The 130,032-nt window shown below is 43.5% G+C and overlaps 1 protein-coding gene and 1 long non-coding RNA gene across 2 annotated transcripts; one reads left to right on the plus strand and one right to left on the minus strand.

Annotated features, from left to right (window-relative positions):
* Positions 1 to 33,066: 33,066 nt before the first annotated feature.
* On the minus strand, positions 33,067 to 35,976 carry LOC133371813 (uncharacterized). Its single transcript, XM_061599646.1, has 2 exons — positions 34,834 to 35,976; positions 33,067 to 34,673 (listed from the first exon to the last, which is right to left on the minus strand). Exons 1-2 carry the CDS (start codon positions 35,644 to 35,646, stop codon positions 34,653 to 34,655), a joined length of 834 nt encoding a protein of 277 aa, XP_061455630.1. The 5' UTR covers positions 35,647 to 35,976; the 3' UTR covers positions 33,067 to 34,652.
* Positions 35,977 to 41,054: 5,078 nt separating this feature from the next.
* Positions 41,055 to 107,713, plus strand: LOC133371839 (uncharacterized). The gene is made up of 4 exons (XR_009759397.1): positions 41,055 to 41,114; positions 51,245 to 51,283; positions 53,669 to 53,763; positions 107,368 to 107,713. It is a non-coding gene; the product is annotated as an uncharacterized LOC133371839 (long non-coding RNA).
* The last annotated feature ends 22,319 nt before the right edge of the window (positions 107,714 to 130,032 follow it).

Consider the following 130,032-nt stretch of genomic DNA (forward strand, 5'->3'; position numbering starts at 1 on the left):
CTTCACTCCCTGGACACTGTCTGCTTTCCGCTGCCGCTGCAGATGACACCTCCCCCTTGCTCCAAACGAGAGGGGAGGACTTTTGCTGAAGTGCCAGAGCTTCTTTCAGGCTCACCAAGGGCAGGCATCTGCCTATAAAATACATGGCAGATGCCAAAGGAGGCTGAGGGTGGAGGTACCAGGAAGAAGAAGGGATTACTTATCACTGACTCCCATCTTCTTGCACTGCCACTGCTGATGACACCCTTACTCAGAATGAGAGGAGAGGGCTTTTTGTGAAGCAAAAAGAAGCAAGGCTGCAAGGAAAGGCTGCTTTCCCCCTTTCTTCCTAGCAGCCAGCCTGCCTCCCTGGGGGAATGGGGTCATGAACTTTTTTGAGCTTATAAAGGGAGTCCCGTACTCATAAAGGTTGGGAACCACTGAACTAGTATTTACACACACTCACACATCCCTTTCTGTCCTCCATTCAGGAAAGCAAGAGGCATTATTAGAGTTCAAGGACACATTCCGGCTAAGGAAAAACTCTTAAGGAAGGTACAAAATGGGGCCTTTCCTTGGGAAGATGTACAGCTCGAGGAGAGTCCTGAGAGCCATACAGAATGGCCTCAGTAGATACATGTAGCCCACTAGCCTGATGTGGAAGGGAAAGAGCCATAGCTCCGTGGTAAAGCATCTGGGTGTGGGCAGATTCACACCATACATTTAAAGCATATCCAGCACACATTTAAATCATATGACTTCCCCCAAAGAATCTAGGGCAGAGCAGCAAATTCCCAGCAACTTACACATTACAATTCTTATTTATTTATTTATTTATTACATTTATACCCTGCCTTTCTTTTTTCATGATTCTTTGGGGGGTGTCATGTACCACCTTATACAGTTTTTTAAATACATACATACAGTGCCTTGCAAAAGTACTCAGACCCCTGACCAATGCTCTCATATTACTGAATTACAAATGGTACATTGTAATTTCATTCTGTATGATATTTTATTTTGAAACACTGACACTCAAAATCAATTATTGTAGGTGATATTGGTTTTATGTTGTGAAGTGTTTGTAAGAAACATAAAAAACTGAAACATGTTGCTTGCATATTCAATCTCTGTGCTGTGGAAGCCCAGTTTACACACAGATGAAAGAAATTGTCCTGTTGAGGATTATTTTACCATTGGTCTCCACCTGTGAACCATTAAAGTTGCTGTCACATTGTCAGGATAAAAACCCTACTGTTGAAGGATCATTGTTCAGGCTGTGGATATGGATTATGCTGTTGGCTTCTAGTAATCATTGCATTGTTTTCAAGGTGTTTACAGATTGACCACTTTATAATCTGCTCCAGAATTTTCCAGGGTCTGATGTCAGTCTGACTGGTCTGTAGTTCCCAGGTTCCTCCTTTTTGAAGATAGGGACAACATTGGCCCTTCTCCAGCCTGGCACTTCACCAATCCTCCATAATATTGCAAAGATAATAGACACTGGTTCTGAGAGTTCTTCAATACTCTAGGATGCAGTTCATCAGACCCTGCAGATTTGAACTTGTTCAAACTGATTAGGTATTCCTTGACCATTTATCTATAAATGTCAAGCTGCAATCCTGCCCCTTCAACTTCACATTTCCCAGGAGGGTCATAGACCCTCTTTTTGGAGAAGACTGAGCCAATGTAGGAATTGAGTACTTGTGCCTTTTCTTTGCCATCTGTTATCATTTTGCCATCCACATTGAGTAGCTGTACCACCATTTCTTTTCTCTGTCTTTTACTATGCATATACCTGAAAAAAGCTTTTTCTGTTGCTTTTAGCCTCTCTAGCCTCATCTAATCTTCAGCTTTAGCTTTTCTTTTGCCATCCCTGCAATTCTGTGCTGCCATCTAGTATTGCCAGGCCTCCAGATTTTACCTAGAGACACCAGGTTTGGTGGGTTCTCCCTGAGTCTCTGGGGATTCACCCCAATCTCCAGGCAGGCAAGAGGTCGCAGGACCATATGAGAGGTCATGGGGTTGCAGTAGCAGCAGCAAGCAAGGCCAGGCCTCCTGAAAGGTTGAGTAGATCAGAGGGCTGTAAACCCTCAACCCAGGACACCGACAAAAGAAGCTGGTGAATGGGGGTGGGTTAGGAAGTTCCCTGGTGGGTGACATCACTACAGCCCACCCCTGGTTTGGGATGCTTCTGACCTGGCAAGCCTATACCTGTCTGTACTCTGTGGTCTGGGTTTCCCTCCACTTCCTATATGTGTTCTTTTTTGTTTTCAGATAATCTCTAAGCTTTCCATGGAGCCATATTGGCTTCTTCTGTTGTCTTTTTTCCTTGTTGCAATTGTGCCTTTAGAATTTCATTTTTTTAGAAACTCCCAGCCATCTTGGATTCCTCTTCTCATTAGGATCACTTGCCATGAGATCTGACTTATCATTGTTCTGAGTTTATTAGAATTGACTTTCCTGATGTCCAGGATGCAAGTATGGCTACTCTCAGCTTTTGCTTCCTTTAAAATCAAGAACTTTCCTCTAGAGTTTCCACTAAGTCATTTGTATTGGTTAGAATCAAGTCATGGATAGCTGACCCACTAGTTCCTATCTCTTTCTGTGGGAGAAAGTTATCAAAAACACAAGTCAAGAAGTTCTTGGCAGAGCTGTCTTCCAACAGATATCGGCGTAATTGAAGACCCCCCATTTCTACTATATCATGCCTCCGTGAAACATTGGCAATTTTCTTTTCAAAAGTTTCATCCTTGCCTTCTCCTTGATTGCTTGGTCAGCAGTAGACTCCAACCACCATGTTCCTTTTATTCCTTGCCCCATATAATTTAATCCAGATGCTCTCAATGGAGCAACCAAGGTCATCCTCCTCTATTTCTCTGCAGGGATTATACATCCACAAGAGTGGCTGTATACTATAGTCAGCATGGATTTTTTGCATTCTGCAAAATTAAATCAAAATACCCCCCATGCCATGCCATTCTGATGCTTCCCATGATAATGTTATTTGTTATTTAATTTTATTTGTTATTATGTTATTTGTTATTTCATTTAATTTTTGTAAATTGTATTGCTTTTATTGTATTTTTATTGTATTTTTATTTTGTATTTTTATACCTGTGTTTATTTTTCTTTGTAAGCTGCCTTGAGGGCCTTTGGTTGAAAGGCGGGGTATAAACATGTCCTTTCCATCCATAGTCACTATTACCTTCCCCCCATCTTTCTTCTTGTATTGGAATAGCCCATCTGATCTTCTTATTTGCTGATCTGCCTCAAACAGATCTCTTAGGCCATCCCTGGATGGGAAGCCATAATACCAGCACCCACAGCATGAAGACCACTCTCAGTCTGGCAAGCAAAGTGGATCCCGGAGGTAAGGGGGAACTACTGTTCACTCAACTCCCAACATCCCACTTCAACCAGAATTTAGGAAGAGGGGTAAAATGCATGCAGAATATAGCAGAGGGAAAAGAAAGAAGTAGAACTGAGCAGATTTGTTCATCTTTCACACATTGGATAGTATCCAGTTCTCCCAGCAAAGGAATTTCCACTTGCCCAGTGGAAACACCCCACACCCTCCCCACATCTGCTCCAGATGGTTGAGGGAAATCCAGAACAGATTTAGAAGGACACAGGGGGAGGAAGAGGGATGCTCTGGTGCTCAAAAGGAAATTCTTATATTATAGGAAAGAGTTAGTTGGATGCCATCCCTTACATTTTGAGGTGCACACTTAAAACAAGGATGGGGAATCTGTGGCCTTCCAAATGTTGTTGGACTCCATCTCCCATCAGCCCCAGCCAGCATGGTCAATGGTCAGGGATTATGGGAGTTATCACTCCAGCAATAATATCTGAAGGACTCCAGGTTCTACATAAGGTTCATCCCTGCCTTATGTGTAAACCTAAGCAACAGTGGATTGTATCCAATGTTAGTCCTATTCAGCGTAGACCCATTGAAATTAAGGGACCTGACCAACCTAGCTCTCTTCATTTCAGTGAGTCTATTCTGAGTAAAAATTAGGTGGATACAACCCACTCTGCAAAAAATGGCCTTTTTGGGGGGTTTGCTGATTTTTATTTTCGGTTGGGATTCAATAACATACTGGTACAATCAGATTGTGCAATTAAAATTGGTTTGGTGATCTTGCACAACAAACCTGCTCCCCGCCTCCCCCCCCCCCAAAATCAGACTTTTTATGATAAGGAAAATGGCAGGGAAATGGACTGGGAAATGTGGGATAACAGTTGCTCAATGCAATGTCATACAACCTCCCCACAAACAAGTCAGAACAAAAGCTCAATAAACAGTCAACATTGCCTAAACTCCCCACAAACTTTGTGCAAACAATCAAGATGAATGCTCAATAAGCAGGTCATCTGGAAGCAACCTGGAACTGTGGAATAAGGGAAAATAATATATTTCAAAAATCTAATTAATTCTTCTTGGAAACCAACCCAGCAATCCTCCATGGCCTTCTGTAGCTGCATCCAGGCAAAGGAGCCACAACTCCCTAGATAATTCAGGTGTCTTCTTCCCAGAACAGCTGTTGCTGTTTAACAGAATTTTTCTTTCATTTCCAGCTTCAAAACCCTGATGTCAAGTTATAAAAATGCACTTCAACTGAAATTTGCATTCCTGTTTCAGTTTGTTTGTGGTTGCCAGCATGCCTGGTATACCGGCATGGCAAACAGAATAACAATGTAATGTTGCAAAATTCAGTTTGGAGGAAAAGGAATTATACCTTGGTCAAAATGCTAACATGTGTTTTGAGCTACTGTGTGCTTCAGTATAATCCACACACTGAAGGCCAGTTTGCACATAATTCACAGAATCAGGGGTGCCTCCAGAGTTGAGGTGGCTGGTGGCAAAGTTCTTTAATAAATCCACGGCAGAGCTCTGTGTCATATAGATAGTTCTGAAAATGTAGTGAATTTTTTAATGTGCCATCTTGGGGCAATGACCCTTTTTTATATGCCACTTCTGAAGTCCTGTGGCAGCTCAAAAGCGATTAGACGAGCCCCTTTGATGGGATGCCAGTAGGGTGGTGCCGCAAGCACTTGTCAGGTGCTGTAATCAACTATTCCTATTCAACCCCGGTCACATTTGGCTCTCATCATTTTAGCTTTGTAGCACGAGAATCAAGCTTGATGCCTCTGTAGCATTGGATGACTGCTTAAATCAGTGTGAAGGACAACTACATTAACAGCCTGCTTAATGCTAGCACAAGAACAAGGATCTTGTTTCAAACTCAATAGCCTGATCCTGAGAGCTGCAGCAGTCTCTAAATATCAAGAATTTTCCACATGTACATTAGGATAATTTCACTCTGGGCAGGCGCCCCTCCCCAAGACTTTCAACATCCTCAGGTCTCATTCGGCTGTTTTTATTTTTGTAGATTTTTTTATACTTCTGCAAACTTCCAGATTTAACTCAGGTCTGAGGAGCCTTTGGATCTCCAGATGTTGCTGAACTCCAACTCCTGTCATCCCTCCGAATTCACTGAACTGCTATGCTTGCTGGGGCTGATGAGAGTCGTTGTCACAAGATGTGCTGCTGAAGGATTTTAAAAAGGGGATTAGGTTCATCAGTAGAAATTAGCTCTGCTAGCTTAGTTTATCCTCCATTCACAGATGGTGTATGCCAGGGGTGAGAGCCTCAGGCCAGGGGCTTGAATGTGGCCATGTCTATCTGTTTGGCCCTTTGAACTCTCCCCAGGCTACACCCATCACTGGCCCAGTTTTGCACCTCAAGTAGTTTTGCTTGGCTGGAGTAAGTTGTTGAATTTTGATAATGCCTCTTGCTTGTTTGGATGGAGGTTAGAGAGGAGTGTATGAGCATGTGTAGAAACTAGCCTACTGTACAAAGTTAACATTTACATTCACTGCTCTGCCCATTTGTGCCTTTGCCCCCACCTATCACTGGCATGTGGCCCTTGGAAAGTTAACCAGAAAGCAATGTGGCCCATGGGCTTAAAAACATCCACTTCTGTTAGATCACTATGAATGCCACTTATGGGGGAACATAGGAAGCTGCCTTTTACTGAGTCAGACCATTGGTGTATCGAGCCCAATATTGTCTACACAGGCTGGCAGAGTCTCTCCAGGGTTTCATGTAGGGAATCTTTCCCAGCTCTACTTGGAGATTCCAGGGACTTAACCTGGGACCTTCTTCATTAAAGGTGGATATTCTACCACTGATCTACACTCCTTGTAGATATTCTACCACTGATCTACACTCCTCTGTTTGGCCACCATGGGATGCCTGGTGCTGGGCTGGCTAGGCCTGTGGTCTGAACCAACAAAATAGCAGATTTATTTCCAGCTTTTCTGCACAAGGGACCAGAAGCAGGGCCAGTTCTAAAGGGCGGCAAGGTGGGGCACTGGCCCGATGGCCCCTGGAGCTACAGGGGGGGGCCTCAGCTGCCCCTCTGCTCCCCTTCCGCGTTCCATGCCCCCCATGCCCCCTACCTGTCTGCTGTCTTTTACCATTGCCCTTAACAAAGATGGCTGCCACGGTTTCCCTAAGGTACTGAAGCCCCTGCCGCCATCTTAGTTGATGGCAGAGATGCGCATGTGTAGCATGCACGTGTGCCATCAACAAAGATGGCGGTGGAGGCGTCATCCCCTTAGGGTAACTGCGGCCACCATCTTTGTTCAGGGAAATGGTAAAAGACAGCAGACAGGTAGGTGGGGGAGCGTGGGGGGGCAGTTGCACACACGTGCATGTGGGCCCAGGGCAATCTGATGCCCAAGGGCCCTGGCATGCCTGGAGCTGGCCCTGACCAGAAGCAACACAGAATGTCATGAAAAGTGTGTTGTGATAAGCACATATGAGCTGATTGAATGGTTAAAGCAATTACAAGATTGTTTTGATGGATGCCAAATTCTGCAGAGATGCATTCAATATGTATCTCCAAAGTGCCCAATTTGGTAATGTGAATCGGCTCTTACTATTCCTTGTTGCTTTTATGGGTATGCACTAGTGATAAGCACTCAGGGGTTCTTGGTTCAACTTGGTTATCCAGGCCCCGAGCAGCTGATTTTCATGGAAAATCTATGACTTGAATTTTGGCCAGTTCTGCTTGCATTGCCATTCTATCATTATCAGCAATGTGCTTGCTTCCTTTAATGGTCACTTTCCACATGGGATCTTTTAGACATGGGTACAGCAAGTTATGGGCTTTGTAGCATTGATGCTGCATAAGCACACAGGCCATGTTCCAAAGGGCTACTTTATGCATGTCCTAAAGGTAGTGCTGGCTGGTGCCCACTGAGATTGGTAGGGTGGAAGGCAGGGAGCCCAACAGTGGGTGGAGCCAGAGACAATGACAGGCACAACCATGACCAATGACAGGCAGGGCCAACTTAGTTTTGCCCTTGTCTTCCTCCCTGCTCAATTATTCAAGGGCAACATTGAGACTAAGGAGAAGGAAGCTGACAGGCAGAGCCATCCCCTGGACTAGATACAAGTAAGAAGGCGGGGATGGCTGAGAGTAGCCTCCACTGTCTAAAGGCTTTATACACAGAAGTTCCCATGTTGGATCCTGGTGTCTCATTCAAAAGGACCAGGAAGGGCCATAGTGCAGTGTTAGAGCATCTCCTCCAGGGTTCCATCCCTAGCATTTCCAGGAAGGGCTGGGAAAGACTCCTGGCCTGAAATCCTGGAGAGCCACTGCCAGTCAGCATAGACAATATTGAACTAGATGGACCAGTTGTCTGACTCAGTTTAAGGCAGCTCTATGTTCTCTAGGTAGTAAATGTTAGGAAAGATCTTGGCCTGAGACCCTGAGGAGTCACTGCTACTTGGAGGCTACTATACTGCACTAGATGAACAAATATTTTACCCCATGACCCTGGTTTCTGTCTTCTATCTATTTTCCCTGATCAGGTTGATAGCCTCCACCTGAAAGACTTAAGCTCTTCTATGTTGGTTGCTGCGAAACTTCTTATTTCTCAGATTGGAAGGAAGCACAAAATTTGAGTTTGGATGCTTTTATTTATAGCCATTTCAGAAAAATTAATGCCGCACTTAAAAGTATAGAGAAGCAAAGCTAACCCAAAAGATTTTGCTGCCGTCTTGTGGTTCTTCATTTCTCACCAGTGAACCTTACAAAACCCAGGTCCTAAAACAATATGTTTTTATTTGGAATTATTTGGAATGCCTCCTTTGCTTATATGAAATGGGATTTTTTTTCTTGGGCTTTGGTTATGTATACCCTTCTCATGTTTTAAACAGATAGGTAATAATTGACCTTGCTCTTCATTTGTATATGCACTTCCCTGTACTTCTTTATTTTGTTGTATTGTTTGGATTTGATCTGTTTACTGTTTTCTTTACTGTACTTTCATTGTGTTGAAATAATTCAAAGAAAACCAACACAAATATTTGACATGATATAACGTAGCTGTCTGTGCTCTAAATCTTTGTACATGGTTCTGCCTAGAGATGTGCAGGGCTGAAAAAAAAACTGGAAAAATTGGGGGAAAACCTTTTTCCTGTTTTTTAAAATGTGATCCCGCCCCCAATTTTTCTGTTTTTTTCCCAGGTCTTCAAGATCCTTGAAGGTCCTTAATTTACAAAACTTGCGACAACTTAGTTCCAAGGTACTTTAGGGACTTCCTAAACCCTTATATCCCAGCTCGATCACTGAGATTACCTGCAGGAACATTGTTGGCCATCCCCTGAGTTGGTGAGGCTCATTTGACAAAAAGGAATCAAGCCTTTAATGTCATCAGTCCAGTCCTATGGAATGCTCTACCAGTAGAGATTCTAGCAGGCACTTTCTGTTCTGACTTTTAAATGCCTGTTGAAAACTTTTCTATGTCACTAAGGTGATGCAGGCAATTGGAAAGACGTGTCTGCAATAGTTAGTTAATGATTTCTGATTTTAAATTTTTATATGATTTTATTGTGTATTTATATATGTTGTAAACCACTTTAGTTCTAGTTCTACTTTAGCAAAAAAAAGCACTACATTTCACCCCAAATACTGTTTTAGGGAGATAGTAGCGGTGACCCTAATCATGAGCAATAAGACATTAGCAATAACAAAAAAACTGGGTAAATAAACATGGCATGCGATTATATATTCTACTATTTAAATATATTGCACATGGAGTAGATGTCTAGACCTCTTGATGCTGGGAGCCTGAGAAAACTTAATCGAGCTCTGATGATCCAAGAGGCAATGGAGTGAATCTCTCCCAGTATAATTCATTAGCCTGGGAGCTAAGGAGATGAGACCAAGCACATAACATTCATTTAAAGAGAGGCATTTATCCTCATTCAGCTTCCCACTGGGAGTGTCGACTCTGCACCCTGCTCTAGGCGGCCTTGGGGGCAAAGCCTCCAGCAGAGATACCTAATGGAATTGCTACAGAGGCTGTCATTCAAAATGCATTCGCATCAGCAGGCTAACTTCTAAGTAATGGGACCAGTCCAAGTCAATTGTTACATGGTGCCATTGGAAGCCTACAGAGGATTTGCAATTTAAAGTGAGCAAATGCAATCAGTTTTGGCACATACAAACAAAGAGTTCCAGATAAGACTCCTTAGGGAGTTGTCTGACGGTGGGGGAGACAACAGTGTGGATGCTGCATACAACTGTGGATTCATTAGTCATTTGCCGTCTCAGGTTTCACATACTCAGAAGAGCAGACCTACAGTGAGCTCCCTGTCTTAAGTGGCCAATGCTGAGGGCAGGGAGTGGCAACAAGGTGTTGGAGGAGACTGCTGGGAATGCCGCGTGGCCTGCCCACCACACCTCAGGTAGATTACTGTCCTCAGGTGTGGTAGGTAATGTTGCCCAATCACCAGTGTTGAGGTAAGTGTCAGGTCAGCTTCTGAATGTGGAATGCGGGGGGGGGACCACACACCAGTGGAGGCTAGTCCACTGGTGCAAATGGGGCACTGCCCCACCAACCTCATCTTGCCCTCAGCTAGCCTGCATCTGCCTGCCTTCTTACATCCAGTCCAGGGAGTGGTCCTGGCTGCCAGCTTCCTCCTCCTCAGTCTCAGTACTCCCTTGTGGAACTCAGCAGGGAGGAGGAGAGTAGGGACAAAATTAGAATTAGCTGGCTCCACATGTCATTAGCTGTGGCTTCGCCTACTGTTGGGCTCCCTGCTTTCCACCCTACCAGTCCCAATGGGCACAAGGCACCACGGCCACACACCATACTGTTTTTCACATAGGCAATAAAATGTCTAGTTAAAGAGATACCCTTGACATACTTGTCTGCAATATAAAATAATCCTAAGGCTGATGATCTAAATCACTTTCAGGCAGGAAAATGGCACCTGAGCAGGAGTGTTTGGTCGGAGCACCACAAATTTCCATATTATACAGCCACGAGAGTGGTTGTATACTATAGCCAGCATGGATTTTTCACATTCCGCAATGTTAAATTGAAAATACCCCCATGCCATTCAGACGCTTCCCATAAGCTCATTTCAAAACAAAACCTTACAAAACATATAGTCCTGAACTCAGAAATGCTTGCTTAACAACCCTGTAAACTTTCATGGTGATACACAAAACAGTCAAAGAGAATAGAGTCTAAAAAGAGAGGGGAAAAACCAAAGCCCTTTTGGACATTTTTCTGTCAGAGTTCTCATAATCTGTTGAAATTAATTAAAAATCAGCCATGTTCACAGAGTACCTGTAATCCTATTACTGACCTTGCCCCATACTCTGACCTTCATCTTCTGCAGTTTAAAAGTTTAAAAAATGCCTGGAAAGTTTGGCTTGAACCCAATGATCTGTAAAAACCAACTGTCAGTGTTCTAAAAGCCAGACTCACAGCTGCTGAGCTTGGCTAATCAGGGGACCACACACACACCAGACTATGATTTCACTTGAGACAGTCATGGCTCCCTGCAAACAATCCTGGGCAGTATAGTTTGTGAAGGGTGCTGAGAGAAGACTCCTATTCCACTGACAGAGCTCCAGTGGCCAGACTGGTTTAACCATCAACCACTCTGGTTGAAGGTCTGTGAGGGGAAGAGGGTGTCTCCTAGCAACTCTCAGCACCCTTCACTAACTACCACTTCCAGGATTCTTTGAGAAGCCATGACTGTTCAAAGTGAAATAAAGATCTGGTGTGGATGTGGCCAGGGACAGCTTTGGTTTAAATTTGGGTGGGAGGCTACATATGCCTGCTGTAGAATAAAAAGGTGGGGGAAATGTGAAAAGCAATGATACTGTTCACAATGCTTTCCCTTTGGAAAGGTGCTTCCCTTCTGCCCAGTGCCCACCCACACAATCTCCTACCCTCCCACTCCTCCTACCCTCCCTGTCCCCCCAGGTCAGTGTTGGACTACGACCTGGGAGACCAGGGTTCAAATCCCCACACAGCCACGAAGCTCACTGGGTGAACTTGGGCCAGTCACTGCCCCTTAGCCTCAGAGGAAGGCAATGGTAAAACCTCTGGATATTGTTTACTACGAAAACCCTATTCATAGCATTGCCATAAGTCGGGATCGACTTGAAGGCAGTCCATTTCCATTTTCAAACATGATTGCACAGAAATAAATCCCATTGAACTCAAAAAGTATGCAAATGATCAAACCCACCCTCCCTTCTCCTCCCTCCTATCCCGTCCCTCTTGCTCTCCCCTCCCCCTTCCTTTGCCCCTTCCTCCCCATCCCCATCCCCTCCCCTTCCCCCTCCGCCCCCCTTCCTCCTCCCCATGTCAGTTTTACCTATCTTAAGCATGATTGCATTGGGAGTAAATACCATTGAACTCTATAAGCATGCAAATGATCAAACCTGCCTTTCCCCTCCTTCCCCTCTCCTCTCCCTTCCTCTTCCTCTCCCATCTTCCTTCTTCCTCCTCCCCTGCCCACTCCAGCCCTCCCTCCCTCCCCCTGGTCAGTTTTACCTATCTTAACCTAAGCATGATTACACAGGAGTAAATCCCACTGAACTCAATAAACATGCAAATGATGAAACCTGTCTTTCTCCTTCCCTCCCCCTCCTGCCTGCTCCCATCCCCCTCCTCCCCTCTGCCCTTCCTCCCCTCCTTCCTCCCCCTCCTCCTCCCCCATCACCTGTGGTCAGTTTCACCTATCCTAAGCATGATTGCAGAGGAGTAAATCCCACTGAACTCAATAAGCATCAATTCATTCTCAGCAAACTTGCACAGGATCCCATTTCTTACCTCACAGATAAAAAAGCAGAGTAATTCACTAATAGGCAAAAAACCTTGTGGTTTAAGAACGTACCTATAGCCCACAGATATTTCTATCAAACTTTAAAAAGCAGGTAAATTGGGCAGCTATAGTGAATGCACCAGGGGAGCAAAAGACCTGACTTCTTCTCTGGGATATTGCACTGCCCCACAAATTTGTCAAAATGCAAACACCATTTGGGGTGGACTTTCACAGTCCAATGTGACCAATGTGACATGTTACCAAATTCTTTCAAGGTACATAGGGAGTGGATTGAACTGTGAAAGACCAACTCAAATTGTGTTTGCATTTTGACAAATGTATAGGGCAGTACAATATCTCAGAGAGAAGGTCAGGTCTCCTGCTCCCTTGGTGTATTCACTATTGGTGCCCAATTTCCCTGCTTTTTAAAGGTTGATAGAAATATATGTGGGCTACAGGTATGCTCTTAAACCACAAGGTTTTTTGCCTATTAGTGAATATATTTCTTCAAGAATCTTGGGCACAGGAGGGCCTAGTTTTAAATGGCTTTGCTGCATATTGTCTTGATGCAGTCCCCAGCTCTAGGGGAAGTCACCCTATGGGAGCTTTTGGGGTGCTGGCATCCACTGCCATTCAAGTGGTCACTAGTATACTAGCCCCCTTAGTTCACCTTGCAACCACCTTGGTTATCAAGTATAGGTCGATCAGCCTATTGATAATAAATGTTTTCCTGCCTCCATAGTGACATAAACAGCAAATCAAGGAAAATTGGTCCAAATTAGAAGAGTATATTACCAAATTGGCCACTTTGTATCCAGAATCCTTTGTGATAGTGGCAGGTGATCTAAATGCAGGACAGAACTATCATGTGCTGTATTCCCACCTCCACAAATGCCTGCCCAACCATGAGGAGGCCCAGACAGTCCAAAGACAAGGGCTGTAACTATGCTGGCTTTTGTCTAATCTGGCCTTTGCTGTGCTTTGGATTACTGCATTGAGCAGGGAGTTGGACTTGATGGCCTTATAGGCCCCTTCCAACTCTACTATTCTATGATACTATGATTCTATAATCAAATCGTTAACAGACCGGACCTAGTAATTCTGAATAGGAGTGTAGAAGGTGACAGTAATGGTGCATTTACATTTCTTTCAGGGATGGGAGCCTCTACAATTGATTACTTCATTGTTTTGTATGATTTAAAAAATTTAGTGTCTTGTCGCAAGGTGGGCAAGCGTATTGAGAGTGAGCACTTACCCATGGTTTTATCCTTGCAACTAGGATCTCAAAACATTTACGCAGATTATGAATTGTTGCTAAACTCTGAGGCAGAGATAAAAGCTACACATGTCAAGTGGTCAAATAAGATAGGGCACATTTTAACAGAGTTGTTGCACTCAGAAGATAGTCTATGGCTTCGTGAAGCTATGTTAACAGTAGATTCCCCGGGAGCAGTGTTAATCTTGTATCAAGAACTGATCTCCTCTCTACAGAATTGTTTGAAAACTAAAATCCCAGCAAGACTAAATTCTAGTAAATCCAAACAGTGGTTCAATCATGAGTGTATTGATATGAAAAAATCCCTAACTGAAAAATACAAGTTATATAGGGATCAAAGTCTGCCAGCATTACGTCCTGAATGGTTTCAGTTAGAGGAGATATAAGGCTTTAATTAAAGTAAAAAAGAAGCGGGCCACAAGGGAGACATGACAAAGCTTAATCAAAGTGACAAGAGCAAATGCTTCTGCAACCTTTTGGACAGCGTTCTTGAGGGGTTTCCTGAAAACAACAGTTAACATGGACAGCCATATTCCTGTGAATGCCTGGGAATTATATTTTAGCATTATCTATGCAACAGGGCAAAGCTGTTACCAGACATCAATGGCAAATATAGTTTCCCTGAGTGGCCGCCAGTCACCTCCTATGAAGTCAGAAACCTTATTTCTAAATTGAAAGATGGCAAAGCACCAGGGAGTGATAATATTCCACCAGAACTCCTTAAGACAAATATAGAGTGGTGGGCTCCTATCCTAGCACCATTATTTACATGCATTGATCACACAGCCTGCATCCCAGAGGATTGGGGGCTGGCCATGTTTATTCCAATATACAAAAAAGGAAAAAGTTCAGATCCTGCAAATTCAGACTGATTAGCTTGCTAAGTATAATCAGCAAGCTATGTGCTTCTGATTTGCATGAGAAACTATTAAAATGGCTAGAGCAGGAAAATATACTTGAAGACGAGCAGACCGGTTTTAGGATGGGATGCTCCACAGCTGATCAAGGACTTGTTCTTCAACATCTTCCTGAAAAGTGTGCTTTATCAACAAAGAGGGGCTTCATGCAGCTTTCATTGATTTTAAATCAATGTTTGATTTGATGTCAAGAGAAAGACTATGGGGAAAATTTGAGGCCACAAACATCAACAGGATACTCCTTATATTAATGCATAGCCTTCATGAAAACACATGCTTGAGGGTTAAATGTGATCGTGTTGGTCATTTAACAGGACCCATTCCCACTTTTAATGGAGTTAAACAGGGTCACATTTTAGCTCCCACTCTCTTTAACTTCTCTTTAACTTCTCTATTAATTCTTTGATCAAATCCTTAGCAAAGGTAAATTCACATCCTCCCAAGTTGGCAAACAGACAATTGTCAATCCTTCTCTATGCAGATGATGCGGTACTTCTATCTCTGTTGAGCATCAATCTGGAGGACTAAGCATCGATGGCAGATTAATGATAATCAAATTGAGTAGGTTATTATCTATAGATATCTAGGTGTAACCTTTCATTCAACAGGCTCATGGAAAGTTCAAACAAACAATCCCATTGTGAATGCCCAGAGAAGCACAAAGGCACTCCTCTCTCTTTCTTACACCAAAGGTGGTCAATATATTCCTGCAGCCATCCAAGTTTTTTTTGTCGCTAAGGTTATAGCCCAGATGTTGTACGGCTCCCAGCTATGTGTTTTTTGATGATTTTGCCCCCTTTCAGGCTGTACAAACTAAATTTATAAGAGCAATATTAGGAACCCCATTGTGTGTTGCTAATATAATTTTGCGGTTGGAGGTGGGCCAAATCTCTGTACAGACACGTGCACTGATATATAAGACAAACTTCCTGCTAAAGCTGATGTTTTTTCCAGTGGGTTTAGCTCCTTTGACTCTGACAGATGTTTCTCAATCTAGATGGAAAAGAGAATTGTCTGTGAAATTGCTGTATTTGGGTTTTTCTACCTTCACTATTATTGACCCTCCGTGGAGCAGAGTGGTAAGCGGCGGTAACACAGCCAAAGCTCTGCGCACGGCCGGAGTTCGATTCCAACGGAAGGAGGAAGTCGAATCTCCGGTAAAAGGGGTCGAGGTCCACTCAGCCTTCCATCCATTCATGGTCGGTAAAATGAGTACCCAGCCTATGCTGGGGGGTAAAGAAAGGCCGGGGAAGGAACTGGCAATCCCACCCCATATATACGGTCTGCCTAGTAAACGTCGCAAGAAGTCACCCTAAGAGTCGGAAACGACTCGCACTATAAGTGCGGGGACACCTTTACCTTTACTTTACCTCCACTATTATGGCATTAGGCTATACTCAAGCTAAAACTGCTGTCTCCCAGCAAATCATGGACACTGATCTCCAAAATCATTTGAGCCTGGTCGCACCTTAACTGTGGAGATTATGCAAGAATGTTTACAACAACAAATTATAAGACAAATTTGTAAATTCCGAAGTATAGAAAACCTTTCACGCTCGCTAGGCTCAATATTTTACTTCTAGCTTCTAGAAGGCAGATTTAACAAGGTGCCAGTACCAAAGCACTTATGCCCCTGTGATATGGGAGATGTGGCAACTGTTGCTCATATGCTGCTGTATTGTCCTTTTCATCAGGACTCCTGATTTGATCTCATCACCCCAATTCTTCAAAAAATCCCAGGGAGGTCTGATGCATTTTATTTAGAATATTTACTCTCAGATAGGAACTTGCAGGTCAGAGTTAATGTGGCAAGATTTTGTGCATCAGCTGTTACCTGTAAGAGATCATAGCTAATCTTTTGGGGGCTTTTTGCCCATTGGTATATTTATCCAACACCATTAGTGCCATATTATACAGCCACGAGAGTGGCTGTATACTATAGTCAGCGAGGATTTTTCACATTCTGCAATGTTAAATGGAAAATATCCCCCATGCCATTCTGAGGCTTCCCATAAGCTCATTTCAAAACAAAACCTTACAAAACTTATAGTTCTGAACTCAGAAACACTTGCTTAACAACCCTGTCAATTTTCATGGTGATACACAAAACAGTCAGAGAGAATTGAGAGTTCAAAGTCTAAAAAGAGAAAAAAACTCAGAGCCCTTTTGGACTTTTTTCTGCGAGTTCTCATAATCTGTTGAAATTCATTAAAAATCAGCCATGTTCACAGAGTACCTGTAATCCTAATACTTACCTTGCCCCATACTCTGACCTTCATCTACTGCAGTTTAAAAGTTAAAAAAAATGTCTGGTTGATTTTTAATTAATTTAAGAAATTTTGGCTGGGAGCCTACTATAACGCGGGGCATTCTCAGTAAGGACCAACTGTCAGTGTTCTAAAAGCCTCACAGCTGCTGGGCTTGGCTAATAAGAGGGCCACACCCACACCAGACTTGATTTCACTTGAGACAGTCATGGCTTCCCTCAAAGAATCCTGGGAAGTGTAGTTTGCGAAGGGTGCTGAGAGGAGACTCCTATTCCCTTGAGAGAATGGTTAACAGTCAGCCACTCTGATTGAAGGTCTGTGAGAGAAACAGGGTGTCTCCTAGCAACTCTCAGCACCCTTCACTAACTACACTTCCCAGGATTCTTTGAGAGAAGCCATGATTGGCTTTGAGCCATGGCTTTGAGAGAAGCCATGATAAATTCTTTTAAATTGTTTTTAAAAGATGTGTTTTTAAATTTGTATATTTGTTTTTAATGTTTTTAGTTATTGTAAACCACCCAGAGAGCTTCGGCTATGGGGCGGTATATAGATACACTAAATAAATAGATAAATAAATAATGATTGTCCAAAGTGTAATACAGGCCTGGTGTGGATGTGGCCAGTGACAGCTTTGTTTTAAATTTGGGTAGGAGGTAGGGTTGCCAGGTTCAGGGCCTGAGACTGATCCTGTATCTTTAGGAGAAGAGAAAGTCAGTCAAGTGCCGGTGTTCTTGCAACATTGCAATGGGAAAAACCACAAGGTAGAATTGTCCCTTCCCCCTGTCCAACTGTGAAAGATATAGAAGACATCTTGGTTGGCAGGCCCAGCCTGGTCAGTTTTACCTATCCTAATCATGATTGCATAGGAGTATATCTGATTCAACTCAATAATCATACAAATGATCAGACCTGCCTTTTCCCTCCTTCCCCTTTCCTCTCCCTTTCTCCTCCCCTCTTCCTTCTTCCACCTTCCCTGCCCACTCCAGCCCTCCGTCCCTCCCCCCCAGTCAGTTTTACTCATCCTAAGCATGATTGCACGGGAGTAAATCCCACTGAACTCAATAAACATGGAAACGACCACATCTGTCCTTCTTCTCCCCTCCCCCTCCTGCCTGCTCCCATCCCAGTCCTCCCCTCTGCCTTTCCACCCCGCCGTCCTCCCCCTCCTCCCTTCTCCATCCCCTGTGGTCAGTTTCACCTATCCTAAGCATGATTGCCTGGTGTGTGTGTGTAAATTCCACTTAACTCAATAAGCATGCAATGATCAATCCATTCTCAGCAAACTTGCACAGGATCCCATTTCTTACCTCCTGGATTAAAAAGCAGGAAAATTCACTAATAGGCAAACAACCTTGCAGTTTAACAATGTACCTATAGCCCAGATATTTCTACCAAACTTTAAAAAGCAGGGAAATTGGGCAGCTATAGTGAATGCACCAGGGGAGCAGGAGACCTGAACTCCTCTCTGAGATATTGGACTGCCCTACAAAGTTGTCAAAATGCAAACACAATTTGGGTTGGTCTTTCACAGTCCAATCCACTTGCTGTGTAGCTTGGAAGAATTTGGTAACGTGCCTCTGAGCATATGGTGAGTGGTGGCAACACCTGCCATCTCCAAAGATGGAGAATTATATTTTTGTATGTTTGTTGGTGTTCTTCTTTGCTTCTTTTCTGTGTTATTAATGTTTCTACAGAGAATCTAAACTAGAAAATTTTATTTCCCTCATTATACATCCTAGAAATCTGTGTCAAATTTATTTTTATTAATTTCAAAGCCTTTTTATTGGTCAATATCATATGATGGTGAAGATAGCCTTTTTTGTTTCAAACTGGAGGTTATGGTTATTTCTATTTTGGGTGCATTAACAGTTGGACCTGAAACTGCAGTTTAATGTAAAATCAGACTGATTACAATATGCTGCTACTTTAGCAATGACTCTAGTTGTTGGAAAAAAAGAGGATGCATGTTTTCATCCTGCTATGTTTAAACCACTTTATTTAAGGCAAGGTGTTCACGATCAATTAAAAACATAGAGCACACCTAGAATTTTGCTAGAATATATTTCACCTCCCACTGTTTTATTTTGTGCAAATTGAGACACTTCTGATGTCCACTGGAGACTATTTTGCAGAAGTCAGTGCCATTATTCCACAATTATGTTTGGAGTTTTTTTAGTATAAATTTTGCAAAGTGTTGCTGTACTTCACATATTCATAGAAACAAAAGCAAAAGAAAATGATTTCCATGCCCCTGGAAGGGCGTGCGTCGGAGGTCCGTACCTCCCCCCGCACTCCCGCTAGTGACGTCGCTGTTGGGACTATCATGGTCTGAATGATCCTGACTTTAGTGTCTTATTTTTTAGAGGGGTGTGGCTGAGTTGGGTCTGTTCATTCATACGTGTATATCTATATGTATAACAGATGCTATTGGAGGTTGCTGATTCATAGGGTCGCCATAAGTCGTAATCGACTTGAAGTCATATAACAATAACAAAGCCCTTAGCCAAATAAAAACAATTAATATTGAACTTAAGATGCTTTCTGCTGGGTTATCCTTCTTCAGCTTCTTGTTGGTCTGTTTTCTTGCAAATAGGAAGAGTAATCTGCTCCTGTGGCATTCTGTGCGACATCACTGCTCTCCCTCAATGCCAACCCTAAATGATGCAAAGAACTCAAGTTAAGATTTGGGCAATTTGACATTTTTATTTTAATTTGTGCAATTTAACATTTTAAAATACAAAATATGTTTTTTTTATATTTTGAAATGGAAGTGGACTACAAATGTATATATACAAGGGTATAAAAACACGTGCAATTTTGCATTTTTAAAACTTACTTTGCTGATTTATTTATATATTTTTGCTCACTTGCTGCCTTGGGTCAGCCACTAACTTTCAGCCCAACCTACCTCATTGGTGTTGCCCCTTGATGGACCCAGGACACTCTCATCCCTGCAGCAGTCTAGAGATAAATTAATGGAAATAAAGCTATCAATGGCTGCTAGCCATGATAGTAAAGTTCTGCTGTCACAGTTGGAGGCACCATGCTTCTGAATTCCAGTTGCTGAGATTCACAAGTGGGGAGAGTGCAACTATTCTCATGTCCTGCTTGCAGGCTTCCTAAAGGCATCGGGTTGGCTGCTGTGAGTACAAGGTGCTGGACTAGATGGGCCTTTGTTCTGAATCCAGGCTTTGAGTATGAACCAGCAAGGCTCTTCTTATGTTCTTAAGGGAGCTCCGCTCCTTAGATAGTAATGCAAATTCATTAAAAATGCAAATGATTAAACTGTTTAATCTGCTGAGTAAGGAGCTGGACTTCTACCCTCAAGTCCTACTCTGAGGGCTAGGGTTGCCAGGTCAGAAGCATCTGAAATCCTGAGATTTCAGGGGTAGACCCTAGTGATGTCATATGGGTGGGGCCTAGTGATGTCATAGTGCTATGGCCTAGTGATGTCACAGGGCACACCCTAGTGATGTCATTAAGCATGATACATCAACCACAGTTGCTTGGAGCATACTGTTTAATTATACAGCCACAAGAGTGGCCTATAGTCAGCATGGATTTTTTTGCATTCCACAATGTTAAATTGAAAATACCCCCATGCCATTCTGATGCTTCCCATAAGCTCATTTCAAAACAAAACCTTACAAAACCTATAGTCCTGAACTCAGAAACGCTTGCTTAACAACCCTGTAAACTTTCATGGTGATACACAAAACAGTCAAAGAGAATAGAGAGTCTAAAAAGAGAGGGAAAAAAACAAAACCCTTTTGGACTTTTTTTGTTCATGGTCTCATAATTTGTTGAAAATCATTAAACATCAGCCATGTTCACAGAGTACCTGTAATCCTATTACTGATCTTGCCCCATACTCTGACCTTGATCTTCTACAGTTTAAAAGTTTAAAAAATGCCTGGGTGATTTTTAATTAATTTAAGAAATTTAACATTGGACTTTATGAAAGCCCAGGCATGCTCAGTAAGAGCCAACTGTCCACGTTCTAAAAGCCAGACTCACAGCTGTTTGGCTTGGTTAATCAGGGGGCCACATCCACACCAGACCATTTATTCCACTTCAAACAGTCATGGCTTTTCCCAAATAATTCAGGGAAATGTAGTTTGTGAAACATGCTGAGAGTTATTAGGAGACTCCTATTCCCCTGACAAAGCCCCAGTGGCCAGAGTGGTTTAACTGTCAGCCCCTCTTGTGTGGATTGTTGCTGTGTGGAGGGAATAGGGTGTCTCCTAGCAACTCTCAGCACCCTTCACAAATTACAATTCCCAGGATTGTTTGCGGAATGCCATGACTGTTTAAAGTGGAATAAATGTCTGGTGTGGATGTGGCCAGGGACAGCTTTGGTTTAAATTTGGGTGGGAGATTACATGTATTTGCTGTAGAATAAAAAGGTGGGGAGACCTTAAAATAATGATGCAGTTGACACTGTTTTCCTTTTGGAAAGTAAAGGGCTTTCCCTCTGCCCAGTGCCCACCCACTCAATCTCCTCCCTTCCCTCCCCTCCTTTCTCCTCTCCCCTCCACCTTCCTTCCTACCCCTACCCTCCCTCCTCTTCTCTCCCCTCCCCCCTTCCCCAGTTTCACCTATCCTAAGCATGAATGCACAGGAGTAAATCCCACTGAACCCAAAAATCATGCAAATGATCAAACCTGCCCTCTCCTCTTCTTCCCTCCAATCCCCTCCCTCTTGCCCCTTCCCACCCTCAATTTATTTATTTATTTATCAAAAGAGTTCCAGATGACGTACATGATTTCCCTCCCTTTCCATTTATCCTCACAACAACCCAGTGAGGTAGGTTATGCTGAGAGGCTGTGACTGGCCCAAGGTCATCCAGCAAGCTTCATGGCTGAATGAAGATTTGAACTCTGGGATCTCCCAGGTCTTCCTCCAACACTCTAACCACTACACTACACTTTCCAAAACTGAAGCTGACAGAGAGGTCAGTGGTGCATAGGGTTGCCAGGTAGGGATGGGGTTCGCTGCATGGTGCCGTTCCTCATGCATTTCGATTGTCTGTCATTTCCTTACCAGTCCATCCTTTTTTTGTTTCTGTTCTCTCTGGCACTTACCGATTTGATCAGCTGCATGCATTTTTGGGTGATTCCATCCACAGGTTTTTTTCTCCCCAGGTTGCAAAAACTACGTAATTGTTTTTGTAGATACTTATGTAAATGACAGCATGAGCATTCCATGTAGTTTTTTGGTGGCAAAGAAAAACAATGCATAACTTTTAGGTCGCTTACATGAATGATCACAGTGTTCCACGTGTTTTTTTGGCAGAGGGGAAAAACATTGTGTAATTTTTAGGTAGCTGCAGTGAATGAAAAATTATGAAAAAATTACATGAAATACGGGGAGGATTTTGAAAAAAATTCTTGCCAATTGTAGTTGCGGACACAAAATCTGTGCTGATTACAGCTGCGGCCCACTGCAAGAGATCAGTGCTATAGTGAATGCACAGGCGCAAATGTTACCAAATTCTTCCAAGCTACATAGGAAGTGGATTGGACTGTGAAAGAGCAATGCAAATTGTGTTTGCATTTTGACAAATTTGTAGGGCAGTACAATATCTCAGAGGGGAGGTCAGGTCTCCTGATTCCCTGGTGCTTTCACTATAGCTGCCCAATCTCCCTGCTTTTATAAATTTGATAGAAATATCTGTTGGCTATAGGTACATTCTAAAACCGCAAGGTTTTTTGCCTATTAGTGAATTTCTCTGCTTTTTAGTCTGGGAGGTAAGAAATGGGACCCTGTGCAAGTTTGCTGAGAATGGATTGATTATTTGTATGCTTATTCAGTTCAGTAGGATTTACTCCCTGCAATCATGCTTAGGATAGGTAAAACTGACCATGAGGAGAGAGGCCTGGAGTGGGCAGGGGAGGAGGAAGAAGAAAGAGGGGAGGAGAGAAAGAAGGGAGGAGAAAGAGAGAGGGGAATGAGGGAAAAGGCAGGTCTCATCATTTGCATGCTTATTGAGTTCAGTGGGATTTACTCCCACATAATCATAGCTAGGATAGATAAAACTCACCATGGGGCAGGAGGAGGGGAAGGGGAGAGGGAAGGAGGAAGGCGGGGAGAGGGGAGCAGAAGGAGGGGGAGAGGAAATGAGGGGATTGAAGTGGGAGGGGTGAAGGAAAGGGGAGGGGAGGGAAGGGAAGGGGCAAAAGGGAGGTGAAGGAAGGGAGGAGGAGGGCAGGGCAGGTTTGATCATTTGCATGCTGATTGAGTTCAATGGGATTTACTCTCATGCAATCATGCTTAAGATAGGTAGACTGACCAGGGGGAGGGGGAGGGGGAGGGGGAGGGGGAGGACAGAGGGGAGAGGGGAGGAGGGGGAAGGAGGGAATTGGAAAGGGATGGGGGAGGGGAAGGGAGGGGTGAAGGAAGGGGGAGGGAAGGGGGAGGGAAGGGGCAAGAGAGAGGGGATAGGAGGGAGGGGGAAGGGAGGGCAGGTTTGTTCATTTGCATGCTTTTTGAGTTCAGTGGAATTTACTCCTGTGCAATCATGTTTGATGGACTGCCTTCAAGTCAATTCTGACTAATGATGACCCTATGTGTAGGGTTTTCATGGTAAGCAGTATTCAGAGGTGGTTTACCATTGCCTTCGTCTGAGGCTGAGAGGCAGTGACTGGCTCAAGGTCACCCAGTGAGCTTCATGCCTGTGTGGGGATTTGAACCGTGGTCTCCCAGGACCCGGAGGAGGGAAAGGGAGGGCAGGAAGTTGAAGGGGAGGGATGAAAGGGGAGGGGAGGGGCTTGAATGGGTGGGCACTGGGGAGAGGGGAAGCCCCTTTCCTTTCCTAAAGCAAAACATTGTAAACCGTATCATTGCTTTCCAGGGTTTCCCCAACTTTTTATTCTACAGCAGACACATGTAGCCTTCCACTCAAATTTAAACCAAAGCTGTCCCTGGCCACATTCACATGTACTGGTGGTATTTATTTCACTTAAGACAGTCATTGCTTCTCCCAAAGAATCCTGGGAAGTGTAGTTAGTGAAGGGTGCTGAGAGTTGCTAGGAAATGCTCTGTTCCCCTCACAGAGCTTCAGTCAGAGCAGCTGACTGTTAAACCACTCTAGCCACTGGAGCTCTGTCAGGAAAATAGGATTTCCCACTCAAACTACACTTCCCAGGATTCCTTGGGGGAAGCCATGACTGTCTAAAGTGAAATAAAGGTCTGGTATGGGTATGCCCGTCTGGTTAGGCAAGCCCAGCAGCTGTGACTCTGCCTTCTAGAACACTGACAGTTGGTTCTTACTGAGCATGACCATCCTTATCATTGAGTTCAATGCTAAGGTTCTTAAATTAATTAAAAATCACCCAGACATTTTTTTTAATTTTTAAACTGCAGAAGATGAAGGTCAGAGTATGGGGCAAAGTCAGTAATAGGATTACAGGTACCCTGTCAGCATGGTTGATTTTTAATGATTTTCAACAAATTATGAGAACTCTGACAGACAAAAGTCCAAAAGGGGTCTGTTCTCTCTCTCTCTCTCTCTCTCTCTCTCTTTTACCCTTTGAACTCTTTATTCTCTCTGAATGATTTGTGTATCGCCATGAAAGTTTAGAGGGTTGTTAAGCAGGCATTTCTGAGTTCAGGACTATAGGTTTTGTAAGGTTTTGTTTTGAAATGAGCTTATGGGAAGCATCAGAATGGCATGGAGGGTATTTTCAATTTAACATTGTGGAATGCAAAAAAATCCATGCTGACTATAGGCCACTCTTGTGGCTGTATAATTAAACAGTATGCTCCAAGCAACTGTGGTTGATGTATCATGCTTAATGACATCACTAGGGTGTGCCCTGTGACATCACTAGGCCATAGCACTATGACATCACTAGGCCCCACCCATATGACATCACTAGGGTCTACCCCTGAAATCTCAGGGTTTCAGATGCTTCTGACCTGGCAACCCTAGCCCTCAGAGCAGGACTTGAGGGTAGAAGTCCAGCTCCTTACTCAGCAGATTAAACAGTTTAATCATTTGCATTTTTAATGAATTTGCATTTTACCCAGATTCTTTGCATGCCACCCGGCGCCCGTTTAGCCTTTTAGGTGGCCTGGATTCTCAGCTTTAATTTTTTTTAAAAAATTAAGTTTTTAGGTGGTCCCGTTCCCAAGATATACATAAAAACGTCAGCGACCCCCCCACTGTTAAATCTTTTTTTAAAAAAAATCTGTACTTTATAGCACTTCGTTGCTCAGACTAACCCCACCCATTCAGGATTGCAGCCAATCAGTGTAAAGTCAGTTTGGTTGACCTGGGCAGTGTCTAGAATACCTCATTGCAATGCCAGAAAATGGTGGTTCCCCCCCCATTTATCTGAAAATCTCATAAATTGGGTAAGTATATACATTTCAGTTTTTTTCCCTCTTGTGTGCAGGAGTCAGATCCTGGGCAGTGTTTTCAAAACCTTCCCAATACTTGCTTTTGTGGGAATAGAGCATGCTAATCCCATATGCCCAGAGTAAATCCCATTGAATTCAATAGGACTTACTTTTGAGTAGACATGGTTATGATTGTGCTGTAAATTAATGGGACTTTTGAGTGAATGTAAAAAAGAATTGTGTTTGTGTTCTATTTCTGTCCCCCCTCCAGTCCTATTCTAAAGCAAGTAGGCAGGTATTACAGCTTTTATTCTGTAGGAAACTAATACTGATTTTTTTTAAAACCAATACTGATTTTTCTGCAATGACCTACTGGTTTGACAATAAACTATTATATGGGCTGTATGTATTTATACATCTGCAGTGTGTGTCTATGGAGTCTTTCCAACACCCCTGTGAGGTAGGGTTGGGAAACCAAGGCAACTCACAATAAGAAATAAATCCCTTTAAAATCCAATAACCATAAAGCAAAAATAAACAGTTGGAAAACAGCCTAAAGAGGCATGATTCTGAATTTTGGGTTGGGTGAATGAAATTTATTTATTTATTATTTGATTTATATCCTGCCCTTCCTCCCAGTAGGAGCCCAGGGTGGCAAACAAAAGCACTTAAAGCACTTTAAAACATCATAAAAAACAGACTTTAAAATATATTAAAACATCTTTGAAAATATTTTTTAAAAGCTTTAAAAAAACATTTAAAAAAAAGGCTTAAAAACATATTAAAAAAACAATTCCAGCACAGACTCAGACTGGGATAAGTTCTCAACTTAAAAGAACAAGTTGAAAGAACAAGTTCCTTATCACTTGAGGCTGTAGTTCTCCGCACACCTCCCAGTTTGAGTAAGCCCCATTGAATACATTGGGACTTGCTTCTGAGTAAACAAACATCGTATTGCACTATAAATATATTTACAGATTGCGTAATTCATACACATATTTGATAGTCATGTTTACATAAATATTTCTTCATACTGTGTCCCAATAAGTATTTGATTTCACACTATGGTTGTAGATGATTTTTTCCTCTACATTTTAAGTGTGCCCTTCTTTCTGAGGGTGGTCATGGTTCTCCATTGTTTTCATCCTGAGGGGGGATAGGCTGAGAGATGGTGAGTAGCACATTTAAGGTCTCTTCACTTCCCCCACTTTTTTTATTTGTATTTATTTTATATTTCTCCAATACCTTCCCCTGGCTGTTTTTATGTATTTTAAATATTTTTAGATTAAATAAATAGGAAATCATAATTGTGAACCTCCCTAAAAGCAATTTACCTATCCTTATGTTTTGGCAAAGTGATGGTGTGAAGGCATGCTGGTAGAATGAGAGACCATGTCTGAGGCATGTTATAAGGTGTTTGAGAACTTTGTCACACATTACTTTTTAAGACCTGTAGATTCATGTTGGAAAGAACATGTGCACGTATTGAATGGTGGCTTGGGTGCTGTTTTTTCAGTCTACGCTGCATGCATAGGGAAGGTGATACAACATCTGGCAGCTAGCTTCATAACGTGAGAATGAAAAACATTTGGATCACCATTCACTTGTTTACTTTTCTCACTATTGAGACCACTTCATATATTACTTTTTCATACACAGAAATTTAATCTTTGTATAGGAAAAAGTATTTTGTAAAATATGAAGGACAGTGGCTGCCCAGTCAGTATAACCACTGTACAAGATCTACTCAGACACTGTAATTACCTTTTTGTTTTGAGTGCCCTGTTGTCTGGGTCTTGGTTCAGGTGTGTATCCAACTTTGACGTGCTTATGGAAGGGGTGTGCAAGTAGTGCCCCCCCCAAGTGTGGAGGCTTGGACGAACATTGTGTTATGGAAAACCAAAGTCTGTGTGAAAGTACATATTTGGGAATGCCATCAGTGTGATTCTAAGCACACTTAATAAATAATGTCGTATCGAACTTGCACATCACAAAATATTTTATGGTCATGTCTATAAGCACCAGGAGTGTAGTCACCCAGGGGGTCTTAGTCTCTCTGCTTTTTTGGGAGCAGGGTCCCTATGTCTCCAAGCATCCTACAATCAGCATGAAAAGGGAGTGTGTTAGTCACTGAGAAGAGTCTTCTAATATGCTTTCTTGCCTTTCCTGCTGATTGGAGCCAATCAGGGTGAAAGGAGGTGAGTCAGCCACTGAGAAGACTCTTCTCAGTTGCTAACGCTATCCACTTACATGCTGATTGGCTCCTAGAGATGTTTGTTGTTGTGAGAGAATGCATTAACAAAGATCTCATTCTTAATCCAGGAGCAAGAAAGGGTGTATGTGGCTGCAACTATCATGAAGGGACTCTGCACTTCTGAATTTTCTACTAAACAACTGATAAATACCTATGTAACTTTGTGTCTGGAGACTTATTATTAAGAATCACTTTACATAATTGTAAGGAGGTATGTCCACACTCATGCATCCCAGGCACCTAAATGAGAGGAGAGAGCAGCATAGGGACATAAGCAGATGTCTTATACCAGGGGTTCCTAAACTTTTCTTCTACATAGACCACTTGAAAATTGCTGAGGGTCTGAAAGTATCTGAAAATGTACTATGGGCATATGCAAGATAATTAACTCCCATTAGTGATAAGAGCAAGAATTTATAATTATTATTTTAATTAAAACAAGAGGCTTATCAGTACTTTGAAGAGGTTGTTGTTGTTATGTGCCTTCAAGTCGACTATGACTTATGGCGACCCTATGAATCAGCGACCTCCAAGATCATCTGTCATGTACCACTCTGTTCAGATCTTGTAAGTTCAGGTCTGTGGCTTCCTTTATGGAATCAATCCATCTCTTGTTTGGTCTTCCTCTTTTTCTACTCCCTTCTGTTTTTCCCAGCATTATTGTGTTTGCTAGTGAATCATGTCTTCTCATGATGTGTCCAAAGTATGATAGCCTCAGTTTCATCATTTTAGCTTCTAGTGATAGTTCTGTTTTAATTTGTTCTAACACCCAATTATTTGTCTTTTTCACAGTCCATGATATGCGCAAAGCTCTCCTCCAGCACCACATTTCAAATGAGTGGATATTTCTCTTATCTGCTTTTTTCACTGTCCAACTTTCACATCCAGGACTGGGTCTTTCATGATGCCTGGTGGGGGGGGCAGGAGAGTAGTCAATAAGACAGACATCCTGGCATTGGTAATCTAATTAGCAAGGTATGTGTGGGGTTGTTGCACACTTCAAGGCTCAGTTTCATTTTGAGTAGGGAGGCGGAACCTGTGTAGATGTGGTTGATCAAAGGGAGAAGAAATTTTGAGTTAAGCAAAGCTCTGCTTTTATAAAACCTAAGAAACATACAGATACTTTGAATGTCTGAGTGTGTGCACCAGTGGAATACTGGAGGAACTTGTAAAACTTGCTGCAACAGTATTTAGAACTGAGCATGTGGTGTGAAAGACTCCTTTTCCTAACATTTTGGCTTCTTGTTTTTCTCCACCCACCACATCTCTGAAATATATCGTATATGTAATGGTTAACTGTACTTCTGCCCTGACTTACTTTATGTTTGTTGCTATTTTGTGTTTTTATTATGTTTTTATATTGACTGTGTATTTTTATTGTTTTTATTATATTTGTAAGCTGTCCTGAGCTCTGTTTTTAACAGCAGAAGGGCAGGATATAAATCCTCTTAATCAATCAATAAATATTCCATAGTGTTGGAAACTAGACTCTAGGCATTTAAGGCTGAAAATGTTGCTTTTTTAAAAAAAGATTTCTCACATCTTTCCCCAGTTTTTGGTGGTAATTCCTAGGCACAAAAACAAAACAACTGGACAATCCAAATATTAATATGCAAATAATTAGCATAATATACAAATAATATGCAACTATTTGCATAATATGCAAATTGGCCTGCCCGGATTTGTGGAACTGGAATATGGCAACCCTACCTTCAGGCCTGGTATCTGGCCCTTGGTCCTTTTCCTAGGCTGTACCCTTCACCAACTATGCTTCATACACTTCCTAAGTTCATTTTCCTGCCTGGGATCTGTCATTAAGCTGCCTTTTGCTTGCTTGAATGGAAGATGCAGAGGAGCATATGTGTGTGTTTAGAAATGTTTGGTTTTTGTACAGCTGGAAGGTAGCTTACTATATAATGGCAAGAATCACATCCATTGCCCCCCCCCATTAGCCTCTGGCCTTGCCTGCTGCTGGCATGCGGCCCCCAGAAGGTTCTCCATGATCGAATGTGACCCTCGGGTTGAAAAAGGGTCAAACCCCCTGACTGGCAGACAGTCTTCAAGGATTTGGGCAGCAGACTTTCATGGTCCACGTGCTTACCTCATCTTCTTTTAACTGGAGGTACAAGGGATTGAATTGGAGACCTTTTAAATGCAAAGTGTGTGCTCAACCCCTGAGCTATTGTCTTTTCCCTATTTGGGTTGTCTTGCAAATGCTTTCTATCATGACTGATGCCAGGAACAGCTTGGTCCTGTGGGTGGCCATAGTTCATTTGAAACCTGAAGGGCCTGTTCTCCAGTTGAGGCTCCCTTATGTCAGCTTAACCTTGAAGAGCAGCAACAGTAGAGGAAATGCATTTATTTAGAATATTTGTAGAACACCCTCTCAGGATTACTCCAGCAAAAAGCTGTAAAATACAATACAAATGCAAATACAAGACTGTAACCTGAGGAAATAAACATTTAATTTTATAGATTGCAAGTCTATATCTTTGCTTCCCCCACCCTGTCTCCATGTCCACTATTTCTACTTTATCCTCTCCTAGGGCAGAAGAAATAAATTAGTAGAAATAAAATAAAATAGTGGTTATGTCCCTCCTGTGATCCATTTTAGGATGTTCTGCAACCCAGTTTAAGGTTCTGACCCTTCAGTTGAAGACCAATGGTCTAGAGATGGAGCAATTCAGAGAGAGAGAGAGAATTCTACAATACTGCAAACTCTTCCCACTTTTTGCCCTGGCTCTACTCACCATTGTCTGTGGCCTGAGATTTATTGGTCTAGAGATGAGGAGGTACAGAGTATTCTGCAACACTACCAACTCCACCCATTTTGATCTGGCTCTGTCCATCATTGGCTGTGTCTCCAGACTGATTTTTCCCCCCTATGCATAAATGGTCCTTCATAGAAAAAAAGTCTCCCAACCCCTGGTCTAGATAAGTCTCAGTAGTTTCATATCCAAGTCATAATGTTTAAAGAGAAATTAGGCAGTACAATAATCACTTTATAATGTTGGTGGGAATTTCCCACTGTTTAAAGATTTACATCGTGCAAATGTGGAGATGGGAACTTAGCTGTGGTGCTGAGTTAATGCATTTGAGAGTAAATAAACATTACTGATGGTATAAATGTCTTCCTTGAGAATCTTAATGATTGCAAAATTTTCTTCATTAAAGTCAGACACCTAATTACTAATTGCTCTGTTAAACCATGTTTTGGAAACAGCTGAAATGCAGTTCCTAATTTATTTACCTATTAAAATCTTTATGTGTCTATTACTGGCACCAGTTTGTGGCTCCTCAGAAATATAAAGGCAATTATTGAGAGGATCCCAGATGCTAACTAGAATTTAATTTAGTTAAATTGTGTATATTACAGATTGACTTCCTCTGTGGATGTCCATAAAGGAAAAAAGAGGAAACCATTAGCTGCTACTTTAATGTAGTTCACATTTTTTGAGTGACACCTGGGCAGGACTAGATGATACACTCAGCTATACGATAGTACCTGACATGGTACTAGTAGATGCAATGAATCTATCCTACACTATGTGTTGGCTTGGCCATTGACTCCAATAGAACTTATTTCTAAGAAAGCATCAGTTGGGATTTTACCTGTTCTGTCCCTCCTGAGATAGCTACTTAGGTTTATGCCAATCTATGCAGAGGGCAGGATTTGGTGCACAATGGGATCATGCCCCATGGAGAACTCTTGGCTGGAGGTAAGGAGGAGGAGATCTGAGATCCAGGGGAGGGCCCCAGTTGTCTGGGAGATGAGGATACCAAATGATCTGCTGGTTGAGAGCCCCTCCCCGAAGGTGTCACACAATGAAGATGATGCAGTTGAGTTGTCACCCTGCTTATTTAGCCTGCCTACAGTGGTCGTGGCACCTCCTGGCCACCCTCCTGTTTCAGACCTGCCTCCAGTGCAGGAGAGGAGGTGGAGACAGGTGATGATCTGGCTGAGTCATCTCCACCTATGTCACCATGGACACTCTGGAGTCTGTACAGAGGTGAACAAACTAAGCCTGTTAACCAGCCTACTCATAGGAATGCCTGTTTGTTTGCCCAGTCCTGAACAGGGAGACAAGTCCTGTAGAAGTAGTTATGCCTGCCCGTCTTTCATTAGGGGACATGTCAAGTGTTGAGACAATGTCTTCACCTATGCAACCATGGCAATTAGTGCCCTGAAGTGATCTTAACTCTGTGTGAACTGTAATCTGATCTAGGTTCCAGTTGTGTGCTAACCTGGGGATTAAAACCATTGGCAAGTTCTGATTCTGAATCTGTTGCTGGGAGCCAAGACATTGTGGATGAATGGGGGAAACCAGGTAGAACTAGCAGCCTGGAGAAACAACCAGGAGCCCAACTGAAAGGGAAGAATGGGTTAGGGTGAGGAAGTGAGGAAGAAACAATTGGTGTACAATGGGTCAGAGAGAAAAGTGTTAATGAATAGGCTGGTTAAGGTAGAGTTTAGTCTGCAGCTTTGTGATATGGCACATAGAATCATAGCATAGTAGAGTTGGAAGGGGGCTATAAGGCCATAGAGTCCAACCCCTGCTCAATGCAGGAATAAAGTTAAAGCAAAACTTTTTAATGCCTCCAGTGTTGCAGAGCCCACCACCACCCTAGGTCATTGATTCCATTGATGTAGTGCTCTAGGAAGTTTTTCCTGATGTTCAGTCAAAATCTGGCTTTCTGTAACTTGAGTCCATAATTCTGTGTCCTGCACTCTAGGATGACTGAGAAGAGATCCTGGCCCTCCTCTGTGTGACAACCTCTCAAGTACTTGAAGAATGCTATCATATCTTCCTTCAGTCTTTTCTCCTCAAGGCTAACCATGCCCAGTTCTTTCAGTCTCTCCTCACAATAGTTTTGTTTCCAGTCCCCTGATTGTCCTTGTTGCCCTCCTCTGAATCTGTTCCAGTTTGTCTGCATCCTTCTTAAAGTGTTGTGTCTGGAACTGGACACAGTACTCAAGATGAGGCCTAACCAGTGCTGAATAGAGGGAAACTAGTACTTCATGCAATTTGGAAAAAATACAATGCAGTCTAAATAGCATTTGCCCTTTTTGCAGCCACATCGCATTATTGGCTCATATTCAGCTTGTGAACAACAATTCCACATGTAGTGTCGCTGAGCCCAGAGCCCACGAGAGGGGGGGAAACCAGTATAAATTACTGGGGCCTGGTGGTCTGGAAGGGCCCCCGAGGCCCCCAACTAAGTTGCATATGTTTTCATCTTTCTTGGTAGTATCAATATTTGTCTACTGTTTTTGACATCCATTGTAAAATCGGTAAACCAAATTTGCAAGAAAAAATTATTTCACCAATAAACTTTTTGAATAAACTAAGACAATTAAAACTTGAAATTCTTTTTCCAAACATAGTTGTTGGTTTAAGGTTGTTCTGCACCATATCAGTAACAGTGGCTCAAGCAGAACCCTCTTTCAGTTGTCTTTCTAGAATAAAAGAAAGTCTACAATGCCCCAAAACTAATTGGCAGATTTAGGTTTACTGTCAGTTGAGGCTGAATCAGCGAGAAAATGTGATTTCTCTGAAATTTATTTATTTGCAAATCTCAAAGCTTGTAAAGCTCCACTTATATAAATATGATACAGTAAATTTCGCAAAATGCAACTTTCCTGAAACAATTGTTTTAAAAATGTAGCTTTTTATGAATAAAGTTGCAATTTGGGAATTTTTGGTACAATTTTATTTTATTATGATAAAGTATATATTTTAAATTTTTTAGTTATTCTTTAATTACAAAAGCCTTGTATTGCCTCGGCCGTGGGCTTCCAAATATTTTAGGGTCGGTATCAAGGAGAACAATGAGGCAGACTCACGGTTTACTCACAAAGGAGAAAGCTTTATTGGGTACATATCAGGCATGCCTACCCAGCGGAACAGACCCAAGGTCTCTCACATACAGGCGTTAAGGTCTGCACCCTGAGCTCATGGCACAGGCACCTTTTATAGAGAAAATCTTGGCAAGGCATACACAATGACGGAATGCATCATTAGCTATATCTAACATCAAATTGGCACATCTGGACAGGGTCCGTCATTAATCAGACTAGGCATCAAAGCTGCCCTATGCCTAATAGACAATGGCTACTATCTCACTATCTTTGAAGTATCCCCGTCCCTTGATCTGGGGTGTCAAGGCACCTGATGGATCACCCTATTTACATGAGAGGACACAGGTCTGGTGCCAAAGCACATCTTGACCTCTCTATGCTACTCTTTCCATGGCACGTGCCCTACTGTTAATCAGCACGTGCAGCCCATCCTTGGCACATGTAGCTCATTAGAGCTAACTGGATCAGTGCCAAGGCTACTGTACATCAAACGGTCCTTTCCCTCCCTCCCAGCCTCCTATCACATGTGCTACCGGTTCTCAGCACATGCAGCTTGTTAGTGGCTATTAGATGAGCTTCAAAGAGGTGTTCTTGAGGCTACATCTAGCCTACTCATAGATAAGGCCCAGCTGAGGGACATTGACTGTTCCGCAACCTCATCTTCTAACAAACTAGTTCTCTGGCAGGTGTCCAAGCTACAGAAGACAACATTATGAGCTTAACTATTAAATCTTACCCTCCTAAAGGCACTTATACATATAAAAGCAATAAGGCAGCCTTGCATAATGGTTATAGCAATCACATACATGCCCCAGGGTATACATTCCACCCCTTTAGAGATGTGGTCAGGAACAGTCGCATCTACGCGTCACAAAACTCTTCTTACCCCCAGAGGGGGCCGGGTTTTCTTTGCCCTACTGACCATCAAAGGGAGCAGGGACTATTGCTTTAAACAGTACATTATCAACAACAGGAGTTTGCCTTAACTACAGAAGGAAAGCAAAAGGTTAACATCATGGACAGATATATTGTAACAGGAGGCCTTCTGTAATTCTCTTCCTCCCCCCAACCAACTATACACACTCCCACATACTAACAGACACACCATAATAAATCGTAAGCATTCAGCAGCCTTTTTTAAAAGACAATGCTAAAATCATCGAGGAAACACTCTTATCTCACACGGTTACATATACATTTTACATAGCAACACTGCCAGCATTAAGAAAATTCTTACTCACAAACCAGCATACAGTTTCATATGCATAGCCCACCTCCACCCCCAGACTGCATGGCTTTTGTGTCTTGGGGCTGCAGGCAGCTTACAGCATTTCAGCACTTTCCAAAGGCAATATTGAACACAAGTTACAGCATTTTCCAAAGGCAGTTTGGAGCACATCAGAATAATTCTTACAGCAAAACAGCACACAGTCCCATGTGCATAACTTCCCACCCCCCAGAACATGTGCTTGCCCACATGGCTCTTCCCCATGGTGGGTTTCAGGAGGTTCCAGTTCAAGCTGATTTCTGTGGCCACAGGCAGGGTGCCAGGATTCCTCTCCAGGAACAGCTGTGTTTCCTTGGCAGCACGCAACAGGTCTTCTCTTAAAGAGGCCATCCAGGAATCTAGGTTTAAATACCCCCACACAAAGGACACAAGAAACATTACTAACATGCCTGAAATGGCTATTATAATATCTCTGTCCCACTCCATTGTCTGCGATACAGACAGTGTACAGGGAGCATTTGAAGGGGAATAGGTATTTCCCGAGCCTTGATACAGTACCTCTTCTGCTGTTAAGCCAACAACTTCCAGCAGCTGCACCCACACGTGCCCCCCTGCTTCCTGAAGCGAAGGAGGATTCACAAGCCGCTCCATGGGTGACCCTCCCTCCAGGAGCCCTCTCTGACTGAGTAGATGGCTGGCTTCTTCCAGGTTTCTTCCTTTCCAGTGCTTCCAATCCGACCTGACTGTCAGCAGTTTGATTTGCTGTTTCGGACCGCTGGTTCTTTCGATTAGGGCGGCTGCTCTTGGAGGGTAGAACCAAGCCACCCCTTTCTCTTCTGCCCATTTCTTTACTTTTCCCTTGAAATGGGTGTCATTGTCGCTCTGGCTCTCTTGCAGAGTGCCGTGCATGCTGTTCAGCACTTCCAAGTCTCTGAGGATAGTCTGCTGGGTTGCTTGAGCATAAGGGAAAGCCTGACCTGCTCCACTGTAGGTGTTTACACATATTAGAGCATAGCGGGCTCTTTGGTTCTTGGGCATGGGCCCAATGCCACTTTGCCATACTGATCCTGGCTTACCTCCGTGGGCTATATGGCCCCAACTTTGTCCTGATATTTTATGCATGGGGCAATCTTCTGCGTCCTGCATAATGGGCAAATTCTTCTGTGTGGCCTGTCCCCAGGTGGGGCCCACCCCCTGGTGCCAGCACTTTGTGCTAGCCCAGTTTGCCAGGGCTGCCTCCACCCCATCTATATGGTCCACATGCACCCTACTCGGACTGGCTGTGGTGCATATGTTTTGCCACGTGTCTGCTCCCCAGACTGATTGCCCGTGGGGAGCCCATCCTTGGACTTGTCCCTTAGCTATCCACATGGTGACTTCTTTAATCTCTACCCAGGGGCTTATGTAGATATGCAGGGGCAATCTTGTCTCACCTGTGATCACCGCCCAAACAGCACACCATTCAGCCCCCTGACTCGGCTGACCTTGCTCTTCTTCCCAAGAGAGGGTTTGGTCTTCTGGCTGGTAGGCAACGGCCGCTCCCTGCTGCAAGCGTCCTCCCACGAGTCCTTATGGGGGGGGGGGAATCTTCTTTGCAATTAGCTGGCCCAACCCTCCCAGGTTGGCAGCGAGAAATTGCTTTTGCCCTTTTCCACAATAAATCAGGGGCTCAAACAAATGTAGACAACCCTCCCTGTGCCTTTCAACCTTCACAGGGCGCTGGGTGCTTGTTACTGTTGGAATGTGCCCAGGGACTGCCCCCACCATAGGAATTGCTTCTCCCTTTATGGGATCATCATGGCGCATCCCAGGGGCGATGTCACTGGGGGATTTTAACTCACTCATCTTTGCAGGCACTGGGAGCTCCGCCTGGACTTGAACTCCCACCTGCTTCTTCCCTTTCACCGCTTGCACACACGGGGTGAAGACATCTGTTGACAGCAGCTCTTCTTGCACACACACTTCCAGCTTTACCTCTTCCACGGCCGGCACAAGGGAATGAAGGGCTTCTCTTTCAGCACTGTCTCTGTAACAGGAGCACACAGAACGCAAAGATCTGGTGGGCATGCCCCCCCTCTCCCTGCTCTGTCTCTCTAGCACACAGAGTGAAGAGATCCGGCAGCAGCTGCCCATCTCCCACACATTCCTTCTCCTGTATTTTCTCGCACGGAGCAGAGGAATTCATCGGCAGCATCCCCTCTTCAGCCCCTACTTTAGCTTGCTCTAAAGTTTCTTCCTTTATCAGCCTGTGTTTCCTTAAATTTAGGGGGTTTGCTTCCAGCTCTCCGCAGTCCTCCCCCCTAGCAGGCTCTGGCATACTCACAGCTTCTTCTTCTTCCTCCGTTACTGACGGCAACTCTTCGCAGTCCACCCTCTCCAGCTGCTCATTCACCATCTGGGCCTCTTCAACCACCCCAGTCTGGGTGCTCTGCAACTGGACGTCTGGGTCACTTTTGATCTCTTGCCGTAGCTGCACAGATAAGGCTGCCACCTCACAGCGGGTCTCTTCCTCTTCAGAGAGGCTCTCAAATATCTCTCCCCTTTGCTGCCAGGGTTCCGGCAGGGCTCCCATCTCCTCATATGGGGCTTCCTCCCCTTCTTCAGACACAACCACCCCGTCTTCTCCCTGGCTCTCACCCTCTTCCCGTTCTTCAACTTGGGGGTTCCAGCTGGGAGAGTTAATAATGCTACGCACTTTGGTGCACGTTGGGCATTTCTTCTGGGCTCGGTGAATTAGCCTTCCTGCCCATTTTTCAGCTCTACACCATAGGTTCCGTACCCTGCTCCTTCTACTAGCTGGTGTGCGGTCTTCCTGTACTTCTGGCCATGGCATTGGCCCTCCCTGGTCTGCTAATTGCTTTGCCCCCAGGCTCCACATTTCAGGCTGTGGTCCACCCGGGAGTCAGTTCTTCACACCAACACCCACTCTACACCACAGGCTCTGTGCCCTGCTCTTCTTCCTAGCTGGTGTGCAGTCTTCCTGTGCTTCTGGCCCTGGTATTGGCCCCAGGGGTTGTACCCTGCTATTTCCCTTTGCCCCACAGCTTGCAGTACTGTCGGCAAAAGCCATGTCAGAGGGGCTGCACACCCGAGTGCAGTTTGTTTCTACCTCTGGCCATGTCACTGGCCCCCCTAAAGAGGCCAACTGTTTGGCCACTGGATTCCACATCCCATGCGGTGGCCACCCTGGGAGCCAATTCCCCAAATCGGCTTCCACAGGAACCTCCATCCCCCTGAACCTCCACATTGGCCTTGACCCTGCTCGCTGCGCCAAATGTATTGCCCCGGCCGTGGGCTTCCAAATATTTTAGGGTCGGTATCAAGGAGAACAATGAGGCAGACTCACAGTTTACTCACAAAGGAGAAAGCTTTATTGGGTACATATCAGGCATGCCTACCCAGCGGAACAGACCCAAGGTCTCTCACATACAGGCGTTAAGGTCTGCACCCTGAGCTCATGGCACAGGCACCTTTTATAGAGAAAATCTTGGCAAGGCATACACAATGACGGAATGCATCATTAGCTATATCTAACATCAAATTGGCACATCTGGACAGGGTCCGTCATTAATCAGACTAGGCATCAAAGCTGCCCTATGCCTAATAGACAATGGCTACTATCTCACTATCTTTGAAGTATCCCCGTCCCTTGATCTGGGGTGTCAAGGCACCTGATGGATCACCCTATTTACATGAGAGGACACAGGTCTGGTGCCAAAGCACATCTTGACCTCTCTATGCTACTCTTTCCATGGCGCGTGCCCTACTGTTAATCAGCATGTGCAGCCCATCCTTGGCACATGTAGCTCATTAGAGCTAACTGGATCAGTGCCAAGGCTACTGTACATCAAGCGGTCCTTTCCCTCCCTACCAGCCTCCTATCACATGTGCTACCGGTTCTCAGCACATGCAGCTTGTTAGTGGCTATCTAGATGAGCTTCAAAGAGGTGTTCTTGAGGCTACATCTAGCCTACTCATAAATAAGGCCCAGCTGAGAGACATTGACTGTTCCGCAACCTCATCTTCTAACAAACTAGTTCTCTGGCAGGTGTCCAAGCTACAGAAGACAACATTATGAGCTTAACTATTAAATCTTACCCTCCTAAAGGCACTTATACATATAAAAGCAATAAGGCAGCCTTGCATAATGGTTATAGCAATCATATACATGCCCCAGGGTATACAAGCCTACGTATATATTTTGCAAAAAAAATACAATTTATTTTAAAAAATATTTCTAACTGTATTTTCTCTTAATTTTCAAATAAACAAGATCTCATAAAATTATAAACATGTAAAATTTAACATTCTAGTGAAAAACAAAAAGCAGTTTCATTTTGTGAGTAGTTAATTTTAAATTGCATTATGTGAGTATTGCAATTTGCAAAAAGTTGCAACTTGCGAGGTTGCATTTTGCGAGTATTTTCTGCAATGTGAATTATAATAATGTGATATATGTGATTTTGATTTAAGTTTTTTAATATGTTCTTTAAATTTTTATTTTTATATGTTCTTTTATTTATTTATTTATTTATTTATTTATTTATTTAATTTATTAAATTTATACCCTGCCTTCTGGCCAAAAGGCCCTCAAGGCGGCTTACAAAAGACAATGAACATAACAATACATCAAGAATAAATGTTTTCTTTTTGTATTCCAGGTTTCATTTGTGTATCAGCAGGACATATTTGTTTTTTTGTTTAATATAATATATGTGATTTTAATTTAAGGTTTTTTTAAAGGCTTAATTTTTTTTATATGTTCTTAAAGAATACATGTTTTCTTTTCCTAGTCCACGTTTCATTTGTATGCCAGGCAGGACATATTTGGGGTTTTTTGCACATCAGTACAAATCCCATGTAAAGATTTTTAGCTGGTCTGCCCTTGCTGGGGGGCCCGAACAAAATTTTTCACTGGGCCCAAACCTGCTGTCGGCGGCACTGGCTAAGCCAAGTATTCACCAATTGTGCACTTGGTTTCTTTCTCCCAGGTACAGAACTTTGTACTGTGAATTCACCTGATAGTTGTTCCATCCAGCCCACATTTAGCTAGCTTGCCAATCATCATATCATGGGGCACTTTGTCAAAAGCTTTGTTGAAGTTGAGATATTTTACGTCCACAGTAATTCCACAGTCTATCAGGGAGGTTACCAGATCAAAAAATGAGTTTAGTCTGACAGGATTTGTTCTTAACAAATCCATGTTGGCGTCTAGTAATCACTGCATTGTTTTCAAGGTGGTTAAGGACTGCCTGCTTTATAATCTGTTCCAGAATTTTCCCAGGGATCAATGTCAGGCTGACTGGTCTGTAGTTTCCAGGCTCCTTCTTTTTGCCCTTTTTGAAGATAGGGACAACATTAGCCCTCCTCCAATCAGCTAGCACTTTACCTATCCACCAAGATTTCACAAAGATAATAGACAGTGGTGCTGAAAATTCTTCTGCCATTTCTTTCAGTAATCATGGATGCAATTCATTGGCCCATGCAGATTTGAACTCTTTCAGGTATTCCTTGACCATTTGTCTACTAGTCTCAAGCTGCAATTCTACCCCTCCAAGTTCACATTTGCCAGAAGTGTCATAGACCATCTTTTGGGAAAAGACTGAACCAAAGTAAGAATTGAGCACTTGTGCCTTTTCTTTGTCATCTGTTATCATTTTGCCATCCTCATTGAGTAGCTGTACCACCATTTCTTTTCTCTGTCTTTTACTATGCATGTACTGAAGAAAGCTTTTTTGTTGCTTTTAGCATCCCTCGTTAACCTCAGCTTATTGTTAGGTTTACCTTTCCTGAAGGCATCCCTGCAATTCTATGCTATTTGTCCGTACTCTTCCTTTATGGTGTGGCCTTCCTTCCACTTCCTGTATGTGTCATTTTTATTTTCAGGTTATCTCTAGGTTTTTTGTGAAGCCACATTGGCTTCTTCTGCTGTCTTTACCCTTTTTTCCTTGTTGAAATTGTTTGCAATTGTGCCTTTAGAATTTTCTTTTTTAGAAACTTTCACCCATCTTGGACTCCTTTTCTCATTAGGGTCACTTCCCATGGAACCTTACTTATCATTGTTCTGAGTTTATTAAAATCGGCTTTCCTGAAGTCCAGGATATGCACAGAGCTACTATCAGCTTTTGCTTTCTTTAAAATCAAGAACTCAAATAAAGCACTTTCCCCCAGAGTTTCTATAACTGTCACTTCATCCACTAAGTCATATCTAAGTCAGGGATGGCTGAGCCTCTAGTTGCTTCCTCCACTTTCTGTAGGAGAAAGTTATCTCCAACACAAGTCAGGAATTTCTTGGAGGGACCGTGTTTGGCAGAATTTGTCTCCCAACAGATATTGGGGTAACTGAAGTCCCCCACTGCCTCCTCGAAACATTGGCAATTTGCTTTTCAAAAGTTTCATAGATGTCAAAAGTAGATATCAAGAGCAAGATGAGAGGGCTGTGGATTTACCCACAGTCTGAAGTTATTTCTACATTCTTACTTTCTAATGGTGCTCCCATCCACAGGAGGAGGAGTCCGTTTCCCCAGAGCAGCTGAGACAGCCTTGAGATACATCACAAGTAGTGCAAAATGTCGCATTTCAGTATTTATCTTGAAAATTGAACACCATCATGTGATGAATCTCTGTTAGTAGTGTTGGGAATAAGGCACCAACACATGTAACCTGAACCAGTAGGGGGCAACAGACAGAAAGGCAATCTATTCTTCCTCTTAAAAGGGGGTGTCTGTTCGTTTATGCAGGTTTTGCTCCTCCCCTTCCTCCCTTCTCTTCCTGTCTAGTGAATCAGAGACTGTCTCTGTGAGAGCAAGCCTCATGGCTCCACAAGGGCTGCAACACAGGTATGATTTTGTTTGTAGCAATAAACCTTAACTTTCTTTGTTCTTTCAACTACTAGTCTTAATAAACTAGTTATTTCTGCACTCTACTGTAATATATATATAGGTTGGCCCTGATTTATCAACATAGGAGCAACACAAGAAGTGGCATGGGGACTGAAAGGTATCATTTGCCCACAGTCACATCCATGATCACACATGTGAGATTTGTGAACTCCACTGTTACATTTCCCCAGAGTCTGAAGAGGCAGGTGTAGCAACAATTCCTCCATCTGAGAAATCCTGACTCTATGCTGGAGCTCTTTCAAAGCTACACTAGCTGTGCAGAAGTCTTTTTGTGCATGTGTGTGTGTAAACAGGTCCTGAACTTCTGACGGCATTATATGGCTGGGTAACACTGAAGTGTGGAGTCTGCTAGGGAGAGTACTGGCTGTTTCCTCCTGTGGATCCTCACAGAGGTTGTGTGTCTTCCCCACTCCTCCTGTCCATGCCTGAACTGAGTCAGGAGCCTTTGTAAGAAGCTAAAGGACAAGAGCACAAGGGCTCTTGCCATTTGGCTCTTAGCCTGAAACATCAGTCCAACACCTGCTGATTAACTTGCCAGCTGGTGATTGTTTGCTGTTGCCACTCCACTCCCTCCCACTTTTCAAGAAACTCCAGACTTGAGAGTGCACAGTGCAATGCTCTTGGGTAACACTGAGGACTGGGCCAAAATGTCTCCAAAGAGAACTTTTGGATGAATTTGAGGAAGGGGGGAGGCAGAGGTGAAAAGGGATGTGAAATTATTCACCTCATTTGCTTTCCTTCCCCACCACTGCTTGTGTCTGGCTGTGAGCAATGGCAACTGGAAATGACAGCAGTGTTTCTCATTAGGTGTGATGATGCATCACTCACAGAGGATAATGGGTGCTGTCAGGGAGAACCGCTCTTTCATCAGAACCCTCTCCATATTCCACCAACATCACATCCATGCAGAGGGAGGTTCTGAAGGACGGAAACGACATCTGACAATACGGGCTAGCATTTTTTTCTTCAGAACCCCCTCTAAGCCACACAATTTAATGATGAATTAAATTTAATCAGAATGGTGGCATGACCACAAACACACTTTCATAGACAAAACCTCTCCTATTATTAAACTAGGGATGGGGAACCTGTGGCCCTCCAAATGTTGCTGGACCACAGCTCCTGTCACCTATTTTTGTCATGTTGGCTGGAGCTGATGGAAGTCATCGCTAGGGATGGGGTTCTCTGCATGGTGCCCATCTGCATGCAGTTCGATAGTCCATCATTTCTTTACCAGTCCATCCTTTTTTTGTTTCATCTTTCTCTGGTGCTTGCCGATTCAATCTGCTGTGCATGCTTTTGGGTGATTTGATCCATAGGTTTTTTTTTTGAGTTGTGAAAATTATGTAATTATTTTCGTAGATACTTATGTAAATGACAGCATTCCACATAGTTTTTTGGTGGCAGAGAAAAACAATGTGTAATTTTTAAGTCGCTTACGTGAATGATCAGTGTTCCATGTGGTTTTTTTGGCAGTGGGAAAAACATTGCATAATTTTTAGGTCGCTTACATGAAAGAAATGATCACAGTGTTCCATGTAGTGTTTTTCCCAATCCTGTGGTTAACATAACATCTTGATTATGGAAAAAAATGTAAAATAGGGGGAGGATTTTGAAAAAAAAATCTTGCTGATTACAGTCGCAGGCATAAAATCCGTGCTGGTTACAGTTGTGGCCCTCCACAAGAGTGCCGATCCAAAGGAATAGCGAACTAGCAAATTCAGTTGGGATCTGGTACCAGGTTTGATTTTGTCAAATATTCTTCCCCATCCCTTGTCACTGCATTTACTAATCTGGCCTTCAACAAGGTGAATAGGTGAGGAATGTGCAGTGACAGGCACACATCCTCCTTCCTTTTATCTGGTTAAAGATAAGCAAGTGGCAAGTCATGCCAAATTTATCATTAAGTTAAGAAAAGAAAAAGATTGCACGACATGGGAGTATTTTGTAATTTTTTGCAGAATCCAATATGAGCTCTGAGTAAAATTGATTTGAGGTTCTTCAGGCGCTGGGGGCTTTAAGCAATCTATATTCTACCTACAGAGAAGACTTTCCCCTTCCATTTCTCTTGCCATTTATAGAAGATTTATTTACATATAAATTATCTGTGAAGTTTTTGGGAAGAGGATATTAGGATGTTTCACAAAGTCATCAACAGCTCACTCTCATCCCCTCACAATGACTCACTGACTGTAGGTGGGGAAATACCCTAACATTTCAAAAGCATTTTTGCCCAGGATAGTACATCTTTCCAGTTTTCCAGGTTGCATTGCAAGCCCATTACAATGCATTACTCTGGTGATGCGGTGTAATGCAACATTGCTGATGCAATCCAATTCGATGTGTCTAATGTGATATATCAGGTGGAATATTGAAAAGATTTTTCCACCCACCCAACAAAAATATGATTTCCAAATGGGGTTTTTAATTTTAATTTTTAACAGAGCCCCTTTTTCATGGGAAGTTAACAAGAGGAGTTAGTCACACAGACAAAAAAAGGGGTGAAGTATAGATGCTCTGTTAGTCAAGTGTAGAAATGAAAATAAATAAATAATTCTCTGGTCAGCAATTAAAACAGACAAATCCAGAAACTACTTGAGCTAGAATTATTTCTAAATCAGGGATCACCTCCTCCCTCTCTCACAACTCTAGAACTCATAGACATCCAAGGAAGCTGAATGTTGGAAAATTCAGGACAGACAAAAGGGCAGACAAAAAAAATACTTCTTCACACAGCACATAGTTAAACTATGGAATTTGTGCTCACAAGAGGCAGTGACACCACCAACTTGAATAGTTTTAAAAGAGGATTAGACAAATCCATGGTACTCAGGGCAGGAGAGGAGAGTGTTCTTGTGTTCAGGTCCTGTTTGTGTGCATCCCATTGGCATCTGGTTGGCCACTGTGAAAATAGGATGCTGGACTAGATGGGTCACTGGCCTGATCCAGCAGCCTCTTCTTATGTGGAGTCTGTTGTCTCCAGATGATGTTGGACTCCATCTCCCATCAGCCCAACCCGCTTGACCAGTGATCAGGGATGATGGGAGATGGACTCTAACAACCTCCTGAGGACCATAGGTTCCCCATCCTTCCTCTATGTTATTCTTGAAGGCTGCAAGAATGGAGGAACTACCATTCACTGATAAAAGCACATACTGATCTCTCAGCGGCTTTCGGTACCATCAACCATGGTATCCTTCTGGGAAGACTGGTTGAGTTGGGAGTGGGAGGGACTGCATGGCTGTGGTTCTGCTCCTACTTGGTGGGTCAGTTCCGGAAGGTGGTGCTTGGGGAACATAGCTCAGCACCCTGGACTCTCTAGTATGGGGTTCCACAGGGGTCAGTTCTGTCCCCCATGCTCTTCAACATCTACATGAAACCATTGGGTGCAGTCATCCGGAGCTTTGGAGTACATTGCCATCAGTATGCTGATGACACGCAGTTCTATTTCTCCTTTTCATCTTCTTCAGGTGAGGCTGTCAATGTGCTGAACCAGTGCCTGGCTGCAACAATGGACTGGATGAGGGCTAATAAACTGAGGCTGAATCCAGACAAGACTGAGATGCTGCTAGTGGGTGCTTCTTCTGACCGGATGGTGGATGTCCAACCTGTCCTGGATGGGGTTACACTCCCCCTGAAGGAGCAGATTCGTAGCTTGGGGGTTCTCCTAGAACCATCTCTGTTACTTGAGGCTCAGGTAGCCTCGGTGGCATGGAGTGCCTTCTACCAATTTTGGTTGGTGGCCCAGCTACGCCCCTATCTGGACAGGGATAACCTGGCTTCAGTTGTCCACACTCTGGTAACCTCCAAGTTAGATTACTGCAATGGATTCTACATGGGGCTGCCTTTGAAGATGGTTCGGAAGCTGCAGCTTGTGCAAAATGCAATGGCCAGATTGGTAACAGGGACCAGACAGTTCGAACATATAAAAACGATTCTGGCCTGCTTGCATTGGCTGCCTGTATGTTTCCGAGCTTGATTCAAGGTGCTGGTTTTAACCTATAAAGCCTTACATGGCTTAGGACCACAACACCTGATGGAACGCCTCTCATGAACCCACCTTTACACTACACTCAACATCTAAGGCCCTCCTACAGGTGCCCACTCCGAGGGAAGCTCGTAGGATGGCAACAAGTGAGAGGGCCTTCTCAATGGTGCCCCCCAAATTATGGAATGATGTTTGTGACGAGGTGCACCTGGTACCAACCCTGTTATCTTTTCGGCGCCAGGTCAAGACTTTCCTCTTCTCCCAAGCATTTTAGCATGTGTTTTTAAATTGTTTTTTTTAAAAAATGTTTTTAAATTTTTTTGTGTGTTTTTAAATTTGTATATTTGTTTTTATTGTTTTTAATTGCTGTAAACCGCCCAGAGAGCTTCGGCTATGGGGCGTTATATAAATGTAACAAACAAACAAACAAATAAATAAATAAAATAAATAAATTCTCATAAACTAATTACTGGTAGCAGCAGTAATCCATGGTTTTGCAAATCACATGGTGTGCTGCATAACAGCATGCCAGGGCACAAGGTCACAAGTAAACCTTAGGAAATATAGTTTTCCTGCGGGCCGCTGATAGTAGTAGGCTCTAAGCCAGTCCCTTTAAAGCTGCCTGCACTGAGAAGGGTGGAGCCACCAGCCTAACCTGACAAACTGGGAACAGCTACAGTGGGGTGTCTTATGAAGATTCAACACTCAGGCAGGTTCATATGACATTTCTGCTGGTGATTCCATGTTTCTTTAAGAAGCTGGTGGGGAACATGGTCAATGGTCAGAGATTATGGAAGCTGTACTCCAGGAATCAGCAGTGTGGGCCCCGTGAGTGCTAGTCTGCTCACCAATACCTTTCAGGTGTCAGTAACTATCCCTTTAAAATCCACAATGTACAAGAGAATATTTGCTCTTCCTGCTTAGTTCCTGTCTAGTCTCTCCTACATGGAACACACCCCTTTAAGCACATCCACATTTCATTGGATGAGAAGATTGAACACCCATCCTCCTTTCTGTTCTGAACAGAGGAGAGGTTCAAAGAGAGGTGGCTTATGTAGGTGCCCTTTGCCCACTGAATGGTGTGATGCAAGGGGGGGAATGCCTGCACCATTCTGTGGCCCTGTCTCATTTTGTGCTATGACACACCTCTAAGAGAGTCTTTTTCTGTAATGCCACACCGCCAAAGTAGCTGTTTTGCCTTATTTTACATCCCATGGCAGCCACTTTGTGACTGGCACCCATGGCAATTTCACAAATTCCCCAGTGTTCCAATTGATCCAAAAAGGCTGGCACTGACTACCCATCTACTACTAAGCTAGGCTCAAGGTCCTTGTATTAATTTACAAATCCCCGAACAACTTAGGTCCAGGTACCTTAGGGACCACCTGAACCCTTAATTCCTAGCTGGATCACTGAGATCATTTGCAGGAACATTGTTGGCCATCTTGAGTTGGCAAGGCTCATTTGACAGCAACAACAAATCAAGACCTTTAGTGTCATTAGCTCAGCCCTGTGGAATGCTCTGCCAACAGAGAGTCTGCAGACATCTTCCATTTTGACTTTTAAACACCTGCTGAAAACTTTTCTATGCTACCAGGCTTATGAAGGCAATTGAGAAAATATCTTTCTGCAATAATTAGTCAGTGATTTCTGACCTTAAATTTTACATGGTTTTACAACCAAAATTGTATACAATTTTTTAAAAATAAACCCTGTTGTAGTCCAACAACACTGTGGAAGGCCAGACATTCCCCATCCCTGATATATACTAATAGGAAAGTCAGCTGCTGAATTATGATGGCGAAGTTGGTTCCCCACTTCCGTTTTAGGTGGTCTTTGAATTTTATCTTCAGCTAGTTTTGCAGGGAACAACACAGGAACATAGACCACTGGTCCATCCTGCTCAGTACTGCCTACACTGACTGGTAGCAGCTCTCCAGGATTTCAGGCAGGGAGACTCCTAGCCCTACCTGGTGATTTCAGGGATTGAATTTGGGATTCTCCGTGCAAAGCAGAATCTCTACCACTGATCTATGGCCCTTCCATAGGGAATGTGGAAGTGCTTCTGAATATCATTTGCTGGAAACTGCAGGATGGGAGAGTGCTTTTGTGCTCAGGTCCTGCTTGCGAGCTTACTGTAGGCATCTGGTTGGCCGCTGTGAGAACAGGATGCTGGGCTGGATGGGCCACTGGCCTGATCAAGCACAGCTCTTCTTATGGTATTATGTCTATTTGAGTGAAACGTATGAGGCATTTCAATGAAACTGGGGGGGGGCGATCAATAAAATTAGCAAAATGACTTGCCAGCTTTCACAACATCCTTCATTTCTTTGCCTCCACTGCAATCAAAGAAGCATTTGAAACCAAGCAAAGAATAATAATATTATTCATTCTAATTGATTGTGTTCTCCTTGAGTTCCTTCTGGAGCATCTTGTATCATAGGAAAGCATCTTAGCTTCATAAGGCTATCGAAGATCAAAAACAGTCTGTGGAAAGACTGGAAATATAACTCAGGAGCCTAGACTTCCAAACCTTCCTTATTATAGAGTAGGGTTGCCAGGTCGGAACCATCCAAAAACCTGAGAAAATGGGGGCGGGCCCTAGTGACGTCACGGGGCGGGCCCTAGTGATGTCATGGGATGGACCTTAGTGATGTCACGGGGCGGGCCCTAGTGACATCACGGGGTGGGCCCTAGTGATGTCACGGGGTGGGCCCTAGTGACATCATTAAACATGATACATTGTATCAACCACAGTTGCTTGGAGCATACCATTCAAAAAAAATTCTCTGGAGATTAAAATAGAAATCTTACCTAAAATAGGGTGTTCCTAGGTCCATCTGAAGTGACAAGGTCATTCTTTCTCACAAGCTTAGGGTGATGCAAAATGGAAATGGACTGCCTTCAAGTTGATCCCAGATAGGGTCTTCATGGTAAGCAGTATTCAGACAGAGGTGGTTTACTATTGCCTTCCTCTGAGTCTGAGAGGCAGTGACTGGCCCAAGGTCACCCAGTGAGCTTCATGGCTGTGTGGGGATTCAAACCCTGGTCTGCCAGGTCACAGTTCAACGCCTTTAGGGAACATTTAATCTAGCTTACTTGCTTCTGGCAAGAAGGGTTTACGTGCCCTCAGGCCAGGCCATTATTGGAAGAAAGGAGCTTAGTGTTGCAGAGATGTTAGATGGGAGCACAGATGGATGCCCCTGAAGGCAGCAACTGTAAACATGCTTATTAAGGAACTAAGCCCCATAGAACTCAATAGGACTTACTTCTGAGTAGATGTGGTTGCAGCCATGTTAAACAAATTAAACCAGAACTATCACTAGAAGCTAAAATGATGAAACTGAGGTTATCATACTTTGGACACATAATGAGAAGACACGACTCACTAGAAAAGATAATAATGCTTGGAAAAACAGAAGGGAGTAGAAAAAGAGGAAGGCCAAACAAGAGATGGATTGATTCCATCAAGGAAGCCACAGACCTGAACTTACAAGATCTGAACAGGGTGGTTCATGACAGATGCTCTTGGAGGTCACTGATTCATAGGGTTGCCATAAGTCATAGTCGACTTGGAGGCACATAACAACAACAGGCTTCAATCCTAAATACATATAGTAGGTTGTATATGCCCCGCCCTATGGAAACAGTGGGACTTATGAGCAAACATTCATAGGATTGTGCTGTTAAGTATTGAAGTTACAGCTATTTTTGTTAACCTTTTAAACCTCAATCAGCCTTTTTACTTTGAGCTTTTCATTGCATAAATTATTCTAGACATTAACATTTCATAATGAAGTTTTGCTTTGCATATAGCTTACAGATTTCTGGTTAGTCATGCAATCATTCCAGAGTCTTTTAGATATTGAATAAATCTGTTGCTGTGTCTTAATAAGGCAGTACATACAGAATTAATTCTGCTGCAATCAGCGAGGAGCTGGGTTGCACTCATGGTGCGACCACATTCAGTGAAATCAGTGATAATTTAGGTTGCTGTCCTGTGCATATTTAGGACTGGGAATAAATATTGTTAGTGGGTTAGACTTCCGGGTAAACATACATGGAATCAAACTGTTAATTTCATAAAAAAGAAAGCAAAGCTAGTTTAAGGGCAGATGTACTGGCTGTTACAGATGCCATATTAAATACCACAGGGACTTTCAAAATTGCCCAGAAGGGCAAATTCCAGCAGACATAGTTTTTCACAACATTACAACCTTCCAGAAATTGTAAACTACTGTTAATTAAAAGGCATATAGGAAGTTGCTTTGCATTAAGCCAGGCCATTGGTCCAACTAGCTGAGTATTGTTTTGCAGGATTTCAGACTGGGGTCTTTCCCAGCCTGACTTGGAGATGCCAGGGCTTGCACCCAGAACGTTTCCTGTTCAAAGCATGTGGTATACCACTGAGCCCTTCCTTCAGGAATTTGCTTTTTTAAATCTGGCAGTGTTATAATGCAGGGTGGGGAAACCTATGGCACCCAGATGTTGGACTACAACTCCATTCATTCCTGACCATTGGCTATGCTTGCTGGGACTGACAGGAGTTAGAGCAGCCTTTCCCAACCAGTGTGCCTCCAGATGTTGTTGGACCACAACTCCCATCAGCCTCAGACAGCATTGCCAATGGTCAGGAAAGGTGGGGATTGTGGTCCAACAACATCTGGAGGCACACTGGTTGGGAAAGGCTGAGTTAAGAGTCTAACAACATCTGGAGGGCCATGGTTTCCCCAGACCTGCTGTAGTGGCTGGTGGATCTTGAACTGTAGTGTATGTGGCAACTGGATATTTGCAGGATCAGAGCCCTCTGATAATCAATTTATTGACCCAATGGGAGTTTCCACCCACAGCTCCCATCATGTATCAGCTGACAATTTTAATCAGGTGTGTGGAACCTTTGGCCCACCAGATGTTGCTGAACTACAACTCCCATCATCCCCAGCAAGCATTGTTAATAGCTAGGTAGGGATTATGAGAGTTGTAGTTCAACAACAACTAAAGGGCCACAGGTTCCCCACAGCTGCTTTTAACTAACTAGAGTCATTTATTGATTAGCCAGAAGACAACATCATTCAGATTATGTTGCATTGTGACTGAGCTGGGACACAATGGATCATCTGTAACCATTAGAAACAACAAGCTGACATGACAGCCCTTAACATGACTATATCTTCACTAAACTAACATTACAAAGTTCCCAACAGTTTGTAAGCTGCAGTCATAAACTGTAAAATAGCTGAAACTATGTCAACATCTATGTTCAGCAGGCACTTTGAGATAAAATAATTACAGTTGAACCTTCTATATTGTGCAGTAATTTTCAAGCAGTTTCTTTATTTACAAGCTAAAGGAAACATCAGTTCAATACTATGTCGCTGTACAGGTTTGAGTAATACTATACATACACTTCATCCCTGCAACACTTTACTCACTTCCTGTCTCTCTAGTAGTCCCTCCCTTAACGACAAAGGGCGGGAAGGCGGCCAGTCAATCACGCATGCATGTCAATCACGCATGCGTGCCTGAGGGAGACACTGAAAAGCCGGAGATCAACGGCTTCAAACAAACTATGGCCGGAGGCTGGAGACGGCCCCGTTTTGCTGAAAACTCCGGCAGAAAACCGGAGACCTGGCAACCCTATTATAGAGTCTTAGCACTTCTAAAAAGGAGGCTAAAAAAAAAATCAAAAGTTTTTGACTCAAGTATGTCTGACTGGAAAAAGAAGCCTTGGGTAGTTTGAAAGTATAGCCTTTTCAGTAAATTACAGACATGGATGAAAGCTTTCAGGTGAACTCAGGAGATAAGAATAATAGGGTTGCTTCATTTCTAAATTAAGGCATTTCCAAAGGGTCAGTGCAAGCTTGGTTAAAAAGAGGGAAATGAAGAGTGTTTTAGAGGGCACATAAAAGGGAAAGACCCGTATATTGCCATTTTTAATGGGAATTCACATCTTGAAAAAAATCCCATGGGTCTGAAGCCTTTGTGCATTTGAACATTCCCGATTGCAACATGTTTGAATAAAACATGCATCAGATTCAGTGGATAGAGACTTACAATGTAATGCTATTCTTTCTTCTAGGTGTGGAAACCTCTAGGGCTACAATCCTATACACCAGAGGTAAGTGAGCTCAGAGGCAGAATCTAGAATAGAATAGAATATAATTTATTATTATACAGTCAAAGACCAGCAATAAACAGTATCCAAAAATACATATCCACAATTGATTAAAATATACATGGGTAAAAAAATATTTTAAAATTATCCAGATATAAAATTATAAAATCTCTTGTGAGACCACTAATATGCGCTGTTTTATGGCTGCTGCACAATACCTTGCGACTGGAAATGTAACAAAAGGATCTACATCTGCTAAGAGATATTTTGTGTATAGTGCTGGGTCTCGGCCAGGGAGTTGTTGAAGAAGGGGAGTAATAAATTGCTGTCTCAACTCATTATAAAATTCGCAATCTAGCAGGACATGGTCAATGTTTTCTAAAGAGCCACTGCCACAGGGGCAGACTTGTTCTAACAAAGGAATTTTCTGGTATCTGCCAGTTAATATGGCAGAGGGTAAAACATTGTATTTGGCCTTTGTAAAAGCTTTTCTTATTCTGTAATTATCCAAAATCCTCAAGTGGTTCGCAAGCGAATAAGGAGAGCTATATGATTCCCCAGTTATATTTGTATATTTGAGGGTACGCTGTGTTTGGATTTCCATATCTAAAATTCTTTGAGTAATTATTAGGTTGACTTGTTGGAAGCCCATAGATAGGAGGAAAGGTAAGGATAGGCCTAAAGATGTAAGTTTATGTGATAAGGAGTTCCTCCAATCTGATTGGAAGGAGTCAGTAAGTATTAAAGGGGCCAGTCCTGTTGGAAAAAAAACTAATTTTAACCAAATTTTTAATTTAAGAATCCAAATACGTGATTCAAGCGTTGGGAGACCAACTTCTAAGCATAAAACGTTGTTAGAGACGCAAGAAGGGACTCCCAAGATGGTCCTAAGAAATTTAGTTTGTACGGATTCTAATAAGGAAAAAATAGTATATACACTTGCCTGTGCACCATACAGTAATTGTGAGACAATTTTAGAGGTGAGTACTTTTAAAATTGAAGGAATATGTTGGCCACCCTTGTTATAGTAAAAAGAAAGGAGGGCATTAACACTTCTTTGGGCATTTATCCTTGCACATTTTGCCCGAAGAATGAAGGGCTATGCCAAGATATTTATAGGTAGTTACTTGGTCTATAGCATTACCCCCCAGACTCCATCGATGTTTTAAGTGCTTCTTGGTATAAACCATCACCTTGGTCTTGTCATAATTAATTACCAATGCTTCATTCTTACAATAATTGGTGAGAGCTAAGAGGAGTCGCCGAAGGCCAACAGAGGAAAGAGAGACCAACACAGCATCATCTGCATATAGTAATGTTGAAATTGGCCTATTTGAGAGCGTAGGGTGGTGAGAGGAGATTTTTGCAAGGCTTTTAATTAAAGAGTTCACATAAAAATTAAATAGCGTTGGAGCTAATATACAGCCTTGTTTTACTCCATTTACCGTTGGAATACGCCTTGATAAATTGCCAGCATTATTATATCTAATGCGAACACAAGTATTTGAATAGAGAATGCGTATAAGCAGTAATAGTCTCCTATCAATATTTGCAGATTCTAATTTTGCCCACAATTTATCTCTGGGGATGAGGTCAAATGCAGATTTAAAATCTATAAAAGCTGCATATAAGCCCCCCCCCGAGCGCTTTGAATATTTATCTATAAGATGGTTTAGAACTACCAGATGGTCAATAGGGGAACGGTTTGTCCTAAATCCAGCTTGTTCATCCTCAAGTATATTTTCCTGCTCGAGCCAGGTTTGGAGTTTTGCTAAGAGATATTTAGCATATAGCTTGCTGATCACACTCAACAGACTTATGGGTCTGTAATTTGCTGGTTCGGCTCTATTTCCTCTCTTAAATATTGGAACAATGATAGCTAGGCCCCAATCATCAGGGATAATGGTCGTCTGATCTACGCTCATGAAGAGTGTTGCTAGTATAGGTGCCCACCATTTAGGATCAGTTTTAATCATTTCGGCCATAATGTTGTCGGGACCGGGGGCTTTCCCTGATTTTAACGTGATAATTAGTGAAATCACTTAAGTCTCCGTCACTGGGGGCCAATTGGGAAGATCATTTAATGGTACTACAGCATGGCTTAGCTTATTCTGATCACTTGCATAAACCTTGTGGAAATAACTTTCCCACAGATTTACTGAAATATGAGAGTCCAACTTTGGTGATGACTTAGGCCATCCTCTGGCCACTAACTTCCAGAATAATGCAGGATTTTTAGTCTTAGAGGCCATAATCAATTGTTGCCAATACAGTTTTTGGGTCTCTGACTTTTTACGTTTGATTAAATTTTTGTAGCTCTGTTTCAGTTCTTTATATTCTGATGGAATTTCTGTATAATTCTGAGACCTATACTCTCTGTATTTACAGATCAAAAGCTTCTTATGGGCCAGGCATTCCTGGTCAAACCATTGTTTGTGAAAATTGAAACCCTTGTTCCCATTTGAAGAGGAATTTACAATCAGGTTTGTTTGAATCTCTGATAATATTTTCTGATAAGCTAGAATTGTAGGCTCTCCCTGTATAGCTGATAGTAGTGTTTCTCGGAGTCGGGCCATAGTTGGAGAGTGTATAATTTCTCTGAAGTGTTTTTCTAGCTTAATTGACCAACGTACCTGTGAGATAGACTCCATAGGCTGCCACTTTAAGGTTGGCGTCTTTAAAGGTTGAATTTCTTGCGATCCTCAGATCAATGACAACAGGAGAGGTAAATGGTCGCTTTCTGTTCGGATATCCACAGAACAAGAAGGGACCATGGAAAACATATCTCTAGAGATTATGAAATAATTGATAGTCGATGACCCCACCCCTGAGAGATATGTATATTCTCCAAACCAATCACCCTCAACAGTCCCATTTACCAGGGTAAGATTTAGTCTATAATTCATCTGAATAAGGGAAAAACCTGCATAATTTATCTCTTTATCTTTCGAGGAACGCAGGGGAACTTTGTGATCCTCGTATAAATCAGGGGGAGTTTGGCGGAACTGCTCATATAGTTTCTGATCACTAGGTCCAGATCTAGCATTAAAATCACGAGCTATTATTATCAGGGCCTCTGGATGAAGTGCTGATAATTTAACAATATATTCCTCTAATAGATGATACATAGATTTAATTTGACTGTTCTGCCTAATAGGAGGGAGATAAACATTAATTAGTAGCAAACATGACTCCTTCGTTTTAAGAACCAATGACATAGCCAATCCTGGCAAACATGGTAAATCATTCAACGTTAATCTTAATTTGATAGAAACCATTATACAAAGTTCTCCTTTTGGGCGCCCTCCTTTGTTGCTATAAGTTGCTGGCATAGTATAGGTCATAAATCCATCAATGTCAATTGAGTCAGTAACCCATGTCTCCTGTAGCAGAATCACATCAAACTTTTTAAGGTAAGTCAAAAGGAATGGATCAGCAATTTTAGATTTCGCTCCTGCAATATTCCAGGAGAGGAGAGAAAGGTTAGGAGAAGAATGGATAGTTCTCCGTCATATATTAAACGATTGCGGCATCGATTTTGGTGCCGTCCTTGGGGTTTCATTATACCTCTCCGGTTGCATCATAACCACATCGTCACCTTCAGTAGGTTCCAAAGTTCTATCCAATCTCGGTGAGGAGTTTTTTGATGGACATCTTCCTTCTAATGGGCTGTTTGCAGAATTATTCGAGTGTATGTCATCTGGAGCTTTACTAATTAATAACATAGTCAGATTTTGCAATCTTTGCACTATATCAAATTTTGCCGCGCTCGAAAGGTCTATATAAGCTTCCAACAGTCTTACTTCCTCATCAATGTATGGGCCTGATTCTTCCTCAGTCATAGACGCTTGGGCCAGTTCAGGTCATGAGAATTCTTTTATAGGATCACTGATCCTATAAAAATCCTATAAAAGATCCTATAAAATTGGTCCGGGAGTGAAAGGACATCTTGTCTCAAATTTGACTCTGCTTGTTTTGTTAGATGCTTCGTATCAGCATTTTCTTTCAAATTTTTGACTGGAAAATATAAGGAAAGAGGTTGTGGTAATGCTGTATTCATAAAGAATCTCTTTATTTTGATACCATAGTACCATAGACTCATTTTGTGTTGCAGTGGAAGATCCGCTTTGTGCCTGGAATCAAATATCACTATTGCTCGCGCCATGAGTTGATTATAGTAAAGATATTCCACTGAGATTATATTTGATATTAAAAATCGACCGGGGAGAACAGTGTTAAGTAATTTCAGCAAATTGATTTTACGCTCCCATTGAGTAAGGTGTCCTGGAGGTTTCAGATAATTAGTTAATACTAGTTTTCTACGAACAAGTTTTAATTGCCATTTTGAGGTGGGAGTCCGCTTCTTAACCACCCCAGTATCAGAATGAGAACATGTTTGACTTAAGGTTGTCTGTTTATATACAGATATTTTTAAATCCTTTGGCTGAGGAGACCTCAGAGGAATCTTAAGGTCTGTGATCTCTTTAACATGGTCTCTATTTGTAGATTGAGTTGAACAATGTAGTTGATGTTTTCCTTTAGATTCAACAAGTGACTTAAGATTTTAAAAAGTTTGGAAAAATTCATTTTGACATATTGTCGAAATGTAGGATGCTTGATGTTTTTACTCAATTTGGACGGTCTGACCATCTTACCATGCCGTCTTCTTAAATTTGTCAGCCGAGTTCTCTTGTCCTTTTGTTTAAAGTTTGTTTGAGACGTTTGTTGTGGTTGGATCTGAGTAGGTCGAGAGATAGGATCAGAAAGGGGAGGGTAATTTCTATACACCTCTACGAGTGTGGTTAAAAGCTTATTCGCTTTGCATATGAAGTTCTTAATATGCTCAATATCCTTAGTCAGTGTAAAAAGCCAGCAATCTAAGGGTACATGGCTAGTTGTATTCAGTACTCTTTCCCCCCCAAAAGATCTATCGGGACTTGATATAGTAACAGGAGAATCTAACGTGGGGTGTAAGCTGTCAGGATCAGTCCCAAGAAACCCCATTTCCATGCCTCTTGAATCTGTATTGAGAACTTGCGGGTTTTTTGTTATCAATGAATGAACCAGATTGTTTGCTTCTGCAATCTCCTGAGCCAAAGAAGGGGTTAAGAAGGCAGGACATTCCATTTGCAATGCCCCATTTAAATCCAAAGACCAATCTAGAGGTGAATCCATAATAGGGTCTTTATCAGTCACTTTCCTTGTGTTACTATTTTCAGCATTAGCCCAAGTTTTGGCAGACTGAAGGCCTCTTTCCTTCAGTGCAAACTCTTGCCCTTTTCCCACCATTATCCCAGCTAAGCTTGAGTGATCTTTCGGAGGAAAGTACTGGGTAATTTTCAGTTGTTTAGGCTTTTTCTCCATTGGTAACAATTCCAAGATGTCAAGCCCCTGGGTCCGATAGTCCTTTCTCGTGTGTACCATATCAAGTTACCACCCCAATCAGCGACTGGGCTAGGGTACTTTAACTTAAAAGTGAGTTAGATTCTACTCACTTTCTAATTGCTCCAAACCCTCCTGTTGTCAAAGTTCCCTTCAGATTTCTTCTTCATTCAACTTTATTTTCTCAGTCTCTTTATTTTCTAAACAGCAGGTGTCTTTGTCCTCTTACAAACTGCCCGCTGTAGAGAGCCACAGCAGCAGACAAACGCCAAGGGAGATAACAGCAAGCAAGCAACCGAAAACCAGGCATCCAGACAACAAAAACACTCCGTACATGAGCAGCAAAGTAAATAGAATGAAAATTTTCCCTTAGATTAAATTAGTACTGTATAGTTTATCAGGGATTTGGAGAGGCCGCACTTAACGTTGTCTGCCAGACGCCATCTTTTCCCCCTTCCCTCCTGAAGGTGTAAGTCGAAACACGATGCAACCAGCCCTCCTGATCTGGACCTCAGAGCTCTCCCTGGACCATATGCTGACCCCAAAGTCATACCCCTCACTGATCTTGCTCTGTGCCATCCTCACATACTGTTGTCTGGCTAAGGAAAGGGTCATAGCTCAGTGGCAGAGCATCTGCTTTGCATGCAGAAGGTTCCAGGTTCAGTTCCCGTCATCTTCAGGTACAGCTCTGAATGTCCACCATCTGAAATCCTGGACAGCCTCTGCCAGTCAGCATAGACAAGACTGAGCTGGATGGGCAAATGATCGGACTCTTCCTCTGTTACTGTTGTCTCTTTGAACTGTGGTAATGCCTCTTGCTGGCCTGGATGGAAGACTTAGGTGTGCATGTGTGCATAGAAACATCTGTTTTTTGTGGGGCTGGAATGCAACCTACTGTACAATGGAAAAGTCACATCTGTTGATCTCTGCCCACTTTTGCCTCTGATCCTACCCAACATTGGCATGCACTCCCTCGAAGATGTCCGTAATGGAATGTGCCTCCCAAGGGTGAAATAATTACCCCAGCCCTGATATCCACACTGACTTTGGAGTAAGTCCCATTGAACTCAGTGGGGCGTATTTCTAAGTAGACATACAAAGGATTGCCCTTTAAAATGTATATGTTGCGTCTTTGGCTGCATTCCTACCAATGGTAGCAAAAGATGTGCTGGTATGGGTTCTAGTTTCTGTTTTATTTTGCATGCATGAATCTGCTTCCTCTGTTGTAATAAAGGCATCAGTTCAGTAGGGCTGTGTGCAAATGATCCCCTGAAATGACTCCTCAACCAATTTGTGGGCAGAAAAACTGGGACATCATTTCACTGGATTTCTCCCAAGGATAGAGAAATTCTCTAACAGTTTCTTGGGTGTGGGGCTTGCCATTTGCAGTAGCAGGGTTCTCATTTTTTTTAGGGAGCAGTCCAAACCCAAGATCTGCTGCTATTAGCAGAGTTTGGAATAGGTGGACCTCTGGCTGATCCAGCTGAAGTTCCTCATCACAGCTCAACTGGAGACATGCTGGCATAAGTCCTCCATCCTGGCTCAGCAAAAGCTGGGGTAAGTCCTGAAAAGGGGGTTTCTGGGAAAATGGTGGAGCCACAATGGGATAGGGACAGACTTACCCCTATTCCATACTCTGTTCAGCTCGGTCATGTCACCTAGCAACCCAGTGGAAGTTACACTGGCAAGAAGAGTCATGTAGGTCAAACTATTTTAAAGATTTGTTCTCCCTCTGCCAGGCTTGGGCTGGCTAAGCTTGCAGTGTCCCCCCTCTTGAGCAGAATTTGAAATAGGGATAAGTTACACCAGCATAATTTACACCAGCGTAAATTACTCTGGTTTCCTATGGTTTGAGTTGCTCTGTTAGTTACATTTTCAAAGTTCCAGACAGATCTCACAACAACCATAACATATCATCACTCACTTCCCATAGCTATCTAAAAGACAGTGAGGCTAGTTTAAGGAAACAGCTTGTTCTAGTCAGTAAAACCATTCTCAGATTTATCTCTAGGCTAAATATTAACCTTGTCTAATATTTGCAAGCCAGAATTAACTAACACATTTCCAATGTTCAAAATGTCCATTTTAATCCTTTCTGCTAAACCCTGCTATTAATTCCCTTTTATGTCTCAACTAAGTGCAGTAATGCAATTAATTGTGGTACTTAACATGCAAAGTTAGAAGTGATCTATCTCTGACACCACTGACAACGTGGAAGAAAATGGGCTTAATGTGTCTCTCATTACATGTTTTCCTTTTAAACAGGATTTAGCTGGTGATTCATAGGGTCACCGTAAGTCGTAATTGACTTGAAGGCATATAACAACAACAAAGATGTCATTTTCTAGTACAACTCCTGCATGAGCTTTTCAGAAGCCAATGAGATATATTTTAACTCACCTATTACTTCTATTTATGTTTTAAAGGGTGTAGATATGTCTATGATGGCTTGTCTCAGCTGGCATAAGCAGGGCAAATTAGGCACAAAAGCTGACAAATGCCTATTCCATAGATTTGCAGCACTTAAAATGTTATCTTATTCATTTATATAGCCTTTACTGGCAATTGGTCCCACACAGTGATGCTCATTATATAGCCCAGTCTGATTGGTTCTGAACAGCATCATGTTGTCAATGGATTCTGTAAGTCATGGGTGAGGAACCTCAGGACTGGGAACCAAATGTGGCCCTCCAGACCTCACTGTCTGGTCCTTAAGACACTCCCTAGCCATATTCCCTTCTCCCAGGTTGTACTCCTCACTGATCTTGCTGTTTTTGACTGCCTTGACTGTTTTTGCCTTGCTGATATGTCACTTGGCTGCCTGGATGGAGGACAGAGAAGTATGTATGTAGAAACTAACCTGTTGTGCAAAGGTAAAAATTACTTCATAGAATAGTAGAGTTGGAAGGGGCCTATAAGGCCATCCAGTCCAGCCCCTAGCTCATTGCAGGAATCCAAGTTAAAGTATACCTGACAGGTGGCTATCTAGCTACCACTTAAATGTCTCCAGTGTTGGATAGCCCATCACCTCCCTAGGTAATTAATTCCATTGTAATACTGCTCTAATAGTTAGGACGTTTTTCCTGATGGTCCGCTGAAATCTGGCTTCCTGTAACTTGAGCCCGTTATTCCATATCCTGCACTCTGGAATGATCGAGAAGAGATCCTGGCCCTCCTGTGTGTGACAGCCTCTCAAGTACTTGAAGAGTGCTGTCATATCTTCCCTTAGTCTTCTCTTCTCAAGACCTAACATGCCCAGTTCTTTCAGTCTCTCGTCATAGGGCTTTGTTTCCAGTCCTCTGATCACCCTTGTTGCCCTCCTCTGAAAATGTTCTAATTTGTCAGCTTCCTTCTTAAAGTGCGGAGTCCAGACCTGGATGCAGAACTTAAGATGAGGCCTAACCAATGCTGAATAGAGGGGAACTAGTGCTTTATGCAATTTGGAAACTATTCTTCTGTTAATGCAGCCTAAAATAGCATTTTCCTTTTTTGCAGCCACATCGCACTGTTTACTTGTGATTAGCAAGTATCCTTCTTGCATGTAGTATTGCTGGCCCAAGTATTCCCCATCTTATAACTGTGTATTTGGTTATTTTCTCCTAGATGTAGAACTTTGCACTTATCTCCATTAAAATTCATTCTGTTGTTTTCAGCCCAATGCTCCAGACTATTAAGATCACTTTGAATTTTGTTTATATCTTTCAGGGTATTAGCTATCCCTCCCAAGTTTGTATCATCTGCAGATTTGATAAGTATTCCCTGTACCACCTCATCCAAGTCATCCTAGTCATTAACAAAAATGTTGAAGAGCACTGGACCCAGGACCGAGCCTTGTAGTACCCCACTCGTTACCTTCCCCCAATTTGAGAAGAAACCATTGATAAGCACACCTATGGATCCACCTGATAGTTGTTCCATCCAGCCCACATTTAGCTAACTTGCCAATCAGAATATCATGCTGAAGTTGAGATATATTATGTCTACAGCATTCCCAACAGTCTGCCAGGGAGGTTACCCAATCAAAAAAAGAGATAAGATTACTGTGGCAGGATTTGTCTTTGACAAATCCATGTTGTCTTCTAGTAATCACTGCATTACTTTAAAGGTGTTTACAGATTGACCACATCATAATCTGCTCCAGAATTTTCCCAGGGATTGATGTCAGACTAACTGGTCTGTAGTTCCCAGGTTCCTCCTTTTTGCGCTTTTTGAAGATAGGGACAACATTATCCCTCCTCCAGTCATTCAGCACTACAATCCATCCCCTACAATTTCACAAAGAGACAGTTGTTCTGAGAATTCTTTAGCTGGTTCCTTCAATTTTCATGGATGCAATTCATCAGGCCCTGGAGATTTGAGCTTGTTCAAAGTGATTAGGTATTCCTTGACCAATTGTCTATCAATTTCAAGCTGCAATCCTGTCCCTTCAACTTCACGTTTACTAGGAAGACCCTCTTTTGGGAGAAGACTGAGCCAGAGTAGGAATTGAACACTTCTGCCTTACAGTACTTGCATTACTCTACCCACTTTTGCTTGACATGCTGCTCCTGAAATGCTGCCCTGTAGGCAATGTTGACCTCAGTCTGAAAAATGTTCCCCACTCCTGCTCTAAGTGATTCCTGGTTAGGTAGGGTCATCCATGTGACCAGGGCTGGCACCAAAGGACAGCCAGGTGGCGAGGGCCCCTCCTTAGGGTATGGGGGTAGCACTCCTCTTCCATGATCCTCATCAGGGTAGACTCCCAACCCTGCTGTAGATTGCAGACACAGAGCTCCCAGCCCCCTTCCCACAGACTGTTTGGCCCCACGGCACCTGCTTGCTCTACCTACCTCTCCTCCCTTTCTGTGAATGCCCTGCACGCTGCACACACACACTCAACCAAGATGGCAGCAGAGGCACACAACATAGCGCACATGCGTGCCATCAACCAAGATGGTGGCGGGGGTATCAGCCCCTTAGAGAAGCCTCCAGCACCATCTTGGTTGATGGCAGCAACCTGCGTGCCCAGCATGCAGGGCATTCACAGAAAGAGAGAAGAGGTAGGTGCAGCAGTCCCGCACAGTCTATACAGTCCTGCACAGCTGGTAGCAGGGGCTCCGGGGCAGGCTGGCACCCAAGGGCCCAGTCACTCCTGGCACTGGCCCTGTGTGTGACAAATCCAGGAAAGATGAATAAGTAGCATTGGAGGCAGCACTGAGGGAATGATGAAGAAACAACAGCCATTGGGGTGGAGGGGTGGGAGCTTAATATTGCACAATCTCCATCCCCCCATTTTGATATGGGAAAAATGTCTATTCTACTAAAATTGTTAGAGTGTTTTCATTTTAGTTTCCAAAAATAAAAAAGATTATGCTTTTTTGCAACATTTATGCATGTTGCAAGATTCAGGATTGGCGTGCACAAACTATGGTTCAACATGGCACTAATTCTTCCTTCCCCCACTGCGGAGCAGAGTGCACACAGTCTTTCATAGGAGTGTTGCGTATTAGAAATTGGTGAAAAACAGACAGGTTGCATGGGGAAAAGGAAACTGCTAAGTTCCTGATACCTTCCTGAAATTCTAATGTTTTGGAATTAGTGTGTGGCAGTGGCTACAAAGTGTTGACTTACGAGCTTGGAGGCTGAAGTTCAGCTCTCTGCTCAGCCATTGAGATCACTTGGCTCTGGGCAAGTCACCATCTCTCAGCCTAATCTAACCTGACTTGCCCAAATTGTATAATTGTTAGACTGGAGATGGAAACCAGCTGGTGCATATCTGAGTGCGAATTCAGGGGGAATTCCAAATGACAGTGGTGTGTGTGTGGTAGAGTTAGGGCAATGCTTCCATGCCTTCATAGAGGTGTATAAGGGAGAATTTCATGAGATACAACTTCTCTCATCACTGCTGTGGGAGGAAACACGCTGCATGACTAGGGATGGAAGCATTGGTCACTTTGGGTTCTTTTCATTTCTTATTTTTCAAATCTTCAATTTATGGTTCTCCAGATTTCTGCAGCAATCTGCAGTTAGCAGTTTTTTAAAAAATCTGCAGTGTGTGGTTTTTTTTAAAAAAAATCCTCGTGGAAATTCTTTAGTATTTAATGCGAATTTCTCCTAATAAACACATGCTTGTACGCAGTTTTGACTTAATGTACACTGTTTTGCAAGCAATTTGTCCTAATATAATACATTTTTGTGGTTTGTTCAATAATATATTCATTTTAAGCACGTTTCCTCTTAATATATGGATTTTTGTAAATGTTATTTGCTTTGAGAACTGCATTGCAAAATGCAAATAAGAGCAGATTTTGAAGGTTTCCTGTGTTTCGGTTCTCATATTGTTTCAGAAAATGCAGATTTGATAAATTTGGCTGTAAATTAGAACTGGAATGTCTCCCCTGTCCCTATTTCTAACTCTCTTGCAGAACTATTAAATTCCTCTTGCTTACCAGGATAGAGAAAGATGTGTAGAATATTGCTCCCAACCTTTAGCTGGAAGTAGGTTTGCTTCACCCCATGGAGGAAGGGAGCCTCACATTGCTTCCTTCTGATGGTAGGGTGAACTGCTCTCCATCTCATTGGTTCTCTTGTCAAATGAGCTTTGGGCAGAGAGCTGATTTGTTCCTGGAATGAGAACATGTAACTTTTAATTAAGCTGTGTGTCAATTCTGCAAGGAGTCAGCTATTGTTTGGGGACAATATTGTTGCAATTAAAGCATTCCAGAAAGACATCTAATATCTTATTAAATTTGTGCAAAGTATGTATATGACATTTGCTCTTGAGATGGCAATTTTTACACTTTCTCCCTGCCTTTGACATCTGCCCTAGTCCTGTGATTGCTCCTACACTATCAGCAGTGTGGGCTTTGTTAGTTGCCAGTTCAGAGCTGAGTAGGAATTTGGGGGTTTGCACCCAGATTGGCCTTTGGGTGGAACTTTTTTGCTTACTTCAAGCTGCTCTTAACTTGATTGAATTGCAGTGGGTTAGGGCTTGATCTGGCTGCTTGTTTCATATGGAATTTAGTGCAGGCAGGAAAGAGGCTCAGATAATGGTCACCCTGAGGAAGTTTCAGTGGAAGGCTTTGCAGTTTTTTTAAGCCCTAATGAAAACTCTTCAGCTTTCTGGTGCGAATGTATCCTAATATACACATTTCTGCAAGCATTTTTTCCTTAATACAATGCTTTTTTTGTGTCTCACTCTCAGTAATATATGCATCTTTATGCACACTTTCCCCTAACATATGCATTTTTGTACATGTTGGCTGGAGAACTGCACTGCAAAATTCAGAGAAGTGCAAATTTCAATATATGACTATGTTTCAGTTTGTGTATTGTTTCAGGAAGTGTGAATTAAGTAGATTTACCTTTAAATGCGAACTGAATCAAATTTCTCCCCCTTCCCTAATCCACACAATTCCCTACACACATAATACCAGAGCTTTGAAGCAACTCGTTACAAATAATGAGTTACTTGCAATTTATTACTTTTTTAAGTAACAAGTGGGTAACTTTGTTATATTTTGCTAGTAACAGAACGACTAGTCATTTCCTTACTTTTCAGCAGCAACTGTAACATTTCCAGCGTTACTTTTGGGCGTTACTTGCGGAGGAGCAGGGGAACTCTTTTGCTCCTCTGACTGGTGCATGGAAGACATGTGCCTCACACTGGGCTTCTGCACAGCGTTGCTCTTCCCTCGTGCTCTGTGTTAGGAGGCACGAGGGAGGAGGTGAAGAACCAGATGGTCATGGAGCGGAGAGAGTGTGAGAGAAAAAAGGACGGTGGAGGGAGAAAGCCAGAGGACAAGGATGAAGAAGGCAGCAGCAGAACGGAGGTGAAGAGCTGTGGAGGTGAGTGATGATGATTGTGTGTGTGTGTGTGTGTGTGTGTGTTAGGGTTACCCTTTTGCTTGCAGGTGATCTCCGGACTCACTCTGAATGGTGGGTCTCCTCTTGCCCTCCCTCACCCCCACCTGCCTGCCTGCCTGCCCACTCCCTCACTTGACCTACCGCCCCCTCACCCTCTTGCACCCCTGCCTGCCCCTGCTTGCTGTACCACCCCAGCTCCCATTCTCTCACCCACCCCCATTTGCCCTACTGCCCCTGATCTCTCACTCGCCCTGCCATCCCCACCCTTGCTCTCTGCCCACCTCTCCCCACTTGCTCACTCGTCCTGCTGCTCCCCCAACCTCTGCCTGCCCTCCCACCCCCACTCACCCTACCGCCCCTGCTCCCTCCCTCATCCTAATGCCCCCCACCTCCTGCTCGCTTGCCCCCCACTTACTCGCCTCCTGCTCACTCACTCCATCACTCTTCCTAATGCCCCCCCACTCCCTCACTCTTCCTACTGTAAGTAATTGAGTTTATCTTTCCTCAAGGGAAGGATAAAGTCTGTTTGCTCCTCCCCTCCAATATCCTTTCTAAAATGGAACAGGAATAAAACTATCCTTTTTATTGTAGTTTTCTAGCTAATACAAATGTTCTTCTATGAATACAGATTGATCTTGCCTTTGTGAATTAACAATTAACACATTATTATTTCACATAACACCAATATTCCAAAGAGAGAGAAGAATTTTGTCATCTTACATCAGATTTGGATCTTGGTTTCTTTTGTTTGACAACTCAAAATATTTCCATGAAAGTTAACAAAACTTTTAAACACTTGCTGATGATCAGAAATACATAGGCATATGGGTAATTTGGGATATGTTAGGGGGATAGGGCTGGGGTAGCCAAAATGTTGCCCTCCAGATGTTTTGGACTACAACTCACATCATTGCTCACCATTGACTGTACTAGCTGAGGTTGATAGGAGTTGTAGTCCAAAATATCTGGAGAGCCAATATTGGTTACCCCTGCCCTGGGCCATATAATGATTTTTTATATAAACTGGAAAGAAAATCTTGTTTACTCTGGGGATCACTATTATAACTAGTCAGGGTGTATTCACCTCAGTTCAGAATTAAACTTTGCATTCTCCCCCCCCTGCCACCTAATCTAGCAATTTAGCTGCATCCCAAGCATAAGAAGTCCTGTTAGGCACCCTGGAAATTGTGTACCCGGCTCCCAAAGTACCTGGAATTCTTGCATGGCAACATTCAGAAGTGCAAGAGGTGGAGTGAGATGCAGACCAGCTTGGATTAAGATCTGAACCAGAAAATAACTTTTGAAGAAATAGTCACTCACTTTATGTGCCACTGAGTATTACAAGCATGACAAGATTGTATTAGGAATTAGAATTCATTAGTTTGTATTTGGAATTAGAATTCATTAGTTAAAAACTTCAGCCTCATCAGTATGATGGCACTATTTTCCTTGCAAATTTTGTTGTTGTTATGTGCCTTCAAGATGATCACGATTTATGGCGACCCTATGAATCAGCGACCTCCAAGAGCATCTGTCATGAACCACCGTGTTCAGATCTTGTAAGTTCAGGTCTGTGGCTTCCTTTATGGAATCAATCCATCTCTTGTTTGGCCTTCCTCTTTTTCTACTCCCTTCTGTTTTTCCAAGCATTATTGTCTTTTCTAGTGAATCAGGTCTTCTCATTATGTGTCCAAAGTATGACAACCTCTGTTTCATCATTTTAGCTTCTAGTGACAGTTCTGGTTTAATTTGTTCTAACACCCAATTATTTGTCTTTTTTGAAGTCCATGGTATGCACAAAGCTCTCCTCCAACACCACATTTCAATTGATTTTTCTCTTATCTGCTTTTTTCACTGTCCAACTCTCACATCCATATATAGAGATTGGGAATACCATGGTCTGAATGATCCTGACTTAGTGTTCAGTGATAGATCTTTGCATTTGAGGACCTTTTCTAGTTCTCTCATAGCTGCCCTCCACAGTCCCAGCCTTCTTCTGTTTTCTTGACTATTGTCTCCATTTTGGTTAATTACTGTGCCAAGCTATTGATAATCCTTGACAAGTTCAATGTTGTCATTGTCAACTTTAAAGTTACATAAATCTTCTGTTGTCATTATTTTAGTCTTCTTGATGTTCAGCTGTAGTCCTGCTTTTGTGCTTTCCTCTTTAACTTTCATTATCATCATGGTCTGTGGGTGGGTAGCAGGCGACAAGGGAAGAGGTGGAGAGTGAGACAGGGTGGAGTGCAGAAAACAATTGTTTTAAAAAATGGAGTGGAGGGGAAAAGGAGCTGGAGGACAAGAACATGGATAAAGGAGAAGAAAGGCAGCAGCAGAATGGAGATAAGAACTGTGGAGGTGAAAGATGACAATATGTGTGTGCTTGCACTTGGCACACAAAGTGGCCTCCACCTCTCTGGCTACTGTGCTGCATTTGCAGTATTTTAAGTTTTTTGCATCTCAGGGGAAAATGTTTGCTTGGGTGAGTGTCCCTTAGTTGGTGGCAGGGCAGGGTCCGGGAGGCGGCTAAATGAGAGAGATTATGCTTGCTGGCTGAGTATGGGGAGGGGGGTTGCACTTGGTTTGATGTGCAAAGATCTGAGTAGTGGCCTCTCCCTCCCTCCCTCCCTCCCTCCCTTACCAGCGGAGAGACCACCATTGCTATTATGGATAAAAACAATTCTACTACCTCTGTATGTGTGTGTTTATTTTTAATGTTGTTTTAGGCTACTTAGATGTTCATCAGCCAAGGCCAGCACCTTGTAGGCGTTTTTTTAAAAAAAGTAACTGAAATGTAATTGTAGTGATTACTTTTGAGAAAAAGTAAAGTAATCGTTACTTTATTACTTTTATTTATTATTTTTTAAAAGTAATCATAGAATAGTAGAGTTGGAAGGAACCTATAAGGTCATCAAGTCCAACACCCTTCTCAATGCAGGAATCCAAATCAAAGCATTCCCGACATATGGCTGTCCAGCTGCCTCTTGAATGCCTCCAGTGTCAGAGAGCCCTCTACCTCTCTGGGTAATTGGTTCCATTGTCTTAGAGAGGTAATGGGCTCTACTAATCTTCCAAGCTCTGCATAATACACAGTCACACAACAGTCTTCTTATGACCACCACATCACTCCATTCACTCAATTCTCATTTAAAGAAAACTTCAGTTGAACTTTATCCCCAACATTGAACAACATTTACCTCCCAAAAGTCTAGGATGAAAAGTGCCTGGTGACTTGGCCTCTGCATCTAACAATGTTCCTTTAAGCCAGGATATGAGAGTTGGTGGAACAGGACAGGTGCAGAATTTCTTAATACAATCATAAAATCTGGAACAGACTAGGAATTGGCATGGCTACGTGGTGAAAGCTGTTCTGTTACAATTCAACTTTTTGCCAGGTTTTTTTGTCTTTAATGGACAGAGCACAGGCTTCCATCTTTGGGACTGCCAGCCTGGCACCTTTCAGAATAATTATATCCATTTATTAAAACTTCATTGTTTAATTACTTCAGCTCTAATTCTCCTACCAGCACATAAATAGTAACATCATGTCATCCTTGGAGGGGGGGGGAGAAATTATTCTTTTTCTGTTCTGCCTTTGTCTGAACTTTTCACAGTGAAAGTTTGAGAGTCTTTCTTTTCCTGTTTGAGCACATTCTATGTGATTCTCTCTTTCTCCCTAGAAGCAATCCCTTTTTCTGTGCTCAGAATTCTAATTTATTTTCACCTCTGAGGAGGGAAACAGAAATGAAAGCTGAACCAAATTTTCACAAACTTCCATTTTTATTTTTTGCATCTACAATCTGCAGGCTCCAAGAAGGGGGAACTTTCTGTCCAACAGTTATTCAAATTACACAAAAACTGAAAGTGTCTCTGTTTTTCATCCAAGTTCTGGATGGTGATCACAGCTCAGAGGGAGTTGTGGAAGAGCTCCCAATGAGTGAGCTTTAATAAACCATCTGTTAATAGCAGGGGGAAAATGGCAACTGGCCACAATTGGAGGGGGGGGGACAAGGTTATCCTCACCCTCTTGCACAGTTGTTGTTTTTAAAGAGCCTGGGATATAGCTACCACATTGAAATTTAAAAAAATATGATCCACCTAAGCTCAGGAAGACAAATATTGAACAGATTTATTGTAAATGAGTTTATCTCATTTGTGATGTTGAATGTTGTTTGTCATGGGTTATAGCCAACTAAGTTCTACTCAGAGTAGACCCATTGAAATCAGTGAGCCACAGTTATAGTCATGTCCATTGACATGACTGAGCAGGGGTAGCACTGGAAACAACCCACTGAAATTTATGGACCTAAGTTAGTCATGCCCATTGATTTTGATGGGTGTCATATGAGTAGGAGAGAGCCAGTGTGGCATAGTGGTTAGAATGTTGGACTACAAACTGGGAGACCAGGGTTCAAATCCCCACACAGCCATGAAGCTCACTGGGTGGGCTTGGGCCAGTCACTGCCTCTCAGCCTCAGAGGGAGGCAATGGTAAACCACCTCTGAATACCGCTTACCATCAAAAACCCTATTCATAGGGTTGCCCTAAGTTGGGATCTACTTGGAGGCAGTCCATTTTTCCAATATGAGTAGGACTAGTATGGGATGCAATCCAATGTCTTTGTCAAGGCTGACTTCAGATTCAAGGGGCAATGTACCATCTGGTGGGTTCCCTCTGACATCATTCCTCTGACATCCCTCTGACATCATCACCTCTCCCTGATATTATTATCCCCCCCATAGGTTTACCATTGCAAGCCATGATCTGTGTTGGGAAACTACATGACATCTGTCACTAATTCCTTCAGTGCCCCTCTGGAGCATTGTGAATGAATGAATGAATGAATGAATTTTATTTACGGTCCATGACCAGTACAAAACATCAAACATTAATTAAAACTAGTCAACTGGAATTAGGTCTGTACGAACATTTGAGCTAGTAAGTGTTCTGCATATGATAATTTCAGTGGCACAGAACCTTGCAACAGACTGAGTAATTTCTGGATACTGGTCCGATAAAAGGTAACTGGTATAGTATGAAAGGTCCCGGCCTGGGATCAATTGAGTAATTGAAGTTATATTTGATGAACGAATGTCATGATAAAATGGGCAAGATGCTGTTTCAATTTCTCCCATCCCGCACGGGCATAGCTGCTCTTGTCGAGGAATTCTACGATATCTACCCTCGAGGAGAGCTGACGGAAGCACATCAAATCTCGCCAATGTGAATGCTTTTCTATGTCTAACACTGGAAAGATTAGTGAAATATTGCGCAGGTACAAAACCCTTGGAGAAGGAGGTAACATCAAGCCTGGATGCTGCCGATGCTAAGTGGGTTTGAAGCTCCATATCCAGTATACGTTGGGAAATAACTGATAACGCTCTAGAAAATCCCATTGTAGCAATGGTCGGGAGCGAGAAACCAAGAGTTGCAAATTTCCTGATCATAGACTTGTGCCAGTTAGATTGATACGAGTCGATCAGTACCAAGGGGGCCAATCCGACAGGAAGAAACTGTAGCTTTAGCCAGAGCTTCACTTTAAGTCTCCAAATGCGGGCCTCAATTGTAGGAAGACCACCTTCCAATCTCAGGATGTTATTAAAGACACATGGTGGTGTTCCAAAAATAGACCTCAAAACTTGGGTTTGTACAGGTTCCAGGGAGACAGATTTAGAAAAGACAATTGCCTGAGAGCCATAAAGCAGTTGAGAAAGGACCTTCGCAACGAAGACCTGTATGGCGGCGGGAACATATTGTCCTCCCTTGGAGTAAAAGAATGACAAAAGAGCCTTTGACGTCCTCCGGGTGGTGGTTATGGCGTTCTTTACATGAAGATGCCATGCTCCAGAGGCATGGAAGGTCATTCCCAGGTAGCGATATGATGAGACCTGTTGTATTGGGAGATCGTTCAGTTGCCAGCTGTGTCTCACCTTTTTCTTGGTAAACACAAGAACTTATGTCTTGGCATGATTGATAACAAGCTGTTCCTCGGTACAGTAGTCTGCTAATGCCTGTAATAGTCGGCGCAATCCGATGCTTGTAAGCGATAGCAGCACTGCATCGTCTGCATATAGTAGTATGGGCAGCGGTTTGTTAGCAAGAGTCAGCGAGTGTGATGGGATCTGTGCCAAAGAGGAGACCAGGGAATTTACATAAAAATTAAATAAAATTGGTGCTAAAATACAGCCCTGCTTTACGCCCTTGTAGATGGAGATTGGTTTAGTCAGATGGCCTACATTATTGCATCTGATACGAAATTTGGTATTCTTGTAAAGGCAACGTATGAGAGTTAAAAGGCTCCTATTGATGCTGGATGACTCAATTTTCTCCTAGAGCCTAGCTCTGGGTATTAGATCGAAGGCCGTTTTAAAATCTATAAAAGCCGCATAAAGTAATCCCCCCTTTTTGGTCGAGTATTTCTCTACTAAATGCTGTAGAACAAGTATGTGGTCCAGCGTGGAACGTTCCCCTCTGAAGCCAGCTTGTTCCTCGGCTAGAATGTTCTCCTGTACCAGCCAGCTTTGTAGTTTATCAAGCAAGTGAGAGGCATATAGCTTGCTGACTGTATTCAGTAGGCTAATTGGCCTGTAATTGGCTGGATTAGAACGGGAGCCTCTTTTGAAGATTGGAATTACCATGGCTAGACCCCAGTCTTCGGGAATATTGGCTGAGCGGTCAATAGTCGTAAAAAGTGCTGCTAGGACTGGCGTCCACCAATCAATGTTGTGCTTGAATATTTCGGAGGGGATATTATCTGGTCCAGGAGACTTGCCCAGTTTCATCCTTGCAATAAGAGAAGCAATTTCCTTGGGAGATACCGGTGGCCAATCAGGGAGATCATTCGGAAAGATTAAAATATGAGAGACAGACTCCTGCCCCTTTGCATGGATGTTGTAGAAATGATTCCCATGTTTGCACGGGGATATGATATTCGGAACTGGGAGATGGTTTGGGCCAGCCTCTGTTTACTAGGCGCCAAAAGGTGGCCACATCTTTGGTTTCTGAGGCCTGTATAAGAGTTTCCATTGTTGTAGCTGGGCCAAGCTTTTTTTCCTCTTAATCATCGATTTGTAGTTCTTTTTCAGGAGAAAATATTCCGTGGGTAGTACTGAAAGGTCTAAAGTTCTATATGTTCTGTATTTCGCCACTAAAAGTTTTTTCATTTCTCTACACTCCTGGTCGAACCAAGGTTTAGAACGGAACAACAAGACACCAGGGTTTGCTTCATGATTTATGCTTAAACCTTTTTGAAGTTCCTCCGACAATTCATGGTAGAGCGCTAATATGTTTATTCCAGGGGTTGCTGACATGATGTTCTTGCATAAGTTGATACTTCTGTCTGAATATAGGATTCCCTTTATTTCCAGCTCTATTTTGGGTGACCATTTGACGTGAGCAGATTTCGTTGGTAAGTCTATACCCACCACCGGGGACCAGTCAGCCTGGAGGCACCTATTATCACAATGAAATGATATAATTAATGGGAGATGATCACTCTCCATATGACTCCCAACCACGCAGCTAGCAACTGATTTTAGGAAGTCGGATGATACTATGATGAAATCAATTACAGAGGCGCCAGATCCAGAAAAGAAGGTGTACTTGCCGCTCCTATCACCATTCACTGAGCCATTCAATATGGCTAGATTAAAGTTATGAAGCATTTGCAGAAGGCAATAGCCTGCATAATTACATCCTGGATCTTTAGACTGCCTTTCAGGCAAATTAAGTGCCTCATCTGTAGGCAGTGGAATTTTGTGATAGTGAGCTTATAGCGCCCTGTCATTCATACCAATCCTGGCATTGAAATCTCCGGCTATCACTAGCACCGCTTCTGGGAATGATGCTGTCAGCTTGGTGAGAAAGTGCTCCAGTTTCTGGCTATTGGCTTTTACCATACTTTTTTGTCGGCATGGAGATAAGTAGACATTTATAAGGATGAATCGCATTTGATTTGATTCTAAGAGCAACGCCATAGCAAGCCCGGGTAAAGTGGTTAGCCTGTTAACTGAGATGCGTAGCGCTGTAGAGACCAAGACAGAGAGCCCTCCTTTGGGCCTACCACCTTTGTCGCTTGGTAACGCCTCAAGCAAATAAGCAGAAAAGCTGTTTAATTCCACTTGTTCTCTTGCCCAAGTCTCCTGTAAGAAGATGATATCATACTTTCAGATATACTCCACAAATGCGGGGTCCATAATCTTACTTCTCCAGCCCGCAATATTCCAAGATATAGCTGTGAGGTTGGATATAGGGGAATTCTTGGTATATCAGGATGCAGTTGGAAGCTTCCTGGGAGCTGGATAAGCAGAGAATGCACCTTTTACATTGCTAGGGCTAGAGGATGGACTGAGCTCTGCTGGGAGATGAATTATCGCTCAATGGTATGGTCCAGCCGGCTGACATTTGATATTATTGTCTTGGAGAGGAGAGGCCCTGCCTGGACAAATGTTTTAGATGGGGAACCCTCTTCTTCCCGCTCCAAGTACCTCATGTCAGTCCAGGAGGGGATGGAACATATGTTCTGTACGTCCTTTTGAGGAAAGTCATATGTTGGAGTGCGATTTGGTCAATTACTTCCGACTGGAGGGTAGGAAGGGGTGAGGTCTTCATTTGTAAGGGGGGGAGTGTCTGGGACCTCTTGTCAATTTGTAAACCCCCAGCCATCTTCAATTCATTGCATTTATCTGTCTTGGTGTAATTATGTAATTCAGATTGAGTCATCCGCTCCTTGAGGTGTACAATTAATCTCTGCAATCGCGAGATAATATGCAGGTGCTCTGAATTCGGAAGGGCACTAAAAGCGATAAACAGATTCTCCTCCTCTTCATTAAACGGAGCAAGGACCTTTTCATTATCATAGATGTTAATTCTGTCCTCCTGGTTGACTACAGTTACATTATTATTTGATGAGAAAATATTATAATTGGGAATCACAGGGTTAATTCCAGGTCGCGGTGTTGTTAAGGCACTATTGGCCCCCTTACCACGTTATCAGGAATAGATGTTGGGCCCGTGACCGAAGCTTTTGGTTTATTTATTTTATTTTTTATTTATTTAATTACATTTCTAAACCGCCCTATAGCAGAAAGCTCTCAGGGCGGTGTACAACAAATAAAATCACAATTAAAATATGAGCAAGTGTGGAAAATATATATATATATAGTACAATTATAAAACATTAATAAAATTGCCATTGAGATTTATAAATTAAGATCATATTAAGTTTAGAATGTTAAATTAATATATTTAAATATATTTAAATATATTTAAAAATTTACAAAATTTAAAAAGTTTAAAAAGCCTGGGCGGAAAGGTAAGTTTTTACCTGGCGCCGAAAAGATAACAGAGAAGGCGCCAGGCGTATCTCGTCTGGGAGGGCATTCCATAGTTCGGGGGCCACCACCAAGAAGGCCCTAGATCTAGTTGTTGATCTCCGGGCCTCTTTATGGGTTGGGACCCGGAGAAGGGCCTTCGACGTCGAGCGTAGTGAACGGGTAGGTACATAGCGAGAGAGGCGCTCCATCAGGTATTGCGGTCCGATGCCGTTTAGGGCTTTATAGGTAAGAACCAACACTTTGAATCTGGCCCGGAAACATATCGGTAGCCAGTGCAGCTGCGCCAGGACAGGTGTTATATGGTCAAATTTCTTTGTCCCAGTGAGAACTCTGGCCGCAGCATTTTGCACTAGCTGAAGTTTCCTAACCGTCTTCATAGGTAGCCCCACGTAGAGTGCATTACAGTAGTCCAATCTAGAGGTTACCATAGCATGGATAACTGAGGCAAGATGCTCCTTGCTCAGATAGGGTCGTAGTTGGGCTACCAGCCGGAGCTGGTAGAATGCATTCCGTGCCACCGAGGCTACCTGAGCCTCAAGTGACAGGAGCGGATCTAATAAGACCCCCAAACTACGTACCTGTTCCTTTAGGGGGAGTGTAACCCCATCTAGGACAGGTCGAACGTCAACCATCTGGGCAGAGGGTCCTCCCACCAACAGCATCTCAGTCTTGTTAGGATTGAGTTTCAGTTTATTAGCTCTCATCCAGCCCATTATCGCGGCCAGGCAGCGGTCCAGTACATCAACAGCCTCACCTGACGAAGATGAAAAGGAGTAGTAGAGCTGCGTATCATCAGCATATTGCTGGAACCGCACTCCAAAACTCCTGATGACCTCACCCAGCGGCTTCATATAGATATTAAAAAGCATGGGGGACAGAACTGAACCCTGCGGGACCCAATATTGGAGTACCCAGGGACTCGAGTAATGTTCCCCCAGCATCACCTTCTGGAGACGATTCCCGAGATAGGAGCAGAGCCACCGCCAAGCAGTGCCTCCCACTCCTAAATCCGTAAGTCGCTCCAGAAGGATACCATGGTCGATGGTATCAAACGCCGTTTAAAAGTTACATCCGTATGGGGCTCTAGTAGATGCTCCGAATATACAAATGACGGAATCGTAACCAAAGGTTGGGGCCCCTCAGTATTCTCAAAGTATCTTTGTATCATAATTCCGGATGAGCACAACACGTGTCTATTAGCAAGAAGGAGATTAACTTTATCAGGATTTCTAAATGTCATCAATATCCAAGCCTCTAAGGGATTACCATACAAATATTCTATGTGGTTGAAATCAGCTATAATAAAAAGGCCTGGCATCACCGTTTGTAAAAAGTTAACAAGATGAGCTTTCCGAGCAAACTGAGTATCATAGATATGTGCTCTAGGACAATTTATTAAGACTAGTTTCTGAGGAATGAGTTTTAAAGTCCATCTATGCCCTTTCATCAAATTATGGGGCAGAATGTGTTCCCGAGGTGGCCCAGAGCACAGCTCCTGCTGCTTGGTTGGAAAAAAATTGTGACGGGCTCTCAGCTGGAGGAGGCAGTGATGAGGAGGTTACCGTTATTGCAGGGCACTCAAGTTTAACTTTAACATTCTTTTGGTTATCTTCCTGATTTGTATCTTTGGTCACATGATTGTTCCTCGTTTTCAGTATAGAATCCAATAACTTAAAGATTTTTGTAAAATTCATTTTTCTTCCTTGCTGGGGCTTAAAGTTTTTAATATTCTTACTCTTCTTGGCGATTATAGTTCTTTTGTTCCTGGAGGTACGTCTAATTTCCAAGGCTGCACTACGTTTGTGTTTCCTAGATTTTGAGCACTGCACAGTGCCATAGGTTTGACAACAGGCACTTACTTCATCTCCTTGATGATTGCCAATTTTCTTATATTCTTCCACCAAGGTAGTTAATAGTTTATTAGATTCTGTTAGAAAGTTTTTAATGCACGATATATCCCTGGAGAGCGTATGGAGCCGGCATTCCACTGATATGCGATCAATGTATTGTTGGCCATCCGATTGGGGTGGCATATCCATCCTTACTTTTGAGGTTGTGGCAGATAATAAGTGGGATTCAAATGGTTGCACAGCTTCACATCCTTTTTATTTTTCCCAGGGGGTAGATAATTAATTGTCATACTAGGTGTCTGCTGCTCAGCCAAGCTTTCAGCTTGCTCCAGCTCAAAAGCAAGATTATAGGTGGGGGGTTCTTCTATGTTCGTTTGGAGAGCTCCCTTCAAGTCCAGGGACCAATCCAGAGGCATATTGTTACAGCTGGAAATGGATAACTCATTCTCCTTAATCTCCATAGTCTCTTTCTCGTCACCTCTTTCACCATCTTCAGAAGGATCAGATTTCACTTTTTGTGCACAAGCATAGAAAAAATGGGTAATTTTTGACTGTTTGTCCATTTTTATAGGTGGTGGCAGCTCTCCCTCAAGGGGCATTCCCATCTTTCTATAAGCATTTCTGGTGTGGACCATATTACAGTGCCTTTTCCTTTAAGAAAATGTGATGAAAGGGGATCAAGCTTAGAGCTGGAGCAGCTGTAACAATCCAAAAAGGAGTAGTCTCAAAATAACAATGGGATAAATCAAACGGAATATCTCCCCCACTTAATCACCGTCTACTTAATCACCATCCTCGTTGTTGTTGTCGCAGATAGTAAGTTGTAAAATTTGCTTACTTGGTTATAAGAAGTTGTATGTTAGCAGGCTCTTCATATTACATAATACAGCAGAGAGGGTATGCATAGCATCACCTATTCGCTTTCAAGGCCAGCAGTCAAATACCAAGATAAAGAGTTTATATTAATGTGCTAAGGAGGAAGCGAGCCAAAGATTCCAGCTGCAATTTGTACTACCCCTCACAGAAATAGATAGTAGAGCAATCTGTGGAGCAGACGGAGATAGCGTCTTTCCTATTGGGCAGCCATCTTCTCCCGACTATCTCTGGAGCATTGTGAGCCCAGGGGATTGTGGGGCATTTGGCACTGGTTATGTCTTATCTTGAGTACTGCATCCAGTTCTGGACACTGCACTTTAAGAAGGATGCAGACAAAGCCCTATGAGGAGAGACTGAAAGAACTGAGCATGTTTAGCCTTGAGAAGAGACAACAGAGGAGGGCCAGGATCTCTTCTCAATTGTCCTAGAGTGCAGGTCATGGAATAATGGGCTTAAGTTATAGGAGCCAAATTTTGTTTGAACATCAGGAAAATTTCCTAACTGTTAGAATGGTACAACAATGGAACCAATTACCTAGGGAGGTGGTGGTCTCCCCAACACTGGAGGTATTCAGGAAGCAGCTAGACAGCTGGTGGGTATGCTTTAATTTAGATTCCTGCATTGAGCAGGGGGTTGGACGGGATGGCCTTAAAGGTCCCATCCAACTCTACTGTGCTATGATTCTATGACATTTCGAATGGTAGGCAGCTCACCAGCCCTTGCCTGCGAAATAATAGGTGGTAGCACAGCAGATCAGGCAAGTGGGAGGGCCAAGCATCAGCATTGGTGGGCTCTGTTGGGAAGTTTGGGTACCTGGTGTGAATGCCAACCCTTGTCTTTTAATGGGAAACTTCCAAGTTGGTAAACCTTTCAGGCCTAATGAAGGCCTGATCAGTAGTCTACCCCAGTGATTCCCAACCTGGGGGCTGCAGCCCCCAAGGGGGTCACAAAACAATCAAAAGGGGGTCATGAAGAAGACAGATTTTTTTAAAAAAAGGAACCTGAAATAATGGTAAGCCACAGATGGAGTGTTGCCTCTATCCCTTTTCTATCTCTATGGTGACTGCCCCTCCACCAGCACCGTATCCTTTCCCACCCATGACGTTGTCGATGTCATGACGCTCCCATTGTCTCCTCCCACTGCATGGGATGAGCTCACCCTTCCCGCCTAAATCCACGAAGAGGGTGTGTTGTTGCAGAGAGGAAGTAACGCAATCGGCTGGAGCTCCGCTGTTGCTGTGTCTTTTTCTGGCCATCCCAGCCCAGCTACTTGACCACCTTTCCCTCCCTTCTCCCCGATGGGGTTGTCTTCTTTCCTTTCTTTCTCCTCCTCCACCCCGCCCCACCCCACCCGGCTTCCAGCCCTGCTTCTCTGCCATGGGCTCCTGCTGGGAGAAAGAGCAAAGTGGTGAGTGCAGGGCTACGGCTGGGGCGGGCTGCAGGTGAGGGCATGGAGGGTGAGAGGTCTTTGGAGCAACAGAAAACTACACGGAGGCAGGAGCACTCCTGGGGTGGTGTTAGTGTTATGCTCTCAAATGTATATGGTGCCTCATAGAATTAGATAAGCAACATCAGATAAGATACCTCCCCCCTCAAGTCAACACTTGTGTAAAATCTTGTGCCCACAAATAGGCTTTTGGGTACCCTATCTTTCCTGGGTGGGTAGCAGATGAGGCTCTGTGTGTGTGTGTGTGTGTGTGTGTGTGTTTGTGTATGTGTGTGTGTGATGTCATGCTAGAGAATTTTGTGAGAAATCCTTAAACAAGTTCAAAACTAAAGGCGCTGCAACTGCACGTTTGTTAACTGTGCTAAACGTTTCTCTTCCCCAGTCTCAGACATAACTGCTGCGCCACCACCTACTAGCCACGCTCCTCCTGAACTAGATGGTTTGGGCTGAATGGGAAGGTGTGCACTGGAAGCTCTCTCGAATAGGAGTGATTCAGCTTGCATGCATAGTGGCTGCGCAACTTAAAACTACTCAACATGCATTCTATATCTAGTAATTTTCTGCCAGGCAGACACTACATGCAGTCTGGATCACTTCCATTCTAGAGTGCGTACACTGCACACCTTCCCACCAAACACGGCATGCAGGAGGAAGCCAGCCCAGATTGAAAACCTGCAGTAAAGGGACAAGGGAGTGGAGGCAGGAGTGGCTTTTACTGAGGCTTTTCTCCTCTCTGATGAAGGGGGAGCAACACTGGGCTGAAAACGTCAGAAGGGATGTTTTCTTCTTCCCTCCCAGCATGATAGCTTCTTGTGTGTGTTGGGGGGGAGAAGAAGCCAATGCGCTTGTTGCATTGAAATCAAAATATCGAAACAAGTTAGATGTCCAACCAGATTTAAGGTTGAAATGTACATCCCTTCAACCAGACTTCCAATCTCTGACAGCTGCAAAACAGCACCAGCCTTCTCATTAACTCAGTTATACCATGGATGTATGAGCTTGATTTTAGGAACTTGTCAACAGTAATCATTTGGTCACCTGGACACTCTTGGGCTGTATTCACTGTACATATATTCCACTATTATTCCTCTTGAAACAGTCATGGCTTCCCCCAAAGTATGCTGGGAAGTGTACTTAAGTGTAGTTAAGGATGCTGAGAGTTGTTACGAGACCCTTGTTCCCCTCACAGATCTACAAGGAAGAGGGTTGGAAGAGGGTTGGAACATTAAACCACTCAGGGAACTGTAGCTCTCTGAGGAGAACAGGAGCCTCCTAACAACTCTCAGCACCCTTCACAAACTACACTTCCCAGGCTTCTTTGAGGGAAGCCATTAGTATTTAAAGTGGAATAATAGCGGAATAAATACATGGTGTGAATATGGCCTGGTTTCACTCTTCTTCACATTGTGGGTTTCAGAAGTAATTAACTGAGCAGATTCATTTGGGGAGGGACCTGTTCTGGAGTCCCTGTGTGTGTGTGTGCATGTGTGTCCCGGGGTGTGGGTGTTGGGTGTGGATGTGAGCGTTTTGGGAGCTCCATGTTATATGTGTGCATGTTTGGGGAGTGTGTGTGTGTGTATATGTGTGTATGGGGTTGGCACATGAAGCCCCTAGTTACTTAGTAAGTTGATGATCCTTCAAAATTTGTTAGAAGTTGTTTATATTCTGTAATCTGCCCTGGGAGTTTCTGGTAAAGGGCAGATAATAAATATCATCATATTTGTTGTTGAGATGAATAAAAAATGACATTACTTAATACTTCATTATGTATTTTTTTCAATTAACAGAGACTATAATTACAATTAGCATGTAGGGGTCACAAAAAAGTTTGAGTTTACAAAGGGGGTCCCAAGCTTATAAAGGTTGGGAACCTTTGCTGATCTGCTAACTAAAATATGTAACTTGTCCCTCGGGTCCTCCTCTGTGCCTGAGGACTGGAAAGTGGCAAATGTAACGCCAATCTTCAAAAAGGGATCCAGAGGGGATCCCGGAAATTACAGGCCAGTTAGCTTAACTTCTGTCCCTGGAAAACTGGTAGAAAGTATGATTAAAGCTAGATTAACTAAGCACATAGAAGAACAAGCCTTGCTGAAGCAGAGCCAGCATGGCTTCTGCAAGGGAAAGTCCTGTCTCAGTAACCTATTAGAATTATTTGAGAGTGTCAACAAGCATATAGATAGAGGTGATCCAGTGGACATAGTGTACTTAGACTTTCAAAAAGCGTTTGACAAGGTACCTCACCAAAGGCTTCTGAGGAAGCTTAGCAGTCATGGAATAAGAGGAGAGGTCCTCTTGTGGATAAGGAATTGGTTAAGAAGCAGAAAGCAGAGAGTAGGAATAAACGGACAGTTCTCCCAATGGAGGGCTGTAGAAAGTGGAGTCCCTCAAGGATCGGTATTGGGACCTGTACTTTTCAACTTGTTCATTAATGACCTAGAATTAGGAGTGAGCAGTGAAGTGGCCAAGTTTGCTGACGACACTAAATTGTTCAGGGTTGTTAAAACAAAAAGGGATTGCGAAGAGCTCCAAAAAGACCTCTCCAAACTGAGTGAATGGGCGGAAAAATGGCAAATGCAATTCAATATAAACAAGTGTAAAATTATGCATATTGGAGCAAAAAATCTGAATTTCACATATACGCTCATGGGGTCTGAACTGGCGGTGACCAACCAGGAGAGAGACCTCGGGGTTGTGGTGGACAGCACAATGAAAATGTCGACCCAGTGTGCGGCAGCTGTGAAAAAGGCAAATTCCATGCTAGGGATAATTAGGAAAGGTATTGAAAAGAAAACAGCCGAGATCATAATGCCGTTGTATAAATCTATGGTGCGGCCGCATTTGGAATACTGTGTACAGTTCTGGTCGCCTCATCTCAGAAAGGATATTATAGAGTTGGAAAAGGTTCAGAAGAGGGCAACCAGAATGATCAAGGGGATGGAGCGACTCCCTTACGAGGAAAGGTTGCAGCATTTGGGGCTTTTTAGTTTAGAGAAAAGGCGGGTCAGAGGAGACATGATAGAAGTGTATAAAATTATGCATGGCATTGAGAAAGTGGATAGAGAAAAGTTCTTCTCCCTCTCTCATAATACTAGAACTCGTGGACATTCAAAGAAGCTGAATGTTGGAAGATTCAGGACAGACAAAAGGAAGGACTTCTTTACTCAGCTCATAGTTAAACTATGGAATTTGCTCCCACAAGATGCAGTAATGGCCACCAGCTTGGATGGCTTTAAAAGAAGATTAGACAAATTCATGGAGGACAGGGCTATCAATGGCTACTAGCCATGATGGCTGTGCTCTGCCACCCTAGTCAGAGGCAGCATGCTTCTGAAAACCAGTTGCCGGAAGCCTCAGGAGGGGAGAGTGTTCTTGCACTTGGGTCCTGCTTGCGGGCTTCCCCCAGGCACCTGGTAGGCCACTGTGAGAACAGGATGCTGGACTAGATGGGCCACTGGCCTGATCCAGCAGGCTCTTCTTATGTTCTTATGTTCTTATTAACCACTGGTCTACCCCTTCACCACCACCACCACTGCTGCTGATATTTAAATGTGGAAGAAAGGGAAGAATGAAGTGACATGGGCATGCAATGAATGGAGGGTGGAAACTGGTTGGGCGAAGTCTGGATAAAGTGGAGGAGTCCATTAGAGAAGTGTTTGGAATGGGCCAAGTCTTTCTATGGCAAGAATGGGGGGTTTTTTTTATGCCAGACGATCATATTCTTTGTTGGGCAACCTCTGGACCAGGAGCCAAATGTGGCCCTCCAAGCCTCTCTCTCTGGTCCTCAGGACTCTCCCCAGGCTACATCCCCTTCTGGTCACATCCCTTACTAACCTTGCTTTGCATCCTCCTTGAGTGTTTTTTCCTGGCTCAAATGTGTACTTGAATTTGGATAATGCCTCTGGCTTCCCTATATGGGGAATAGAGAGGATTGCATGAGCATGTGTAGATATTAACCTACTGTACATTTCTCCACTCACTTTTTCCTCTGCCCCCACCCACCACTGGCATGTGGCCCCTGGAAGGTTGCCCAGAAGGGAATGTGGCCTCAATCTGACTTAGGGCTCATCTAGACGACTGCAAAATGTGTGACATGCCTGCTATGTGTGTTCATTATTTTTCGGTTGTCCAAATGACGTATTGTGCTGTTATGCATTTTCGCGGGTTAAATCCGCTCCTTACAATACCAGCAAAAATGTGATTTGCTCTTTAAAATCGAGAATCATCCGCTGTGCCTTCAGGAGTTAGGATGCAATACCGTGGACTTTACAGCTGATGGGTGGTTCTTGGGCATTTCCCCTTGCCCCTTCTCCTCATTCCAGCCAATCACGTATCTGCACTTTTGTGCAAGTGCGAGAATAAGCCAGGGAAAATTGAACCAATCATCGCAATGGTGGGGTGTTGGGGGGGGGTCTGCAACTACTGCGCATATGCATTTTATTTTTTGCCAGCCTGCAAACTGGGCGGCCGCTCTGGGTGATATCTGCAATGCTCAGCAAGTGAGAAAGGGGGTGGTGGTCGGTTTCAGCCTGCCTCCGGAAAGTTTTGTCAATTTCATTGTACTTGCTGGGGATGTTGCTTCAAATCAGAAAAGCATACATTCGTTTAAGTGTAATATCGCAAATACAAACTTAGAAAAGGGCTTCTGGTCGGTTTCAAGCCTGCTCGGAAAGCTTTGTCAATTTCATTCTCTGTGGGAAGGAAAGGGAGAAGGAGGGGGGGATGACACGTTTCTTGCTTTTTTGGAGAAATAAGTGCAATTGCCAGCGTGTGTATCTCCTTAAATATCAATAAAGGCAGAAAAGCATACATTCATTTAAGCATAATATCGCAAATACAAACAAGGCAGGTGTGAAACCGACCAGCAGCCTTTCCTTCTGAGGCGAGAACTCCTTTACAGCCATATTGTGCTTCGTTGCAAAGGGAGAGAGGAGCATACGTAATTTTTTTGCTGACCAATTGATTGATAGGGGGAGGTTTTAGAGGCGGAGCTTGGAAAAAGCGAAAAGAATGTAGGGGTCTTACCGCTGTGTGTGAGGGTGCAAAAAGTTTTTTTTTAATTGGGAAAGAACGAACTAAAAGGAAAAGTGAGGACTATCAGATGACAAACCGAATATGGAAACCGTGGATTATCCCGCTCCGTTTGGATAAGCCCTTAGAGGGAAAAGGTGTTTGGGGAGTGGGAGATGGCAGGGATGGCATTTGGGGATACGGGAGTGTGGAACAGATTGGGAGAAGTCAGGAATTCTTGTTTAGTCTGGATTTTGATCTAATCTGGAGAAGATGTTGATGATGACTTTAAAAGCTTGCTTCTTATTTGAACTGGCTTTTATGAGCTCCAGAAGTTTGTTTCTGAGTGTTGCTCGGAAAAGCTTTGCTGGCATCTTCATTCAGGAAGACGAGTGCTATTTCTCTGGGGGGGGATCTTCCCCCTGTTTTGTTATTCTTTTACATTGGCAAAGAAAACATTTAGAGAAAGGAAAGGTGGGTGGCTTAAAACTACTGGGGGAGAAACCCACAAACATAAAAGTCGTGCAAGCTCTTTCAAAGGGAGTTGAAAGCAATAGAAATGTTGCAGCTTCTCCATGACTGTCTCTTTCTAAAAGCTCACCAGACAGCAAAATGAAATGCTTTTGCGCTTCCTCAGGTGCATCAGAGCCTCAGCTATTATACCCACAATTTCACAACCTGGCAAGCCGATCCCTTTTGTGCACCCAGGTCTAAGTGCCAGTCATGCGGAAAAATGATTCCGATTACTCTGCAGTTGAGAAATGTATCCTATCTGAAGTGATGACATTTGAGGCTTGTCCTTGGGAAGGGTGACCCCTTGGGTAGACATCTCTTTAGTGAGATTTTGAAAAGGAAATAACCACTGGGACTGCAGGTCTATAAATTCCATTTCAACCTGCATTTTCGTAAAGTGCATGGATAGCCTTGTTACATGATGTATGTCATAGAAAAAAATATTAATTTCACATACACGTCTTTAAAAGAGGATTAAACAAATACATAGAGGATAAGGCTATCAATAGCTACTAGCCATGATGGCTATGCTCTGCCTCCATAGTTGGAGTCAGAATGCTTTTGAATACCTGTTGCTGGAAACTGCAGGAGGGGAGAGGCATCTGGTTGGCCTTTGGATGAACAGGATGCTGGACTAGGTGGGCCATTTGACTCTTCTTATGGACAGCACTGGAACAAGGAATATTCCAGAAAGGATCAAAGGATGGGTGGCAATGGCAGTGCCCTAGTCCTTCATGAAGAATTCCATTGTGAAAGTTTTGCATTCTGTTTCCATGCAGTGGGGTGTCACACAGAATGCATAACATGCCTACTAGTTATCCTTATTTCCTTACATATTGGAAAGCTTTCTCCCTTTCCTCTGGCTGAGGCATCATTGTGGATTGTCCAGGCAGAGACTCTTTCCCTTTCAGTACCCATCCAGAATGAGGACAGTGTGAAGTAGGAAAGATTTGCCCTCACCCTGAGTTGGCTTTGTTTGCTTTCAGTGATGTTACAGTGCCAACTCTGAGTTGGCTGCATAGTGTTGTGATGGCATTACACTTTCTACATGACACATGATTGGCTGGGATCATTCCAGACAGAGAAGAAAGCCTAAAAAAAAAAAAATCAATACAGTGAGAAAAGCACAATACTCTCTCTCTCTCTCTCTCCCCCTCTCTGTCCCCCTTCTCTCACACACAAACACACACTTGCATACACACACACACACAAGTAAACATTGTAAGGGTTGAGAGGGAATAGTCTCTCCTGAAAGGCCACCTCTCACCCCAAAATGGTCATGGGCCAATGTTTAGCATTCAAGCTCTGCTTGAATGGTTAGGGAAAGGATGAATAATACAAATTGTCTCATTTCCATAGTCCCAGACGTGTGGCGGTGATCCCCTGAATTGGAAAAGGTAACATTTAGGTTGGCCTTTGAGACACATTGTCTAACTTGTGGGTTGAGATAAATCAGAATCTGTTGGTTTTCTGCCAGAATGAAATGTTTCTGCATTCACAAGGTAATTTTGAAATCACATCCAGTGCTCATTGTGTCTTATCCAATCTGCTATTGACAGCACTGCTCTCCTTTTTAAATGTAGTCATTAGAACATTTAATTTGCAGCTGTGGTAATTTATATTTGCAATTTTGGTGACGATCAATAAAGGAAACAAAAGAGGTACATTCAAGGTTTAAACTAAGACAAATGGAATGCAGCACAACCCCCACCTTTAACAAAAAGCTTCATTTAAACAAGGTATATAAAGAACAAAAGAAAACAGGAGATAGATTTACATGCAGGATCTAATGAATAATGCGTAACTTCCAGGCATATTAATGCATCATAATGTCTAATAGGAAGCAGCTACGTGTGGCAAAAATGAAAAAAAGATATTTTAAACTTCTGAGTGGCTAAAGATCAGTGGGCTTGGTTGCTGCAAATAGGAATGGACAAATCAGTCAATTTCTGATCTGATTAACATGCAGTTTTAAAAAAATAAAATCACATGTAACATTTGCATTTGAATATGCTTACCTGGCCCCTTTCGTCTTCATCTGAGGCTCTTCTCTGAATTCTCCCTCTGAAGGAGGTATGGCAGGTGGCAACAAGGGAGAGGGGCCTTTTCAGTTGTGGCTTCCTGCTGGTGCATGCTCTCCAGAGTGAGGTCTGCCTGGTGTCATCATTTGGGCATCAGGTACAAATGTATCTCTTCCATGCATTAGGATGATTTTGCTGTTTAGATGCTTTTGCTGTTGACAATTTTATTGTATGGCTTTTATTATAATAGATGGCTCTTTTTCTCTGATTTTGTGTTACATTTTATACTCTTACATTTTTGTAAGCTGCTTGGAGACTCCTTACCTGGCAAGAGACTAATAAATTGAATAATATAGATAATCTCAAAATACATATTTTTAATGTGCATTCAACGTGCATTTTTTTAACGTTCAGGAAGTGTGGAAACTGGTGGATAAGTATGGTATGGTCTGAAGGCACAGCTTCATAAGACCCTGGTCCCAGGGTATAGCCTGAAGGCAAATGGGCACAGCCCTAAGCAGGTCTCGGCAGCAGTGTGGAGAGGTGTGTGACGTCCTTCCCCAGCACCACCTGTGAAGCTCTCACTTGTGGCTACCAGCAGACAGGAACGTCAGGTTTTCTTCTTACCCTTTTCAGCTCTAGCACAGATTCAACAAATCCCACTGCTAGGCAGCACCACCAGTCACTTTCTGTAACCCAAACTCCCAGAGACTTTGCCTAAGTCTCTCTATAGCTTGTTACTTTGTGACTGTGTGCCTATGCTGTTCTCAACCCCCTTGTATCTTTATATTTAAAGCATACAACTCTGGGTTGCTCTGGATACGTGACTTGTTACAATCTCTCCCTTCACCACTGCCACCATTAGATACAGTTTCTGTTCAGCCTTGGTAATTACCTTGCCCTCCCTTCTGGTCTGTATATTCCCCCAGCCAAGGATTAGGCCTTTGGTAAACCAAATAAGAATTTATTAAATATCAGAAATAACAAGATTACTTAAGGAATGTTTCACAAGCGTATGGTTTAATCTATATTCTGTTAGGTACTTGACTTTTTACTAATTGCCTCAGAACTCCGACTCACTCTCAACACCACCAAACCTCAAAACCTCCAACCTCTCTCTCAACCTCTCAAACACCACCCAAACACCACCCAGATTCAACTGTCATTCTTCCATTTATACTCCCAGCCATTCAAATGCTCAGCCAATCATCCAGCATTCTACTGCTCATGTACTCCCCCTCCTCTTTCACTTTACTTACCATATATCTTCTATATAACTAGCACTTACCATATTTACAATATAATCAGGAACATCACAAGGTGTCCTTTGGGACTGGTGGAGCAGGAAGCCCAACAACAGGTGGAGCTACAGCCAGCAGGCAGAACCAGCTGATTCTAGTTTTGTACTCCTTGCTCAGTTCTATAATGGCAACACTGAGACTGAGAAGGAGGAAGCTTCCACCCCTTGCACTGGATGCAAGTAAAAAGGTAGGTAGGTAGGAAGGGACTGGCTGAGGGTAGTCTGGTAGACTATACACCCTAATAGAAGAGCCTCCATTGGATCTGGGTCTGATCAGTGCTTGGATGAGTGACAGCTTGAGAAACACATGTATGTTGCCTTGGGTTCCAGGATGGAAGAAAGGTGGGATGCAAATGCAAGAAGACAAGTGTCAGTCTGCGCATTCATCTGGGAAATGCAGATCAGGTGAGCATGCATCAGAATTGACACATTCCGCAAGAAGCTCTAGCCACTGCAGTCAAGGAAGCCCACCATCATAGAATCATAGAATAGTAGAGTTGGAAGGGGCCTATAAGGACATCATGTCCAACCCTAAAGATTGAAGAACTTTTGAAGATAGGGTCAACATTACCTCTCCTCCAGTCATCCAGCACTTCTCCAGTCCTCCATGATTTCACAAAGATAATAGACAGTGGTTCTGAGAGTTCTTCAGCCAGTTCCTTCAATACTCTAGGATGCAGTTTATCGGGCCCTGCCGATTTGAACTCGTTCAAAGTGATTAGGTATTCCTTGACCATTTGTCTATCAATCTCAAGATCCAATCCTGCCCCTTCCACTTCATGTTTCCCGGGAGGGTCACAGACCCTTTTTTGGGAGAAGACTGAGCCAAAGTAGGAATTGAGCACTTCTGCCTTTTCTTTGTCATCTGTTATCATTTTGCCATCCTCATTGAGTAGCTGTGCCACCATTTCTTTTCTCTGTCTTTTACTGTGGATGTACCTGAAGAAAGCTTTTTTGTTGTTTTTAGCATCCCTTGCTAATCTCAGCTCATTCTCAGCTTTAGCCTTCCTGACACCATCCCTGCAATTCTGCGATACCTGCCTGTACTCTTCCTTTGTGCCCTGGCCTTCTTTCCACTTCCTGTATGTGTCCTTGTTTGTTTTCAGGTCATCTCTAAGCTTTTTGTGAAGCCACATTGGCTTCTTCTGTTGTTTCCCCCCTTTTGTCCTTGTTGGAATTGCTTGCCATTGCATTTTTAGAATTTTGTTTTTTAGAAACTCCCACCGTCTTGGACTCCTTTTCTCATTATGGTGGCTTGCCATGGAACTCTACTTACAGTTGTTCTGAGTTTAATAAAATCAGCTTTCCTGAAGTCCAGGGTGCGCGTATGGCTACTCTCAGCTTTTGCTTCTGTTAAAATCAAGAATTCAAGTATGGTATGGTCACTTTCCCCCAGAGTTCCCGTAACTGCCACTGCATCCACCAAATCATCTCTATTGGTTAGAATCAAGTCCAGGATAGCTGATCCTCTGGTTGCTTCCTCCACTTTCTGTAGGAGAAAGTTATCTCCAACACAAGTCAGAAATTTCTTGGAGGGGCCGTGTTTGGCAGAATTTGTCTCCCAACAGATATCGGGATAATTGAAATCCCCCATTACTACTATATCATGCCTCCTCGAAACATTGGCAATTCCCTTTTCAAAAGTTACATTCTCGTCTTCACCTTGATTGGGTGGTCGGTAATAGACTCCAAGCACCACATTCCTTTTATTCCTTGCCCCATTAATTTTAATCCAGATACTCTCGGTGGAGCCACCAAGCTCATCTTCCTGTATTTCTGTGCAGGGATATATATTTTTAACGTATAGCGCAACTCCAACTCCCTTTTTATTCCTTCTGTTCTTCTTGAACAAGTTGTATCCTTCAATTGCTGTATTCCAATCATGGGAGTCATCCCACCAAGTTTTACTTATACCTATCAAGTCGTAATTGCCCTCCTGTATTAAGAGTTCAAGTTTGTCCTGCTTGTTTCCCATGCTGTGCGCATTAGTATACAGACATCGAAGACCATGTGATTTATGGCTTGGCTTCCTCACTACATTTTTTCTGAGGACTGTTGCTGGTCCCTATTACAGCTGATCTCTCTGTTCCTGTTACTGTGCACAAGCCTTTATCAGTCTTTACCACAAAGTTTACGTCTCCCTCCCCCTTAGGATTCAGTTTAAATCCCTCCTGATGAACTTCTTCATGGTGTGGCCAAACACATTCTTCCCAGTCCTTGTGAGATGCAACCTATCACTTGCCAGCAATCCATTTTCCAGGAAGCACAAACCGTGGTCCCAGAATCCAAATCCCTCACGTCAGCACCACCTTTGTAGCCATTCATTCACATGGAGTATTTTTCTTTCCCTTTCTACTCCTCTTCTAAGTATTGGAAGGATGGTTAAAAAAATTATCTGGGCCTCAAAGTCCTTGAGTTTCCTTCCCAGAGCTTCAAAGTCTGACTTGATTTCTTCATAGCTCCGTTTGGCAGTATCATTTGTTTCTACATGGATGAGGAGAAAGGGATACCTGTCAGTGGGCTTGATGAGTGATGGCAACTCCGTCACATCTCTAATCCATCCTCCTGGTAGACAGCATACCTGGCGAGTCCATACATCTTCTCTGCATACTTGGGTTTTGATCCCACGCAGTAGGGAGTCTCCCACTACTACTACTCTTCTCTTCTTGTTGTGGGGCGAGGTTTCATTGGCCCTGCTTGATTGAGCTTCAGCCTCTTGCTCGTTGTCACATGGGGTCTGTGATGTTCCTGTATTAATGTATATATGGTAAGTGCTGTTTGTATAGAAGATATGTGGTAAGTGGAATGAAAGAGGAGGGGGGAGTAAATGAGCAGTAGAATGCTGGATGATTGGCTGAGAGTTTGGATGGCTGAGAGTATAAATGGAAGGATGACAGTTGAATCTGTGTGGACGTTAGTGGGTTGTTCGAGAGGTGTTTGGTGGACGTGAGTGGGTTGTTTGAGAGGTGTTAGGTGGACGTTAGTGGGTTGTTTTGGTGGAGTTTGGAGGTGGGTGTGAGTTGGTGTATGTCAGGAGAGTGTGGAGAAAGAGGGAGGTGGAGTTCGGATTAGTAATAAGTCAAATATCACAGTAATAGATGAAACCATAAGCTTGTAGATCATTATCAAAGTTATCTTGTTATTAATGTTATTTAATAAATACTATTTTGGTTTACCAAAGGCCTGATCCTTGGCTGGGGTTTCACAGACCAGAAGGGAGGGTAAGGTAATAACCAAGGCTGAAGGGAAACAGTAACAAATGGTGGCAGCGGTGAAGAGGAGAAGATAACATTATAAGTATCCAGAGCAACCCCGAGTTATGAATTATCTGCATTGATACAAGGGGGTTGGGAACAGCATAGGCACGCAGTCACGAATGTAACCGGATAGAGAGACTCAGGCAAGGTCTCTGGGAACATTGGTTGTAGAACGTGACTGGTGGTGCTGCCTAGCAGGGGGATCTATTGAGATCTGTGCTAGAGCGGAGAGAGAAACCATAAAAAAGGACAGTCCAGACTGGTGGAGTCCCTGGTGGTGCCTAGTGAAAGGCAGTAGCCACGAGCAGGTAGGAACCTGACAGGGAGAGCCAGGGAAGGGCGTCACAGGGTTCCCTGTAATTCTTCCACCACAGGCTGTCCTCCAGTCTCATCCTTGAGTGGTTGAAAGCGGTTCCATAGTTCCACTGGTGAAGGGTGTCTTCTAACTCTTCTGCTCCTGTCACCCTTTCCCACAGAGTTTCCTCCACTTCGTTGCTCCTCTCCAAAGCAGTCTCCTCTTCTGCTACCTCATGCTGTTGCTCTTCCACCTCCACTTCTCTTTGCTGCTGTTGCTCCAGTGTTTTGTCTAAGAACTCCTCATCCTCTCTTATAGTCCTCAGTGTGGTCACCCGCCATTCCAGGCCTCTCACTTTTTCTTCCAACAGTGCCACAAGCTTGCACTTGTTGCATGTGTATGCCATGTTGTTCTCAGGCAAGAAAACAAGCATGGCACACACCTTGCAGGTCACAACCACTGGAGTATCCTTCCTGTTCATACTCTCTCTCACCAAGAGCCACTGACAGAGGAGGGGGCCTATCCAAAGGCACTTTGCCAGAGTTTCCTCATAGCTGGAATTAGCCCCAGAAAGTGAGCCTCATGACACTTGCTGTGTGCAAATAGAGCCACATTGATCCATGCTTTCCATGGCCCCTGACATACACTGCAGTTAAAATAAACAAACAGAAACCACAACCTTCAATCATTCCCTCTCAGGAGGGGCTGGCAGGGAAGGGCATCACTGACCTCCTGACAGTGAAGTCACTGCTGCTTACCAGGAGAAAGAAGAGGAGGAGAAAGATGGCATGGATTGTCTCCACCAGAGCACTTACACAGTGCCAATGTCCCCACATTAGCCTAGGGTTGTTTGGGGCTGATCCAAAGTTCTGGACCCCAGATCGGATTGGGGTGGCATGCATAGCCCTAGTGCCATCTGGCTTGGGGAAACCACTAGGTTTGCAGAAAAATAGAGAAAACTCTAGGGTGGGGGGCAGCAACACAACCATATGAAGACTGAGCATGCACAGTGGCCATGGAATGCTGACTGTTGTGGGAGGTGACTGGAAGGGAATGGTTCCTAAGGAGGCAGTGCCCTATACTGCAACGTTTTGTTGCTGGTCCTATAATTTTTTGCTGCTGCTTTTCTTTAAAAAAAAAGGGTGGGCAGGCAATGTTGCTGTCTCTGTCCCTCACAGCTTGCATCCCTGGAAGTGAAAGTATGAGAAGAAGTGTGTTTGAGGAACTTGTGCCTTTAAGTAAGCCTTTCAAGATGCCAGATAAGAAGTATTGTCAAGGAAGTACTGTCAAGCTACTCTCGGGACAGAGTCTAGTGTACTAGTTCGATCTATGCACTCCATCCCTGGAATGAGTCATTGTGAGCTCAAATTCAGAGGAAGCTGTGCAAGGGAAAGCAAGACTGAGATAATGAGCCTGAAAAAGTCAGAGGAGGAAGGTGAGGGGAGATGGGAGAAAGAGAGGTGAAAGGACTTATATGTTGAAAGGTGTATTTTCTTAAATGAACTCCACACATTGGTGGTCTGTGTCTTTGTGTGTCTTTTGTAACAAGTGTTGTCTGCTAAGTGCAAAAAGGAGAACTGGAAAGGAAGAATCAAAAGCCTTAATTATGCACAGTCAACTCTCCACAGAACCAGCCTGTCTTTGGTTTGCTGCCAATTTCTAAACTGGATCATAAAATGTGTTGAAAATCTTCTGGGGGAACGTGTACATTTGCAGCCAGATGGGGCTTCCAGGGAAGAACAATGCTGTAGAATTGTTCTTTTGTGTAACAAGTGGGTCCCCAACGGTTGATGTTTGTTTGAATGGATGTCAATGTTCTTATCCTTCCTTGAGAGCCAATTGTAATAAATCAGGGTCAGGGGAGATGGGGCAGGCTTGTTTGTTGTCTCGTTGCTGTCTTTGTGGAGTATGTTCTGTTTCAAAGGGGCCTTTTTGAGCAGAACTGTGGAGCAACTGTATGGTTTGGAAATGGGCAAGTCCAGTGGAGGCCTGTCCATTAGAGTGAATGGGGCACTGCACCACCAACCTCAGCCTGCCCCCACCTGCCTGTCTGCTTGCCTTCTTACAACCAGCTCAGGGGGTGGCCTGCCTGTCAGCTTCCTCCTCTTTAGTCTCAGTCTTGCAGAACTTAGGACTGTGGAGCTCAACAGGGAGGAGGATGGGGACAAGATACATAGAATGAGTTGGCTCTGCCTGTCATTGGCTCTGGCTCCACCTACTGCAGGGCCCTCTGCCTTCTGCTGTTCCAGTCACCACTGGGCAAGTCTGATGGCCCTGCCAGCCATAGAATTGTGCTTATTAATAGCTCTTATTCAGACATTCTCTATGCATGGAAGGGATGTGAGTAGAAAAGGCAGGGTCCCCCCAAAATGTCTGGGAGAGCACGAGGAGTAAACTCTCAGGCATCAGCTCTTCTTAAGAGTCCCAGGCAGGGGGGTGGAACAGGGCAAGTGGAAAATCTCCCCCTTTGATGGTCCAAACAGTCTGTCCCCTGCTGCAATGGTTCCTAGACAGGACGAGGGTCAGGACAAGTGGAAAGTGCCCATGGTGTGCTGCCTGGTTACCGGACACCGGGTCAGAGAGGGCCGCCCAGCTTTCTCATCGTTGGAGGAGTGGCAGCCCTGCTGCGGGGAGCCCATCCGGTGGCTCGGCCCTTCTCCCACCTCAGGTGCCACAGTGGAGCATGAGGGGGCGGCTGCGTGGTGTCGGTGCCCTCTGGGCAGCCTCTGGGTGCTGCTGAAGCTCTGCAGGGGCACCCTGGGACAGAGCAGGCGGATGGCGGCAGTGGTGTCCCAGCGGCATGGGGCGTAGAGGCAGTGCAGTGCCTGCCCCGTCTTGGGCCCCCCAAGGGTGGCCAGCAGTGCTCGCTCACTCTTTCTCCTCAGTCTGCCTCTCCCTCGCCCCAGCCATGGAGGAGTGGTGGCAATGCAGGCACTGGCTGATCAACTGCAAGGTCCTGCCGGCCAACCAACTGTGTTGTCTGGCCCTCGGTGGTGGTCTTCAAGCTGGCCCAAGCCCTGTGCAACGGGGTCCTCCTCTGCCAGCTCCTGCACAATCTCTCCCCTGGATCTATCGACCTCAAGGACATCAATTTCCGAACGTAGATGTCTCAGTTTCTCTGCCTGAAGAACATCCGGACATTCCTCCAAGTGTGTCATGACAAATTTGGCCTGCCAAACAGTGAGCTCTTTGATCCCTTTGACGTGTGGGATTTCAGGAAGGGAAGGCCCATGTCCCTGAGCCCGAGCTCCCGCATCTGCCCCCCGACATAAACCATCACCACCAGCAGAAGCCTGGGGAGCAGCAGCTGAGCGAGCCCAAGGACATGGAGAGGAAGACAACATTGAAGTAGCAAACAGCTTCACTGTAACAAATGCCTGTCACCCTTCTGCCTTTCAGGAGCTGCTGCCCCCACTAACACCACCTCCTCTTTCTTGGTGGTGCCAATATTGATAATGATAATGTTATTTATTTAATTTAATTTTTGCAAATTGTATTGTTTTTATTGTATTTTTATTGTATTTCTACACCTGTGTTTATTTTTCTTTGTAAGCCACCTTGAGGGCCTTTGGCCGAAAGGCGGGGTATAAATAAAATTTAATAATAACAATAATAACAATAAAACTTGGGCCCTTGATGGTTGAAACACAGTATCTCTCCCCTGCACCCCTTTGTTCATTTCAAGAATAATAATTCAACGATTGTTTCCGCTGCTGGTATATGACACTGGTTACTTGCTAGTGATGTTGGCAAGACCCCCTTGCCAGTGAACACACAGGATTGAGGGTTCTTGCTTTCTCCTTTCCTCCGTATCTACACAGAGTTGTTGTATGTCAAACTTCAGTTCACCTAAGCTCACAGGTTATCAACAGCAGTCATCCAGTGCAGGCGGAGGACAGAGGAGGTCCCACTCAAGCTTTCTTGAGTCTAGGGTGGTACCTATTTGGGAGTCAGACTTCAGACAGCAGCATAATCTTTATAACATGCTATTTATTCATATCTTGCACACTACAACTAATAAAATGAATTATAGGTGGCCTTAGCCAACATTGCAGAAACAGAAAAATAGGAATACATATCAGCATGAATAGAATATTTATTGCGGCCAAAGGCCAATAAAACCTTATCATACCATTAAAACCATATTTACAAGAAATAAAACCAGCCAGTCAAGGTTCATTATATAAACCATTAACTTAACAATGTTCTACGAATTGACATAGCCGTGGCACAGAATTTAGTGACAGCAAACGTAATCTGCGGTTGTCGATCTTGCAGAAGATATTTTGTATAATATAGAGTGTCTCAGCCAGGTATCAATTGAATGATAGGATTGATGCTGAGCAATCAAATATCATTATAAAAAGGACAATATAAAAGAACGTGGGATATTGTCTCAATTTCTCCAATTCCGCACGGGCACAGCCTCTCTGAGCACAGAATTCCCCGAAACCTGCCCTCACGAAGAACTGACGGGAGCACATCGAATCTTGCCATGGTAAAAGCTTTTCTATAGCTAATATTAAGGAGATCGCTAAGATATTGGGCAGGGATAAAACCCCTGGAGTAGGTGATGACGTCAGCTTTAATGGATGCCACAGATAGATGATTTTGCATTTCTATGTCCATTTTTCATTGTGACACGACTAACCATGCTTTAGAATATGCTAAGTTAAGAATATTGGATGGTGAAAAACCAAGAGATGTCAATTTCTTATTCACTGACTTAAGCCAGGACTATTGAAAAGCATCGTATAATACTAGGGGGGCCAAGCCAACGGGGCAAAATTGAAGCTTTAGCCACAGGTTTAACTTAAGTTTCCAAATCCGTGCTTCAATGGAAGGAAGACCAGCTTCCAATCTTACGATCGGATTTGGAACACATGATGGAATCCCAAACACAGCTCTCAAAAATTTTGTTTGTATGGATTCAAATGGAACTGTCTCCGGAAATATCATCGTCTGTGTGGCATATGTTAGTTGTGAAATTACCTTCGCCACAAACACTTGGATGGAGGAAGTGATATGTTGACCACCCTTTGTATAAAAAAAGGATAGCAACGCTTTGGAAGTCCTCTGAGCCACCAAGATAGTATTCTTTACGTGGAGGTGCCAGGAACCTGAGGCGCAAAAAGTCACCCCCAGATATCTGAAGGAAGAAACTTGTTCTATTTTCAGCCCGTTCAATTGCCAATTATGCCTCACTTTACTTTTGGAAAACACCAATACTTTTGTTTTATCCTGGTTAATAATTAAATGATCTTTGTTACAGTGTTCTGTTAAAGCACGCAGGAGACAGCGTAATCCACTACAAGTTAAAGACAGCAAAACTGCATCATCAGCATAGAGTAATATCGATATCATTCTGTTAGCCAACGATGGGGGTTGCGATGCAATCAACTCTAAAGATCCGACCAGAGAGTTAACATAAAGATTGAATAAGGATGGAGCTAGAACACATCCCTGTTTAACGCCCGCATAGGTGGAAATTGATTTGGTCAGATGACCTATATTACCACATCTGACCTGCAATCTAGTATTTTCATGCAATAAGCGTATCAACATTAGCAAGCCCCTGTCTATGTTGGTTAACTTAAGTTTTTCCCATAGTTTGTTTCTGGGTATAGAGTCAAAGGCGCTTTTAAAATCTATAAAGGCCGCGTATAGGGCTCTCCCCTTTTTTGCATATTTTTCCACCAAGTGTTGGATAACTAGAAGATGGTCAATTGTGGAGCGTTCCCCTCTAAACCCCGCTTGTTCGTCGGCCAGGATATTCTCTTGAGCCAGCCAAACCTGTAGTTTGTCCAAAAGGTGTAAGGCATAGAGTTTACTGATTATGCTCAGAAGGCTAATCGGCCTATAATTGGCAGGATCGGAATGTGATCCTCTTTTATAGATCGGTATCACAGTTGCAAGGCCCCAATCTTCTGGAATTTTAGCTGTACGATCTATTGCCGTAAATAATGCGGCTAAAACCGGGGCCCACCAGTCAGTATAACGCTTAAAAACTTCAGGCAGTATGTTATCAGGGCCAGGGGCCTTGCCCTCTTTCAAACGTACTATTAAAGAACATACTTCTTTTGAAGAAACGGGGCCAGTCAGGTACATCGCTCAAATCATTCCACGCATCAGGCTCACCTTCCCTCATTTTTATGTGGATAGAGTGAAAATAGGACTCCCAAATTTGCACTGAGATAAGATATTCCGGCCTTGACAGTTGGTTGGCCCAGCCTTTGTTAATGAGGCGCCAGAAGGTAGTCATGTCCTTATTTTTTGAGGCCTGGATTAAAGTTTCCCATAGGGTTACTTGAGCTAGTTTCTTCTTCCTTCTAATCAGCGATTTATAAGATCTCTTCAGGACCATATATTCCTGGGGTATTGCAGTAAGCTGTAATGTTCTATATCTTTTATATTCTTCCACCAGGAGAGTTCTCATAGCATAGCACTCTTGATCAAACCAAGGGTTTGAGTGCGGCTTGATAGTTAACTTAGATCTAAAATCGAAGTTCTTTTGTAAATCAGTAATCAATTCATAATAAAGTGCAATTACGTTTGTCCCTCCAGATTCTGTTATGATTGATTGGCGGCGGGCAACATTTTTTTCGGAACTTGAGGCCCAAGTGGCATTGGTGGCACGGAATGCTTTCTACCAGCTTCGGCTGGTAGCCCAGCTACGTCCCTATCTGAGCAGGGAGGACCTAACATCAGTCCTACATGCTCTGGTAACCTCGCGACTGGATTACTGCAATGCGCTCTACATAGGGCTGCCTTTGAAGACAGTTCGGAAGCTACAGCTTGTCCAAAACGCGGCGGCCAGATTAATAACGGGGACCAGGCGGTCGGAACACATAACACCTGTTCTGGCTTGCTTGCACTGGCTGCCAATATGCTTCCGGGCTAGATTCAAAGTGTTGGTTCTAACCTATAAAGCCCTATATGGCGCGGGACCACAATACTTGTCGGAACGCCTCTCCCGATATGAACCTGCCCGTATACTACGCTCTACATCGAAGGCCCTCCTCCGAGTTCCATCTCATAGGGAGGCTTGGAGGGCAGTGACAAGATCTAGGGCCTTCTCAGTGGTGGCCCCCAAATTGTGGAACAGTCTCCCCAAAGAGGTGCATATGGCGCCGACATTGTTGTCCTTTCGGGGCCAGGTTAAGACCTTCCTCTTTGCTATGGCGTTTTAATATGTAACTTGTTTTAGTTTTAAATTTTGTTGTAATTGTTTTCTGATTACTTGTTTTTATATATGTTTATGCTGTATTTATTATGAGATTTTGAGATGTTTTGTATTTTTATATTTTGTTGTACACCGCCCAGAGAGCTAATGCTAGTCGGGCAGTATAAAAATCTAATAAAATAAATAAAATAAAAAATATAAGGAATCTTTAACTTTTACCTCCAAATGAGATGACCATTTAGCCCGAACTGACTTGTTTGAAGGAGAGATAACTGGACCGGGGCACCATTACGCCTTAAGGCACATATTACCGCAGAGAAAATTTATAAGTACAGGAAGATGGTCACTCTCTGTCCGGTTCATGACCTGGCATCTAACCACTGAATTTAAAAAATCGGATGACACTATCACCAGGTCTATTGCTGAAGCTCCGGAACCAGCATAGAATGTGAACTCACCACTCCTGTCTCCCTCAATCGATCCATTCAGGATAGTCAGGTTGAAGCTATAAAGCAGGCTAAGAAGGCAATATCCGGCAAAATTACAACCGTGGTCCTTTGACTGTCTTACCGGCAGTCTAGCGCGCTCGTCTATCTGGGGTGGTATTCCATGGAAGTGCTCATATAAGGCTTCAACATTTCTTCCCAGTCTAGCATTAAAATCTCCTGCTAATATTAGTGTTGCATCTGGAAACTCTTGTGACAATTTGGCAATATATAGCTCAAGTTAATGGATATTACTTTTCACCCTAGCTTTTTGTCGTTGGGGGGGGCATGTAGGAATTTATAAGCACTATATGAGTTTGGTTTAGCACTACCAGTAATGCCATTGCAAGTTCGGGAAGATGTTTTAGACATTTCACTGAAGCATTCAACGCAGTCGTAATCAGCACCGATAGACCCCCTTTGGGTCTACCACCATAAATACTCGGAAAGGCCTCCAGCAAATATGAGGAGAAACCCTTCAATTCTACAGGGTCTGTTGTCCAAGTTTCCTGCATTAAAATAATATATCTATATACTCCAGAAATACCGGATCATTGATCTTGCTCCTCCATCCAGCAATGTTCCACAATATAAGTGAGAGATTAAATTTGCTGGGGAACTTATTTTGTCAAGATACTGTTGGCTGCGGATTAGCTTCAAATTGCCCCTTTGTCAGGCCCAGGATGGGACTCAGGAACCAGGCTTGTGGTTGAAAGCAATTCAGCTTTTATTAAGGTAATATCCAAACATAAACTGCGCCTTCTCATGAAGCAACACAGAGTTACAGATCCTGTGACGTGGAAGAAAGTTGACAGAGCAAGGAACTGCTTTCCCGCCTGTCTCTTAAGAAGGGGGCAAACAGGTGCGGAGTCTTTCGCTCCTCCTTACTGGACCCTCAGTTGCCACCCTCCCTCTCCTCCCCCTTTCTTGCCTCTTCAACTGTCTTTGAGTACGCGGCGACGGGGGAAGCATGGGGCCCTCCTCTTCTGAAGTCTCCGACTCCGGTATGGGGGAAAGGGAGGGGGCAGGCTTTGAACTTTCTTCAGGCTTCTCTGTCTTGGGCAGCCCTCCCTCTTCCCCTGTTTGTTCTGAGCTTCGGAGCAGAGGAGGCGTGGGAACCTCCAAGGGAGATTTTGCAACTGTAAAATCTTCAAGGTTCCCGTTGCTAGGTAACTCTATCTCTGGAATGTCCTCTGCTTCGTCTTCGCTCCACTTGGGCGAGGTGACCCCCTCCCTTCTCTCCAGTTCTTGTGAATCCCATTGATCTAAATCCCCGGGACCCCAACCCTGCGTCCCGACATCATCCTCTCTCCCAGGCTGTGCTCCCCCCCCTGACTGACCTGGGGCAATGGGGAAAACGTTGGTGAAAAAGTTTTACCAATTCTGGAGCATGCACATCAGTTTCAGCTTCCCAAGATCTATCTGCTGGTCCATAGCCCTTCCAGTGAATCAAATACTGCAATTTGTTGCGCCTTATTCTGGAGTCCAGGATTTCCTCAACTTCAAACTCAGTCTGCTCATTTATCAGGAGCGGAGCCCCTGGAGGCTCCTCTGGCCGTAACTCACTGGGAGGGGCTGCTTTCGTTAGCAGAGATCGGTGAAACACAGGGTGCATTTTAAACATGTCTGGTAACTTCAGTCGGTACGCCACGGGATTGATTTGGGCCTCTATTTCAAAAGGCCCCACCCTCTTGTCTTGTAATTTCCTACATTTGCCTGGCATCTGAAGGAAACGGGTGGACAGCCATACCTGGTCTCCTGGTTGGAGGGGGGGGGCTCTCTCCTGTGCAGATCAGCAACTCGATTGTACTCCGTCTTGGCTTCGTTTAGCTGCTGTTTCAATGTCTGTTGTGCAGCCTGTAATTCCTTCAGAAAGTCTCCTGCAGCGGGCACCAACACCCCTTCTGAACTGCTTGGGAAGGCTTTAGGATGAAATCCATAATTAGCGAAAAACGGGGTTTGCTTAGTGCTGGAGTGTAAGGAGTTGTTATAGGCAAACTCTGCAAAATGCAAATATGACACCCAGTCAGTCTGTTGGTAGGACACATAACAACGTAAATATCTTTCCAAAACAGCGTTCCGGCGTTCCGTCTGACCGTCTGTCTGGGGATGATGTGCTGAAGAGAGTTTTAGCTCCGTCTGCAGCTGTTTCCACATGGCTCTCCAAAACTTAGCTGTGAACTGAGTTCCTCGATCTGAGACTATACTGTTTGGCAATCCGTGCAACCGGTAGATTTCTTTGATGAATAACTTGGCTGTCTCTTTTGCCTCTAAGGCCCCTGAACAAGGGAGAAAATGCACCATTTTGGTGAGTAAATCTACCACTACTAGGATGACCGTCATTCGTTGTGACTTTGGTAGATCAGTTATAAAATCCATGGAAAGGTCCTTCCAGGGTTCGTTTGGGACAGGTAGCGGTTGTAACAGCCCTGTTGGTTTTCCTGTTTGTGTTTTTGCTCACATACAGACAGAACAGGATTTTACGTAGTCTTCAATATCCCGACGCATTTTAGGCCACCAAAAGTCCTTGGCCACATTCTGAATGGTTTTGTAAATACCAAAGTGCCCCGCGGTGACAGAGTCATGGCATTGACGTAGGACTCTGAGTCTTAATTCCCCTTCTGGCACATACCTGGCTGCTTTAAACCATAACAATCCATCTCGCCAGTGGAAGCTTACTTCAGGATCTTGATCCTGTCCCGCCTCCTGAATATATCGTTGCATGCCTGCATCTTCCTGCTGGGCTCTTTTGAGTTCTTCTTCCCATGAAGGCTGACATGATCCCAACATTAATTTCTCTGGTGGGATCACGTACTGAGGCTGATCCTCGGACTCGCTTCCTTTGAATTGTGGCTGTCTGGATAAGGCATCTGCTCTCTGGTTTTTGGCTTGGGCATGATAAGTAATCTTGAAGTTGAACCTAGTGAAGAACTGGGACCATCTTATCTGTCTCTGGTTCAACTTTCTGGCTGTTTGTAGGCTTTCTAGGTTCTTGTGGTCGGAGCGCACTTCGATCTGATGAGAGGCCCCCTCCAAATATTGTCTCCAGTTCTCAAAAGAATCTTTGATGGCTAGTAGCTCCTTCTCCCACACTGTATAGTTTTTCTCTGCCGGCTTTAACATTCTAGAGAAGTACGCGCAGGGGTGCAGCTCCTTCCCTTCTTGATCTAATTGGAGAAGGACCCCCCCGATGGCAAAATCCAAAGCATCTGCTTCCACGACGAAAGGGCGGGTTGGATCGGCGAAGCGCAGAATGGGCTCAGTAGTGAATCTTCTTTTCAGCTCCTCAAAGGCGTTGGTAGCGTTCTCTGTCCATTGAAATTTCTTCTTTCCCCTTAAACAGTCAGTCAGAGGAGCTGTTAATTTGGAAAACCCCGGGATAAACTTTCTGTAATAATTAGCAAACCCTAGAAAACGTTGTACATCCTTTTTGGTAACAGGTTGGCCCCAATCCAATATACAACTCACTTTCCCTGGGTCCATCTCCACTCCCCCTGCTGAGATTCGGTACCCAAGGAAGTCCAGAGACTTGAGGTCAAATCCACATTTCTCTAGCTTAGCATACAGATGATTTTCTCTCAGTCTCCTCAACACAGTTTTTACGTGCTGGTCATGGTCTTCTTGATTCTTTGAGAACACTAGGATATCATCCAAGTAACAAATTACGTACATGTGCAATAGGTCTCTAAACACGTCGTTCATGAACTTTTGAAACACGCCTGGACTCCCCGAAAGCCCTAACGGCATGACCAAATATTCAAACTGACCGTAAGAAGTCAGAAATCCTGTTTTACATTCATGTCCCTCTTTCATTCTAACCAGATTGTACGCTCCTCTTAAATCCAGCTTCGTGAAGATTTTTGCTGAGCGCAGGCGGTCTAGTAGCTCTGAGATCAAGGGCAGTGGGTAACTGTTAGGGATGGTGATCTGATTCAATGCACGGTAGTCGTTACAAGGTCTGAGCTCACCCCCTTCTTCTTCACAAACAACAGGGGCGCTCCAGCAGGGGACTGTGAGGGACGTATGAATCCTTGCTTCAGGTTCTTTTCCAGAAATTCCTTCAGGGCCTCCCTCTCAATCTCTGTGAGCGAGTAAATTCTCCCTGATGGGATGCTGGCTCCTGGCACGAGATCAATCGCACAGTCATAAGGGCAGTGGGGGGGTAGAGTCTCTGCCTCTTTTTCATCAAATACGTCTTTGAATTCCTCATACTTCGAAGGGAGGGTCACTTGTTCGCTCTCTTGTACTGCCCCCGCTAAGGTGTTCTTGATTCCTTCAGGTTGACAGTTCTCCTGACAATATTGAGAGGTGAACCACACCACCGCCTCTTTCCAACCTATTTTGGGTTCGTGCTTGGCTAGCCAGGGCATTCCCAGAATCACCTCAAAGTTCGAGAGATCTGACACGTACAGCAAAATGAGCTCCTCATGCCCAGGAATTTGAAGTTTCAATTCCTCTGTGGCGTGTGTCACCCCTCCTGACTTCAGGGGTCTCCCATCGATGGTCTCCACAGATAGGGGAACGTCCAGTTTCCACCTAGAAATTCCATAACGCTTGGCTAACATTGCATCCATAAAATTCGTGGAGGCCCCACTGTCAATTAATGCAGTAGAGTTAAACATTACTCCTTGGGAAGTTGTAATCCGAATAGGTAGAACCAACACTCCTTTGGAGGGGGGTTGGGTCATTGGAGGGCCTTTATACAATGCTGCCCCCAGTCCACCGGCCTGCACTTGGACTGGGTGTTCTAGTTTCCCGACGGCTCTGCCTTCCCCCCTTTCAGTCCACAATCTCTGGCCACATGGCCCGGTTTCGAACAAAAAATACATAGACGCTCTCGGCGGCATCTCTCTTTTTCTTCTTCTGACAGTCTTGGCCTAGCCCCCCCGTCCCTCGGGTGCATTACCTGCCATTCCTGAAGTGGAAAGGACCTTGCTGCGGGATGCCGAGGCTGAATATCTCGGGACCTCCTGTTTCTTTTCCAGGCGCCTCCCTTCCAGCCTGTGATCGATCTGTAAATATAGCCAGATTAGCCCTGGCAGATCAGTGGGGGGGTGTCCTGGCCAGCTCATCCAGGATTTCAGCATTCAGTCCACTTCGGTACATAAACATCAAGGCTGCTTCATTATAACCAGTTTCCTGGGACAAAACTTTAAAAGCATTAGTGTATTCGGAAACAGTTCCTTTCGCTTGTTTCAGTGCGCCTAGCTGCCGTGCTACTGTTTCAGCTCGTTGCGGGTCTTGAAACATCTCGGTCATTTCTTGTATAAATCCTCTGTATCTTCCTAGGAGGGTATCCTTTCTCACCAGGTACGGGGTCACCCATTTTGCAGCTTCTCCCTCCAGGAGGCTGATCACGAATGCCACTTTAGCCCCATCACTCGGAAATTCTGCATTCCTGACATCCAAGTATAACTCACATTGAGCCACAAAAGTTGCCAACTGATCACTTTGCCCCACATACTTTGGGGGTAATCCAATGGGAACCTTCACTGCCGCGGCTGGAGGGGCTGCCCGCATCCGATCGACCGTGGCTTGCAAGGCCTGATTATCCATTTTCAGCGCCTTGACTGCTGCCAGCAAGGTTTGAACATCCGTCTGCAGATCAGCCACATTAGTCCTCAAAAGTCTCACTTCTTCCGTCTCAGAAGTGGGATTTGTTCCCCCTGCCGCTCCCTTTGACATCTTGTCATGGTCAAGTGAAGAGAGCGTAGAGGGTGATTTAGGTGGCTCTGTCAAGCTGTCAGGCCCAGGATGGGACTCAGGAACCAGGCTTGTGGTTGAAAGCAATTCAGCTTTTATTAAGGTAATATCCAAACATAAACTGCGCCTTCTCATGAAGCAACACAGAGTTACAGATCCTGCGACGTGGAAGAAAGCTGACAGAGCAAGGAATTGCTTTCCCGCCTGTCTCTTAAGAAGGGGGCAAACGGGCGCGGAGTCTTTCGCTCCTCCTTACTGGACCCTCAGTTGCCACCCTCCCTCTCCTCCCCCTTTCTTGCCTCTTCAACTGTCTTTGAGTACGCGGCGACGGGGGAAGCATGGGGCCCTCCTCTTCTGAAGTCTCCGACTCCGGTATGGGGGAAAGGGAGGGGGCAGGCTTTGAACTTTCTTCAGGCTTCTCTGTCTTGGGCAGCCCTCCCTCTTCCCCCATTTGTTCTGAGCTTCGGAGCAGAGGAGGCGTGGGAACCTCCAAGGGAGATTTTGCAACTGTAAAATCTTCAAGGTTCCCGTTGCTAGGTAACTCTATCTCTGGAATGTCCTCTGCTTCGTCTTCGCTCCACTTGGGCGAGGTGACCCCTTCCCTTCTCTCCAGTTCTTGTGAATCCCATTGATCTAAATCCCCGGGACCCCAACCCTGCATCCCGACACCCTTTGAGGATAGATTTGGGGGCTCAGAGACATATAATGGGCTGGAATCAGGTGGAAGATGTATTATCGCCTCACAAGTAATTGCCGGTCTACTAACATTCGAGATTATCACTGAGGGGGGCTGAGGGCTCTCCTGAAATATCCGTTTAGGTGGTGATCCCTCTTTTTCATTCCCCAGAAATCTGACATCCGTCCAAGATGGAACAGTATTTGTATTTAAAATGATTTTCTGAGGCGGGACAGGCACTGAGATGTGCTTTGTACATATGGCATCCGGGAGGCGATTATGGCATGGCGAAGTTGAGGCTAATGAGGGGGAATTAATCTGAAGTTCCATTTCAACATTTAAATGCTCAGAATCGTTCGGGGCAGTATGAGGACTGAGACTAGTATGAGTAGGCGTTTTGGGTTGTGACATCCTAGACTGCAGGTGCTTTGATAGTCTCTGCAAATGATAGATGATACCTTGTTGTGCCAGTTTAGAAAGGGCACTGAATGCATTAAAGAGACTCTCCTCTTCTTCTATAAGGAAGCTTAATGGTTCTTCATTATTACAAACCTGACTGCTCTGCTCCTGAATTAGAGGAGATGGAATATTAGATGGAAGAAGACAAGTAGGAGCAGCCACCTCAGCGGTGGAATTACACTGAGCTGATACAGGAATATCACAACGGTTGTCAACTTCTTTAGTGTTGTTGCTAGATCTTTATTTGGGGCCTTTGACTTAAGATTGTTTGTTGAATAGGGTTTAGATGACTGCGACAAACACAGAGACGATGTTGTCTGAAACAAAGATTGAGGTTCAGCTGTGTTCATGAAAAATCTTTGTATCACGATCCCTCTCCTAAGTAATGAATGTCCTTTTAAGCGAAAAAAAATGGCTTTAACCCAATTTCAAAAAGTCAGCAAAATATTATCCTTCATGGTGTTACTATGTAAGTATTCCACATTATGCAAATCCGAAGCTTTTACCAGCCCTGGAGCAATCGACTGAAGAAGATTTATAATGTACCATTTCCAAGCAAATAGTGTGGTAAGACAAGTTTCTCTAGGACAATTTAGTAAAACTAATTTTTGTGGAATTAATTTCAACTTCCAGGAATTTTCCATTTTTCATTTCTGAGTCCCATTAGAAGCTTTAAATGTATATCCTGCTCTTGTAAAACTGTATGGGTAAGCTGAGGTGAATTGACGGTCAGTAATGGGTCAGCTAAGGGAGTACTCTACTGTTTGCTTTTAGTTTCCTTCGGGACAACTTCCTGGTTAGAAGAACTGTTAACCTATTTTTTCCTAGTATTCAGTGTAGTCTCTAATATTTTAAAGATCTTAGTGAAATTCATTTTCTCAATCCTTTTAGGCTTAAAGTTCTTTATATTTTTACTTTTTTTCACATTAATGATCTTTTTTGATCTACAAATGCCTTTCCTACCCTTTGGGCAACGGACAGAGTCTATAGGCTGATTAGATGGACTTGCTTTGGTCACGAAATGGACAGCTATTTTCTTAAATTCTTCCGCCAGGGTTGTCAATAATTTGTTGGAATCCGTTAAAAATTTTTTTATGCAGGCAATCTCCCTCAATATTACACACAATCGAGGATCGCATGAGTTTTGTTCCGGCGTTTGTTGAATAACACGATTGCTAATTTTAACGTGGGGGGTTTCATTAGCTTCAGATAGTAGATGGGGACGTGACTGGGATCTACACTGCCCCACCTCCGTCGCATTTCCAAAAAGTGGAGGATTTTCTGGCATTTTATCCTTCCTTTTAAATCTCTGTTGGTTACTTAGACTTTCCACAGACTCTAATTCAGAGGCCAGATTGTTCAAGTTGTTCAACGGAGGCTCCACCTCTCCCATATAAAGCAATCCCTTCATATCCAGCGACCAATCCAGAATTGTGTCATTAAGGTGCTCAGTGGTTGCACTATCAACTAGCTCTGTTAAACTCCTTTCCTTTTCATCACTTTTCTTCACCTTCTTCTTCTCCGAGATGGTAGAAAAGAAGTGAGTAATTTTTGGTTGTCTTACTCTATTCAAAGATAGTGGCAACTCCCCTTTCAGGGGAATTCCTTGCTCTCAGTACGTCTTTCTGGTACAGACCATTTTATTGTAACTTTGCCTTTAAGGATTGTCACTAAAAGTGAAAACACAGCTGCTGCGAAAAAACTCAGTAACTCATCAGCTTTCTCAATATCTTTTAGGGACACGGTTTCTTATGTTCTTATCTTCTTAGTTCAAAATATTTAGCATGGTTTAGCTTGGCACAGCAGCTCAAAAAAGCTACAGAGAAGTTTCCTACCTCTCTCTCCGAAAGCTCTTCCAAAGTTTATCAGTCTCTGGTAGTTATAAGTATCGTAAGAGGACAAAGGGAGTAGAGGTAAGCGAGATAAGCACGGGATGCCTTGTAAGCATTTATAGGCAAATTGGAGATGTTATAAGCTGTCAGGATAATTCATTTACTGGTAGTCCAGAAAAATAAGGGAGTGGGAAGAACACATCTCTCCCCTCAGGTGGCCATTTTTTTGTTCAATTCCTAACTAGTTGTTGGAACCCTGGCCATCACCCAAGGGTGCCAGATCCTATCAGCATGAAAGAAGTTGTTGGATATCCATTTACAATAAAACTATGTCTTTGAAGGCACATCTTAGTTAAAATAGGTTACAATAGATGAAGGACTGAGTTAAACTCTATGTCAAATTACAGAGCCAAAGTTACCAAGTACATGGAAATACATGTCATGAGGCTTCGTCTGTCTGGGGCTAGCAGCCAAGAGATCTCGCCGGGGTGGGGGGAAGACCGCAAAGCCCATGCAACTGCTGGAGCACGCAAGTTAGATGCCCATGGTTTCCCTGTGGAACGCTTAAGGAATGAAAGCTTTTCCAGCCCGTCTGGTTCTCCTCTGCATCTTCCTCCTCAGCCAAGGCTGGAGACCAACCGGATGGTGTGCAGCTGTGCTTCACTTCCTGCGCCGGCAGTGGGAGCCGCCCAGACACCTCACCAATGGGCATCCTGCACATCTTCCAGCTTTGGAGAGACCCAGTGCCTACAGGAGGAAGGGGACCACCACTGCCCAGGGAAGAAGGACAGCCATCTGCTGTTGCTGCTAGGTTGCCTGCCTGCCTGTCAGCTGGCTGGCTGGCTGGCTGGCTTGTTGCTGCTGCTCAGCTACCACCACCACCCTCTCCCCATTGGACTTCTGCTTTGCAGGCTGATACACCCTGCAGGACCAGGCCCTCACATACTCAGCCAGCTGTTGCTGATATCATCCACCTGTCCCTTCCCTGGAGGGGATCATTAATATAATGTGTTATGTTTCACAATAAACACATCTTGATTCTTTAACAATAAGAATAGTATACTTTAATCACCATTCTATAGGGCACAGTCTTTACATCTGCTTATGCTGTGCTTCACCCATCTCAACTGCACTCCAACTGCCCTTAACTGACAATTCCAAGACCTTAAAGAGATATTACAGCACATCTCTGTTCTGTAACAACAAAAACAATAAAACAAATAAACCAATACAGCAACAATAAACCAAAAACATATTACAGCACAATTAAGCTGGCTGGCTGAGGTGGCTTGGGAGACCCAGTGCCTGCAGGAAGAAGGGGCCCACCATTGCCCAGGGAAGGAGAGCCGCCCGCCTGCCCGCCTGCCTGCCTGCCTGCCTGCCTGCTGCTGCTGCTGCTGCTGCTGCTGCTGCTGCTCAGCTACCACCACCACCACTCTCTCCCTGTTGGACTTCTGCTTTGCAGGCTCACATCCTGCAGGCCAGGTATCCAGGTATCCAGGACTTCTGCTCTGCAGACTGCCTGGCTTTTTGTGGGACTTGTGGGTCTTGAGTCATGTACCTGGGAGAGAGGACTCAGAGCCAACTAGGGGGACTTGAAGGCCCCCCAATTAGTGTAGTGATGGGTAGAGGGAGATAATGGCGTTGTCCTGCTTGCATTGGCTACCTGTATGTTTCCGAGTTCGATTCAAGGTGCTGGTTTTAACCTATCAAGCTTTACATGGCTTGCGACCACAATACCTGATGGAACGCCTCTCCCATCCGTACACTACTCTCAGCATCAAAGGTCCTCCTCCGGGTGCCTACTCCCTTGTAGGATGGCAACAAGGGAGGTCTTCTCAGTTGTGGCCCCCAAATTATGGAATGATCTCCCAAATTATGGAATGATCTCCCTGATGAGGTGTGCCTGGTGCCAACACTGTTATCTTTTCAGTGCCAGGTCAAGACTTTCCTCTTCTCCCAGCATTTTTAACAGCATTTGAATAGCATGTGTTTTAACTTGCCCATTGGTTTTTATGGGTTTTAATTTGGTATGGTTTAAATTTGTATTCTTGTTTTTAATGTTTTCAATTGTTGTAAACCACCCAGAGAGCTTCAGCTATGAGGCAATATATAAATGCAATCAATCAATCAATCAATCAATCAATAAAGTCATGATACATCATCCATCAGATACCATGGATGGAAGAGATGGATGGTTCCTCCTGCTTTCTTTGACCCCCCCCCAAGCAGGACTGAGAAATAATGAGTGCTATAAAACCTGGCCTTTTATACACTTTTGTATCAAAGAGGAGGCATGTTCCCATGGATTTATCAATTGCTGCCTTCTCCTTGCTGTCTCCTCATGCCTTCTCCTAGAGTCAGCAAATATGATTAGTGCCAACAAGTAGTTTACCAAACTGTCTGCAGACTCCCTGGAAAGTCTGCTTGCTCTGTATACAGGTATCAACCACACCATATAAGGTGCTTCCTCTTAAACAGCTGGAGTGTTGGCTGACTGCCTAGACAGCTTATCTTATGCTGTATTGTCAACATTCTCATTCAAAACACTACTTTGTTCAGAAGGGAGGGCTGGAAAAAACCCATTTTCGAAAGAGAACATTTTTCCTCTGTGCCACTTAGGTGATACTAAGAAATAAGTTAAGCCATTATAAGCAAACAACAGCAAATATAAGTGATTTCAGCACATTTTATTCATATTTCAAGCCAATATCTGGGCTGGCCCATTACACCAGGATCCAAAAAGTGGCTTAGGTAAATGCTACTCCTGCTACACACAAGTTAAGGTATGGTGGATCAGGGTAGGGTAATAAAGATAACCTTATCTGTCATGCATTACAGTACAGTGATAAGGAAAGTCAGCATATACACTGTGCAAGCATCTGTCCCAGTGCATAGATGACTACGGGCATGGCCAGTGCCACTCAGCATGTCAAGGGTGGGGTCAATAGTCCAATCCTGCTGCCCCCTTCCCCACATGTAAAAACATGTAGTTTTTACAAGTAGAGAATGACTGACTAGAGCTTGCATGGGTATGACAAACCAACTAGCTGCAAAGATGAGGGCATTTTGTAAGTCTCACTGAGATGCTACTGAAAGTTTGTCAAAACATAAGAACAGTACCACTGGAGTGATGGCTGGTACCCTTTGAGACTGGTGGGGTGGAAGGCAGGCTGCCCAAACCATAGGTGCCGCCCAAGCCAATGACAGTCAGAGCTAAATAATTCTAGTTTTGTCCCCCTCCTCCTCCTTGCAGAGTTCTAACAAAGGGCAACACTGAGACTAAGTGCTGCATTCAACTAAGTCATACTCAAGAGTAGCCCCACTAAATTAATGACCCTAAGGTAGTCATGTCTATTAACTTCAATGGGTTTACTCTGAGTGGGATGACCATTCGATACCACCCCAAGGGAGAGGAAGTTGACAGGTAGTGCTGCTACCTCCTGGACTGGTTGCAAGTAAGAAGGCAGGCAGGTGGGGGCTGGGTGAAGGCAGACAGAGGCTGCTGGGACAGTATGCAGTTTCCCCTAATGGGCCAGCCTCCACGGCCAATGGCCTATCTAGTCCAGCATTATGCTGTCACAGTGGCCAACCAAATGCTCCAATAGAAGCCCACAAACAGGACCTGAGTGCAGCTGCACGTACCCCCCTTGCAATTTCTAACTGGTATTTCGAGGCATACCGACAGTGGAGGGATAACATAGCCATCATGAATAGTAGCCATTGATAGCCTTATCCTCCATTAATTTGTGTAATCCTCTTTTAAATCCATCCAAGATGGCAGCCATCCCTTCATCTTGTGAAGTGAATTCCATAGTTTAACAATGCACTGTGTGAAGATGTGCTAAAGCAACATTCAAAGTGATTCCAGAGGTTCCTCCACTGCAGATGCACGTAAGGAATTTCAAAAGGGGCCCAAAGTATAGTGAGGAAGTTTCTCAGGGAGGGTTCTGCACATCATTAGCATTGTCACTGAAATTCACCTGAGATGGAATTTTAAAAGGAATCTAGAGGTCCCTCATCAGGCAAAACATCTGTGGAAAGCTGAAATCATGTTGACAGCAAGATTTCTCAGCAGATTTCTCGGTACAGAATTGTTGTTGAAGGTTACAAGTGCCTGAAAAATAAAAAGAAGAGTAATTAATGCTTAAAATTATTCTCTGCCTTAGATTGTAATTTGAGCCAGTGTAATTCTCTCCCTGGCATCCTTAATACTGCAACAGCAGCATCCCAGGCACCAGGGATCCTGGGAACTGTACACCAAGGCCTTCTATGGACACCAGCTGTCCTGAAAAGTACATGTCTCAAAGCTCCTTAAGTTTGCAATGCTGTTCAATGCCTCATTCAAATCTGGGCACTCGAAATAATATACTTGGAAGTGTAAAGAAGTTCATATTTCTGAACTGGGCTGAGAAAGTTGAGCTCAAGAGAGAGTTCACTCATCACCAATTCCATGCATCCCAATACTAAATTCTACTATGTATTCTCTCCTTCAAAAATCAAAGCATTGCTGCCTATCCAGGCTATGGTTCTTGATGATGGGCCTCTAAGGGATTGATTATTAATACTTTTTTGCCTCTTGAATGGAACAGTTGTCAGTAGAAAGTGCTGTCTGCTAGGTAACTGGTTTGGTGGCCTGGACTATCTGGAAGGCAGAGGAAAATAGAAAGAGGAAGGAACCTGAGCAATAGGAAGGAAATGTTAGGGCTTGGCATGGGCAACCATCTAGGATGAGCCAGAAACCAGGAGCCATTGGATCAGCGAGAACTGAAGTGTGTCAGGGCAACCCCGGGAGGCAGACCCCAAAACTAACCAAGAATACATGAATGCACTAGAAAACAAGAGGACTGTTTCTCAAGCAAGACTTGACTAGAACGGGAAGCCCTCTTATGCTTCTCCCTATCCAGGAGGATCCAGTGGCCAGCATAAGTGGGTGGAGTCACTCTAGGGCCTGAAGGTACCACCTGCAGTTCAGTGGTTCACCACACAGATCCAGACACTCCTGACAGTAAGTGAGTAACAGGCTTTGATTTTGTCATTCCACTGCTTGGGTTTTCATTGAGTCCTGTAACACCTGAACTTTCAGCTATGTTGGTGCTTAAGAAGTCTGCTTGGATGCTGTGCTTGCTGACTCCCACCTAATCCTAGATGTAAGGATTCCTGTTCAGGAAAGGGCTGAATGGAATAAAGGGAGCATACTGTGGTATCTAAAAGTCTACAAAATATTTGGAGCTGGCCTTTCTACCACTTGGGAATCATGGGACTGAATGTTCTCCCATGTTAAAAAAAACAGAGCTGTGAAAAATTAGGGCATCAGAAGACTCAATCCTGGCAAGTCTTCCAAGAGCAGGAAGTTTTGCATCCACACAAGCAATCCCCCAACTGCAATCTGTAGTTATATAAGCCAGGAAAGGCAGTATCACATGATGTTTCTGAATGTGTGGTTCAGGCAGGGAGACCAACAGGAGGTGGAGCCAATGACAGGCACAGCCAACTCATTCTAGTTTTGTCCCCATCCTCCCTGCTGAGTTCTACTGTAAAAGGGGCAACACTGAGACTGAGGAGGAGGAAGCTGGCAGGTAGGACCACCACCATCTGGACTGGGTGCAAATAAGAAGGCAGGCAGGTGGAGGCTAGCTGAGGGCAGACTGAGGTTGGTGGGACAGTGCCCCATTTGCTGTAATGGAGAAACCTTTACTGCAGAAAAGTGTGTATTGTTGGCTTGTGGTGTCTCTGAGCGGGGAGCTAACCAAGCAGCTGGTGCCACCGTGGGAGGCAAATCCTTCTTCACTGGTCTTCTTGATTGAGCAAGGATGACTAATAAACTTACCTGCCAATCCTGGGATGATTCATAGTGCCTCCCACCTTGAAAGAAAGCAGCATCCTGGCAGGAGTAATATGACCCAGACACTATGCGGTGGATGAGTTTGTACTGGTTTAAAACTGGCCCCAAGACACCAACAAAATGTTTGCAAGCATGTTGTTTTGGCTCCAGGTGCTCCAGATGGTGAGGTGCTCTTCCTGGAAACGGCTGATGGAACAGCTGACTGCAAGCCAAAAAGCTGTACATCAAGCACTCTAGACATCTCCCGTTGCAACAATATTCCCCATTTTCTATCACTTAAGTGAATGCATGCCAGGTATCAGAAGTCTTCTTTTTAAAAAGTACACACACACACACACAGAGAGAGAGAGAGAGAGAGAGACCAAAGGGAGAGTAAAGCAAGGTGGGGGTGGGGCAAGGGGGAGAGGGAAAGGTAGAGCATAAAGCCTTTTGTTGATTTTTCATCTGTGTAATTAAGGGATAGACTAATATGGTGTTGATGATAGATTTAAAAATAGAGCACCAGTTAATTGAAGGCAGCCATCTGGGCTCTTCGGCTACCACTCCTGGGACCTGGCTGGTTGCTCTGGTGCTTTTTTTCTCTGTCCTGTGGTGCCAACAGCTCATCTTTGCTGGAGAAAGTTCATCAGTCCACTTTGCCTGGACTGGAGATACAAGAGAATGAGGCAGCTTAGGGAGGAGGTGAAAGGGGGGGAGGGAGGAGGTGAAACGGGGGGAGGGAGGAGGTGAAAGGGGGGGAGGGAGGAGGTGAAACGGGGGAGGGAGGAGGTGAAAGGGGGGAGGGAGGAGGTGAAAGGGGGGGAGGGAGGAGGTGAAAGGGGGGGAGGGAGGAGGTGAAAGGGGGGGAGGGAGGGAGTAGGGATGGACAGATCTCCCAGTTTCAATTCCATGTTTCCCATTTTCCCAATCTTAAATTCAGTTCTCAACATTGCTGCAGCAATTTGCTACTTAAAAAAAAAAATCCTTATGAAAATTCTTCAACATTTTGGTGAGAATTGCTTCTAATAGACACATTTTTGTATGTAGTTTTGACTAATGTACACATTTTTGCAAGCAATTTCTCATTATAATGCATTTTTGTATGCTATTTTCACTAATATATTTATTTTTATGTATGCTTTCTCCCTGAGATGTGCATTTCTATAAACATTGTTTGGTAAACTGCATTGCAAAATTCAGATAAGTGTGAATTTTGAAGGATGAATCTCTTTTGGTTCTCATATTGTTTTGGAAAGTGCAAATTTGATAAATCCTGCTTTAAATATGAACTGAATCAAATTTCTCCCCATCTCTAGTAGGGCGAAATGGACAGAAGGATGTTCCTTTGCATCTAGGGTTACCATGCTGGTGTGACTTAAAAATAAGGTCCCAGGGGCTCTCAGGTCCCAAAAGAAAGTGCTTCTTCACACAGTGCATTGTTAAACTATGGGATTTGTTCCCACAAGATGAAGAGATGGCCATCAACTTGGATGGATTTAAAAGAGGATTAGACAAATTCATGGAGGTTATGGCTATCAATGGCTACTAGCCATGACGGCTATGTTCTACTTCCACTGTCAGAGGCAGTGTAGCTCTGAATTCCAGTTGCTGGGAATCACAAGTGATGAGAGTGTTCTTGTACTCAGGTCCTGCTTGCGGTCTTCCCAATGGCTTCTGGTCAGCCACTGTGAGAACAGGATGCTGGACTAGATGGGCTTTCAGCCTGATCAAGCAAGGCTCTTCTTGTGCTCTTATGTACTTAGAATGGCAAATGCCAGGAGATATTTATTTAGACCATTTCTATGCCACCTTTCAGCTAAAACCCTCAGTGTGGGGTACGATAAAATAATAAAACCAATAAAATCCACAGAGGCGCATCTGGCACCTTCATTGTACAGTTGTCGGTGTATGCTGAAGACTCACCTCTTCACCCTGGCTTTTTGACACTGAGATGTATATTTTTGGAACCTCTCTAGTTGTGACTGTGATCTGCTTTAAATTGCTTTAACAATGTATTTTATATTGTTGTGACCTACCCTGGGACCCAGTGGTGAAGGGTTGGTTAAGCTGAACTCTGTAAAAATACACAAGATATGAGTCATTATAAAATATCTTTATTGGTTCTCTTTCTTACATGGAACTGAATTTTGACCATGTGCCAATGCTCTCTCTTTGTTTTGTACTTGTTCTGTATTTGTACCTTTTAAAACAAACAAAAATAGTTAAAATATAAAATACTAGGAGAAAATAAATCAGTAGAAGATCCCTTCCTTCTCTTTTTAAGTCTAGAATTCAGGGTGATCCAATGATGTGGATTGGCAGGAGAATCAGGACAGACAAAAGGAAGTACATCTCTGCCCAGCACATGTTTAACTTATGAAATTAACTGCCAAAACTATGGGAGCCATTTCTGCATCACCAAAATATGAGCACATAGATCTGTACATATGCTAATTTTGAAATATTTGCTGTAATTCAAATAGAAACACAATACATTACACCCTAGCAAGTATGACTGTGGCCTGTATTTCTGTGTAGTCTCCTCTTCAGGTGTTACTTATTGATGGGCAATTTTGAGAGACAGTGATCAGACCAATCTTACTCAGTGTGTTTCATTGCTGTGTGAGGATTTGAACTCAATTCCAAGGCTCCATCTATACATTTAAGGCAGCATCATACCACTTTAAACAGTCATGGCTTTCCATAACAAATTTTGGAAACTATAGTTTGTTAAGGTTGCTGAGAGTTGTTAGGAAGACTCACAGAACTGCAATTTCCAGAGTGATTGAACGATCAATCCTTTCCAGGTGAGAGGTGTTAGAAGCTATGATTCTCAGAGTTCTGCAGGAAGAGGGATTGATTATTAAACCACTCTGGGAATTGCAGCTCTGGGAAGGAAATAGGGCTCTGCCAACAACTCTCAGCAACCTTAACAAGCCACAGTTCCCAGGATTCTTGGGGGGAAGCCATAATTGTTTAAAGTGGTATGATACAGCTTTAAAGGTATAATGCAGTTGAGCTCCAAGTCTGACATTTTGGGATGTCACAGAATTCTGTCAGAAATGGAAACAAAAACAAAAATTGCTGCAATGCATCTGTTCATCTGAGGTCAGGAATGGAAGCCACAAAAGCAAATATGAGTGGCATTTGTCATTGTTGGGTTTTTTAAGTCCACAGATGTTTATGTAAATAATTGTGTTATTTCCTGCATTGTTTTTTATGTTTCCCTTCCACTGAAATGCATTGACATAAATTCCATAATTAATTATGTTCGTTTCAGTGATAGCAGATAGGACAAATAACATAGGCTTTAGTGGAAGCTAAACTGTAGTGGAACGGAAACAGCACTCATTGCAACAACCACAGGATGGGACAGAAATTGCTGCCTCCTTACATCCCTAATGACTTTCTACCCCCTATCCAAATGTGGGAGCATCTTTATGCCAGGGTAGGAATGGAATGCACCTGAGCCTTTGGTAGAGTGGGGAGAAGCAGTGCACTCAGGGTCAGCCCAAGACATGTTGCTGCTTGAGGAAGAACAGCTAATTGTGCGCTTCCTCTCCCCCCAAGTCAAGATATACAGGGCTGAGTTACTTTGGCACATGAGACAGATTATTATTACTGTATGAAAATACAATAATAATGAAATAACTTAGTTTGCTGCTCTTTCATGACACCCCAGATCATGTGCCTATCTAATATCAGGGCTGGCCTTGATGGTGCCTTTGGACACTAGCTTTTTATTGTTGTTGCTGCACTATGAACAATAGCCATGATATTTAAAAAAAGAGAGAGGCATAATAGCTAAGAGAAAAAAATCCCTGTTAGTAAACCAGTAAAACCTCTCAGCATCTCACCAGAAACAGAAAAATGTAGTAAGGAAGCCAAGCCATAAATCACATGGTCTTCGATGTCTGTATACTAATGCACAGAGCGTAGGAAACAGGCAGGACGAACTTGAGCTCTTAATACAGAAGGGCAACTATGACTTGATAGGTATAACTGAAACTTGGTGGGATGACTCCCATGACTGGAATACAGCAATTGAAGGATATAACTTGTTCAAAAAGAACAGAAGGAATAAAAAGGGAGGTGGAGTCACGCTATATGTTAAAAACGTATATTCCTGCACAGAAATACAGGAAGATGAGCTTCGTAGCTCCACCGAGAGTATCTGGATTAAAATTAATGAGGCAAGGAATAAAAGGAATGTGGTGCTTGGAGTCTATTACCGACCACCCAATCAAGGAGAAGACGAGAATGTAACTTTTGAAAAGCAAATTGCCAATGTTTCAAGGAGGCATGATGTAGTAGTAATGGGGGTTTTCAATTATCCCAATATCTGTTGGGAGACAAATTTTGCCAAACACGGCTCCTCCAAGAAATTTCTGACTTGTGTTGGAGATAACTTTGGTCGATGAAGTGGCAGTTACGGGAACTCTCGGGGAAAGTGACCACACCATACTTGAATTCTTGATTTTAACAGAAGCAACAGCTGAGAGTAGCCATACGTGCACCCTGGACTTCAGGAAAGCTGATTTTAAAACTCAGAACAATTGTAAGTACAGTTCCATGGCAAGCCAACCTAATGAGAAAAGGAGTCCAAGATGGGTGGGAGTTTCTAAAAAAGGAAATTCTAAAAGCGCAATGGCAAGCAATTCCAACAAGGAAGAAAGGAGGGGAAACAACAGAAGAAGCCAATGTGGCTTCACAAAAAAGCTTAGAGATGACCTGAAAACAAAAAAGACACATACAGGAAGTGGAAAGAAGGCCAGGGCACAAAGGAAGAGTACAGGCAGGTATCATGGAATTGCCAGGATGGTGTCAGGAAGGCTAAAGCTGAAAATGAGCTGAGGTTAGCGAGGGATGCTAAAAACAACAAACAAGTTTTCTTCAGGTACGTCCATAGTAAAAGACAGAGAAAAGAAACGTTGGCACAGCTACTCAATGTAGATGGCAAAATGATAACAGATGACAAAGAAAAGGCAGAAGTGCTCAATTCCTACTTTGGCTCAGTCTTCTCCCAAAAAAGGGTCTGTGACCCTCCTGGGAAACATGAAGTAGAAGGGGCAGGATTGGATCTTGAGATTGATAGACAAATGGTCAAGGAATACCTCATCACTTTGAACGAGTTCAAATCGGCAGGGCCCGATAAACTGCATCCTAGAGTATTGAAGGAACTGGCTGAAGAACTCTCAGAACCGCTGTCTATTATCTTTGTAAAATCATTTTTTGACCGGGTAGCCTCCCTTGTGGACTGTGGGAATGCTGTGGACGTAATATATCTCAACTTCATCAAAGCTTTTGACAGAGTGCCCCATGATATTCTGATTAGCAAGCTAGCTAAATGTGAGCTGGATGGAACAAGTATCAGGTGAATCCAGAGTTGGCTTCATAATCGTACTCAAAGAGTGCTTATCAATGGTTCCTTCTCAAACTGGGTGGAAGTAATGAGTGGGGTACCACAGGGCTCAGTCCTGGGCCCAGTGCTCTTCAACTTTTTTATTAACAACTTGGATGAGGAGGTACAGAGCATGCTTATCATATTTGCAGATGATATAAAATTGGGGGGCATAGCTAATACTGTGGAAGACAGAAAGAAAATTCAAAGGGACCTTGATAGGTTGGAGCATTGGGCTGAAAACAACAGAATGAAATACAACAGGGATATATGCAAAGTTCTACACCAAATGCACAGTTATAAGATGGGGGATACTTGACTCAGCAATATGATATGTGAGAAGAATCTTGGAATTGTTGTTGATCAAAAGCTGAATATGAGTCAACAGTGTGATGTGGCTGCAAAAAGGGCAAATGCTATATTAGGGTGCATTAACAGAAGTATAGTTTCCAAATTGCGTGAAGTATTAGTTCTCATCTATACAGCACTGGTTAGGCCTCATCTTGAATACTCCGTCCAGTTCTGGTTTCCGCACTTCAAGAAGGATGCAGACAAACTGGAACAGGTTTAAAAGAGGGCAACAAGGATAATCAGGGGACTGGAAACCAAGCCCTATGAGGAGAGACTAAAAGAACTGGGCATGTTTAGCCTGAAGAAGAGAAGACTGAGGGGAGATATGATAGCACTCTTCAAGTCCATGAAAGGTTGTCAAATAGAGGAGGGCCGGGATCTCTTCTCGATCGTCCCAGGGTGCAGAACACGGGATAATGGGCTCAAGTTGCAGGGAGCCAGATTTTGACTGAACATCAGGAAAAACTTCCGAACTGTTAGAGCCATACGAGAATGAAATCAATTACCTAGAGAGGTAGTGGTCTCTCCGACACTGGAGGCATTCAAGAGGCAGCTGGACAGCCATCTGTCGGGAATGCTTTGATTTGGATTCCTGCATTGAGCAGGGAGTTGGACTTGATGGCTTTATAGGCCCCTTCCAACTCTACTATTCTATGATTCTATGATCTACACACACACAAAGTTGTATCCAATGCTAATCCGACTCAGAGTAGACCCACAGAAATGAATGGACATAACTAACTCAGGCCTATTAATTTCAGTGGGTTTACTCTGTTGAATGCAACCCAGAGGGTGGTATTCAATGCTAGTCCCATCAGAGCTGACCTATTGAAATTAATGGACATTAGTTTCAATAGGTCTTCTCTGAGATTTCGTTGAAACAGCCTAATGTAACCCAACCCTGCATAGGGTTGTTGTTTTTTGTAAGGACTAGAATCATAGAATAGTAGAGTTGGAATGGGCCCTTAAGGCCATTGAGTCCAACCCCCTGCTCAATGCAGGAATCCAAATCAAGTATTCCCGACAGATGGCTGTCCAGCTGCCTCTTGAATGCCTCCAGTGTCGGAGAGCCCACTACCTCTCTAGGTAATTGATTCCATTGTCATGTGGCTCTAACAGTTAGGAACTTAGTTCCCCTCTATTCAGCACTGGTTAGGCCTCATCTTGAATACTGCAGCCAGTTAGGAACTAGGTTTGCCAGGGCAAAAGCTTCCCAAATCCTGAGATTTCAGGGGCAGGCCCTAGTGATGACATGGTGGTATGCCCTCGTGATGTCATAGGGGGACAGCCCTAGTGATGTAATAGGGGGAGGGCCCTTGTGATGTCATTAAGCATGATACATTAAGCATCAACCACAGTTGCTTGGAACATGGCACTCAAACAAAAAAAAATCTCTGACTGGAAATTAAGATAGAAATCTTAGTTAAACAAGGATGTTTCCAGGTCCAGTTGATGTGATGGGGTCATTCCTTCCCACCTACTTAGAGAGCTTGGTAAGGAACATTTAATCTAGCCTACTTACTTCTGGCAAGAAAGGTTGAAGTGCCCTTAGGCCAGGCTAGGCTAATTGCCAGAAGGCCATTGCCAGAAGGCCATTGCTTCTACACCCTGATGTGTGTGTGTGTGATAATCACTGGTTTTTTAAAATATAATGTTATTGTTATTTAATTTTGTAAACTATATTGTTTTATTTTTGTATTGATATGTTTTTCTTGTAAGCCACCTTGAGGGCCTTTTGCCCATAAGGCAGGGTCTGCATGTATGTATATATGTATGTATGAATGAATGAATGAATGAATGAATGAATCTAAAATTGTTTACTGTGTATGCCCACCAAGATCCTGCTGTGATCTTCTGTTACAGTGCAATCCTATGCATGTTTACTCAGAAGCAAGTCCCAATCCTATACAGAGAAAGTACACTTTATGCTGCTGAAAGCAATATATTTACTGAATTCCTGATGTGAGACAAGCAGGAAAAGGAAATTGTTCTCAGAACTTGAAATGGGGTTTAGGTATTGCTTGGAGGGTGTCAACAAATCTTGTCAATCACAACCCTGACTTCACTTATTGGCTAAAACTCTGAAAGGGCAGGGATTAGAGCAGCCAGTATTAACAGAAGTTGCGGGGGGCGGTGGCTGACATTTTGGTTTATATCTTTTGACCCAGACCATCTAGAAACTTTTTTTAAAAAAAATTAAAGCAAAGAGTCTGGAGATTAAGGTGACTCACCCAGAGACCCAGAGAAGACCCCCAAAAACCAGAGTCTGTGGTGAAAACCGGAGAGCTGGCAACTCTAGTAAGGACTACTGTATGTGAAGTGCAGCTTAAGCACTTGAACCACACTGTATGAATATTAAACATTATTAGCATTAGTATTAAAATGCTAATTTACTCTTAAGGCTTTCCATCTCTCCATGGATATTTCTGCTGTCTTGTTCAATCCTTCTCTGTCTATTCTGCACAAACTAATCTACTGCCAGCTCCCAGTGCCACCTCCTTCTATGTATTTCTGCCTATGTACCTTCAGTCATCACACAGCTCCTTCTACCTGAAACAGCCCTCTCCATCTTCTTGAAGCTTCTTTCTTAAGCCTCAGGGCATTGAAAAAAGCTGCTTCTGAATACTAACCCTGCTTCAGGGTAGTTCTCCTGCTTTCATTCTCAGTACAGCCCTATGAAGTCAACTAGGCTGAGAGGAAGGATGGGTGAATCTGTCAATTTTAGTTTCTCTCAGTTTTTCCTTTTTTACTAACTTCAGTTCTCCACATTTCCACATTATTCCATTGTGATATATTTTAAAGGCCCACATGAATATTCATTTCTCCTTACACATTTTTGCATGGAATTTTGCCTAGATATTTGAATCGTAGAACCATAGAATCATAGAGTTGGAAGGGGCCTATAAGGCCAATGAATCCAACTTAAAGTTTACCTGACAGATGGCTGCCCAGATGCCTCTTGAATGCCTCCAGGGTTGGACAGCCCACCATCTCCCTAGGTCATTGATTCTATTGTACCACTCCAACAATTAGGAAGTTTTTCCTGATGTTCAACCAAAATCTGGCTTCCTGTAACTTGAGCCCAGTATTGCATGTCCTGAACTCTGGGGTGATTGAGAAGAGATCCTGGCCTTCCTCTTTGTGACAACCTTTCAAGTACTTGAAGAGTGCTATCATATCTTCCTTCATTCTTCTCTTCTCAAGGCTAAACATGCCCAGTTTTTTCAGTCTCTCCTCACAGGGCTTTGCTTCCAATCCCCTGATCACCCTTGTTGCCCTGCTCTGAACTTGTTCCAGTTTGTCTGAATCCTTCTTAAAGTGCAGTGTCCAGAACTGGACACAGTATTCAAAATGAGGCCTAACCAGTGCCAAATAGTGGGGAACTAGCACTTCAATAGTTTGCAACACAATTTCCTCTGATACAAAGCATTTTGTATGTTATTTTCATTAATACATGCATGGATACACACCTTCCCTTTATATATGCATTTTTATACCCATTACTTTGTTGAACTACATTGCAAAATTCAGCGAATTACAAAGGATGGTTGCATTCTGGTTTGCATATTGTTATGGAAAGTGTGAGTTAAGAAGTTTGTATTAAACGTATACTGAATTGAATTTCTTCCCCATCCCTAGCTGAGAGGCAATAATTGGCCCAAGAAGTGGCTAAAGTATGGTTTTTGTATTCCAATCCCACTTTGCCCTTTGGAGTTTTGACTTGGCTCCAATTGAGCTCATTTTGATTCCTCCCACTATGAACGTTCAGTGACAACATCCCCTCCCTTTTCACAAATGCAAATTTACCTGGTAGAATTAAAGGCTCATGGCATACCTCCATTAGGCTCTAGTACACAGGTGACTTCTAGATATTTCTGGGACTTCCATCAGTTCCAACCTGTATGGCTAATGGCCCAGGATTATGGGAGCTGTAGTTCATCAACATCTGGATGGCACCTTGTTGGCTACCCTTGCTCTAGATCAGCCTTTCCCAACCAGTGTGCCTCCAGATGTTGTTGAACCACAACTCCCATTTTTTTTTACCATTGGCTGAGGCTGATGGGAGTTGTGGTCCAACAACATCTGGAGGCACACTGGTTGGGAAAAGCTGCTCTAGATAGTTCCTGGACATACCCAACAACATATATGCCAGGAGTCATGGGAAATTTAGTTTCTATTATTCCTGACATCCCTGTTAGGGAATTTTGTGAAAGGGAAGAAGATTCTGGGGTGGCAGGTTGATTGGAAGAAGAGAAACTTCAGTAGGAGTGTGACAAGTTCTAGACTTCAAAATAGGTTTGATCTAATATGTAGGGTTCTGAACCAATCAAGATTTGTTTCAGACCCAAATCTGGTGCTTCAGAAAATAGGCTAACTTGGTCCAAGGTACTCCATAGGCTGCTCAATTCAGTTCACGGCCTGTTCAAGTTTGTTTCAACCCCCCCCCCAAGTGGGAAATAAACTATAGGTTCTATCCAACAAAGTAATCCCAGTCATACAAGAACTGCTGGTTGTGCAATGGAATTCCCCCCCTTCCCAAATTTGTTCTGGAGTTTTCTCCAACACTCTGGAGCATATGGGGGTGGGAGGTTGCAGGGAGGGGAGAGGAAGGACAAAGTTTGTTGCAGAAGTCATTGTGTGAAAAGGACAGTTTCATTGGATACAACCCAATGGCTATCATTTCTTATCTTTTTAACATAACTGAATGATATTTGAGAGCATAGTATCTCCTCCCAGTTGGATGACCACTGCAAAGTATAGGCAAATGAATCCAGGGGGGTTGTGCTTGGTCCCTTAAAAGTTTGAAAAGGCCAAAGATTTTACAAAAATACTGAGTAATTCAGTTAGTAGTTGAGATATCAGAACATGCTGCCTGCTGAATTTGGAGGACTCCTGGATCCACATTCCACAAAAGTGTTGGCAGCAAACAGTACTGAACTCAATGGCACATCCTTCTGAGCACATATGCACAGGATTGCAGTGGCCGTTCTAGTACGAGAGGCAAATCTTCCTTCATTTAAAGATAGCAACAGGAAAGCCTTTCACAATACGAAAAGAATCATGACCGTAATTACTTTCATTTATATCCTGATTTTTTCCATTTTAATGGATTCTGTTGTTAGATTAATTTATATTTCTTCCTAATGCATTGAGACAACTCTTATTTGATTTAATTGGCTGCCAAGATCAGTTGATAGCATGGCTGTAATTTACACTTTAAGGCTGAAAACTATCTGAACCTATTGTTTATTTGCAGCACATGCCTAGCAAGAAAAATCATCAAAGCAAGCAGTGTTTTTTTAATAGTTTCTCTCATTAGCGTCTCTTAATTAGGTTTCTTCTGTTATTACATTGGGGGATCTAGAGGTGCCCCTGGTGAAAACTTCAAAACTACAATTCAATTAAGTTAAATTCTAGAAGAAACCTTGAACTTCAGTCGCTTCCCCTTTTGGTTCAATTTGATCTAGATTTTAATCCCATTTTGTCCCTGTGGCTGGTTATCGCATCATTATAGCCACAATATTGCAGGAAGGATCTGAAGGAAGAGTTCAGGAACCAATAAACTTCTTGAGACACGCCCCAAAGACTTGGGGATCCCTAGTGAGACTTTCCTATTTTTATTTTCTTTGTTCAGAAGAATAACATATGTCCCCATTTTAAAAATGCTTTTGAAAGTGACCTAAGTTTGAAAAGTGGTTCACTATTATAGAATTTTAGAGTTGGAAGGAGCCTTAGAGGTCATCTAGCCCAACCCCTTGCTCAATGCAGGGATCTAGCAACCACAACAGGAGTGGTGAACCTACAAGGCCATTTATCCCAAACCACAGCCACCTGTCCATCAGGTTGGATGGTAGGGATCAGTCCTGCTGAATCCTGCTCCACCAACACGTTCCCTGAAGGGAATATGCTGGCAAAGCAAATCTCTCCCCCAACCCCCTTGGGTCAACTTTAACAGGTGGGCAGTACCACCTACCTATCAGCCACCTGATGTCATAATGAACTCACCCACTTGGCAGAGTTGCTCAGCAGCAGTTGGGGTGTGGAGATATAGATCAGGCATGCTGAGCCAAAATTTTTCTCCACCTCTGAACTGCAGGATTAGAAAACTGTGCCTCTTCTATGCTGAGAGGCTACAAGTCCAATCTCTGATCTTTAGATATGCTGTCTGGAGCTTAAGGGAGTTGGAGTCCAACAACATCTGGAGAGCCATAGATGTTTTATATATGGGCACATCTTTAATTGTTTTTTACACTTCTCTTTTTGTGTGCTTGTAATTGGTTGGTTGGTTCATAGAATCAAAGAATAGTAGAGTTGGAAGGGGCCTAAAAGGCCATCCAGTCGAACCCCGTGCTCAATGCAAGAATCCAAATGAAAGAATTCCCGACAGATGGCCGTCCAGCTGCTGCTTCAATGCCTCCAGGGTCGAAGAGCCCACTACCTCTCTAGGTAATTGGTTCCATTGTCGTATGGCTCTAACAGTTAGGAGGTTTTTCCTGATGTCCAGTTGAAATCTGGCTTCCTACATCTTGAGCCCATTATTCAGTGGCCTGCATTCTGGAACGATCAAGAAGAGATCCTGGCCCTCCTCTATGTGACAACCTTTCATGTACTTGAAGAGTGCTATCCTATGTCCCCTCAGTCTTCTCTTCTCCAGGCTAAACATGCCCAGTTCTTTCAGTCTCTCCTCATAGGGCTTTGTTTCCAGTCCCCTGATTATCCTTGTTGCCCTCCTCTGAACCTGTTCCAGTTTGTCTGCATCCTTCTTGAAGTGCGGAGACCAGAACTGGATGCAGTATTCAAGATGAGGCCTAACCAGTGCTGAATAGAGGGGAACTAGTACTTCACGCGAATTGGAAACTATACTTCTTTTAATGCACCCTAATATAGCATTTACCTTTTTTGGAGCCGCATCACACTGTTGGCTCATATTCAGCTTGTGATCAATGACAATTCCAAGATCCTTCTCACATGTCGTGCTGCTGAGCCAAGTATCCCCCATCTTATAACTGTGCATTTGGTTTCTTTTTCCTAAGTGTAGAACTTTGCATTTATCCCTGTTGAATTTCATTCTGTTGTTTTCAGCCCAATGCTCCAGCCTATCAAGGTCCCTTTGAATTTTGTTTCTGTCTTCCACGGTATTAGCTATGCCCCCCAATTTTGTATCATCTGCAAATTTGATAAGCATTCCCTGCACTTCCTCATCCAAGTCATTAATGAAATTGTTGAAGAGCACTCCACTCATTACTTCTGCCCAGTTTGAGAAAGAACCATTGATAAGCACTCTTTGAGTACGATTATGGAGCCAACTGTGGATCCATCTGATAGTTGTTGCATCCGGTCCACATTTAGCTAGCTTGTTAATCAGAATATCATGGAGCACTTTGTCAAACACTTTGCTGAAGTCGAGATATATTATGTCCACAGCATTCCCACAGTCCACAAGGGAGGCTATATGATCAAAACATGACATGAGATTAGTTTGGCAGGATTTGTTCTTCATAAATCCATGTTGGCTCCTAGTAATCACTGCATTGTTTTCAAGGTGCTTACAGATTGACTGCTTTATAATCTGCTCCAGAGTTTTTCCAGGGATTGATGTTAGGCTGACTGGTCTGTAGTTCCCCGGTTCCTCCTTCTTGCCCTTTTTGAAGATAGGGACAACATTAGCTCTCCTCCAGTCATTCGGCACTTCACCGGTCCTCCATGATTTCGCAAAGATAATAGAGAGCGGTTCTGAGAGTTCTTCAGCCAGTTCCTTCAATACTCTAGGATGCAGCTAATTGGGCCCTGCCGATCTGAACTCATTCAAAGTGAATAGGTATTCCTTGACCATTTGTCTATCAATCTCAAGGTCCAATCCTGACCCTTCTACTTCATGTTTCCCAGGAGGGTCATAGGCCCTTTTTTGGGAGAAGACTGAGCCAAAGTAGGAATTGAGCACTTCTGCCTTTTCTTTGTCATCTTTGTCATTTTAGCCTTCCTGACACCATCCCTGTAATTCCGTGATACCTGCCTGTACTCTTCCTTTGTGACCTGGCCTTTGTTCCACTTCCTGTATGTGTCTTTTTTGTTTTCAGGTCATCTCTAAGCTTTTTGTGAAGCCACGTTGGCTTCTTCTTTTGTTTCCCCCCTTTTTTCCTTGTTGGAATTGCTTGCCATTGCGCTTTTAGAATTTCCTTTTTTAGAAACTTCCACCCATCTTCGACTCCATTTCTCATTAGGGTTGCTTGCCATGAAACCATACTTACAATTGTTCTGAGTTTTAAAATCAGCTTTCCTGAAGTCCAGGGTGCACGTATGGCTACTCTTAGCTTTTGCTTCTGTTAAAATCAAGAATTCAAGTATGGTGTGGTCACTTTCCCCCAGAGTTCCCGTAACTGCCACTTCATCAACCAAATCATCTCTATTGGTTAGAATCAAGTCCAGGATAGCTGATCCTCTGGTTGCTTCCTCCCCTTTCTGTAGGAGGAAGTTATCTCCAACACAAGTCAGAAATTTCTTGGAGGGGCCGTGTTTGGCAGAATTTGTCTCCCAACAGATATCAGGATAATTGAAATCCCTCATTACTGCTACATCATGCCTCCTCGAAACATAGGCAATTTGTTTTTCAAAAGTTACATTCTCATCTTCTTCTTGATTGGGTGGTCAGTAGTAGACTCCAAGCACCACATTCCTTTTGTTACTTGCCCCATTAATTTTAATCCAGATACTCTCGGTGGAGCTACCAAGCTCATCTTCCTGTGTAGGGATATATATTTTTAACATATAGCATGACTCCACCTCCCTTTTTATTCCTTCTGTTCTTTTTGAACAAGTTGTATCCTTCAATTGCTATATTCCAGTCATGGGAGTCATCCCACCAAGTTTCAGTTATACCTATCAAGTCATAATTGCCCTTCTGTGTTAAGAGTTCAAGTTTGTCCAGCTTGTTTCCCGTGCTCTGCATTAGTATACAGACATTGAAGACCATGTGATTTATGGCTTGGCTTCCTTACTACATTTTTCTGAGGGCTGTTTGTTTGTTTGTTTGTTTATTTATTTATTGCATTTGTATATAGCCCCATAGCCGAAGCTCTCTGGGTGGTTTACAACAATTAAAAACAAATAAAAACATTAATAATAAATATACAAAATATAAAAAAACACATTTTTTAAAAAGCAATTTAAAAACACATGCTAAAATGCCTGGGAGAAGAGGAAAGTCTTGACCTGGTGCCAAAAAGATAATATGGTTGGCGTCAGGCACACCTCATCAACGAGATCATTTCATAATTTGGGGGCCACTACTGAGAAGGCCTTTTCCCCTGTTGCCATCCAGAAACTTCCCTCGGATTAGGCACCCGGAGGAGGGCCTTTCATGTTGATCATAGTGTACAGATGGGTTCGTGTCGGGAGAGGTGTTCCATCAGATATTGTGGTCCTAAGCCATGTAAGGCTTTATAGGTTAACACCAGCCCCTTGAATCGAGCTCAGAAACATACAGGCAGCCAATGCAAGCGGGCTAGAATCGGTTTTATATGTTCGGATCATCTGGTCCCTGTTACCAATCTTTTTTTGCATTATAACTGTATATTTTATAGTTGTAACCCACCCTGAGACCTTAAAGTAAAAGGCAGGTATGAACAGACAGGGCTGTTTTCCCATGCACTGAATTGGGGTGCAAACCAAATGTTCTGGTAGGTGCACACCCCTGCCCAAACCACTCTGGGCACTTGGAATGAATTGTGTGGGTTTTTGGATCCTGGCCAAAAATACTATACAGCAAGAAAAAGCTACAAACCTTTAACCTTCATTAGGTCCCAACTCAATCTCTTTCCAGCACATCTCATTCATTGTTGGTGAGAACTAAAACTGAACTGAAAGGTCACTAGCTAACACTGCCAGGGGGGCTGGAGGTTTCCTGAGACTCCCCTTTGGCTTCTTTTGCTGCTACTATCTGTTGTGACAAGGATGGGGATCCTGTGGCCCTCCAGATGTTGCTGAACTACAAGTCCTATCAGTCCTAGCAAGCATGGGAAGAAAGGAATTGTAGTTCAGCAACATCTCGAAGGCCAAAGGTTCCCCAGACCTGTGTTATGACATCTTGGTGGTGGTGACATTCATGCAAGTCCTAGCAGATGGAAACCTCTTTCAGCCTCAGGGCCACATTACCTTTTGGGCAACATTTCAGAGGCCACTTGGCAGTGGTGGGTGAGGGCAGGGGCAAATGTGGGTGGTATACACTTTGTTTTTACAGTAGGTTATATTCCAGTCATGCAAAAGTCTGAGGTTTCTATTCCCCATCCCTTCTCTCCATCGAGGCAAGCAAGAGGCATTATCACAGTTAAAAAAAAAACACTTTACAGTCAGGCAAAAGGACACAGAGCTGGTCCAGTTATGGGTGTGGCCTGGGCAGGGGTGTGGCCTGGGAAATACCCTGACGGCCAGATAGAGAGACCTGGAGGGTTGCATTTGAGGCCTAAGGTTGAGGTTCCCCACCTTGCAGGTGGCATCCTCTGATATCCATGTGGTCAATCAGAGTGAGGGCAATGCTGTCCTGGGCTCCTTTTGATAGGAAGGGAGGGATACAAATTTAATAAATAAATAAATAATGCTTCCTTCCCTCTAAGGGCTCCTCAGAAGAAATCAAAGGTGGTGTCACCAATGGAGACTCTCACAAGCATCATTTTGTGTGATTTAGGGATGGAGGGAATGGGAACATCCACATTTTAAAGTGGGCCAACCTAATTCACCTAACCCAGACTTAACTGCATTCTGATCCACATATATCAATTGGACCACACATGTTTACAATTTTGCAATAGTTTCCTTTTTTTTAAATTGTGCGCAAAAGTCATGTTTTATGGGGAAATGCATACAGAAATGAGTACTTTGGGGGATGCATTGAAAAGCATAGAAATTTGGCTTTGTAGGAAAAGTATACATAAAAATATGTACAAATGCATACCAAATGTGCATTTTAGGGAAATATATGTACAATTTAAATGTGATTGTGTATATATGGGTGTCTGTGTGCATTTTTTAAAGAAAAAACAGCAAAAAAGGGGGTAGAGTAGACCTATAATTTAAATGTAAATGTACTGCCTTCAAGTCAATTCTGACTAATGGCGACCCTATGAATGGGGTTTTCATGAGGCTGAGAGGCAGTGACTGGCCCAAGGTCACCCAGTGAGCTTCATGGCTATGTGGGGTTTCAAACCCTGGTCTCCCAGGTCCAACGCCTTAACCACTAAAAAGTGACACAGACTGGAAATAACCTGATCCATCCAACCCTAACATGACTTCACAGCCAGTGAGGCTGGTATGGTACACAAACACACCCACCCACTCTATGCTCCATAACTGAGGTGGAGGTGGAGTTAAAAATGTCCTTCCACGTCCTTCCAGAATGGGTCCCTGGCCCATCTTCTATGTTTTCTGAAGCTAAAGAGCTTTGTTTTGGGGTCACAAATAGTTCAGCATTTTTGAAGCACAGTCACTGCAATCAGGTAGTGGTTAAGGCAAATCTTACTCATTCACTCCACCTACATACCTCCAAAAAAGCCACAGAACCTGAGAAAAGTCAGCCGACCAGTTACTCTTCTGCCTTGTTGCTTCTGTGGCTATAATTCATCCACCACAAGAGAGGGTGTGGAGGCAATCCTTTCTAAATAAAGTCTCTATGAAGTTTTTTTAAAAAAATCAGCCTGGTGACAGTTGTGGGAGAAAA

Source organism: Rhineura floridana, chromosome 17, assembly GCF_030035675.1.
Source record: "Rhineura floridana isolate rRhiFlo1 chromosome 17, rRhiFlo1.hap2, whole genome shotgun sequence".
Classification (NCBI taxonomy): domain Eukaryota; kingdom Metazoa; phylum Chordata; class Lepidosauria; order Squamata; family Rhineuridae; genus Rhineura; species Rhineura floridana.

Bases quoted from the DNA above. Each gene is read 5' to 3' on its own strand.
- LOC133371813 (XM_061599646.1), bottom strand. From the start codon at position 35,646: ATGTGGATAGCTAAGGGACAAGTCCAAGGATGGGCTCCCCACGGGCAA. The intron at 34,674-34,833 runs GTACTGTATCAA...ATTTAAACCTAG, and splicing joins TTGGCTTAACAGCAGAAGAG to ATTCCTGGATGGCCTCTTTA.